The following is a 144179-nucleotide window of genomic DNA, read 5'->3' on the forward strand; positions in this document are numbered from 1 at the left end:
TGATTGAGTGCCAACACAAGTGCTTAAATGTGAATCTATACCCATGGATGGACAAAGTGCAAATCAAGAGTAAAGGTATGTTTCTAAGCCTTAGTACATTGTTTTGAGGACTAATGTATTGTGTCTAAGTGCTTGAAACAAGAGAAATCGAGTCAGAGAAAAGTTGGCTGTGTACAGCCAAAAGGCTGTTCGGTCTGGAGCACCGGACTGTCCGGTGGTGCACCGGACAGTGTCCGGTGCGCCAGGCTGACTCGGCGTGAAGTGGCCGCTCTCGGGAATTCGCCGACAGCGTACGGCTAAAATTCACCGGACTGTCCGGTGTGCACCGGACTGTCCGGTGAGCCAACGGTCGGCCGGGCCAACGGTCGGCCGCGCGATCTGCGCGGGACACGTGGCCGAGCCAACGGCTAGAAGGGGGCACCGGACTGTCCGGTATGTCCGGTGCACCAACGGCTCCAAGTCTGCCAACGGTCGGCTTCGCCAATTAAGGAAGGAAATCGGGCACCGGACACTGTCCGGTGTGCACCGGACTGTCCGGTGCGCCCGACGACAGAAGGCAAGGATGGCCTTCCAGATTTGTTCTCAACGGCTCCTAGCTGCCTTGGGGCTATAAAAGGGACCCTTAGGCGCATGGAGGAGAACAACAAGCAACCTTAGAGCATTCTTGATCATCCACACTCAGTCTTTGCGCATTCGTTTGTCATTCTCAGTGATTCGAGCTCCGTTCTAGTGAGAACTTTGAGATAGTCTTTTGAGCTCGATTCTTGGCCGTGTGTGTGCGCATTTTGCTGTGGATTTGTGTGTGTTGCTTCCCTCCCTTACTCCGTGCTTCTTTGTGAACTTCAAGTGTAAGGGTGAGAGACTCCAAGTTGTGGAGATTCCTCGCGAACGCGATAAGAAAAGAAAAGCATAACACTGTGGTATTCAAGTTGATCATTGGATCACTTGAGAGGAGTTGAGTGCAACTCTCGTCCGTTGGGACGCCACAACATGGAGTAGGCAAGTTTTGTACTTGGCCGAACCACGGGATAAATCACTGTGTCTTCTCTGTGTTGAATTCCTTGTGGTTATCGTATTGTGCAAGATCTTCTCTCTAGCCACGTGGCATTAACTGTGCTAACGCTTAATCAAAGTTTTGTGGCTTAAGTTTTTAAGTTTTACAGGATCACCTATTCACCCCCCCTCTAGGTGCTCTCAATTGGTATCGGAGCCGTTCTCTTCAAGAAAGGGACTAACCACCCGAAGAGATGGATCCTAAGGGCAAGGGGATGGTGATCAACGACAAGGAGAAGGAGACCTTCGTCAACGAGCCCAATGATGACAAGCCCACCGACTCAGGCTCGGGCCACAAAAGAAAAGACGGGAGGAAGAAGAAGACAAGGCGCATCAAGGAAATTGTCTACTATGACAGCGACGAATCTTCCTCCTCCCAAAAGGACGATGACGACCACGATAGACGAAAGACGGTTAACTCAAACTTTTCTTTCGATTATTCGCGCATCCCGCATAGTTTAAATGCTCAATTGCTCCCCATTCCACTTGGCAAGCCCCCTCACTTTGATGGAGAGGACTACGGATTTTGGAGCCACAAAATGCGTACTCACTTGTTTTCTCTCCATCCAAGCATTTGGGAGATTGTGGAAAGTGGAATGAAATTTGATAGCTCGGATAGCCCTGTGTTTATTAATGAACAGATTCATAAAAATGCACAAGCTACTACTGTGTTGCTAGCCTCTTTGTGCAGGGACGAGTATCACAAGGTGAGTGGCTTGGACAATGCCAAGCAGATCTGGGACACCCTCAAGATCTCTCATGAGGGAAACGACGTCACATTGCTCACCAAAATGGAGTTGGTGGAAGGCGAGCTTGGACGGTTCGCGATGATAAGGGGCGAGGAGCCGACACAAACATACAACCGGCTCAAGACCCTTATCAACAAAATAAGGAGCTACGGGAGCACGCGATGGACGGACCACGACGTCGTCCGCCTAATGCTAAGGTCATTTACCGTTCTTGATCCTCATTTAGTGAACAATATTCGTGAAAATCCCAGGTACACCAAGATGTCGCCCGAAGAAGTTCTTGGGAAATTCGTTAGCGGGCGAATGATGATCAAGGAGGCGAGATACGTGGACGACGCCTTGAATGGTCCGATCAACGAGCCGCAACCTCTTGCTCTCAAGGCAACACGAAGCAAGGAGGCGCTACCTAGCAAGGTGGCACAGATTGAGGCGGCCGGACTTAATGATGAAGAGATGGCTCTCATCATCAAAAGATTCAAGACGGTGCTTAAAGATCGCAAGGGACAACCAAGCAAGACCAAAGCCAAGGGGAAGCGCTCATGCTTCAAATGCGGTAAGCTTGGTCATTTTATTGCTAACTGTCCCGACAATGATAGTGATCAGGATCAAGGGAACAAGAGGGAGAAAAAGAAGAACTATAAGAAGGCAAAGGGCGAGGCTCATCTTGGCAAGGAGTGGGATTCGGACTGCTCCTCGTCCGACTCAGAAGGACTCGCCGCCACTGCCTTCAACAAGTTATCCCTCTTCCCCAACGAGCGTCACACTTGCCTCATGGCAAGGGAGAAGAAAGTAAGCACTCCTAATACTAGTACTTATGCTTCTTCAAGTGAGGATGAGTCTAGTGATGATGATGAGATAGATTACTCATGCTTATTCAAGGGATTAGATAGAACTAAGGTAGACAAAATTAATGAATTGATTGATGCCTTGAATGATAGGAATATACTGTTAGAAAAGCAAGAGGATTTGTTGTATGAAGAACATGATAAATTTGTAGAAGCTCAGAAATCTCTTGCTCTAGAAATTAAGAGGAATGAAATGCTCTCTAGTGAATTATCTTCTTGTCATGAAACTATTGCTAAGTTAAAAAGTTTTAATGATGATTTAAATGCTAAACTAAAAGTAGCTAGTAAATCTAATTCTTGTGTAGAAATTGTTGAAACTTGTAATAGGTGTAAAGATTTTGACATTGATGCTTGTAGTGATCATTTAGTTTCAATCTCTAAATTAAATGAGGAATTAGCTAGTCTTAATGCCCAACTTAAGACTAGCAAGAATGAATTTGACAAGCTAAAATTTGCAAGGGATGCCTACATGATTGGTAGACACCCCTCAATTAAGGATGGACTTGGCTACAAGAGGGAAGCCAAGAACTTGACAGGCCATAAGGCCCCCATCTCCGCCAAGGAGAAAGGAAAGGCCCCTATGGCTAGTAGTGTGCAAAAGAACCATGCTTCTATGTACCATGATAGGAGACAATCTAGAAATGCTTATAGGAGTTGTAATGCGTATAATGTCTTTGATTCTCATGCCATGTTTGCTTCTAGTTCTTCTTATGTGCATGATAGAAATGTTGGTAGGAGAAATGCTGTTCATAATTTGCCTAGGAGAAATGTTGTTAATGTTCCTAGGAAAGTAAATGAACCTTCTACAATATATCATGCTTTAAATGCTTCTTTTGCTATTTGTAGAAAGAATAGGAAGATAGTTGCTAGAAAATTAGGGGCAAGATGCAAGGGAGACAAAACTTGCATTTGGGTCCCTAAGGATATTTGTGCTAACCTTGCAGGACCCAACATGAGTTGGGTACCTAAGACCCAAGCCTAAATTTGCCTTGCAGGTTTATGCATCCGGGGGTTCAAGCTGGATTATCGACAGCGGATGCACAAACCATATGACGGGGGAGAAGAAGATGTTCACCTCCTACGTCAAAAACAAAGATTCCCAAGATTCAATAATATTCGGTGATGGGAATCAAGACAAGGTAAAAGGGTTAGGTAAAATTGCAATCTCAAATGAGCACTCTATCTCTAACGTGTTTTTAGTAGAGTCTCTTGGATATAATTTACTATCTGTTAGTCAATTATGCAATATGGGATATAACTGTTTGTTTACAAATGTAGATGTGTCTGTCTTTAGAAGATGTGATGGTTCACTAGCCTTTAAGGGTGTATTAGACGGCAAGCTTTACTTAGTTGATTTTGCAAAAGAAGAGGCCAGTCTAGATGCATGCTTAATTGCTAAGACTAGCATGGGCTGGTTGTGGCATCGCCGCTTAGCACATGTGGGGATGAAGAACCTTCACAAGCTTCTAAAGGGAGAACACGTGATAGGTTTGACTAACGTACAATTCGAAAAAGATAGACCTTGTGCAGCTTGTCAGGCAGGTAAACAGGTGGGAGGAGCGCATCACAGCAAGAATGTGATGACCACATCAAGACCACTCGAGCTGCTACATATGGACCTCTTCGGACCCGTCGCCTATCTAAGCATAGGAGGAAGTAAGTATAGTTTAGTTATTGTTGATGACTTTTTCCGCTTCACTTGGGTGTTCTTTTTGCAGGATAAGTCTGAAACCCAAGGGACCCTCAAGCGCTTCCTCAGGAGAGCTCAAATTGAGTTTGAGCTCAAGGTGAAGAAGATAAGGAGCGATAACGGGTCCGAGTTCAAGAACTTTCAAGTGGAAGAGTTCCTTGAGGAGGAAGGGATCAAGCATGAGTTCTCCGCTCCCTACACACCACAGCAAAATGGTGTGGTAGAGAGGAAGAATAGGACGCTAATCGACATGGCGAGGACGATGCTTGGAGAATTCAAGACCCCCGAGCGTTTTTGGTCGGAAGCCGTGAACACGGCTTGCCACGCCATCAACAGGGTCTACCTTCATCGCCTCCTCAAGAAGACTTCGTATGAGCTTCTAACCGGTAACAAACCCAATGTATCTTACTTTCGTGTATTTGGGAGCAAGTGCTACATTCTAGTGAAGAAGGGTAGAAATTCTAAATTTGCTCCCAAAGCTGTAGAAGGGTTTTTGTTAGGTTATGACTCAAATACAAAGGCGTATAGAGTCTTCAACAAATCATCGGGTTTGGTTGAAGTCTCTAGCGACGTTGTATTTGATGAGACTAATGGCTCTCCAAGAGAGCAAGTTGTTGATTGTGATGATGTAGATGAAGAAGATGTTCCGACAGCCGCTATACGAACCATGGCGATTGGAGAAGTGCGGCCACAGGAACAAGATGAACGAGATCAACCTTCTTCCTCAACTATGGTGCATCCCCCAACCAAAGATGACGAACAGGTACCTCAAGTGGAGGCGCTTGATCAAGGGGGAGCACAAGATGATCAAGTGATGGAGGAAGAAGCGCAACTGGCACCTCCGACCCAAGTTCGAGCGATGATTCAAAGGGATCATCCCGTCGACCAAATTCTGGGTGATATTAGCAAGGGAGTAACTACTCGATCTCGATTAGTTAATTTTTGTGAGCATTACTCCTTTGTCTCTTCTATTGAGCCTTTCAGGGTAGAAGAGGCCTTGCTAGATCCGGACTGGGTGTTGGCCATGCAGGAGGAACTCAACAACTTCAAGCGCAATGAAGTTTGGACACTGGTGCCTCGTCCTAAGCAAAATGTTGTGGGAACCAAGTGGGTGTTTCGCAACAAACAAGACGAGCACGGAGTGGTGACAAGGAACAAGGCTCGACTTGTGGCAAAAGGTTATGCCCAAGTCGCAGGTTTGGACTTTGAGGAGACTTTTGCTCCTGTGGCTAGGCTAGAGTCCATTCGTATCTTGCTAGCATATGCCGCTCACCATTCTTTCAGGTTGTACCAAATGGATGTGAAGAGCGCTTTCCTCAATGGGCCGATCAAGGAGGAGGTGTACGTGGAGCAACCCCCTGGCTTCGAGGATGAACGGTACCCCGACCACGTGTGTAAGCTCTCTAAGGCGCTCTATGGACTTAAGCAAGCCCCAAGAGCATGGTATGAATGCCTTAGAGACTTTTTAATTGCTAATGCTTTCAAGGTTGGGAAAGCCGATCCAACTCTTTTCACTAAGACTTGCGATGGTGATCTCTTTGTGTGCCAAATTTATGTCGATGACATAATATTTGGTTCTACTAACCAAAAGTCTTGTGAAGAGTTTAGCAGGGTGATGACGCAAAAATTCGAGATGTCGATGATGGGCGAGTTGAACTACTTCCTTGGGTTCCAAGTGAAGCAACTCAAGGACGGCACCTTCATCTCCCAAACGAAGTACACGCAAGACTTGCTGAAGCGGTTTGGGATGAAGGACGCCAAGCCCGCAAAGACTCCGATGGGGACCGACGGACACACCAACCTCAACAAAGGAGGTAAGTCTGTTGATCAAAAAGCATACCGGTCAATGATAGGGTCTTTACTTTATTTATGTGCTAGTAGACCGGATATTATGCTTAGCGAATGCATGTGTGCTAGATTTCAATCCGATCCTAAGGAGTGTCACTTAGTGGCGGTGAAGCGAATTCTTAGATATTTGGTTGCTACGCCTTGCTTCGGGCTCTGGTATCCAAAGGGGTCTACCTTTGACTTGGTTGGATACTCAGATTCCGACTATGGTGGATGTAAGGTCGATAGGAAGAGTATATCGGGGACGTGCCAATTCTTAGGAAGGTCCCTGGTGTCGTGGAACTCTAAGAAACAAACTTCTATTGCCCTATCCACCGCTGAGGCCGAGTATGTTGCCGCAGGACAGTGTTGCGCGCAACTACTTTGGATGAGGCAAACCCTTCGGGACTTTGGCTACAATCTGAGCAAAGTCCCACTCCTATGTGACAATGAGAGTGCTATCCGCATGGCGGAAAATCCTGTTGAACACAGCCGCACAAAGCACATTGACATCCGGCATCACTTTTTGAGAGACCACCAGCAAAAGGGAGATATCGAAGTGTTTCATGTTAGCACCGAGAACCAGCTAGCCGATATCTTTACCAAGCCTCTAGATGAGAAGACCTTTTGCAGGTTGCGTAGTGAGCTAAATGTCTTAGATCCGTGGAACTTGGATTGAATTGTAGCATACATGTGTTTATGCCTTTGATCATGTTCATTCTGCATTTTGTTGCTTATTGTGGTGCTCAAGTTGTACAAACATTCCCCGGACCTCACAAGTCCTTGTGTAAGTGATGCACATATTTAGGGGGAGTTCTGCTACAACTTGACCCTTTGAGACTAACCATATGCTTGAGTTTGGTTGTTTTAGCCTCAAAGGAGGATTGAAAGGAAAAGGTGGACTTGGACCATACAAGACTTCCACTGCACTTCGATGAAAAGAGTAACTATTCTAAGTTCATCTTTAAACTCTTATTGCCTATTTGCTCTTAATTGAAGAATTTGGTGAGGCAATGGGGTTAAAGGGCCAAGATTGATCCCGTTTTGGTGCTTGATGCCAAAGGGGGAGAAAATAAAGGCCAAAGCAATAGATGGATCAGCTACCACTTGAGAAACTTTGAAAATAGTAGAATAGAGCTTTTGGTTTGTCAAAACTCTTGCATTGTCTCTTTTGTCAAAAGTTGGCCTCTTGTGGGGAGAAGTGTTGATTATGGGAAATAGGGGGAGTTTTTGAAATCTTTGATCAATCTCTTTTGGAATGACTCTCTTTATGCTTCAACATGTGTGTTTGACTTAGAGATAGAGATTTGAGTTTGATTTGCAAAAACAAACCAAGTGGTGGCAAAGGATGATCCATATATGCCAAAATTAAATCAAAATAAATTTGAGTTTTATTTGAAGTGATATTGCACTTGTTCTAGTTGCTTTATGTTGTGTTGGCATAAATCACCAAAAAGGGGGAGATTGAAAGGGAAATGTGCCCTTGGGCCATTTCTAAGTATTTTGGTGATTGAGTGCCAACACAAGTGCTTAAATGTGAATCTATACCAATGGATGGACAAAGTGCAAATCAAGAGTAAAGGTATGTTTCTAAGCCTTAGTACATTGTTTTGAGGACTAATGTATTGTGTCTAAGTGCTTGAAACAAGAGAAATCGAGTCAGAGAAAAGTTGGCTGTGTACAGCCAAAAGGCTGTTCGGTCTGGAGCACCGGACTGTCCGGTGGTGCACCGGACAGTGTCCGGTGCGCCAGGCTGACTCGGCGTGAAGTGGCCGCTCTCGGGAATTCGCCGACAGCGTACGGCTAAAATTCACCGGACTGTCCGGTGTGCACCGGACTGTCCGGTGAGCCAACGGTCGGCCGGGCCAACGGTCGGCCGCGCGATCTGCGCGGGACACGTGGCCGAGCCAATGGCTAGAAGGGGGCACCGGACTGTCCGGTGTGCACCGGACATGTCCGGTGCGCCAACGGCTCCAAGTCTGCCAACGGTCGGCTTCGCCAATTAAGGAAGGAAATCGGGCACCGGACACTGTCCGGTGTGCACCGGACTGTCCGGTGCGCCCGACGACAGAAGGCAAGGATGGCCTTCCAGATTTGTTCTCAACGGCTCCTAGCTGCCTTGGGGCTATAAAAGGGACCCTTAGGCGCATGGAGGAGAACAACAAGCAACCTTAGAGCATTCTTGATCATCCACACTCAGTCTTTGCGCATTCGTTTGTCATTCTCAGTGATTCGAGCTCCGTTCTAGTGAGAACTTTGAGATAGTCTTTTGAGCTCGATTCTTGGCCGTGTGTGTGCGCATTTTGCTGTGGATTTGTGTGTGTTGCTTCCCTCCCTTACTCCGTGCTTCTTTGTGAACTTCAAGTGTAAGGGTGAGAGACTCCAAGTTGTGGAGATTCCTCGCGAACGCGATAAGAAAAGAAAAGCATAACACTGTGGTATTCAAGTTGATCATTGGATCACTTGAGAGGAGTTGAGTGCAACTCTCGTCCGTTGGGACGCCACAACGTGGAGTAGGCAAGTTTTGTACTTGGCCGAACCACGGGATAAATCACTGTGTCTTCTCTGTGTTGAATTCCTTGTGGTTATCGTATTGTGCAAGATCTTCTCTCTAGCCACGTGGCATTAACTGTGCTAACGCTTAATCAAAGTTTTGTGGCTTAAGTTTTTAAGTTTTACAGGATCACCTATTCACCCCCCCTCTAGGTGCTCTCAATATGCCCTTGTGTTTGAATCATATCCTAGTAAAAAGCCTTCTACAGTCTTAGGAGCAAATTTAGATTTTCTACCTCTTTTAACAAGAATAAAGCATTTGCTACCAAAGACTCTAAAATATGAAATATTGGGCTTTTTACCGGTTAGGAGTTCATAAGATGTCTTCTTGAGGATTCGGTGTAGATATAACCGGTTGATAGCGTAGCAAGCGGTGTTAACCGCCTCGGCCCAAAACCGATCCGGTGTCTTGTACTCATCAAGCATGGTCCTTACCATGTCCAATAGAGTTCGATTCTTCCTCTCCACTACACCATTTTGTTGTGGCGTGTAGGGAGAGGAGAACTCATGCTTGATGCCCTCCTCCTCAAGGAAGCCTTCGATTTGAGAGTTCTTGAACTCCGTCCCATTGTCGCTTCTAATTTTCTTGATCCTTAAGCCGAACTCATTTTGAGCCCGTCTCAAGAATCCCTTTAATGTTTCTTGGGTATGAGATTTTTCTCCCGGCGATGCTTATGTAAGTGATCGGGCCGAATAGATCCATGTGTAGGAGCTCCAGTGGCCTGTCGGTCGTCATGATGTTCTTGTGTGGATGATGGGTACCAACTTGCTTTCCTGCTTGGCATGCGCTACAAACCCTGTCTTTCTCAAAATGAACATTGGTTAATCCTAAAATGTGCTCTCCCTTTAGAAGCTTATGAAGATTCTTCATCCCAACATGTGCTAGTCGGCGGTGCCAGAGCCAGCCCATGTTAGTCTTAGCAATTAAGCAAGTGTCGAGTTCGGTTCTATCAAAATCTACCAAGTATAGCTGACCCTCTAACACTCCCTTAAATGCTACTGAATCATCACTTCTTCTAAAGACAGTGACACCTACATCAGTAAAAAGACAGTTGTAGCCCATTTGACATAATTGAGAAACAGAAAGCAAATTGTAATCTAAAGAATCAACAAGAAAAACATTGGAAATGGAATGGTCAGGAGATATAGCTATTTTACCAAGACCTTTGACCAAACCTTGATTTCCATCCCCGAATGTAATAGCTCGTTGGGGATCTTGGTTTTTCTCATAGGAGGAGAACATCTTCTTCTCCCCTGTCATGTGGTTTGTGCACCCGCTGTCGATAATCCAACTTGAGCCCCCGGATGCATAAACCTACAAAACAAGTTTAGTTCTTGACTTTAGGTACCCAAATGGTTTTGGGTCCTTTGGCATTAGACACAAGAACTTTGGGTACCCAAACACAAGTCTTTGACCCCTTGTGCTTGCCCCCAACATACTTGGCAACTACCTTGCCGGATTTGTTAGTTAAAACATAGGATGCATCAAAAGTTTTAAATGAAATGTTACGATCATTTGATGCACTAGGAATTTTCTTCTTAGGCAACTTAGCACTGGTTGGTTGCCTAGAACTAGATGCCTCACCCTTATACATAAACGCATGGTTAGGGCCAGAGTGAGACTTCCTAGAGTGAATTCTCCTAATTTTGCTCTCAGGATAACCGGTAGGGTACAAAATGTAACCCTCGTTATCTTAAGGCATGGGAGCCTTGCCCTTAACAAAATTAGACAATTTCTTAGGAGGGGCATTAAGTTTGACATTGTCCCCCTTTTGGAAGCCAATGCCATCCTTAATGCCAGGGCGTCTCCCACTATAAAGCATACTACGAGCAAATTTAAAATTTTCATTTTCAAGTTCATGCTCGACAATTTTAGCATCTAACTTTGCTATATGATCATTTTGTTGTTTAATTAAAGCCATGTGATCATGAATAGCATTAATATCAACATCTCTACATCTAGTACAAATAGAAGTATGCTCAACGGTAGATGTAGAGGGTTTGCAAGATTTCAATTCTACAACCTTAGCATGCAATATATCATTTTTAGTTCTAAGGTCGGAAATTGTAACATTGCAAACATCTAGTTCTTTAGCCTTAGCAAGCAACTTTTCATTTTCAATCCTAAGGCTAGCAAGAGACATATTCCATTCTTCAATCTTAGCAAGCAAATCATCATTATCATTTCTAAGATTGGGAATTGAAATATTACAAGCAATAGAATCAACCTTAGCTAACAAATTAGAATTCTCATTTCTAAGGTTGTCTATAGTCTCATGGCAAGTGCTTAGCTCACTAGATAATTTTTCACATTTTTCAACTTCTAGAGCATAAGCATTTTTAACTTTAACATGCTTTTTGTTTTCCTTGATTAGGAAGTCCTCTTGGGAGTCCAAGAGATCATCCTTTTCATGGATGGCACTAATTAATTCATTTAATTTCTCTTTTTGTTGCATGTTTAAGTTGGCAAAAAGAGTACGCAAATTATCTTCCTCATCACTAGCATTATCATCGCTAGAGGATTCATATCTAGTGGAGGATTTAGATTTAACCTTTTTCTTTTTGCCGTCCTTTGCCATGAGGCACTTGTGGCCGACGTTGGGGAAGAGAAGTCCCTTGGTGACGGCGATGTTGGCGGCGTCCTCGTCGTCGGAGGAGTCGCTAGAGCTTTCGTCGGAGTCCCACTCGCGACAAACATGGGCATCGCCGCCCTTCTTCTTGTAGTATCTCTTCTTCTCCTTTCTTCTTCCCTTCTTGTCGTCGCCCCTGTCACTGTCACTAGATATGTGACATTTTGCAATAAAATGACCGGGCTTACCACATTTGTAGCACACTTTCTTGGAGCGGGGTTTGTAGTCCTTCCCCCTCCTTTGTTTGAGGATTTGGCGGAAGCTCTTGATGATAAGCGTCATTTCCTCGTTGTCGAGCTTGGAGGCGTTGATGGGTGTTCTACTCGGTGTAGACTCCTCCTTCTTCTCCTCCGTCGCCTTGAATGCGACTGGTTGTGCTTCGGATGTGGAGGGACCGTCAAGCTCGTTGATCTTTCATGAGCCCTTGATCATAAATTCAAAGCTCACAAAATTCCCGATTACTTCCTCGGGAGTCATTAGTGTATATCTTGGATTGCCACGAATTAATTGTACTTGAGTAGGGTTAAGGAAAATAAGAGATCTTAGAATAACCTTAACCACCTCGTGGTCATCCCACTTTTTGCTCCTGAGGTTGCGCACTTGGTTCACCAAGGTTTTGAGCCGGTTGTACATGTCTTGTGGCTCCTCCCCTTGGCGTAGACGGAAGCGACCGAGCTCCCCTCGATCGTTTCCCGCTTGGTGATTTTGGTGAGTTCATCACCCTCGTGTGCGGTCTTGAGCACGTCCCAAACTTCCTTGGCGCTCTTCAATCCTTGCACCTTGTTGTACTCCTCCCTACTTAGAGAGGCGAGGAGTATTGTTGTGGCTTGGGAGTTGAAGTGCTCGATTTGGGCCACTTCATCCACATCATAGTCTTCATCCCCTATGGATGGTACCTGTACACCAAACTCAACAACATCCCATATACTTTTGTGGAGTGAGGTTAGATGAAATCGCATTAAATCACTCCACCTAGCATAATCTTCACCATCAAAAGTTGGTGGTTTGCCTAATGGGACGTAAAGTAAAGGTGTATGTTTAGGAATGCGAGGGTAGCGTAGGGGAATCTTACTAAACTTCTTGCGCTCATGGCGCTTAGAAGTTACGGAGGGCGCGTCGGAGCCGGAGGTGGAAGGTGATGAAGTGTCGGTTTCGTAGTAGACCACCTTCCTCATCTTCTTTATCTTGTCGCCACTCCGATGCGACTTGCGGGAAGAAGCTTTCTTCTCCTTCCCCTTTCCCTTTTTGCGGGACTCTTCCGATGAAGCCTTCCCATGGCTTGTAGTGGGCTTTTCGCCGGTCTCCATCTCCTTCTTGGCGTGTTCTCCCGACATCACTTCGAGCGGTTAGGCTCTAATGAAGCACCGGGCTCTGATACCAATTGAAAGTCGCCTAGAGGGGGGGTGAATAGGGCGAAACTGAAATTCTCAAAAATAATCACAACTACAAGTCGGGTTAGCGTTAGAAATATAATCGAGTCCGCGAGAGAGGGTGCAAAACAAATCGCAAGCGAGTAAGGAGTGTGACACACAGATTTGTTTTACCGAGGTTCAGTTCTTGCAAACCTACTCCCTGTTGAGGTGGTCACAAAGACCGGGTCTCTTTCAACCCTTTCCCTCTCTCAAACGGTCCCTCGGACCGAGTGAGCTTTCTCTTCTCAAATGCTTGGAACACAAAGTTCCCACAAGGACCACCACAAAGTTGGTGTCTCTTGCCTCAATTACAAATGAGTTTGATTGCAATGAAGAATCAAAGAAAGAAGAAAGCAATCCAAGCGCAAGAGCTCGAAAGAACACAAGCAAATCTCTCTCTCTAATCACTAGGGTGTTGTGTGGAGTTTGGAGAGGATTTGATCACTTGGGTGTGTCTAGAATTGAATGCTAGAGCTCTTGTAAGTAGTTGAAGTGGGAAAACTTGGATGCAATGAATGGTGGGTGGTTGGGGGTATTTATAGCCCCAACCACCAAACTAGCCGTTTGGTGGGGCTGACTGTCGAATGGTGCACCAGACAGTCCGGTGCGCCAGCCACGTCACCAAAGCCGTTGGGTTCTGACCGTTGGAGCTCTGTCTTCTGGGCCCTCCTGGATGTCCGGTGGCGCACCGGACATGTACTGTAGAGTGTCCGGTGCGCCAGTATGGGCGTGCCTGACTTCTGCGCGTGCTGGCACGCATTCAATGCGCTGCAGGTAGCCGTTGGCGCCAAAGTATCCGTTGCTTCGATGTCACACCGGACAGTCTGGTGTACACCGGACATGTCCGGTGAATTATAGCGGACTAGCCGTTGCGAATTCCCGAAGCTGGCGAGTTCCAGAGCCGCTCTTCCTTGGAGCACCGGACAGTCCGGTGAATTATAGCGGAGCACCTCTGGATTTTCCCTAAGGTGAGGAGTTCAGCGTGAAGTCCCCTGGCACACCGGACACTGTCCGGTGGCACACCGGACAGTCCGGTGCGCCAGACCAGGGCACACTTCGGTTATCCCTTTGCTCTTTTTGTTGAACCCAATACTTGGTCTTTTTTATTGGCTAAGTGTGAACCTTTGGCACCTGTATAACTTGTACACTAGAGCAAACTAGTTAGTCCAATTATTTGTGTTGGGCAATTCAACCACCAAAATCATTTAGGAACTAGGTGTAAGCCTAATTCCCTTTCAATCATCACAAACATTTAACTTCTCAACCTTAGCAATTAATTTAGCATTCTCATTTCTAAGGTTGAAAATAGTGTCATGGCAAATGCTAAGCTCACTAGTTAATTTTTCACATTTTTCTACTTCCTAAGTATAAGCATTTTTAACCTTAACATGCTTCTTGTTTTCCTTAATAAGGAAGTCCTCTTGGCTATCCAAGAGTTCATCCTTCTCATGAATAGCACTAATTAATTCATTCATTTTTTTCCTTTTGTTGCATGTTTAGGTTGGCAAAAAGAGTAAGCAAATCATCCTCATCATCACTAGAGCTAGCCTCATCACTAGATGTTGCATATTTAGTAGAAGCTCTAGATTTTACCTTCTTCTTTTTGCCGTCCTTTGCCATGAGGCACTTGTGGCCAATGTTGGGGAAGAGGAGACCTTTGTTGACGGCGATGTTGGCGGCGTCCTCGTCGGAGGAGGAGTCGGTGGAGCTCTCATTGGAGTCCCACTCCCGGCATACATGGGCATCGCCGCCTTTCTTCTTGTAGTATCTCTTATTTTCTCTCCTCTTTCCCTCCTTGTTGTCGCCCCTGTCACTATCACTAGATAATGGACATTTAGCAATAAAGTGATCGGACTTACCGCACTTGTAGCGAACCTTCTTGGAACGGAGTTTGTAGTCTCTCCCCTTCCTTTGCTTGAGGATTTGGTGAAAGCTCTTGATGATGAGCGACATCTCCTCGTTGTCGAGCTTGGAGGAGTCGATGGGGAGCCTACTTGACGTAGACTCTTCTTTCTTCTTCTCCGTCGCTTTGAAGGCGACGGGTTGCACCTCGGGTGTGGAGGTGGCGCCTCGCTCGATGATTTGTTTGGAGCCTTTGATCATCAATTCAAAGCTCACAAACTTTCCTATAACCTCCTCGGGAGACATTAGCTTGTATCTAAGATCACCACAAATTAATTGTACATGTGTAGGATTAAGAAAAACAAGTGATCTTAGAATAAACTTGGCCATTTCATGGTCATCCCATTTTGTGCTCCCGAGGTTGCGCACTTGGTTTACCAAGATCTTGAGCCGGTTGTACATAGCTTGTGGATCCTCTCCTTGGTTGAGCATGAACCAACCGAGCTCCCCCTCGATCGTTTCCCTCTTGGTGATCTTGGTCACCTCGTCTCCTTCGTGTGCGGTCTTTAGTACGTCCCAAATCTCTTTGGCACTCTTCAACCCTTGCACCTTATTATACTCCTCTCGACTTAGAGAGGTGAGGAGTATAGTAGTTGCTTGGGAATTGAAGTGCCGGATTTGGGCGACTTCGTTCGCATCATAATCTTCATCCCCTATGGATGGTACCTGTGCTCCAAATTCAACATTGTCCCATATGCTTGTGTGGAGTGAGGTTAGGTGATATCTCATCATATCACTCCACCTACTATAATCTTCACCATTAAAGACTGGTGGTTTGCCTAATGGGACGGAAAGTAAAAGAGTATGTTTAGAAATGTGAGGGTAGCGTAGGGGGATCTTACTAAACTTCTTGCGCTCATGGCGCTTAGAAGTGACAGACGGCGCGTCGGAGCCGGAGGTGGATGGCGACGAAGAGTCAGTCTCGTAGTAGACCACTTTCTTCATCTTCTTTTTCTTCTCGCCGCTCTGATGCGACTTGTTGTGTGAAGGGGATCCCTTCACCTTGTTACCGGACTCTCCCGATGGAGCTTTCCCGTGGCTTGTGGCGGGCTTCTCGCCGGTCACCATCTCCTTCTTAGTGTGATCTCCCGACATCACTTCGAGCGGTTAGGCTCTAATGAAATACCAGGCTTTGATACCAATTGAAAGTCACCTAGAGGGGGTGGTGAATAGGCAAATCTGAAATTTACAAACTTTAAGCACAACTACAAGTCGGGGTTAGCGTTAGAAATAAAGTCGAGTCCAAAAGAGAGGGCAAAAACAAATCACAAGCAAATGAAAGCGGATGACACGATGATTTGTTTTACCGAGGTTCGGTTCTTGCAAACCTACTCCCCGTTGAGGTGGTCACAAAGACCGGGTCTCTAGGGATGAAAATGGTCGGAAACGATCGGAAAACACTAAAACCATTACCATTTTCATATTTTTATCGGAAACGAAATTGGAAACGGTAATTCCGAAAACGGAAACGACATCGGTATTTCAAAATCATCGGAAACGGAAGTTCGGTACAAAAAAACATCGATATCAGTCGGAATCTAAAATACAATCGGTAACCATATCAATATGAAAATATCACAATACAACAAAGTTTACAAATATCACAAAAACACAAGTTCACAATTTTCAATATCACAAGTTCACAATATCACAAGTTCACAATAAAACAAGTTGATCACAAGTTCACAATATCACAAGTTCACAATATAACAAGTTGATCACAAGTTCACAATATAATAAGTGGATCACACAGATCACAAGTTCACAATATAACAAGTTCATCACACAGATCACAAAGTACACAAATCCACAAGCCCACAAGTCCCAAGTTCGCAAGATCACAAAACATTATGCAACAAGTACAATAAAAAACATTTGGAGCATTCATGTTGCATTATCATCATCTAGGTCTTCATCAACAAGCTTACAACGATGCCTCTGGTCCATCATCATGGTCACCATCTAGGTCTTCATCCTACATTTTGTTAAAGGAATATATAGTTAAATCATAGCTAATGTTTTATGCAAAATAGAATAGAACATGAAGGTAAATTAACCTCAAGTGAAAGATTTCTAGCAAGAGCCTCAAGTTCCTCCATTTCACAAACCATATTAGGAATAGCAACACTCTTAGCCTTGGAACCTAGAAATATAAAGATCAATTAGTGCATTAGTAAAAAGGTAATGACTAAATAAATTGTAAATAAATATAAGTTACTGTTATACAACCTTTTCTTGCTCCAGCTATCCAATCTTTGGTGCAGACAAGCGCTTCATAGGAAAGGTAGGCTTCAATGATTTAATGAATTCCACAAAGTATTCATGCTCAGCAATGTTAAATGGATACTCATGCATGATAATAGTTGTATAAAACTTTCTCAAACTGGTTTCTTCATCATATTTATATGGCTGAACAATGCATATACCTGTGCCATGATCCTTTTCTGCCTTGAGCTCCTGTTGCCCCTTCACAATCTTATGATAATTTTTCAAATGAGACCAAAATGCAGTTGTTCCTCTACTACTTTCAGCCCTAGCTTTGCTAGTCTTGTTTTTGCATCCCGGATACTTGCATTTGGCCCAAACTTGCTTCACAGATTTGCCATTCTCCTCTACGACAACCTCATACTTCTCAAAATACTGCCAAACATTTGAAGTGGACTTCTTTGCTTGCTTCAACTTTGAAGGATCATCCTCATCCAAATTAATTCCTTCTTCTGGATTTGCACCTTGTTCATGAGATGTTGCGGCAGGTGTTGACGATGATGCGGACACACCAAAAGGTTGACTCGTATTTGCATGAGGTGGCGATGTCAAGTTTTGACTTTGATGTTCACTAGCAACTCCAACAACATACACTTCCGTGGAGGTGAAGCTTCACCTTCACTAGCCATTAGAGCAGATCACAGTTTCTACATGCAAATAAAAATTACGACATTAGAGCAGATCATAGCTTCACCTTCACTAGGCAATAAAAAATTGATGTGCGTGGAAGCCGAGCTGTGGCTGTGGTCTGTGGAGGCCGTGCCTTGGGGAAGTCGAGCTGTGGAGGCCGAGCTATCAGCTGTGGCTGTGGTCTGTGGAGGCCGTGCCTTGGTGCGTGGAGTGGAGCCGTGGAGGCCGTGTGTTGATTCTGTTCAAGCAAAGCTAGGGCTAAGAAGTAAGAACTGTACCTACGGCTGTGAGTCTGCGTTGATTCCCGTGGAAGCCGTGCGGCTGTGCCCGTGCGTGGAGCCCGTGCAGACTGCAGAGGCGCCGCTGGATTTGGTTGGAGGCGCGGCGCTGTTCGGCTGACCGGCTGCGCGCGCGCGTTGTGCCGGTGCGGGTGGTGGCGGACGGCCGGACGAGCGCTGCGACGGGCGGCGGCTGACGGCCGGACGGGCGCTGCGACGGGCGACGACTGACCTAGGGGCTAGGGTTGAGCAGTGGCGGCAGATGGCTGCCCTAGGGTTGAGCAGTGGCGGCGCACCGGCGCTGTGGTGAGTGGTGGTGCTGTACCCTGGACTGCGAGCTGCGACGAGCGGACGACCTCCACAGCTCTGAGCAGTGGCGGGCTGGCGACGCTGGGCTGAGCGCTGAGCGGTGGCTCTGGCTGTCGCTGATGCCTGATGGGAAATTGGGAAGGACCGAAGGTCTGCCGTGGTGGGCTGCTAGTGCTGTCTGCTGGGCCAGCTGCCAGCCCATGAGCTGTAAATTTGAAACTTGGGCTGGGCTATTAACATTTTCGGTAAATTCCGAATTGTGAATTCGGTAAATTCTGACCCAAAACGGTAACCGAAGGAAACGATCGGTAAAGAGCTGTACCGATTCCGATTCCGATCTAAAATTCCGATGACCGATTCCGATTCCGAGAAATACCGAAACCGACGATTTCGATCGGAAAAATCCGGAAACAGTTTCCGGAATTCCGAAAAATTCCGAAACCGTTTTCACCCCTATGGGTCTCTTTCAACCCTTTCCCTCTCTGAAACGGTCACCTAGACCGAGTGAGCTTTTCTTCTTAATGAACGGGTCACTTAGACCCCTTACAAGACCACCACAACTTGGTGTCTCTTGCTTGTTTACAAGTTGCTTGAGAACAAGAATGGAGAAAAAAGAAAAGCGATCCAAGCGACAAGAACTCAAATGAACACGAATATCTCTCTCTCACTAGCCACTAAGTGTTTGGAGTGAATTTGGACTTGGAGATGATTCGATCTCTTGATTTGTGTCTTGGAGTGAAGTCTAGAGCTCTTGTATTGAATGCAATGGCTGAAAACTTGGATGCCTTAAAGTGTGGTGGTTGGGGGTATTTATAGCCCCACCCACTAAAATGCCCGTTGGGGAGGCTGTCTGTCGATGGGTGCACCGGACAGTCCGGTGCACCACCGGACACTGTTCGGTGCGCCAACCACGTCACCCAACCGTTAGGGTTCGACCGTTGGAGCTCTGACAGCTGGGACCACCGGACAGTCACTGTTCATTGTCTGGTGCGCCTTCTGGCGCCTGCTCTGACTCTGCGCACACTGTCCGCGCACTGTAGCGCTTTTCAGGTTTCCGTTGGAGTCGACCGTTGCGCTGTAACCATTGCTCCGCATGGCACACCGGACAGTCCGGTGCTACACCGGACAGTCCAGTGAATTATAGCGGAGTGACTTTTCCAGAAACCCGATGGTGGCAAGTTCGAGTTGATCCACCCTGGTGCACCGGACACAGTCCGGTGCGCCAGACCAGGGCAGCCTTCGGTTTCTTTTGCTCCTTTCTTTTTGAACCCTATCTTGGATCTTTTCTTGGTTTGTGTTGAACCTTTGGCGCCTGTAGAACTTATATTCTAGAGCAAACTATTTAGTCCAATTATTTGTGTTGGGCAATTCAACCACCAAAATCATTTAGGAAAAAGTTTGACCCTATTTCCCTTTCAGTTTATTCACCAAACTCGATCTCCGCTCTAGGTACCATCAAGTGTGCATTAGGGATGAGCCTCCAGCTCGAAAATTTGCAAGCGCCGTTAAATTTTGCCGTTCTCGGTGATGAGCGAGTTTTGAAAACCGATTTGGTTCTAAATTTAAAAATATATAAGTCAAACTTTGCTCAACAAAACGATTTTTTGAAATATAAAACGAAATTGTGATAACTGGTGCGCATGCACCCCTTACAACATCGAGAAGACGACCTTCATGACGCACCACGACCACTTGGAGTTCCTAGACATGTTGTTCGGTCTTATAAACGCACGAACAACCATTCAGAGCCTCATGGACGCCATGTTGCATTTGTTTCTCTATCAGTTCGTCCTCATGCTCTTTGATGATATTTTAATTTGTAGCTCCTCCTGGTCACTACAACCACAACACATTAAGGTAGTTTTGGACACCCTCCATAACAACTTCTTCTATGTCAGGCGCTCCAAATGTTTGTTTGGAGCCTCGTTGGCACCTACCATGTCCACATCGTCTCTGTTGAGGGGGTGACCATGGATCACGACAGGGTGGAGACAGTGACGGCTTGACCCACGCCCTGCTCGTGCGTGCGACAATTGGGGCTTCCTCGGCCTGGTGAGTTACTATTGCATGTTCACCAAGGACTTTGGGCTCATAGATACCCCCTGACGCGACTCCTACATAGGAGGGGTTCACATAGACACCGACCTGTACTTACTTGCCTCCGACATGCTCTTCATTGTCGAGTGAGACGCCTCAAGGCTAGGTTTGGCGTCGTGCTCCATTAGGGTGTTGGCCTCCTCGCCTTCTTCAACTGACTATTTGACGCTTGCCACGTAAAGACCATGGCATACAAGCGCGAGCTGACCAGCTTCGTGTTGACAGTCTACCACTAGCGACCATATCTTTAAGGTCGCCAATTTGTGATACGAACAAAGAACTACAACCTCAAGTTCTTGCTTGATCGGCAGTTGTTCACAATCCCCTAGCATCAATGGTTCAACAAACTATTTGGGTTCAACTTCACTGTTGAGTTTCGACTAGGGTGCCTCAACACAATGTCATACACCCTATCATGTCATGACACAGAGGAGTGCATAGTGCCAGCCACCTCCAAGCCCTCCTAGTTGCTCGACACCATACGCTGGGAGGTCAACATCGACCCGACATTCGTTAATGCCCACGACCAGATCACCATAGGAGACCTACCCCCTAACACCATGATGGCTCATCCTGCACAACACCAAGATCTTCCTGGTGGCATCCTCCACACGCTTCCTCAGATGCTCCAACTAGCTCACACCGCCAGCCACAAAGGGAAACAAAAGATGCTACACCGCCTTCGTGCCGACTTCCACATCAAACGTGAGCACACCCTGGTGCATGTATTCGTCCATGCATGCACTATGTGTCAACACAACAAACATAGACCATCCACTCATTCAGGCTGATCCAACCTTTGGATGTGTTGTCCTAGGTGTGGGTGGACATCCTCTCTTAATTTCACTTAGGGCCTTCTGCAGGTGCACGACAAATCAGTCATCTAACCGTCATAGATTGCTTCTATGAATACACCCATTTCATTCCCTTGGACCACCCCTATACGTTGTCCTCCGTTGCACATGCATTCTTGATCGATATTATATGTCTCCACGACTTCCCGATCTCCATCATCAACAACCACGACCCCATATTTACCAACAATGTGTGGTGTGACCTCTTTCGCCTTGCAGGCATCAAGCTACGCATGAGCACCACATGCCACCCCATATAGACGATCAGTTCGAGGTCATCAACAAGGTCATCGCCATGTAACTTCGCTACATCACCGACGATCGCCACGTGCATGGGTGGAGTAGCTACATTGGGGTGGAATACTGCTACAATACAACCTTCCACCCAGCCTTGCACACCACTCCCTTTAAGGTCGTCTATGGTCGCGACTCGCGACACATCGACGTTCATCTCTTATACTGCAGGCAACACATAGACGCTGACGCCGGAGGACATGCTCCGACAACGTGGCACATTTCTCACTGAGGTTCGGGACCAACTACTTCAAGCACAAGCCTACGCTAAACCGTGTCTACGACGACGACCACCACACCTTAGAGTTCTCTGTCGGTGACTGCAGACTGGTTTGGTTGCGTCTCCTACACCGGTAGGCGGTGTTGCTCATACCGCGCCAAAACATTAAGCTGGGGCCATGCTATGCCAACCCGTTCAAGGCGGTGGGGCCCATCGGGGAGGCCGCCTACTGTCTGTAGCTCCGGACCAACACACACATTCACAATGTCTTTCACATGGGTCTCGTCAAGCCATTCCATGGCACGCAACCAGATGAAATCTCCCCCATGGAGCAGGGTCGACTATTGCCAAACTCCTATAATGTCCTCAAGGCCTAGGTACGACGTGGCACATTTTGCATGTTTTGGTGCACTGGGCGGGGCTGAGCGAGTCCGACGCTACTTGGAAACTGGTCGACAGTTTTCGCCATTCTTACCCTAAAGTTTAGCTTGAGGACGAGCTGTTTTCAAAGAACGAGGCGGATGTTATGACCGACATCACCTACCAAAGGAGACGTCCTTAATAGAATTAAGTTTGCTAGAGAGTTTATTAGAGTTAGTTAGCAACATATTGTCCACAAATTGGTTTGTTAGCAGTTCGGTTGACATTTTTATCCAGATTAAAGGGTTGTTAGGATGGCTATAATAAGTAGACATGCTGAATAAAGAAAACAGGCAAGCAAATCGTCACTGGACTTCTGTCCACCATACAAGCTTTGGGAACAGCATCTCTACCAACCTCATCGTATTTTGTTGCCGGTATGTTTTTCCGATGTTGCTTTCGAAGACATTTTACTAAACTCTTTCCCTGAAGTCCTGTATCGGTATGATTTCGAGTGCTCCGTTGATCCATTCAATGTTTTAGCTGTTTCTGCATTTCCTAAATTCTTTTTATGAAAGAAGGCATTTGATTTCTCGCGCTGTGAGCCCACCTAGAGCCTAGAGGCAGGCATGAGCAGCCTGGTCCATATACCAAAAAAAAAAAATGTCTCTCGAGTGCTCACCTATGGATCGATGGCGCGCGACAGCACGAGTGCCCCATACTAGCAAAAAAGGCGGGAGGCGATGAGAGATGAGATGATGGCCGGCTCTCGCCCTCTTTTCTGTCAGGCTCCAGAAGATTATCATTGTTCATGGACAAGGCTAAGCACCCAATAAGCGACGAATGGAAAGCGTTCTCATTCTTCCTTCAAGCCGTCGTAAGCTTTCAGCAAAGGATTTGGATGATGTACTACTAGTAACCCAAGATGTAGTTGTGCTAGTAACCCAAGATTTGTCTGCGTACTGCAGGCACTAGCAGCGCGAAGAAAATACGGCGTACGGGTACGATGGCCGTGCATAATCCGTGAGTTGTGGATGGATTATGATGATCAGTCTGGCGCTAATCGCCGGATCGGTTGAGGCGTAACGTCGCCGCAGTTGGTTGGTGCTGGTGCGAGTGCGCACATCATCCGGCTGGCATGGCTACGCGGAGACAAGTGCAGCAGCGTTCGGACAGTCGGACGGATGCCTACCAGCCGCCGGAACTGAAATTGCCTCGTCTCCCTTGGTCGCCGTATCTGATGGGTACGAGATATCACCATGACGTGGCGTCATGCTCTCATTAGCACACTTCTCTTTCAGATTAATGTAATAAATGGTATACCAGTGCATAGTTCTTCAGATTTCTCAGATACATATTAGGTGTACATCAGTTGTGGCTGAAGTCCAGCTGCCGTAACAATACCACTCAGGCCTGGAAATGGAATGATGCTGCACTCGGAGTCTCGAACGAACCAGCAGCTGCAGGGGACAGGCAGGCCACCCGCATCACGGGTGGTGGAAATGATTTGGAATGGATTGCCATCTCCTCCCACGCCTTCTTTACCTTGCATGACAAGGGTATGGATGGATTATTGTTTGTTTCAAGCCATTCCAATCCAGAAGAGAAACTGGCAGCTCAGACTGTGGAGAAAAGGAAAAACAAACCGTTTAAAATACGTCCAAAATTTCCACGCGCCACCAGCTTTTGGCGCAGTTTCCTTCTGCCCAGCCAGCGGTGTCCACAGTCCACCGTTCCGGTCTCCCGGAGCCACAGTCCAGAATCCAGAGTCCAGTTCATACGGAAGGCTTGTACGCAAAGGCCTCTCGGGTGCAAAGGATACAAAACATCAGGGGGCTAACTGCACAAAATCCACCAAAAGCCCCAGCCCCCAACCACCCTGCATCTGGTGTTCGTCTCGCTGTGTGCGCTCTCTGTCACTCCCCCACGGCCCACCTCACCCCTCCCGCCCCCTCCCTCCTCAGATCCGGCCATCTCCTGCCCGCCTCGCCGCCGGTCCCGCGGCCCGGAACCCTAAAGCTCACCCCCGTGGCGGTGCCCCCGGTCGCGTGGGGAGAATGGAGGCGGCGCTGGAGGCGGCGCGCGCCAAGGACACCAAGGAGCGCCTGGCCGGGGTCGAGCGGCTGCACGAGGCGCTCGACGCCGCGGCGCGCCGCGGGCTGACCGCGGCCGAGGTCACCGCGCTCGTGGACACCTGCATGGATCTGACGCGGGACGCCAACTTCCGCATCGCCCAGGGCGGCCTCCAGGCGCTCTCCGCCGCCGCCGTCGTCGCCGGCGACCACTTCAAGATCCATCTCAACGCCCTCGTCCCGGCCGCCGTCGAACGCCTCGGCGACGGCAAGCAGCCCGTTCGCGACGCCGCGCGGCAGCTCCTCATTACTCTGATGGAGGTGAGCTTCCTTTCGTCGCCGTTCTGAGCGGCCTGTCGTCTCTCCCCCGGAAATGCATGTAGCTGGGGAGCTAGGTTAAGTTATGAATTTGTGCTAAGAGGTCGAGCTGGTACAGGTTGGAGATTTGGGGCTTGTTTTTTTTAGGTAGGTTGGGTGGGGTGGGGCACGGTAGATGTACAAGTTGCATGGTTGTGCTCAAGCGAGAAATCCAAAGGTCTATTCGGCTGACCATGATAGTTTGATAGGCATAACATTTAAATGGATCAACGGGCTATATGTTTGTAGGAATCGTGTGCTCTTGGGCTCGACTATTGTTCCTAAGGTGAACATCCAGTGGCATATCTTTTGTTCTCCTGTGATTTTGGTTATAGCAAACAAAGATAAAATTGGGATTCAAGTAAATTCTTAGCTGCTTCCCTGTATGCAATCTGATATTTGGGCATCTAAAGTTATTGCAGTATAAATTGTATACTATTTTTGTACTATTTTTACCTGTCAATGCTTTATTGCAGTATATTAACTAATATGATACTGTCGGAGAGAAAACTCCAGCCGGGTGGCTTAATGCACCCGCCTAATCCTGTGAACTAGGGGGAGCCTAGGGATTTGCCTGACCAGTTGGATGAACTTGAGAACACCAGGGTTAGAGTGGTTCGGACCGCCGGAGCGTAATACCCTACATCCACTGTGAGTTGTATTGCATGAGGAATGGGAGTCTGCGTGTGTCCAAGGGTCTCCGAGGGAGTCTGTCCTTGTAACGTTATGTGCCCTTCCTTTTATAGCCCAAGGGGGGCACATACAAGAAAGTTGAGCTCCGACAGGCGGGTCCAGGAATATAGTAATAAAAACATACTACATGGAACAATTGATGTCGTCGGCGGACAGAGATCTTCTCTTGGTCACCGTGCAGATTTCTTGACCAACCTTTCCTTCGCCCTGTCTTGTTAGCGTATGGGCGAAGGCTCTGGTATGGGTTGCAACGTAGATTGGCACGCTGACGTGCGTAGGAGTGTGCGTAGTTGCCTGTGATGTCACATCCGACCGGTCACTGTAACTGACAGTCTGACACAATACCCGATCGAACGACGCTTCATGATGGTGTCTCCCACGCGCGTAGCACATCGGCCTCGGTAACGCGCGGAGCTTTGAGCGGGCATTTAATGCGCGCGGCGTTGCCATGCTACAGTGCGCCTCGGTAATGCGCGGGGCGGTTACAGAGACCTGTCACAAGCCTGCCAATGCCCCGCGCTTGGTCAGAGCACGCCTTGGCCGCCTTGCATTTAATGCGGGTTGAGGCCTTGCTTCCATGCGCCCAACTAGGGCTGGAAAAAAGCTCGAGGCTCGCGAGCCGGCTCAAGCTCAAGGCGGCTCGGCTCGGAGCGACTCGCGAGCCTCGTGTTCGAGCTCGCTGGTCCACCGAGCCGAGCCAGCTCGTTTTGGCCCGCGAGCTGTGCCAAATTAATCAAACTATACAATAATGATGGATAATGAATAATTTTACTTATAATGTTGTATGATGATTATATTTTTCACATTTATATACTATTAAATCATTATATAATGTAATATTATTTATTAAGGTCCAGCTCGCGAGCCGAGCCAAGCCTCCTTTCAGCTCGTTGTGTGAACGAGCCGAGCTCGGTCTGTCAACGAGCCGCGCCGAGCCGAGTCGAGCTCGGCTTGGCTCGTTTCCAACCCTACACCCAGCGCCACGTGGTGTCATTGGGCCCTCTGCATGGGTTCGTAGTAGGGCCAGGGGCATGTTCTTCCCTGGGGCATGTTCGGGGTCCAGTTTGTATACGTGGAGGTCTTGGACCTTCTAGGGGGTCCGGATTGCGTACATGGGGGTCTGGGACCCACCCATATGGGGCTCCAGACTCGGTGAAGTCCTTGAGCATATCGCCTCCCTGGACACGTGGTGACACTGAACCTACTCATAAGGCGGGGACATGCGCCGTTCTGGAATCAGAGTGGTTGGCCGAGGCGAGTAGCTTTCGGAGCGTCGCCTAAGACGCCCTCGGGCGGATCGGAAATGCGCTTCTCGCCCAAGGTTGGAGTGGGCGAGTCGGGAGGCCAGCCTCGGGCGAGTCGCGACTGCGTCTCTCCTTCGGGGTTGGCCTCGGGCGAGTCGTGACTTGGGTCGAGCTACTGAGTTCCTTAGCTCACGATTAGAGATAACCGTGTGGGTACTGCATTTTGATACAATAGTAAGGGGTACCCCAGTTCTGTGGTACCGACAAATACTATTCTTAAACCATGTTACATATGTACTTTCGTCCTTTGATTATCAAAGCATTCAAGCCTAGATGTTTGCTTGTTTTAAAGTTATCGTCTTGAAATATTTTGTTTTTGTCCAACTCAGGTTTCTTCACCAACAATCATAGTTGAAAGAGCTGGTAGTTATGCATGGACTCATAAGAGTTGGAGGGTGCGGGAAGAGTTTGTACGTACGGTGGCAACTGCAATTGGGCTATTTGCTTCTACTGAGATTTCCTTGCAACGGGTTTTGCTTTCACCTGTAAGCCAACACTACACTTTCAGATGGTTGTCGTTTATTCTTTTGTTCTCCAAATTTATAAGCCCTAAGATTCTCCATCTCGTGTGCAGGTCCTGCAATTGATGAATGATTCGAACCAAAGTGTCCGAGATGCTGCTATCTATTGTATTGAGGTTGGTTGATTCCATGTTCCATACTGTATAGAACTGCTTCAGCTAACACTTTTCTTTTCTTTTTTCCACGCCCATGATTTTATGCTCTGTTCTTGACCGTATGATCTCTATTTCTGTTGATCTTGTTCAATTTCCCAATAGTCCATCTCACATTTGCAAGCTGGAGAGACTGAATCATTTTCACAGCAACATTCAATGTACCTCCAAGCCCCTTTGCTTCTAGCTGAATTGCTTTAATCCCTTGTACCCAGATTCATCTATTTTGCTTTCATCTAAACTGTTCACACTGATTGGCTGGGACACACACCTGTTATCTAGGCAGCCTAAAGTTTTTCTAGTAAGCTTTCATTTGTTTTTCACTACAGGAGATGTACAAACACATGGGATCACAATTTCATGAAGAGTTGCAGCGCCATAATCTGCCTTCATATATGGTACTTTTATTGCTAAAATTTCCTTTTAATAGCTGGGCTAGCAGTTTCATGCTTTAGATGATTATTATGTCTCTTGTTTTCAAGTCTGCCCATCAACAGGGATTACTTTAATCTGTATTTGGTGCCTGCAGCTAAAAGAAATAAATTCGAGATTGGATAAAATAGAACCAAAGGTTCGATCATCTGATACAGCAATGCAGTATAAGGCTGTAGAGTCTAGATCTGTTAGTGCCAATCCCAAAAGAGGCAGTCCAAGGACAAAAAGCACACCAAGGGAAAGTACACTATATGGAGGTAATGTCTACATTTCATGAATTTGGTATTTTGCACATTAGGGTATGAATTAGGTTTATGGCCCTGTTTGGGACTGCTCCAACTCCAGAAAATTTGGTGGAGCTATTGGAGTAGGTTATTAGGTGCTCCAGAAAATCGTGCGGGTAGAGTTATAAACCTTTAGAAGACATTTATGTAAGTCATTTCGTTCATTATTTAGATTAAAAATATTTTAAAAACTATTTAGATTTAGATTATAAACGAAATGCCAAAAGCCCCAATCCCCAACCTACTGGTGTGTATCACCTAGGAGTATGACAACTAAAAAACATTCCATTTCAGCATGAGCACGCCATCTTTTCATACTTTTTGAACTCATTCGAACTAAAATCCCAGAGATTCCGGTGATAATGAACATTCTAAGCACCACACCACCCTATACATCCCAGGCACTAACGTTTTTTTTTCACAGCTGTGGTAATTTGTTGATTTGTTCCAATAATTGTTCCAGCAAAATCTAGACTCTTAATTTGTAACATAGCATGAGTGTGTGTCAAGGGCGTCCAGTCCTAGGGTAGCTGGCTCCTGGCTACGGAGTTCGTAGCCACGGTCCGTCGTCACCGGCGAGGTTTTACCCCTCAGCTGTCGGCTTTGAGAGACAGACGAAGAGGGTAGGAAATAGGTTTATTGCTTGCCTTCCTCATGCGGCTGATTACATCATATATAAGGCCTCTGGCCCAACCGACTGGAGATAATCTCTCTTTAATTCTGGGGATAATAATCTTATCTTTCCTAACAGCCAACGAGCTAATCTCTCCTTAATTCTAGATAGTAATCCTATCTATCCTAACAGACCGCGCGCTCCTTTTCCCGGCGTACGTCGCAGACACGTCTATGCCTGGCGTAGGTGCGTTCGCACATGACATCTCTCCCCCCTCAAGGTCTAGCTCGTCCTCGAGCTGAAAGTCCGGAAACCGGGAGCGGAAGTCGTCGAGATCTTCACATGTAGCTGACGAGGCCTGCTCGCCGCGCCAGTGCACGAGCACTTGGTGATTTCCTCACGCCAGGCGAGCTCGCTCGACCCGGAGGGGTTCTGGAACCACCGCGCCATGATGGACTGTGGGCTCGCTCGACCCGTATTGTAGATGTACTCGGCCCACGACAGCCAGCGAAGCCACTGTCGGGGACGATCGCCTGTGAAGTAGCGTAGGTACATGACGATGACGTGGTTAGCAGCTTCCGTCTGGCCGTCCGACTGGGGGTGGAAGGCAGAGGACATGTGCAGCTTTGTGCCCATGAGGCGCATGAGCTCGCGCCAGAACGCCGACGTGAACACCGGGTCGCAAGCGGACACGATGGTTTGCAAAATGTCGTAGAGACGAACGATGTCAGTGAAGAAGGATTGCGCCACAGACTTGACTGTGTGTGGGTGTGCCAAGGGGATGAAGTGGCAGTACTTGCTGAAGCGGTCAACGACGGAGAGGATGACCGTCTTACTGTGCACCCGGGGCAACGCCTCCACGAAGTCCAAGCCGATGTGTGCCCAGACGATGGCAGGCACCGGCAACGGTTGCAGTAAGCCGACCGGATGCAGGTGTTCTGAATTGTACCTTTGACAAGTCACGCACGCCCACACGAAGTCATGCACTAGATGGCTAATGTTGGGAAAATGGAAGTCGTGGCGGAGGCGGTGCAGCGTGCGGTGGACGCCCTCGTGTCCGTTGTTGTGGAATGCGGCCAGGATCTCCTACAGGAGTGGTGATGCAGGCGGTATGTACATGCGCCCGTTGTAGGTGACCATGTCGTCTACCACTGCCCATGGCACCGTGCGTGTGCCGGTGTGGACCTTGTCATGGATGGCGACCAGGGCCGCATCAAAGGCCTGGGCAAGCCGTAGGCACGCGATGAAGTTGAAGCGGGGCACCGAGATTGCCAGCAACTCGCCATCGACGGTGTCACGGCTGGAGAGGACATCGACGACGGTGTTTGTTGCGCCCGACCTGTACTCAACCGAAAAATCGAACTCCAAGAGTTTGTCGGTCCAGTGGTGATGGGGTATCGTGGCCAAGCGCTAATCGAGGAGGTACTTGAGGTGGTAGTGGTCTGTCTTGACGACGAAGCGCCGCCCCCATAAATACGACCTCCAATGCCGAACCGTCTGGACGAGGCCGATGAGTTCCCGCTCGTAAGCAGCGAGGGAGCGGTGTCGGGGGGCGATGGGGCGGCTGAAGAAGGCGATCGAGTGGCCATCCTGGACGAGCATGGCGCCGAACCCGTGGGACGACGTGTCGCATTGGACGATGAAGAGCTTGGAAAAGTCCGACATGGCGAGGACGGGGGCCATGGTGACTGCGGTCGTGAGCGCTATGAACGCAGCGACCGCTATGTCGTCCCAGGTGAAGCCGTCCTTCTTGAGGAGGGCGGTCAGCGGCGCGACTACCGTGCCGTAGCTGTGGACGAACTTGCTGTAGTAGCCTGCTTAGCCGAGGAATCCTCGGACTACTCGGGCCGAATGGGGTGCTGACCAGTCATGACGTGGCCGAAGTATGCGACGGAGGGGGCGTCGAAGGCGCACTTGGCGCGCTTGACAAAGAGCTGTTGTCGTCGAAGCTCGGTTTGGACATCTCAGAGATGTCGAAGGTGATCCGTCCAAGTCTTGCTATATATTAAAATGTCGTCAAAAAATACGAGGACGAAACGACGAAGGAAGGGCCGAAGTACGTCATTCATGAGGGCCTGAAATGTTGCTGGAGCGTTGCAGAGCCCGAACGCCATCACCAGGAACTCATATAGGCCGTCGTGGGTGCGGAACACGGTCTTGTGTACATCTTCCAGCTGCATCCGCACATGATGGTACCCGAATCGCAGGTCCAGCTTGGAGAAGAATCGCGCACCGTGGAGTTCGTCGAGAAGCTCGTCGACCACTGGGATGGGGAACATGTCCTTGAAAGTGAGCGCGTTTAGGGCGCGGTAGTCGACGCAGAAGCGCCACGACCCGTCGGGTTTCTTGACGAGGAGGACCGACGACGAAACCGGAGAGTCGCTGCGATGGATAATGCCCTGCTCGATAATGGCGGCGCACTGCCGCTCGAGTTCATCCTTGTGGGCCTTCGGGTATCGGTACGGGCGAACGGCCACCGGCTGCGCACCTGTCTTGAGGGTGTTGCGGTTGCGGTGGTCGTGCACACGCTAGGGGGCATCTCGGAGGGTGCGGCGAAGATGTCCCCAAAGGAGTCCAGGAGCTCGTCTAGGAAAGGCTCTCCCGCCATCGTGGTGCCTAGGGCCGGCGCGTTGGCGGACGCTACACCCGACCAGCAGATGGTGCGCCCCTGGTGCTGGAACGTCATCCGGCGCCGAGCGAGGTCCCAAGCAATGGGCCCAAGGTGTCGAGCCACAGGGTGTCGAGGACCACATCATATCCCACCAACGGCATGCCGAAGAGGTCGGCGGGGAAGGCGGCGCCGTCGATGGTCAGTGGCGCGCTGTCGATGGTCATTGACACGCTCGCCGTTGGCGACCATCGCCGTGATGCGTGGACGCTGCTGGAGAGGAAGGCCTGAGCGCCAGGCAGCCGCTCCTCTTGCTCTGCCTGGGTGAGGCACTTAATCTGGCGGCCCTCGACGGAGATCGTCGCAGGTGAGGTCGCTCTGGGACCCGACGCCGCCGGGAGAGGCCGCTTTAGGACCCGACGACGCCGGGAGAGGCCGTGGCGGGGCTCGTGGCGCTGGGGCGGAGTACTGCTCGCACAGCTCAAACTATCGGGCCAGACTCATGGCGGTGACTAGAGACTGCGGGTTTTGGATGCGGCCGTCGATGCTGAGCGGTGGCTGGAGACCACCGATGAAGAGTTGGACCCGCTGCGACTCCTCGAGCGGACCGTCACGAGGAAGGAGCGCCTGGAACCGATCTTGATATTTGGCTACCATGCTTATACGCTGGCACACAGCCAGTTTGGCCAGCGAAGCAGAGCGCATCAGTGGTCCATAGCGCAGGTTCAACAGCTCCTTGAATCGACGCCATGACGGGGTGCCTTTGTCCGTCTGTATCTGGACGTACCACATCCGCGCGCCGTCCTCCAAGTTGTAGGAGGCCATCCAGATCTTCTCCTCCTCCATGATTCGCTGCTGAGGGAAGTACGATTCGCATCGATTGATGAAGATCAACGGATCGATTTTTCCGTCGTACCTGGGAAAATCCATCTTCTGGAACCGTGGGGGTCAACCATGGTGGTGCTGCTCGTAGTGGTCCCCGACGGGAGGTCGCTCATGGTGGCCCGGCCCGTAGTGGTCCCCGGGGGCGCCCGAGGAGGAGGACTTGTCCTTCTGGAGTTGTACCATGGTCGCCTGGAGGGACGTCACAGTTGTAGTCAAGTTCTCGATCATCTTGGCAAGATCGGCGGTGGTCAGGTCAGCTATGGCTGAAGTGACCAACACAGCGGCCGACGGTGGCGTCTTTGGAGGGCTGGGTGGTGGCGTGGAAATAGCTGGCTGGTGCGACGCGGCAGAGGATGACGAGGAACGCCTGGAGGCTGATACCAGGTTGTCAAGGTCGTCCGGTCTTAGGGTAGATGGCCCCTGGCTACGGAGTTCGTAGCCACGGTTCGTCGTTGCCGGCGAGGTTTTACCCCTCAGCCGTTGGCTTTGAGAGACAAAGGAAGAGGGTAGGAAATAGGTTTATTGCTTGCCTTCCTCATGCGGCTGATTACAGCATATATAAGGTCTCTGGCCTAACCGACTGGAGATAATCTTTCCTTAATTCCAGGGATATTAATCCTATCTTTCCTAACAGCCAACGAGCTAATCTCTCCTTAATTCTAGATAGTAATCCTATGTATTCTAACAGCCCGCACGCCTAACAGCCAGCGCTCGTCCCACGCTCCTCTGCCCGGCGTATGTCGCGGCCGCGTCTGCGCCTGGCGTAGGTGCGTCCGCACATGACAGTGTGACTCCTTTAGTTGGGTTGTTTTACCTGAAACTTTTTGGGGGCATGCGTCCTGTCAGGCTGTCACAAGATGTTTGGTATCTTCTGAGAAATTAGTTTATCTATTGATACTAGATATGTTACCATCTGCATCTCAAGTTATGGTTGGTCATTTGTATTCTGGTAGTTAACCTTAACCCCCTACTACACATACAAGTATACACCGTTTCTGATGTGCAATTTATTGTGTCATTTGCAGGTGACACCGATGTTACAGAAAACCCTGTGGAACCAGTAAAAGTTCATTCTGAGAAAGAATTACTTCGGGAATTTGAGAAGATCGCAGCTACCCTTTCTCCAGAAAAGGATTGGTCTTTACGTATTGCTGCCTTGCAAAGGATTGAAGCCCTGGTTTATGGAGGTTGATTTTCTGCCGCCATATTGTTATTCCTAATAATGACTAGGCCATAAGTAGCTACAGAGAATTATTATGGTATGTCTTGGCTGCAAAAGTCTAGAAAACATCAGTGTTCTTAGGGCGCCGCCTAGGCGCCCGGGCAAAACTGGTCGCCTTGCTCGCCATACCCGCCTAGGCGGTTGTCTGGTCCACTTGCTCGCCTAGGCGCCTTAAGAACACTGGAAAACATTTATATGGCCAGAAAAATAAGCCTTGTTGCTAGGTAGGCTAGAGCAAAAAAATGCAGAGTTGTTTTCCTTAATATCTTTTCAACTGCATGCGTTCCTTGATTTATTTAAGCTTCTGGAATGAGCACCAAGGGATAAACAAATAGGAATTCCATATTAAGAACCATGTGATAGCCTTAATGCACTAAATATCCATATTTTGTAGTAAAAATTGCTGAATAAAAGATCTGTTCATACTTCAGAGCGGAACTTGCAGTTTTGAGGATTTAACGTTCACTTTAAAGGGGATGTAATCAGAGTCGAAGCTTAGGGGGTGTTTGGCAGAGCTCCCACAGCTCTGCTCTCAACTGAATCACTTCTAGAAAGCCAAACGGCTAGAAACCGAGTTGCTCCATGGTGAGAGTGAAGTGAATCTAGTCTTCATTTTGTACTAGAGAGTGGGAGCCAAAAAACCTTGCTTCCCGCTGCTCCCAACCTGCTCCCCACATTCCAACCCCTCAGGAATCACTTCACGCACAATTTGCCAAACGGTTTTCGTCAAATAGATTCACTTCTACTTGAGAATCATTTGGAATCACTCTATTAGAGAATTAGCTTTCGGAGCTAGAGAATCATGGAGCGGAGCTCTGCCAAACGAGGCCTTAATATTCTGTTTGATTCAAAATCAGGAAAAGCATTTTTCATACAATTACGATATGTGAATTTCTCACTCTGATTCTCTGAATCTGTATCATTGGGAGCTATGCTCTATCAACTGTCAGTGCTAGTATGGCATTGCATGCCTCAAAAAAGTAAGTTTTACTATGTTCGGACTTTTGTCAGGTGCCATTGATTATCCATCATTTCTTATGCTCTTGAAGCAACTGGTTCCTCCATTGTCTAATCAGCTGTGTGATCGACGTTCTAGTATTGTCAAACAGGTATTATCAGTTACCATTTATCCATCTTTCTTTTTGTGAAGATTATTTTTACTGAAAAACCTGTTACTTCGCCTTTTTTTATTCCCCAAGATGAATTGCATACCTGGCATGCTGGATTTTTTTCAAGATGAAAAATTTCTCTTATGTTTTATACCCAGGCATGCCACCTACTTAATATACTATCCAAAGAACTGCTCGGTGATTTTGAGCCATGTGCTGAACTATTCATCCCGGTAATTTAATGAGCAATTTTCTATCTTCCTATACACATTTTGAAACAAACCTAAGATGTGTGGATTTTCAGATGCTTTTTAAGCTTGTTGTCATAACCGTGCTTGTGATCGCTGAATCTGCAGATACATGCATAAAAACTGTAAGTCATTTACTCATTTATATTTTTGTACTTGATGATGCCATTTATTTCACCTCTTTGCTAACTTGGAATATTTTGCAGATTCTGCGGAATTGCAAGGTTGCTAGGATTCTTCCTCGCATAGTTGACACAGCAAAGAATGACCGGAGTGCAATCCTCCGTGCAAGGTAAATGTGTTTGACTGTTTTCACATTGTCCATTGGTTTCTTGCCAGTTTTTAAGTTTACTTGTACTATTCCAGGTGCTGTGAGTATGCACTTCTGATACTGGAGTATTGGGCTGATGCCTCAGAAATACAACGTTCAGCTGATTTATATGAGGATATGATAAAATGCTGTGTCGCAGATGCGATGAGCGAGGTATGATCAATTTTCTATACTTTGTCGCATATCATGGCATGTTCATTTTTGCACTGAAATGGAGCCATTTGTCCAAAATTGAATTACTCTTTACTCCCATACCTCTGTATTTTCTTTTTCTATTGTGTCATGATTTGCACTCGTTCTTACAAATACACAACAACAACAACAACAACAATAAAGCCTTTTGGTCCGACACAAGTTGGGGTAGCCTATACCCTGGAGTTAAACATCCAACAGAACCCACAAGCCAAGGTTCAAGCATATGGATAGTTGTTTTCCATGCACTCTGATTCAAGGCTGAATCTTTGGGTATATTCCATCCTTTCAAGTCGTCTTTTACTGCCTCTTCCCATGTCAATTTTGGTTTTCCTCTTCCTCTCTTCCCATTGCTATAGTGTCTTAGGATCCCACTACTTACTGGTGCCTCTAGAGGTTTTCGTTCAACATGTCCAAACCATCTTAACCGATATTGGATAAGCTTTTCTTCCATTGGTGCTATTTGTAGCCTATCACATATATCATTATTCCGAACTCAATCCCTTCTTGTACGTCCACAAATCCAACACGACATACACATTTGCGCAACATTTATCTGCTAAACATGTCATCTTTTTGTAGGCCAACATTCTGCACCATACAACATAGCAAGTCTAACCGCCGTCTTATAAAACTTGCCTTTTAGCTTCTGAGGTACCCTCTTGTCATATATAATGCCAGATGTTTGACGCCATTTCATCCACCCTGCTTTGATTCTATCGCTAACGTCTTCATCAATATCCCCATCTCTGTAGCATTGATCCTAAATACCTAAAGATGTCTTTTCTGGGCACTACTTGACCTTCCAAACTAACATCTTCCTCATGTGTAGTAGTGCCGAAATCACATCTCGTATAGTTCTATTGAGTCTAAAACCTTTAGATTCTAGAGTCTCCCGCCACAATTCTAATTTCCTACTTACTCCTGCTGCCCGACATTCATCAACTAGCACTACATCATTCACAAAAAACATACACCAAGGGATATTCTTTTGTATGTCCCTTGTGACCTTTGTATGTCCCTTGTGACCTTATCCATCACCAAGGAAAAAGGTAAGGGTTCAAAGCTGATCTTTGATATAGTCATATTCTAATCGGGAAGTCATCGGTGATTGATACCATGTAGGAGAATAGAATTTGTGGATGATGTATTGCATTGAGCTTCATGTACTGATTATATAGGGTACATAGGACTAACCCCCACATGGGTAGACAATGTGGTACTATTTATATTTAACAGTTTATGGTTAATAAATGTGGTTATACTCTTTGATAGTTTGATTAATGAAGATCTAATTTGCTCAACACAAAAAATATGATGTTCTTTTTTCTACTGGTACTGTGAGAAAGTTCACATTTATTGTGATCATTGATTTAGTTCATACATTTTAAGATTATTTTGTGTTTCATTGTATTTCCTCAACTCTAGGTTAGGGCAACTGCAAGAACTTGCTATAGAATGTTTGCAAAGACATGGCCTGAGCGTTCACGCCGTCTTTTTATGTTATTTGATCCTGCGATACAGAGGGTATGCCACTCTATGCTCTTCCCTCTCTTAAGTTCCTATTTCCAGATAGACAAACACTTGCATTCTTTAATTGGAGAAAAAAATGCAGATAATAAACGATGAAGATGGTGGTGTGCATAAAAGATATGCTTCTCCCTCATTGCGTGATAGGGTTGTGCAACCTTCACGTGCTTCCTCTCATTCAAGTGGTACATATGTACCTGGATATGGCACTTCAGCTATTGTTGCAATGGACAAGAGTGCAGCTATTTCTTCAGATTCATCTTTTCCATCAACCAATCTTCGGTTATCACAGTCAAAGACGATTGGCAGAAGTTCTGAGAGAAGCCTGGAGAGCGTGCTTAGCTCCAGTAAAGAAAAAGTTTCTGCCATTGAAAGTTTGCTGAAAGGTGTCAGCATGTCAGGGCAAAATTTCTCTGCTGCACGCTCAACAAGTTTGGATCTTGGTATTCTTTAAACTACTTAGTTGTAATTTTTGCTTAAGAAATTCAGTTACTCTTTCTTGCTGTAACCCCCTCCTGTATTTTCAGTTTGTACATGGGTTATCTAAAGGGTTTTACGAAACCAAGACAGTGAAGACATAAAATGATTACACTACTCTGTTTTAATGTTTGAGTTAGTAAAAAATGATTAATGAGAACATTATTACTTGTAAATGTGTAGGGAGAAGACGTGATGAATAAGTGCAAATAGGAAAAGAATAAATTCATTCACTCTGACACTTTATATTATATGCAACAAAATGAGAATTACATGCATTTTAAAAAATGAAGAGAAAACGGGGGCATTATTAATTTATTATGCATCAGGGAACACATTCTATTTTTTTCACTGATACTATAAAAGTTTTAATTTCTTATTTGCTTTTAATCCTAGTGCAGGAGTTGATCCTCCATCATCTCGTGATCCTCCTGTGCTGCTTGCAGCACCAGCATCAAATGTTCTATCATTGCAGAACTCAGCACTGTTGGACTCATCCCTTCCTACCATCCCACCTAGTTCGCGAAATGGAGGTTCCCGCTTATTGGAAACGATGACAACACACTTGCCCACCAAAGAAAGATCAAGGTCACCATACTTGAGTAATATGTCATCTGAGTCCATGTCTGGCTTATCACTGCCTTACTCAAGAAGATCTTCGGAGAGGCTTCAAGAAGGAGGCCGCATGGATGAGAGCTATGATATCCGTTCAACTAGGCGAATGCCTCAAATGCACTTCGACAGAAACTATGTTGATATGCCTTACAGGGATGCCAGCCACAGAGATTCACATAACAACAATGTCCCAAATTTTCAGAGACCTCTTCTAAGGAAACAAGTAATGTCAAGGGCTTCTGCAAGTGGCAGACACAGCTTTGATGATAGTCATGTACCATCAGGTGACGTGCCTAGCTATACAGATTCTCTGGCTTCTCTAAATGATGCACTTTCTGAGGGTCTCAGCCCTAGTTCTGACTGGGTAGCAAGAGTTTCAGCTTTCGAGTTTATTAGAAATTTATTGAAACAAGGCCAGAAAGGCATTCAAGAAATTACTCAGAATTTTGAGAAGGTTATGAAGCTGTTTTTCCGTCATTTGGATGATCCTCACCATAAGGTTGCACAGGCAGCTTTCTCTACACTTGCAGAGATTATCCCAGCTTCCAAGAAGCCATTTGAAAGTTATGTAGAGCGAATTCTACCTTATGTATTTTCACGGCTTATTGATCCAAAAGAGTTGGTGAAAAAACCATGCTCCATAACATTGGAGGTTGTTGGTCGAACATATGCTATTGATATGTTACTACCTGCACTAGTACGCTCATTAGATGAACAGAGATCTCCAAAGGCAAAATTGGCCGTTCTTGAGTTTGCAAATAAATCATTCAGCAAGTACACTGTGGACTCTGATGGTTATAGTAACAGTGGCTTCCTTAAACTATGGCTTTCAAAATTGGCACCTTTGGTAAATGAAAAGAATGCAAAATTAAAGGAGGCATCTATTTCTGGTATCATATCCGTTTATTCTCATTTTGATTCAACAGCAGTGCTAAATTTTATTCTCAGTTTGTCAGTTGAAGATCAAAACCTCTTGAGGAGAGCTCTGAAGATCAAAACCCCTCGTATCGAGGTTGATCTGGTGAACTACTTGCAGAGCAAGAAAGAACGTCCACGCCCCAAATCTTATGACCAGGTGGATTTTGGAACTTCGGAGGATGGCTATGCACTGACATCCAAGAAGAGCTATCCATTTGGACGGTTTTCTTCTAGTTCCCTTGATGCTGAAGGGGGAAAGATGATCAGTTCGATGCACGAACCAGTGCTGCATAATGTTTCTATAGGTCGAACAACTTCTGATATGAGCATGGATCATGCTATTCAAAGTTTGGAGTCATCTACAGGAGCTGAAGTTCATTTAACTAGGAGTAGGGAACCAAAGAATAACATTAACTCAGTTGTGGAAGCTGCTCGCTCTTGGACAAACTACACTGAAAAAACTGATGCCTCTTTAGATGGTGAAACTGCTACCAGTACTCCTCGGTTAGATGTCAGCCGGTTTGTAACTTCTGATGGGCATAATACTGTTGGCTCAACCACTGAAGAAAGTGTTCAAGAGGGTGATATGATTGTGAATCTTAGTTCTATAAAGACCAGCCTTCAAATGGACAACGGTCTGAGCGTACCACAACTTCTCTATCAGGTATCAATTGAAAATTTTCACTGACAGTTCACCCTGACCTGTGACTGTTTCCCTTCTGGCCTAGAATTCATGTTTATTATTATAACTTATGGGTCTCAACTTTATAGATAAGCAATGACACTGAAGTTTCAAGCTCAGAAAAGCGGGAAGCACTACAACAATTGGTCGATGCTTCCCTCGATAACAACAGCTCCATTTGGGCAAAGGTTTGCTACCTGATGATTATTTTACTAAATGGTTCTTATGTTAACCACACTTATTTTTCCTTCTCGGTTTTTGAGTTTGTTCTCCTGGACCATCTTCTGTTTTAATTCCATGATGGAACATTTTAATCTTCTTTATGAGAACAGTAGGGGAGATCCTTCTAAATATGATTTGATCTATAAATCTTCTCTACAGTTTGCATGTGGCTTATATATCTAAAAACTATGTTGTAAACTTAATTTTCCTTCTGGGGAAAATGTTGTGACGTAAAAGTTGTTTGGGTTAGGTGAACATATTCCATTGACATTCATACTAACCTTGGATATATGTTCACGCCCACACACAACTTATTAGTAGTTTAATACTCCAGTCGCTTGTTTGTTACTCCATCCATTCTAAATTATAAGACATTTTGGCTTTTCTAGGTATATATCTTTAACTATGTACTTGAATATACACTATATCTGGTCTGGGTTAGATATTCAGGTGCATCCAAATGCTGCTGCTATGTTTACAATCTCGTTGGTGACTTCGGTTGGGAATGGGGAAAGTACTCATTTCTGGACGGACAAATGTCTGCACGGGGCTCCGTGGACCAATTGGCTCCAGATCTCTCCCTGCTCATCCCAAAGAGGGTTTTCAAAGAAAGGACAGTCAAGGATGCCTTGCTAAATAGGCAGTGGATCAAGGATATTAGGGGTGGTCTACATGTGCAAGCCTTGATTGAGTTTCTCTGGCTCTGGGATGTTTTGCTTGGCATTCAACTCATGCCCGGGGTGCCAGACCACCATCTCTAGACACCAGCACCCTCAGGAATTTACTCCTCCAAATCAGCATACAAAAGGTTTTTTGAAGGTTCTGTTGGATTTGAACCTTGCCAAAGAATATGGAAATGTTGGGCACCACCAAGGTGTAAATTCTTTATCTGGCTTGCTACTCATAATAGGTGCTGGACGGCTGATCGTCTGGCACGACGAGGGCTTGACCATCCTGAGAGTTGTCCTCTTTGTGACCAGGAGGAGGAGATGATGCAACACCGCTTTTAGTGTCTTGTGTATTTACTAGACAAATCTGGTGGCATGTCTTTTCCCCAATGGGCTGGCAAGTCTTGACTCCTCAACCTCATGATCATGTTTTCCAGGACTGGTGGAGGAATGCAGAGCAGCAGGTGGACAAAAGTCAGCGCAAAGGCTTCAATTCAGCTGTCATCTTAGTCGCTTGGTGGCTGTGGAAACATCGGAACGTTTGTGTCTTCGAGGGGCAGTCTTCGTGTGCCCAAGCCCAACAGCTATTTCGGACCTCTCTTCTTCTTAATATAATGATGCGCAGCTCTCCTGCGCATTCTAGAAAAAAAATCTGTGCATGTAGAAAAGTTAAAACGTCTTATAATTTGGAATGGAGGGAGCAATAGAGTTTGTTCTGTTGTCGGAGACCAATATCTATTTTCCTCAAACAGAAACAAAGAAACCACCATATAGCTTGAGGCATGTCCTGGTTCTTTTGTACTCCCTCCGTCCCAAAATATTAGTCCTTTGAGCTTTTTATTTTTATGTCTATGTTCAAATGGATGTTAATGAATCTAGATACATATGTAAAACAAATACATTAATGTATGAATCAACAAAAAAGGTAAAACGAATTTTATTTTGGGACGGAGGGAGTATCTAGCAACAAGTTCAACACTGCCTAAGGCCCTAAGATATGGCATGCAGTTTAATTAGTTTGCATTGCTGAGTGTTAACTGGAATGCCTTGTTTAGGGAGGTTGGGAGAAAAGGAAGAAAAAGTCATATGGATACAAAGGAACTGTTTTGTTGCCCATCTGGAAAGTCATTCCTACTTGAATTGGTGTGGGATGGGGCTCCCAGTTCTTTGGATATTACTTTCATTAAACCTTAAACGTGAAAAGGGATTTATGTGGACTTCACTTACATGCTAGTATTCCAGAAGGCCCCATTATTTGCACTCCTATCTTTCTGTTATAGGCTTATAGCATCTGATGGTTGAAAGTTGAAACTCCACTCAGTGGTTCATGAGGTTCTTGTTGCTGCAGTCTCCATCTCAGCAGCTTGTCCCATTGCTGTGGAACTAGAACTTCACTGAACCTTGCTCACTTTTGGACCTCGTTGGAGGTTGGCAGTCCCCTGCTAGTTTTTTTTTTCTTGAAAAGCACAGGAGAACTGCGCCCCATTATATTAAGCAGAGAGAGGATAGCAAGGGTCTAGAGAAGACCCCGGGTACAAGGCACTCCTTACGGAGACCAGAAACAGGCATACACAAAAATGTCCATAAAAGACATCAAAAAATAAAAAACCCCAACCACTGTCCCTAAACATTACCACTAGGAGCAGCCAAAAAGAATAAACCGTTGGCTCTTGCAACTTGCCATTTCTCCCTTTCCTCATTAGCAGACTCCAGGAGAAGAGTGAGATTAGGAGAAACTCCTTTGAACATCACTTCGTTCCTATGCTTCCAGATCATCCATGCTCCCAGGATAATGAGAGAGTCCAATCCTTTCCTCACTACAATAGCTGAAACTCTTTCCCACCATTGCAGAAAATTAGTGTCACCATGCTGAGGCGCTAAGCTGTGAAGGCCAAACTTTCTTAAAATGGTGTGCCGGAAGACTCTAGAGAAAACACAGGAGACCAGCAGATGATTGATGGTCTCAGGTTCTTGGTCACAAAGAGGGCATCTAGCTGGATGACTCATGCCTCTATTTGCAAGTCTGTCAGCAGTCCAACACCTGTCCACCAGCCACAAAAAGAACCTACATTTAGGAGGGGCCCAGGATTGTCCAGACCTTTTTATAGTGTTCAAAGGAGCATGATCCAACATAGAAGCCATAATAAGCAGCACTTGCAGAGTAATGGCCATCAGGAGCAGTAGAAAAGATGTGCTTGTCCTCAATGTTAGGCTGCAGCACCATACCAGCAAGATAATTGCACAGGAATAAATAATCTATCAGAGCTCCCAAGGTCAAAGCGCCCCTAATATCCGCAATCCATCTTCTGTTCATCAAGGCTTCCTGCACAGAGTGGTGTTTGACGCCCCCCCCACAAATATCACTACAATCTTAGAGACCACTGCTGAGGAAAGGGAGAAATGGATGGTTGCAGGAGCTAAGGGTCTTTCCTTTTTAGCTGCTCCCAATACCAATGTCTAAGATAAGTTGTATCTTTTAACTGTGTATGGATATGGACTGTTTCATTTATGCTTGTTTCTGGCCTCCATAAGGAGGTCATGTATTCGGGTCCTTTCTGACCCTTTTTTCTTCCTACCTGATAAAATGAGGCGCAGTTCTCCTGCGTTTTTCGAGAAAAAAAGGCTTCCTGCACAGTTCTTTTGGCAGCTATTCTTTTTGGAATTGTACTTAATAGTCTTGGAGCTATATCAGCAATCCTCCTTCCATTAATCCATTTATCAGTCCAGAATAAAGTATTGGCACCATTGCCAATCTCTGATAAGATCATAAGAACAGCAGAAAAGAAGGATCTGACTTTACTTGGGACCCGCATAGGGAGATCTGTTCAAGGCTGAGTGGGGTCTGTTGTACCCTTGCAGTCCCCTGCTAGTTCCCATTGGACCTTACCATATGTGGCATGGCCTAGTCCGGCGATGTCGTAGCTACGACACCAAGGTCCCAAGGGTACAAGAGAGAATTGCTAGGGGACTAGGAAGCGAGTCATGACACCGTAGAGTAGATTGTTGTATGTAGATGATAGAAATGTCGTAGCTAAGATATCGGTGTACCAAGAGTACTAGAGAAAGAATTGCTAGGGGAGCAGAGAGCGAGTCCTGGCATCGTAGAGTATGTCTGGTCATGATATCAAGATCCTAATACACATGTATTTTTATAGAGGTTCGGGCCACAATGTGCGTAATATCCTATGCTCTCTTGTTGATCATATATTGTTATATGTAGATGATGCACAAGGTTAAACGTTCCAACCCAATGAGCAACAACACCTCCTAGTTCATGAGTGTGGTGAGACAAGCTAGATGAACTCTAACCGTTGCTGCCTTGACCGTGTTGAATTGAACTTTCTTGGCTTAGGGTTTGGTGGAGCTTGAAGTGATTTCTCTTGGTGTGTTCGTTGTCCCCTGAATGTTGCTCTACCACTCCCTTTATAGTTCAAAGGAGTGGTAGTATTACATGTATGTATATGCTATTTGTGGATCCTATTTGTCATTGGGCCAACTGTCTTCATCCTTTCTTGGTCTTGTTATCATGTGGCATGTGCCTGACATAGGCCGGAGTAATCACAGATGTGAAGGTCCCAGTCTACCTAGATTGTGGATGGCGAATTAATGGTACCCAGTACGATTTCTCATATCCTTTATTACAAGATAGAACCACTGCGCTGCCTAATTACAACTATAAGGATTTCCCATCTGTTGCAGGCAGCATTGGGCATCGCCTGACCAGATATGGTCATAAATGCAAGGATAAGCTTGCACAACGACATTAGGTACACCTACCCCTGCATGCGTGTCAAGGTGGAGGCGTGCCCATAATGTCGTATATCACATTTAATATGGTATGTGTCCCGTTGTAGTTATCCCTTTTCAAGGTGACTACCATACTAGCTATAAGGGTAGGCATGATGTCGGGTACCGTAATTAGGGGTACCCCCAACACTCCTAAACACGGCTGGTAAGCACCATCAGCACAAACTGCAGAGACTGATGGGCACGGTTCAGGTCAAGACCTCGCCTACCAAGAGACGCAATCTCGTCTCGTCTCGCCCGACCCCGGCCTCTGGCGAGAACAGTAGTCCCGAGCGAATTCACGCCTCGCCCGAGGGTCTCCTCAGGCAGTGAGCGCACCCTCGGCTCGCCCGAGGCCCAGCTCGGGCAGGCTTCGTCGAGAAGCAACCTTGGCCAAACCGCCTCACCAACCGACCGTATCGCAGGCGCATTCAATGCGAGGATCGCCTGGCACCTTATCCTGACACGCGCGCCTCAGTCGGCCAGGTCGAAGTGACCGCAGTCACTTCGCCCTTTCACTGACCGATCTGACAGGAAAACAGCGCCGCTCAACCCGCTCCGACTGCTGTGCCAGCCACCCGGGCAAGGCTGACAACAGCAAGTTCAGCCTCGGGCGCAACAGGAAGCTCCGCCTCGCCCGACCTTAGGCCTCGGCCTCGGGAGGTCTCCGCCTCGCCCGACCCCAAGACTCAGCCTCGGCCTCAGGAGGAATCGCGTCCTCGCCCGACCCCGACCTCGGCCTCAGGAGAAGTCTCCGCCTAGCCCGACCTTGGGCTCGGACCGACCGCGCCACAGGGGATACATCATTACCCTACCCCTAGCTAACTCAGGCTACGAGGGAACAAGACCGACGTCCCATCTGGCTCGTCCCGGTAACAGGTAATGATGGCTCCCCGCGTGCGTCCGTGACGACGGTGGTTCTCAGCCCCCTACGAAAGCAAGGAGACGTCAGCAGGATCCCAGCAGCACCGCCGCGTTTTCCCCTTGTGTTCCATCTCGTGCCAACCCATCTGGGCAGGGGCACGCAGCGACAAATTTACTGGTTGGCTCACGGACCCCCCGAGTCCAAAACACCGACACATGATAACCAACATCTACAGATACTGGGACCTAGGCCAACTGGCCTAAGGCTTTGGTTGCTAATATAGTCCTTTGTACTTTATTACATTTTCTGGAACACCATGCATGCGCTCGTGTGACTACATGGCTTGTACTCGCGCTGTGTAGCGGTCTCAAGTGCTATGTCGCCTAAGTTGTGTATCAGTATGCTAAGTTAGGACTATATTGTCGCCCATGGCACATTTAATGTGTTGTACCTGAGACTTATCTGTTAAGCTATAGCTAATGGATAGTCTTTAGGGCCTTAGATGCGGGGTTCATGTCCTGGGGTTGTACCGCCCCTGGTGGGTCCACCACATCACTCTGCCTCGAGACAAGATCAGTCTTAGCTATTCTGAGTCCTTGACTCCTTCGAGTGATCTTCAAGCCTCGATGGGCATAGGATCGAGAACTTTATGGCCTCAAGCAGCCACCCATAGCATGTGTTTTTTGGGAGGTATTGCACCGAGCACCTTTCGTACTACTAGCTGCGAGGGGCCTAGGGGTTTATATCGTCATGTGCCTTGGGGCGCAAGGGGCCCAGCGGTTTATATCGTCAAGTGCCCCAGGGGCAAGGGGCCCTGGGGGTTACACCGTTAAGTGCATCAGAGCACGAGAGGCTCGAGAGGCTTAAACCGCCAGGTGCCCTAGAACATGAGGGGCCTCAGGGGCTTATACCGTCAAGTGGCCTAAGAGGCCCTAGGAGCTTACACCGTCAGGTGCTTCGGGGCGCGAGTGGTCACGAGACACGAGGGGCCTTAGGAACTTATGTTTGCGTGTCGCGGGATGTGGTCATGAAGACCTAGTTTAGAGGATACTCCCGTATAAACCAACCCAGAGTCAGCCCTCCCTGGCCCGGGCCAAAGGAGGTCCCTAGGCCATGAGACCCATGAGTAGTAACCCCTTTATGGTGGGTCTTGAAGTCAGCCTCCTGCTTTGGGATCTTTGAGTGCATCTTGATAGCAACAGGTAGTATAGCCTTCCCCGAGCGCTGACTGACGACTACTGATAGTTTGGACCTATAGAAACTAAAGTGCCTCATCTTGAAAGAATTTTGCTCCCTCCCTCTCATATTATGTTTTTTCCTTTTTCTTTTGGTCTAGTGAGCTTTCTGTTTTATGATGACTACTGGAGGTGCAAATCATGTAGATTAATTACAAAGTAATCTAGATGTGGATTTCAATCATTATTTGCTTTCTGATGCTGGCCTTTCAATCTTGCAACAGTACTTCAATCAAATCTTAAAGGTTGTGCTTGAAGTATTAGATGACTCTGATTCATCCATGAGGGAGCTTGCTTTATCTTTGATTACTGAGATGCTCAACTACCAGGTCTGAGTTTTCCCCTTTTTTGAACATCAACATTGATCTACTCCCTTTTTACATTAGAAATACATTTCCCCCAGAAAGATGCAATTGAAGACTCTATGGAGATTGTTTTTGAAAAACTCCTGCATGTGACCAAAGATGCTGTGGCCAAGGTTACCTTCCTTATTTTACCCATTCTAATTCGCAGACTTGATTGTTTGTGTTAAAATTCTTTGTTTCTGTGCAGATTTCAAATGAGGCAAACCAATGCTTAAATGTTCTATTGGCAAAATACAACCCTTTCACATGTCTTGCTGTATGTAGAAAGTTTTGTTCTTATGTATTATTGATGCTTCGCTTTCTACTTATTACAGTTTACTATACTTCGATTTTAAGGTCTTTTTTTTTGTAATGCAGATTACTGTACCTTTATTGGTCAGTGATGATGAGAAGATGCTTGTTGTGTGTATCAACTGCTTGACAAAGGTATCTCATATTTGCAGTTGGTATTGCTGTCTGATCATTTCCCACTAATTTGAATGGCATAACATAGACTTTATAGTGATTTAACAAAGTGCCGATGTCTGTTACAGCTTTGATTTAGTGCAGAGAGCATCATGTGATTGTGTATCAGTCTTGATTCTAAATTTGAGGTCGTAATATTGCTTCCTTTTAAATGGATTTGACAGTCCTACTGGATGTTGTTGCTTCGCCAAAAACCATTATTGCACTTATTTCATTTTAGATACCCTAGTTGCTTATGCACAACCACTATTGATGCTAATCAATCTGAACTTTTGTGATATTTAACTCTTCTTTTGTAATTTCTGAGTGCGGCATTCAAGAGTGTCATGTGTACTCGCTGGAGGAAAATGAACTAATAGTATGAGAAAATCATGTTAGTTTAAATGGATTTTGTCCTTACGATTGTGGCGTGTCTGTAGTCAAGGATGTTTGGGAGTAGGCCAGTCAGCCTCTCGTAACGAAATGAAATGACATGCAGCCCTCCACTGTTTGAGAGAGAGAAAAGGAAATACCTAGGAGTATGAAAAAAATAGTTTTTTTTCAAAATTTGCTTAAAATTCCATTAGTGTTTCGGATTGCTTTGGCTTGTACAAACATTGCTGACTGTTGTTTTCTCGTGACAATTGTGCAGCTTGTTGGACGCCTTTCTCAAGAGGAATTGATTGTTCAATTGCCTACATTTCTGCCAGCATTATTTGATGCTTTTAACAACCAAAGTCCAGATGTCCGAAAGGTCAGTACCATCATATTTTCCTTGCTTTGCATTATTCTGTAGGTACCGACCTTTTCTTATATCTTGAAATTTCATAATACATTGCTCTAATGACTTATCCTTGTCAAATTTTTTTTACTCTAGACTGTTGTGTTCTGTCTGGTGGATATCTACATCATGCTTGGGAAAGCATTTGCTCCATACTTGGAAGGGCTTAGCAGCACGCAGCTCCGCCTAGTAACCATCTACGCTAACCGGATTTCACAGGCGAGGTCCGGCAAGCCAATCGATTCTAACCAATGAGGTTGTAACATTGTTATTATTTGTGGTCTATATGAGCATTTCTCCGGTAGGGTGGTTTTCTTGTCATTTGTTTGTGTATGTGTATAGTATAAACAAGCGCCTCCCATCTGTTAAGAGCTCCTGGTTTTTGCCCTGTGTGATTATGCATTCCCTCTTTACGCCTTTTCCTCTCTTTTCCCCCTTTGGTAGCTTGTGGAGAGTGCTAATGAGTGTGGCTTCATTTGTACTACTTGGTACATACTCTGTACAAAGAAAGGAAAGTGTAGTTTCGTGGAGAACAGTTATGCAAGTGATTTTTTTGACGCCATTTTCCTTGGCGGGATGACAGTTTGCCGGCCTGTTTGTGGTGAAATATGGCAAAACTGTTATGTATTCTCTTCTTCAGCTCGATCACTTCTCTTCGTATTACGTCTGTTAGAAGAGTGAAAGTAGACGAAAGAGTGAATTGCTCTGTGGGTCCTTCAATTTTTTTCTACTAGTCACCTAGATTTAGGAATCCTTTCTTTTCTCTGGAACCATGAACTTTGTCTACGTCCTAGCCATCGTCCAAAGCAAGACATGTACTCGGAGTTTCTGCTGCCTTCGTGGCATCTGACGTGGGAGGACATGGCATCAATGTGGCGTGCAATGACGTAATGGCTCGAGCAGAGCACGGCGAATAGCCCAGGCCAGGCGATCGACATGTTGCACAGCTTCGCGGCCTCTGCTCCCTGACCGACGCCTGCTCGTAGGAGCTCCGCACGGACCTCGTTTGCTATGTTAGGTCATCTCCAGGCCGTCTAAAGTACTGTTTTATACGGTAGGTTACACTGTTTATATAGTAAAGTTTAAAATAAGGAGCGAAATAAGGAGTCTATTGGGGATACATTGATGCATTGACAATAATTTTTGGTAACTTATATCATTAGCAATAGTAAATTCATCTTCTTTCGCTAAGGTGTTTTGCCCTGTTTGTTTGTGCTTCTAGACAACTTAACTTGAAAAGTGAGAAGCTCAAACAAACATCTAGTTTTTTTAGCTTTCGGAAAGCCAGAAGCTTAGAAAAATTTGAATTTATATGTGCAGCTGAAAAGACTGGTTTTATGAACTTTTTGTAGCTTTAAAGTTTAGGAAGCTAATAACATTATTGAAAAGTTGTTATTGGCTTCTCAGAATCAAAAGCCCAACAACTTAAAAACAAGCTCCAAAAGTTGTAGCTCAAACAAACATTAGTATCCTTATTCTCATTTGTTTGCAACAAAATACTTCAAATTGTTGTTTTATTTTAAGCTGTTTGTTGTGAATTAGAATGTGTGTGTGTATATATATATATATATATATATATATATATATATATATATATATATATATATATATATATATATATATATATATATATATATAAGCATGTAGTTACATATAAAATGTGTTGTCCCAAAAATTTTATGTGTCATCTATAGACTGTAGGGGTGGTAATGGTGGTAATAGGCTCTAAATTTTACAAAAAAAATTAAAAACCGAATCAGATTAGGATCAAACTCTATTGCTATTTATTTTAGAACTAAAACTAATTAAGAGCCTTAACTTATTGTGAAAAAATATTTAAATCATAATTCATTACCAATCATTTGTCGTTGTCATAGCATGGTGCAAAACTGCAAATCCAAACATCTTTCAGCGAACCATGCCCTCCATGAAAAACGAATATAACCGAGGTTTACGGGCTGTAGTGTGCACATCGATTCGTGGATCCTGCATGTTAATGTTACTCTATTTTAGTTTCTAAATTGTCAAATACGAAAAATAAAATTTTATTTTAGTTTTCGTATTTATCGATTTAGGGACAACTAAAATAAAATGAAAGGACTAAAAATTACTCCCTATGTTCCAATTTAAAATTTGTTTTAGCATTTTATTAGACTCATACAATAATTAATGCATGTATTTTTGTATATGTGTCTAGGTTCATCATCATCTATATGAATATAGACAAAAAATTTAAGTGCTAAAACGAATTCTATTATGGGACAGAGAGGTAGTTCACAAAAAACAAACACCCACTTAGTTATAGTTCGATTCGAATGTTTGAGTCCGATTTTGGCTCTGATAGGCATGGCTCGATTTTGGAGTACATTTGGAGTTGTTGTTGCTCGAGTCAGTGGCAAACCTATAAGATATGCCAGGTGAGCCATGACATATCCTACAGAACCTAGCCCATGTATACATATAGGCCTATTTATAGCCTAATCAACCAGTAGAATACTAAATTATACATGGGTTAGAATGAATAGTATAAAAATTATTATGGCATACCTTTGACCAAATTTCCAGGTCCGCTACCGGCTCGAATAGCACAATGTTTGGATATTGGGCTGAAAGGTTGATCGCAATTCAAAAACAACAAGCACACAGACAAGTGCCGAAGTGCGAGTGGTGTCAATGGGGAATTTTCCATCGGGTTTGGAGACCTCATACCCATCCCCATAAATCTATACTTATCCCCATATCCATATCCGTACCCATTATGGGTATAAGATTCATTCCATATCCATCTCTATTTGGGTACCGGGTCCCCAGTGGGTCTCCATCCCTACAAGAAAAGCATTATCACATTGTATTTTATACAACATTAATAGCCACACAACACCAACAACAATATATCTGACATGTAACAAGAAAAACTATGTGTAACCATACAAAACAGCAAAACAAAGTGACATATGGACTGGTGGGCGGGGACGACTGGTGGCTGGACGTTTAGGTTGGGTGGATGGGTACAAAGGGATGGGAATAGAGATGTTAATGGGGACTTGATACCCGCTAACCCGTTGGAAATTCCCCTATTAGGGTTAGGGTATGAGACAAAAATTGTCCCCATGGGTATAAATATGGGACAGAATCCTCACCCATTATGTAAGCGGGCATGGGTTTGAGAAACAATCATCCGAACTTGATTACCCATTGGTAATATTTATCCAAGAAAAATAAGTGTGCAACCTAATAGGCAATAATCGCAACAACTAGCATTACCTCTCCCAACCCTTTTAAGTACCCATCCACCCAACCTAAGCGGCCATCCACCAGCCACCCCCGCCCACCGGTCCATATGTCACTTTGTTTTGTTGTTTTGTGTGGTTAAACATTGTTTTTTTGTTACATGTCAGATTTATTGATGATATATTGTTGTTGGGTGTTATGTGGCTATTAATGTCGTATAAAATACAATGTGATAATGCTTTTTTGTATGGGGTTGAGATCCATTAGGGACCCGATACCTGAATGGGGATGAATATGTGATGAATCTTATACCCATAATGGATATGGGTATGGATATAGAGATTAATATATATTCATGGGGATGAGTATGAGGTCTCCAAACCTGTTGGAAAATTCTCCATTGACACCTAGTTGAGAGAGGTAGTGCTAGTTGTTGCGATTATTGCTTATTAGGCTGCATACCTATTTTATTGGGTAAATATTATCCATAAGTAATCAGTTACCGATGATTCCTTACCAAACTCATACTCTCTTACCTAGTGGGTGGAGATTTTGTTCCATATTTATACATATGGATATTTTTTGTTCTATACTTTAACCCTAAGGGCTAGTTTGGCAGCGAAGAGAAAAAATTCCCTTGGAAACCAACCTAGGAGGGGATTTTAGATGCCACTTTATTTCCTGGAGAGAATTTCCCCTCCTGGGTGTATTTTCCTGGCATTGTTTGGGAAGTAAGGGGCTAAATACCCCTCTTGAGCAAAAAATACATCAAAAATTTAGAAAAAAATCAAACAAAAATAAGGAATATTTAGAAAACTCATAAACAATAAAACATCACTAAAAATCCAGAAATATGAAGCATGTATCAATACCACAATGCTCGCTTAATATCATCATCACATAATATCATCTAATATTCAATGAAGCTAATCCATCCATCATCACATCACATAATATCATCATCTCCATCCACGCGTATAGATAGACAATATAATATAAAAATGGAGTATTAGGAAGTTTGGCAGTAGAATAAGACATCTAAAACATGAACGTCACATGTCAACTTAATGTGTTTTAGTTTCATGCCAGCTTCCTTCTCCATGTCCGCTTCATGTGTTGCTTCCACTTAACACACTGCAACTAACACCAATTGACACACATTTTAGTTTATATGGTTACACAATTATATAGTTCAATGCTAGTAGCATAGCATAGTAGTGTGGTTAAACAATATATAACAGTAGGAGTTAGTAGCTGAAATGAATCAATTTAGTATATACATAATGAACATTATCTTAGAAAGACTAGATGTGAAGTAAATGTGAAATACAAAAGCATATTATATATATATACACGATTGCAAATTCTTGTAATACAGTGAATACCTATAAGCCCATCTCTTCATTGCCACATTCATCTCACATCACATGATAGTAGTGAGCGCTCTACAAGAACTGTGGAGAAAAATAATCAGCAATAATCATATAAACAAACTTCAATTGCATAGAAACTAAGAATTAGACCTTACCTAATTTTCCTCTTCAACCAAAGTAATCTAGCATTGTGGTTTTTTGACTTCATAAACACCTCTCTATTTATCGCAAATTCAAAGACCTCTATTGCATATGATCTATCCTCATCAGTGAACCCATCAATTTATATCCAACTTGTCTAGACACTTTTCCATAAACACTTCTTCAATACCTTCGAGCGTTTTGGATGTGGCACTCCTCTTAAAATCCACAAAACTTTCAATGGCTGCTCCAATTTAGCTTTGCTTGCGCTTTCTCCCATTTCCACCTACATGTCTTGATTGAGCTTCATTTGATATTTCTTGCCATTCCATGGAGAATGGGTTTGTGTGGGGGTGCAAGGGAGAGTGGCTTTGTTCAGAGGTACTCCTATTCGAATGAGCAGTAGCAGAAGCGAAAGCTATAGCAAGAGGGCCACTAGGAGGGGCAGTAAGAGGACGAACAGGAATGAAAGAAGGTGGTGGCATTTGCTGAGTGGATGTGAAATTCAAATCTCCTATAGCCACACTACCTAAAAAGAGAGAAGATGACTAAAAATACCTTCTGATAAGTAGTAAAAAGATAGAAGTTATGAGTAAAAATACCTTCGTGTAGGGCTTCCAAAGAGTAGTACAATGGAAATGGCTTCTTTTGGTACTTTGCTACCTTTGGGTGAGCCTATATGTGCAAGATGATTATGCTCGCTTCATTTGGGAATTCTTTTTGCAGGAAAAATCTCAAACCCAAGAGACCTTAAAGGGATTCTTGAGACGAGCTCAAAATGAGTTCGGCTTAAGGATCAAAAAGATAAGAAGCGATAATGGGACGGAGTTCAAGAACTCTCAAATTGAAGGCTTCCTTGAGGAGGAGGGCATCAAGCATGAGTTCTCTTCTCCCTACACACCTCAGCAAAATGGTGTAGTGGAGAGGAAGAATAGAACTCTATTGGACATGGTAAGGACCATGCTTGATGAGTATAAGACTTCGGACCGGTTTTGGGCTAAGGCGATTAACACCGCCTGCTACTCCATCAACCGGCTCTACCTTTACCGAATCCTCAAGAAGACATCATATGAACTCCTCACCGGTAAAAAGCCCAATGTCTCATATTTTAGAGTCTTTGGTAGCAAATGTTTTATTCTTGTTAAAAGAGGTAGAAAATCCAAATTTGCTCCTAAGGCTGTAGTAGGTTTTTTACTAGGATATGATTCAAACACAAGGGCATATAGAGTCTTTAACAAGTCCACTGGACTAGTTAAAGTTTCCTGTGACATTGTGTTTGATGAGACTAACGGCTCCCAAGTGGAGCAAGTTGATCTTGATGAATTAGATGATGAAGAGGCTCCATGCGTCGCACTAAGGAACATGTCTATTGGGGATGTGTGTCCTAAAGAATCCGAAGAGCCTCCATAAGCACAAGATCAACCTTCATCTTCCATACAAGCATCTCCACCAACCCAAGATGAGGAACAGGCTCAAGGTGATGAAGAAGAAGATCAAGAAGATGAGCCACCTCAAGAAGAGGGCAATGATCAAGGAGGAGATGATGAAGACAATGACAAGGAAGGTGAGCAAGAAATTCAGGATCAAAGACTGCCACACCCAAGAGTCCACCAGTCAATTCAAAGAGATCACCCCGTGAACTCTATTCTTGGTGATATCTATAAGGGGTAACTACTCGATCTTGAGTCGCACATTTCTGTGAGCATTACTCTTTTATGTCCTCTATTGAGCCATACAGGGTGGAGGATGCATTAAGAGACTCGGATTAGGTGTTGGCAATGCAAGAGGAGCTCAACAACTTCACGAGGAATGAGGTATGGCATTTGGTTCCACGTCCTAATCAAAATGTTGTAGGAACCAAGTGGGTATTCCGCAACAAGCAAGATGAGCATGGTGTGGTGACAAGGAACAAAGCCCGACTTGTGGCTAAGGGATATTCACAAGTCGAAGGTTTGGATTTCGGTGAAACCTATGCACCCGTAGCTAGGCTTGAGTCAATTCGTATATTACTTGCATATGCTACTTACCATGGCTTTAAGCTTTATCAAATGGACGTGAAAAGTGCCTTCCTCAATGGACCAATCAAGGAAGAGGTCTATGTTGAGCAACCTCCCAGCTTTGAGGATAGTGAGTATTCTAACCATGTGTATAAACTCTCAAAGGCGCTTTATGGGCTCAAGCAAGCCCCAAGAGCATGGTATGAATGCCTGCAAGATTTTCTTATCAATAATGGCTTCAAAGTCAGAAAAGCTGATCCTACACTCTTTACTAAAACTATTACAAATGATTTGTTTGTAAGACAAATTTATGTTGATGATATTATATTTGAGTCTACTAACAAATCTACTTGTGAAGAGTTTAGTAAGATCATGGTTCAAAAATTCGAGATGTCTATGATGGGGGAGTTGAGATATTTCTTAGGATTCCAAATCAAGCAACTCCAAGAGGGCACCTTCATCAGCCAAACGAAGTATATTCAAGACATTCTTAACAAGTTCGGAATGAAGTATGCCAAGCCCATCAAGATACCCATGGGAACTAATGGGCATCTCGACCTCGACACGGGAGGTAAATTCGTAGATCAAAAGGTATATCGGTCGATGATAGGATCTTTACTCTATTTATGTGCATCTCGACCGGATATTATGCTTTCTGTATGCATGTGTGCAAGGTTCCAAGCTGATCCTAAGGAAGTTCACCTTAGGGCCATGAAAAGAATTATGAGATATTTAGTTTACACTCCTAAGTTTGGGCTTTGGTACCCCAGAGGATCAACCTTTGATTTGATAGGATATTCCGATGCTGATTGGGCAGGGTGTAAAATTGATAGGAAGAGTACATCAGGGACTTGTCAGTTTCTGGGGAGATCCCTGGTGTCTTGGGCTTCCAAGAAACAAAATTCAGTAGCCCTATCAACCGCCGAAGCCGAGTATATTGCCGCAGGCCATTGTTGTGCGCAATTACTTTGGATGAGGCAAACCCTCAGGGACTATGGCTACAAATTGAGCAAAGTCTCTCTCCTATGTGACAATGAGAGTGCTATCTGCATTGCGGAGAATCCCGTTGAACACAGCCGCACTAAGCACTGAGCACATAGACATTCGGCATCACTTTTTGAGGGATCACCAACAAAAGGGGGGATATCGAGATAGCCTATATCAACACCAAAGATCAATTAGCCGATATCTTCACCAAGCCACTAGATGAGAAAACCTTTACCAAACTTAGGAATGAGCTAAATATTCTTGATTCTCGGAATTTTGATCGAAACATTGCACACATTGCTCATTTATATACCTTTGATCATATCTCTTTCATTTGCTACAACTAATGTGATTTCAAGTGTATATTTATGCTAAGTCGTAGATTGAAAGGGAAATGGAGTACTCGACGAGGACAAGGCTTCCACTCCACTCTACCGGTATCACTCACCCTTCGTCGTTAATTCACCACACTTCACATTGGCATAATCTTTTCACTCGTATTTACTTGTACCAATGGAGGAGAAAGTTAAAAAGGGCTCCCACAGGACTCCGTTTTTGGCGATTAATACCAAGGGGGGGGGGGGAATATTAAGCCCAAAGCAAAAGGACCGCACCACCACCAATTTCAATTTTTTTGAAATAAAGTTTTCAATCGCTATCTACATTTCAAATTGATATATGGTTTCAAAGATTTTTCAATTGGTATCTAAATCTTTTTCATATGGGTAAAACCCTCTTGAACACTAAGAGGAGAAGTTGATTAAGGGGGAGTTTTGTTTAAGTCAAAGGAAAAGCATTTGAAACAGGGGGAGAAAATTTCAAATCTTGAAAATGCTTCTCGAAATTTTATTCATGTACCTTTGACTATTTGCAAAAAGACTTTAAAAAGAATTTGCAAAAACAAAACAAGTGGTGCAAATGAGTTCCAAAATGTTAAAGGAAAGAAAGCAATCCACGCATATCTAGTGAAAGTATAAATTGGTTTAATTCCAAGCAACCTTTGCACTTGCCTTATGCAAACTAGTTCAATTCTGCACTTATATGTTTGCTTTGGTTTGTGTTGGCATCAATCACCAAAAAGGGGGAGATTGAAAGGGAAATAGGGTTTAACCTTTTCCTGAATTTAATTTTGGTGGTTGAATGCCCAACACAAATAATTGGACTAACTAGTTTGCTCTAGATTATATGTTCTACGGGTGCCAAAGGTTCAACACAAACCAATAAAAAGAACAAGTTAGGGTTCAAAAGAAAGGAGCAAAAGAAACCGAAGGCTGCCCTGGTCTGGCGCACCTGACTGTCCGGTGTGCCACCGGACAGTGTCCGGTGCACCAGGGACCGTACAGTCTAAACTCCTTAGCTTCGGGTTTCTCCAGGCGCTCTCCGCTATAATTCACCGGACTGTCCGGTGCACCAAGCGGAGCAATGGCTAACAGCGCAACGGTCGTCTGCAAAAGCATGAACAGTGCGCACAGAAGTCAGAGCAGGCGTCAGAGGCGCACCGAACACTGAACAGTAGCTGTCCGGTGCGGCACCAGACTGTTCGGTGCCCCAAGATGTTAGAGCTCCAACGGTCGAAACCGTCAGAACCCTAACGGTTGGGTGACGTGGCTGACGCACCAGACAGTGTCCGGTGGCACACTGAAAGGGAAATAGGGTCAAACCTTTACTTATTTAATTTTGGTGGTTAAATTGCCCAACACAAATAATTGGACTAACTAGTTTGTTCAAGATTATATATTCTACAGGTGCCAAAGGTTCAACGCAAACCAATCAAAAGATCAAGTTAGGTCTCAAAAGAAAGGAGCAAAAAGGAAACCGAAGGCTGCCCTGGTCTGGCGTACCAGACTGTCCGGTCTGGCGTACCAGGGTGCTTCAGCTCGAACTCTTCACCTTCGGGTTTCCCAGGCGCAGCTCCGCTATAATTCACCGGACAGTGTCCGGTGCACACCGGACTGTCCGGTGCACCAGCGGAGCAACGACTATCTGCGCGCAACGGTCGACTCTGCAAAGTGAACAGTGGAATTCAGATGTCAGAGCAGACGGTCAGAGGGGCACCAGACTATCCGGTGTCGCACCGGACTGTCCGGTGCCGCATGAGGACAAAGCCTCCAACGGTCGACCGGCTCCGAGCCCTAACGGGAAGATGACGTGGCGGCGCACCGGACTGTCCGGTGCGCCCTTCGCCAACAGACTTTATCAACGGCTAGTTTTTGGATGGTGGCTATAAATACCACCCCAACCGGCCACTTCAATAAGAGGGAGCCCAAGCAACATTCCAATTCATCTAGTTGACATACTCAAGCCCTCCCAATCACATACATTCATTGATACATCCTACACAAGATTTAGGCCACTACAACCAACACAAGTGTCACAAAAGAGAGAGCAAGCAAGAGAGAGCTTCTCATTTGAGTTTAGCCCTAGTGCCTTATGAGATTCATTAAAAGAAAGTGTGCGCTACATCTTTGTGTTCATTTGTGTGTGGAGTTTTGACTCCCATCGAACTTCCTCCAAAGTTTTGGAGGCTTGTAAAAGCTAGCAAGAGACACCAAAGAGTGTGGTGGTCCTTGCGGGGTCGAGAGTGATCCTTGAGAAGAAGAAGGGCTCGTCGATCCTTGTGTGATCGGTGGAGAGAGGGAAAGGGTTGAAAAAGACCCGTCCTTAGTGGACTCCTCAACGGGGACTAGGCCTTCGAGGGCCGAACCTCGGTAAAACAAATCACCCATGTCATTTGTGTTTTATTGCTTGTGATTTGTTTTGCTTTCCCTTACTCTAAGTTTTCTTGTGCTATTATTTGCTAATATCATTTGGTGTTGTTTCAAGTTAAATTCTCATTTAGTGAAGCAATACTTCGCAAGAAACAACCTGACTTATTGCTCTTCTCATCTAAGCCCTCTTGCTTTATTCTCATAGACTTGTTAGTAGTATTGATTTATCACTTCCGTATTATTTAAAAGCAATACTCTCTACAAGCAAGAACTTAGTTTTTATACTCCGATATTTGTATATCTTGTTCTAACCACTAATCGAGGGATCTAGTTGGGGGATAAAGTTTTAATTTTCAGGTTCCGCCTATTTACCCCCCTTTAGACGACTTTCAATTGGTATCAGAGCTAGGCACTTCATCTTGAGTCTAACAACTCGAAGTGATGGCTCGTAGAAGATCCCAAAAGAACAAGAAGACCCAGGAGAACAAGGAGGTAACTCTTGAGATACTACTTTCCGATTGTTCTAATTATGATTCATGGTCTACTAGAGTGATAAATGCTTTTAGAGCGGTAGATCCACAATTAGAACAAATTTTAGACAAGAGTATTATTCCTCCTAGTTATGATAGGAAAAATGCTTCCGAGGAAGATCAAAGATGTATACGCTTAAACTACCTAGCTTATGACATCTTAAGTAATTCTCTTAGCAAAGAAGATTATCATGCCTTCATAATGAATTATGATGAATCTATTCGTGATACGCATGATATTTGGACTAGAATTAAAAGCAAATTTGATAAGTCCAAACATGTTAGTTCATTTTGTGCTTCTATTTCCTTTGGTCTTTGTGATACTAACCCTTGCAAGGAAGAAGAAGAAAATGAACGATGGAGACCAAACGATGAATCCACCTCTCCAAAAGGTTTGTCTTCCCATTTAGATTCCCACATATGTTGTGTGGCTAATGAAAATGATAGCGGAAGGACAAATGAGGATGAGGAGGAAGAAAGAAGCTTCTTGCATCTCTACGCTCGCCTAAGCGAAGAAGATAAGGCGGTTATGCTCAAACTTCTAGAAAGAGCGAGAGAGCAAAGCGAAGCTCGTCAAAGGCTAGAAGATGTTCTCTCCATAAAAATGCTACACTTTGACGAGTTGACTAAAGAACATGAGGAGCTAAAGTGCTCTCATGTTGATTTGGTCCAAAGGTATGAAACTATTTCAATTGAGCAAGATAACGCTTTACATTGTATCGCTCAATTAGTAAATAGGAATACCTTGCTTAAGGACCAAGTAGAAAAGCTAAAAGTTGAAAATCTAGCTTTTCAAGAAAAATATGATATGCTTCTATGTTCTTATGAAAATCTTATGGATGATCATATCATATTAAATATTGCTCATGAGGTTGTGATAGAAAACTTAAAATTCCAACAACCTCACTCATGCACATGTATTCAAATTGAAACTACATTATCATGTGCTAATGCTTGTTGTCCGTCGACAAGCAAATCTCCCTTTGAGCTAAAATTTGCAGGAACAAATGATGATACATATCAAAAGCTCAAAGAAGAAAATGAGAGGCTAAAAATAAGCTTGACACAACAAAAAGGGAAGTGCATTGCTCAACCTTCTCAAGATAACCGTAATCACATGGTGAAGAAGCTTGAGACAGGAACAACTGTGGCATGCATTACATCTCTTGAAGAAAATGTCAAGGACTTGAGGATTGCCAAGAGGAAGAAACGAAAAATGAAATTCAATACCTCCTCCAAAAGCCTTAACCACGCCTCCACAAAAGGTAACATCCAAGGTAATGATCAAGCCACACTTCACATTAAGAGGTGTAGTGAATGCTTTGAAAAGGGGCACTTGATTAGGTCATGCCCCTACATTAAAAAAGGCTTGATTATTAATAAGGATGATAGACTTTGTTTTAAATGCTCCAAGAAGGGACACTTACTTAGATCTTGTCCCCATTTAAAACAAAAGAGCATAGGGTTAGAAAGGAAAGTTTTTACTAACCATGTAGCAAGCAACAAACAAGGAAAGAAGAAAGCTTCAAAACTTGAAAAACACCTATGCTACACATGCCGAAAGAAGGGACATCAATGCAAGGATTGTCCCATTGGTAACAATCCCACTCCTAGCTTGTCAATTAATTCTCATGACACTAGGCAACCCAAAATTACAACTTGTGCTAGAAAGGTAATAAGTTTACCTAATGTTAACACAAAGGACGTTTGGGTTCTTAGATCTTTGTTGACTAACCTTGATGGACCCATCAAGCGATGGGTACCAAAACATGCTTGACAACCTTGCAGGAGAAGGAGATGATATGAAGCTTTGGGGTGCTTGAGAGAGTTAATTCAATTCTTATTAACTCAAGCTATCAATCTTCAATGATCTACATATTCAATATTGACCCAAGGTTATTTCAAATTATTATATCTACAATTCATATCATCTCGGGGAAGATATTGATGTTGTAGGAAATCAAGAATTACTCTGTGCGGAAAAATCAAGATCTACAACATGGAGGAAAGCCAAAGGATGGTAACACTTATGTTTTAAGTGCACATATGTTTAAAATTATGATTTCTCAAGTGTCTTGTGTAGTCACATAGAAAAATGAAGCACTTCAAATATCTTTGAATAATGTCATCATTCTTTGAAGAATTTCCTCTCATATGGTAGATTGCATATTCATCATTTCTATTCTATGGCAATCTACATGCTTTAATTTGTTGCAAGTATCTCATGGCATGTTTTTACACTTATTATCTTGTTATTGCCATGATTCTAGATGTAGAGAGATATTCCAAGTTCCTAAAAGAATAGGGTGTCATGTAAGGAATCCAAATCCCTACGACACCTACAAAAGGAAGATTCTCTCTATAACTAGAATAGTGAGATTAATGCTTTTATCTAAATAACCCATGCAGTCTCACTAGTAGAGAATATGTTTCTCTTTGGAGATGCGTAATTTAACATAAAAAGAAAAGTCAATCTAATGATTTATGTTGTTTTGCTTCTTGCTTATATTGGATATGATTCTTCTTCATTCATCGCTCTCCATGTTGTGAATTAGATTTATTTCCATAATCCTAAAGAACTTACTATGCTTGTTTCATAAGTTAAAACTAAGCATACTTCAAGAAATGATCTAGTTCATATTATAAAGTTTCCATGCTTTAGTAATCCACTTTTCATTCCTTATCAAAAATGATTACAAAGAGGGAAACTAGTGCTTGTGTTGCTACTAACATTTCTCTTGAGTTCAATTATGAAAATCTACAAGAGAGAAAGTGCACAAGCCTCATGGGTTGATCTTCACCCAAAGCAAGAAAGGTAAAAGCAAAGGTATGGGAACTCATCTTCTTAATTAAGTTTAGTTCCCATCTCAATGGGTATTTAATCTAAATTATCATATTCTACCCTTGTGAGGAATAGATTCTTTATTGGACCTAAATTAACTAAGTGTGCATTCAATATCAATTTCATAAATGTGTTTGTCCATTAGAATCTAATTCCATTCTCATATTGATACGCTCCTAAGTCATGATAATAAATTCAATATGAAGAAGTAAAATTCCTATGATTGATCAACAATTGTCTAAAAGGTGCATATCCCACGTTTCTAATAATGTGCACTAATATTAAGGATTTTACTTCATGTCTATGTAACTAGTGGATGATGAATTGTTTATATTTCTTATCTAAAAGAAATCATCATCTATCATATACTCCCTTGTGCTACTAACATCTCTCTTGAGTAATTTCAATAAGTTTGAAAAGAAAAAGAGACAACTACCAAGGAAGGACACTCAAGTGAAAAAGGAAGACATCAAGAGCAACAACACCTACTCGGATCAATGGTGTGGTTGTAAGTATTCTAAATCCTTCTTCATTATGAGAAATGCAAGGCGTAAGTTGTTTATTGCAAATTTTATGAGCCTTGATCAAGATGTTTATTGCTTCTCCCTATTTGTCTTTAAAGTTAATGCATCCATTCAACTCATTCAAATACTTGATGCATGTCTTTAGGGGGAGCCTCTGTCTATATCTTGATTACGATGAGACTATCACTTTATCTTAGTTATTTCATATAGTCTCTTGCATAAGAATAAGTTTCTCATGATGTATGCTACTATTCTTCAAGTCTTTTTTTTTCACTCTAAAGTAGCATATTTGCTGGATTCTCCTACTCTAAGCTTGATTGATAATCTGATGCGTATGTTGTTCTTTTGATCACATCTGTTATTTGTTTGATCATTGAATGACTTCAATTAAAAATCATGTTTCTTAGTGCCGTATATACTCTCAATCAATATATCTCTTGATATGCACTAAGTTAAGAGGAGAATTCATGATATACAATTTGTGATCCGTTTGATATATGCTGACAATGACTTAGAAAAGGATCACTAGTTGTAAAACTCTCTCTTGTGCAAAATATTTCCATATATTGTCATTGAGTATAGGTCTTAAGCATCTAAGACTAAGGACAAAGCACAATGAAGAGAGCGTCCCTATGTGAAGGTACAAAACGGTAAAACTACTTCCCTTTATTTACACATGTACCTAAATCTTCCTTTTCTATACATTCTTTGTATGTCTTGTATAAAAGAAAGAGAAAGCATGTCCATGCATTATCCCTGCTTCATACCTAGTTTAACCTCTTAAAATTTCACTCCTGCATGAATGCATCTTTGCTTAAACTAGATGAAGTAATTTTATTGTCAAAGAGCTTAAAGCTTAACCTTGTAACGAGGATAAGCTGCCTTTGTCCCAAAGGTGGATGGTCCTTAAGCCTCTTTGAAATCCTTAAGGGAAAATGCTTAAGACATTTATAACATGCTTTCATAAGTGCATAAACTGTCATGAGCATCACCCTTATACTATGACACAAATGCACTTCACATTCTCTATGATATAGAATTGTTCTCAGTAACCTAAATTATGTGCAACTGGCATTTAAGGCCAAAATATGTTTTCATCTCAATGCATGTATTTAGGGGGAGCAATCTATGTTATATAGAACTATGATCATGCTTTATTTGATATATCCTTTGATCATATCTCTTTTATGTCTATGACTAATGTGTTGTCAAGTGTATTCTCATGCTTAGTCATAGAATTGAAAGGGAAATGGAATATTCGGCAAAGACGACGCTTCCACTCAACTCTTTCGGTATTATCCACTCTTTGCCGGTATTCTACATAGTTCTCCACTTTGGTATAATCTTCACTCATATCTCTATTTCAATTGTTTTCCAAAGAGGGAGAGAAAGAAAAGGGCTTATATTTCACTCAAGTATCCGTTTTTGGCGATTCATGCCAAAGGGGGAGAAAGTATTAGCCCAAAGCAAAAGGACCGCACCACCACCCAAATTTTAAAAACTAATGATTTTCAATTGGTAAATTTCAATTTGGTATCTTATTGTGTTTAAAAGGGGGAGCAAGTAGTATTTTCAAAATTGATATCTTAAAACCCTCTTGAACACTAAGAGGAGAATTTATTTGAGGGGGAGTTTTGTTTGGTCAAAGGAAAAGCATTTGAAACAAGAGTACAAAATTTCAAATCTTGAAAATGCTTCGCAAAATCTTATTCATTTATCTTTGACTATTTGCAAAAGGACTTTGAAAAGGATTTACAAAAAGAATTTGCAAAAACAAAACATGTGGTGCAAGCGTGGTCCAAAAATTTTAAAAATAAAGAATCAGTCCATGCATATCTTATGAAATATAGATTGGTTTAATTCCAAGCAACCTTTGCACATATATTATGCAAACTAGTTCAATTATGCACTGATATATTTGCTTTGGTTTGTGTTGACATCAATCACCAAAAAGGGGGAGATTGAAAGGGAAATATGGTCAAACCTTTTCCTATTTAATTTTGGTGGTTAAATTGCCCAACACAAATAATTGGACTAACTAGTTTGTTCAAGATTATATATTCTACAGGTGCCAAAGGTTCAACGCAAACCAATCAAAAGATCAAGTTAGGTCTCAAAAGAAAGGAGCAAAAAGGAAACCGAAAGCTGCCCTGGTCTGGCGCACCGGACTGTCTGGTGTGCCACCGGACAGTGTCCGGTGCACTAGGGTGCTTCAGCTCGAACTCTTCACCTTCGGGTTTCCCAGGCGCAGCTCCGCTATAATTCACCGGATAGTGTCCGGTGCACACCGGACTGTCCGATGCACCAGCGGAGCAACGACTATCTGCGCGCAATGGTCGACTCTGCAAAGTGAACAGTGGAATTCAGATGTCAGAGCAGACGGTCAGAGGGGCACCGGACTGTCCGGTGTCGCACCAGACTGTCCGGTGCCGCACGAGGACAAAGCCTCCAACGGTCGACCAGCTCCGAGCCCTAACAGGAAGATGACGTGGCGGCGCACCGGACACTGTCCGGTGCGCCCTTCGCCAGCAGACTTTATCAACGACTAGTTTTTGGATGGTGGCTATAAATACCACCCCAACCGGCCACTTCAATAAGGGGGAGCCCAAGCAACATTCCAAGTCATCTAGTTGACATACTCAAGCCCTCCCAACCACATACATTCATTGATACATCCTATACACAAGATTTAGGCCACTACAACCAACACAAGTGCCACAAAAGAGAGAGCAAGCAAGAGAGAGCTTCTCATTTGAGTTTAGCCCTAGTCCCTTATGAGATTCATTAAGAGAAAGTGTGCGCTACATCTTTGTGTTCATTTGTGCGTGGAGTTTTGACTCCCATCGAACTTCCTCCAAAGTTTTGGAGGCTTGTAAAAGCTAGCAAGAGACACCAAAGAGTGTGGTGGTCCTTGCGGGATCGAGAGTGATCCTTGAGAAGAAGAAGAGCTCGCCGATCCTTGTGTGATCGGTGGAGAGAGGGAAAGGGTTGAAAAAGACCCGTCCTTAGTGGACTCCTCAACGGGGACTAGGTCTTCGAGGGCCGAACCTCGGTAAAACAAATCACCCGTGTCATTTGTGTTTTATTGCTTGTGATTTGTTTTGCTTTCCCTTACTCTAAGTTTTCTTGTGCTATTATTTGCTAATATCATTTGGTGTTGTTTCAAGTTAAATTCTCATTTAGTGAAGCAATACTTCGCAAGAAACAACCTGACTTATTGCTCTTCTCATCTAAGCCCTCTTGCTTTATTCTCATAGACTTGTTAGTAGTATTGATTTATCAATTCCGTATTATTTAAAAGCAATACTCTCTACAAGCAAGAACTTAGTTTTTATACTCTGATATTTGTATATCTTGTTCTAACTACTAATCGAGGGATCTAGTTGGGGGATAAAGTTTTAATTTTCAGGTTCCGCCTATTCACCCCCCCTCTAGGAGACTTTCACGCACCGGACTATCCGGTGCGCCCATCGACAGACAGTCTCCCCAACGGTTGAATTGGTGGTTGGGGCTATAAATACCCCCAACCACCACCACTCCAAGCATCCAAGTTTTTCAGACATCTCATTCAATACAAGAGCTAGTGCAATCAATACAAGACACAATTCAATAGAATCAAAGCCTCTCCAAGTCCCAAATCCACTCCAAACAAATAGTGACTAGAGAGAGTGTTTTGCTCGTGTTCTTTGAGCTCTTGTTCTTGGATCGCTTTCTTCTTCCTCATTCTTGTTCTCAAGACACTTGTAATCAAAGCAAGAGACACCAAGTTGTGGTGGTCCTTGTAGGGGTCTAAGTAACCCGTTTGATTAAGGAGAAAGCTCACTCGGTCTAGGTGACCGTTTGAAAGAGACCTGGTCTTTGTGACCACCTCAACGGGGAGTAGGTTTGCAAGAACCGAACCTGGGTAAAACAAATCACCGTGTCATCCGCTTCATTTGCCTTTGATTTGTTTTTCACCCTCTCTCTCGGACTCGGATTTTATTCTAATGCTAACCCCGGCTTGTAGTTGTGCTTAAAGTTTGTAAATTTCAGATTCCGCCTATTCACCACCCTCTAGGCGACTTTCACTTTTGAAGCATTTGGTTACTGGAATTGTGGGAGATCATATACATGAACATCCCAAGCTGCTCTTCGACTTTAACTCCTCGTGTGTCACGTAACAAACCCTCTCTTCTAAGGAAATCTAATGTGGCTCTAAATATTTCTGGCTCCATTCGAAACTCGGACTTGCACCAACTCTCATGCCCTTCAAGAATCTCCTTAACCTTCTGGGCACCAGAGAGAGAGGAGGTATGGATAGACCTTTTCTCTTCAGAGAGGAATGGAAGTATAGCAGGGAGAAGAATAAAGAAAAACTCCTCATCGTCTTCTTCTTCCTCCAACAAAAACTGTCTAGCTAGCTCTTCCCAAGAACCCATATCTGAAGATTATTTGAACATGAGTCACATGACACTATGCAAGTTTCAGTACACCAATGACAACACATAAGCAGCACATAAGAATCTTTTAATAACCACAACAAAAAATAAGAAGACACTTATTTGCGACGAAAAACAAAAAGATCTTCGAACGAAGAACCACACAAACATTGTTTTTTCTTAGATTTATAGTTTTAGTTAATGCCTCTTTGTTATTAAAATCAAAATTACAGATTATATTTATATAATTTAGAACGAACCAAAGCTACAATTATCACTTGAAAATATAGAATTATCAAAATCAAAAGTATTAGCATCAGCACAAAACAAACAAATCAAATGAAGCTATTCCACAGTTCTATATGCTCAGTGACAGCAACAACAACAAAGATAGCCTAGGACACTTTCCCACTGGTTTGCAATCAAAGAACATGAGAAATAATCAATTAATTCCAAGAGTGAAGGAACAATTGGTTACCTTAGGTAGCTTATCTATTCAAGGATGATAATTCAGTTATACTGGACCAACAACCTGTCACATAACATTGAAGGATTACTGGTGGTTCTATTAGCCACTACAAACTTAATTTACCACGCTATTCCAATGAAGACCAGAAACACATATATACATATACGGCCGGAAGGTACATGAAGACCATTCAAATCTAGGATCATTCGATCACACAATGGGTACAAATGAAAGGATTACACAGTCGTCTCCTAGGAAAAAATACAAGGGAGAAAAATAAAGCTGGCCAGATTATAATCCATATAGAACATGTGGAAAATGTATATCCTATCTATCCTATGTCCCAGCTCACACAATCAAATTCAGAGTATCAAACCATAGAATTATCCGCGCCCATTTCAGCTTTCACAGCGAAGCATAAAGAATCAACAAAATAAATTCAGATTGTATACGTACAAGAATAAAGCATAGTTAAGGAGGAAAACAAGAAATAACCAATCTAACTTATCTGTGCCGCCTCACTGCTAGTACTAAACCCATTGATCTTGGCATGTGACTTTTTATTACAAAATATCTCTAGATTAATTTTACTGTGGATTGTACGTATTAACTCGGCCACAACACTGCTATTAAAAATTCCTGGATTGTAGCAGGAATTTATAATAATCTTGGCATGTGACGCTAGTAGAGAGAAGCATACTTAATATCCTTGGATTGGAGGCAGATCTTGGAGGAGGCTGATTATAATACCTCACTGCTAGTACCGAGCGGAACTTGGAAGAGAGCAGAGGAGATGACAGAGCATGTGTGAGTAGAGGAAGAACGCAGGGAGAACGTAGATGAGAGCACAAACCCTAGACCACGTCGTCGGTGGAGGAGGGAGCAGTCGTGACCGCGTCGAGGACTAGGGACGACTACAGCGGCGTTGTGGACAGCAACGGAGTGGACGGAGGCAGCAGAGGAAGTCCGCCTCGCGTCACCGCGCTGGCGACGCTCACGCCGCCTCCCCCTCGTATGCGGGGAAAGTTGTCTGGCCTCGCTGCTGGTGGAAAGCCGTCCCAGGTATTTTGGTCGGGTCGAGGGAGAACTGGCCCGACAGATTGGCTTCCAAATAGACCGGAAAATTTTCCTGGGCACTATTTCCACACGGGCTTCGCTCCTCCGGAAAAGGCCGAGTTCCCCTCTAGAAATCCAACTGCCAAACTAGTCCTAATAGGAGAATTCCCTACAGGTTAGGCCGGGATATCAGGTTTCCATTGACATGTCTATGTACACTTGGTGGATCGTAAGGTCAAGACTCGTCCTCGCTGTTTCCATTGCCGCCACAAACCAAGGAGCGGTTAGAAGACGTTCAGGCATGTTTGGTTCGTTACCTCAATTGCCACACTTTGCCTAACTTTTGTGCTTAAGGTTAGTTCTACAATTTAGACGACTAACCTTAGGCAAAGTGTGGCACAGTTAGCCACGAACCAAACATGCCTGAAATCCTCCCAAGCCCCACCATCCTTTTGGGAGACACGGACCAGAGCTCTAGTCTGCACTCCGCAGGCAGGCAAGCACGCAAAGCTGCCGGCGTCCTGAGATGGCGGCGACCCTTCCCGTTCCCTACGCCCTACGGCTACGCGCCCCTCTTCCCATGTCGCGGCGAATTCCCCGTAAGCCATCATTCTCCTGTAACAGGGCATGCCGCGCCGGCGTCCGCTGCTCCGCCGCAAACAAGCCCTCCCCTCCTCCCCCGACCACTCCGGATAGCAGCGAGGTAAGGTAGCCACCGCCACCAGCTTGTTTCTGCTCATCAGCGCGTAGCAAACCATGGCTAGCTCTTGAGTCCTTATCATCCGGGTGAACCGGCACCGGCCTGCTCATGCGTGCATGTCGTCGCCGCAGCTCCATTGCGAAGATACGGAGTGAGGTCCTCTCCCCGTTCCGGTCGGTGCGGATGTTCTTCTACCTCGCGTTCATGGCCAGCGGCACGCTGGGGGGCCTCATCGCGCTCACGCGGCTCCTCCCGGCGCTGTCCGGGTCCGACCCCGCGAGCGCGGCCAGCACGCTCAAGGGCCTGGGCATCGACGTCGCGGCCGTCTCGCTCTTCGCCTTCCTCTACTCGCGCGAGAGCAAGGCCAAGGACGCCCAGGTGGCCAGGCTCGCGCGGGAGGAGCGCCTGTCCAGGCTCAGGCTCCGGCTCCGCGCCGGCGCCGCCGAGGGCGCGGGTAGCAGCAGGCCGTTCACGCTCGGCGAGCTGCGGGGCACTACGCGGCTCGTCATCGTGGCGGGGCCCGCCGAGTTCGTCGCCGAGTCGTTCCGCAGGAGCCAGCCGTTCCTGCGGGAGCTCGCGGAGAGGGCCGTGCTGGCGGTGCCCTTCGCCACGGACGGCAGCACGCCCGAGCTGCGGCTGGACGATGGGGGCGACGACGAGGACGGCGTCGACGACGACGTTGCCAGGAGGAGCAAGAGGCTGTGGCAGCTCACTCCGGTGTTCACGACCGAATGGGCGCAGTACGAAACTAACAAGCACAACCTTGTGACGCCTTTGTCAATCCATAACTTAATTTGATTACTCTCCAGTTGATCGCCACTTTCGTGCATCTGATGCAGATGGTTAGACGACCAGAAGAAGCTGGCCGGCGTGCCATCTGATTCCCCCGTGTAAGCACCTCGAAACTTGCCTGGTTTCCCAACGTCGTTGTTCTCAAGATTTCTTATGATCTTTACCATCCGATGTCGTCGACGCTGCGTTGCAGGTACCTCTCCCTCCGAATGGACGGGCGCGTCCGCGGCAGCGGCGTGGGGTACCCGCCGTGGCAAGCGTTCGTGGCGCAGCTACCGCCGGTGAAAGGGATGTGGTCGGGTCTTCTTGACGGGATGGACGGCAGGGTGCTCTAGGCCAACAACGTGATAATTGATAAGGACCCCCATTTTTGCCGTGCCTAGTTTAGCTAGATGTAACCGGTGCTTATAAGGATGTTTTACTTGCTTGTCCATAAGCAGAGTTGAAATTGAGAAATTAAGCACTACTTGTATAGTAATTACAGTACCACAATAGCACGTGGACGTAAAACCAAAGACATCATGTGTATTGGCAATCTTCCTGTATGCTACACGCCTATACCCGCTGTAAATTCGCTACCCACCTAAGAGCTTGTTTGGTTTGTAGTCCACGGTGTCTACACACTAAACATGACCAGAGATCGGACCAGGATCAGTGGCACTTGTGTTTCGTCGACCGAACTTTTTGTATTTTAACTCTTCTTTTGAAAAATATTCAAGTTTAGATCCTTAAATAACTTAATCTCATTCTCGGCGCCACACTGCCTCTCTCGCCAGCGGAGTACGCACTTCGGCGTCAAGATTTGTGGCGTCGAGCCGTGTTACTTCGGCGACACAGTCTGTGGCACCGAGCAAAGGGTCCAAAAATATGATTAAGTCATTCAAGAGTCTAAATGTGAATATTTTTCAAACGAAGAGCTAAAGTACAAAAAAAAATTCGGTTTCGTCGAAGTCAGTTCAGCGTATCAACTTTGACTAACTGTAATAGATACAGAGAGCATATCCTAGCAAATAAACACACAAAAAAAGACCATCAAAGGTCCCAAAAATATTTTCACAAAATATTTTTTAGCTGAAGCTTTTTATATAGACTTTCTAACATTAAGAGCTCGCTTAGGGTTTAGGGTAAGCTCGTTAATTTGTAAGGGCTTCGGCTCTTGCTTTTCTATGAAAAAAGCTAGAATTTTGCCAAACATTTTTTTAAACAAAATGACAGTTTACCGTGAAAAGCACAAAAAAAAACCATCCGAGTCATTTTTTACTACAGCGAAGAAGTCGAGAACTAGTTCAGTGGATCTGCATTGCTGTAGGTGCTAGAGAGCAACCAACACCTTCCACTCTTGGCAGGTCTAGCATCTCAGAAGCGACAACAAGCTTATATAGGGCCTGTTTGGTTCAGCTTTTTTCTGACCAGCTTTTCTGAAAATCTGGCTGTGGGGAGAATCTGGCTGTGTGGAGAATCTGAGTATCATTACGATTACGTGTGGAGGAAGATAAAGTTGTTCATAGGGCTTAGGATCTAAAAAATGACGGATTTCTACTATTACAATGACTCAACCGATTATGTGTTTATATTGATTTTGGATGATTTTTGCCCCAACTAATTTTATAGAAGCTTGCTGAAAAGCTGAGCGTTTGGCAGTCCGCAGCAGCTTTTGGTGGCCAGAAACTGCCAGAAGCCGAAACAAACAGGCCCTATGTAGGACAGGTAAAATCTCGGTCATATTTTTCTGCGATCCAGTATATCAGGTGCCACTATGTGGCGCCCATAAAATGTTAGCATTTACTAATTTGGGAACCCAATTTTTCTAAGGAATTTTTATTTTCATAATAAGAGCTAGTTTGGGAACTCTATTTTTTCCAATAGATTCTTATTTTTTTCAAGGGAAAATGAACTAATTGTTTTTGAAAAAAATAAAAATCAAATGAAAAAAATAAGATTCACAAACTAGCCTTAAAAAACAGTTCATTTTTTGCTTGAAAAAATAGAAATTCCTTAATAAAATAGAGTTCCTAAACTAGCTTTCACAGAGATCCTTTTCTGCCCGCAGACGGATGATCTTTTGGGCGCCTTCATGCCCACAGATCCAAGGAAGGTATGCAGGATGCTACGGTATTATACATCTTGGTTCCTGGCAAGAGCATTGCCTGCCAGCTGGAAACCCTTCTCATAAATCAGCTTTCTTCGAAGGGCTTCAAGCTCATCAAGGCAGACGGGAAGCACAGGAACTTCGATATATCTCAAATCTTTAGGGAGAGGCAATCGCTACCCAGGACTTGTTTGGTTTCGATATATCTCAAAGCTCTGGGAGCGGGAATCGCTACCCAGCTAAAAGCTTGTTTGGTTTGGAAGGGTTTGAAAAGGATTAGAGTAGATTAAATTTCTAGTTAAAATTGAATAGGAGAGGATTTAATCCTCTCAATCCCTGTGTAACCGAACAAGGTCAAACTAATCAGCTGAAGATCTAATTTAGTTAGTCTTGACGCTAGTGAGTCTCATTTTTGCATCCTTCACCTCTTTTACGTTTGGCTACTAAACAAGAGGCAGGAGCTAACCGACAGCATTTTTGTGAGATGAATTGATAGTGGTGCTAGCCTTGTGCATAGCAGGGGGCATCATTCCCATGCAAATGATTAGTGATGCAATGACATTTGCTGTGCAACGGACCCAGTTGTTCCGTTTGTTCAATCAATGGTTTCGCGTCCCCAGTGACGTGATAGCCTCCTGATCACTTCACGTACGTACTAGCAGATGGGCGCTCCTTTCTAGGTCAAATCAAAACACTGGCGTGGATTAGATTCCAGGGCATGCATGCTTTGGGAGCTCTTCGAAAACGAGGACGGGTGCTCCCTACATGTTTTCAGAGCCACTAGGAATATTTTATGAGAAAAGCTGCATCTTTTTAGCTTAAATATAATGTCCTGTGCTCATGATTCTCAATTCGCATCATTAGATTCCATGGAGCGAGACAGAACTATCATAAATCCCTGTGGCATGAACGAGATATATATCCCTGTGACATGGGCCGGAGCCGTACGCACTAATAATCTTTGTATGGAACCGTGTGTGCCGGGCATCGTTGCCCCAGTCACCCCTGTTACATGATGGGCTCGTCGTCCATGCCTCGGCTGGGTCACGGCGACCGTAACGCTTCAACTAACTCTCGCAGCCTCCGGGAGGCACGGCCGGAGCGCTACTCGTCACCGCTCAATTAGGGCTGGTTCGTTTTACAGTTAATCTATATGAATTATATGATATTGAATTGGTTTAAATCTACAACAAGTTAAAATTCATCCTAATATATGATAATATATTTCAATCAACGTGAAATTGGGATAACCCAATAAGGTCTTAAGAATGGTTTCAGTGGATCAATGTGGATCAATGTAAAATGGAAGACACGGTACTATAAATAATAGTGTTTGACACAGTTTGTAGAATATAGTTTAAATAGTGGATAAGATAGGGGATAGCCGAGCAAGTTCGGCGTCCTGGGGAAGGGGTTTCCCAATTTTCTATATTTTCATATTTAGAATTTTGGAGGAACTAATCCATATTTGAGTCTGGAGGTCAGCGTCATGGTCGATAGGTTATAAGACTGTCTCCAGCAACGTCCTCTAAATTTCATTCTCTAAAGGAATATTCTCTGTCATTTACAGCACACTCTAAAAGATTGCGTCCTCTATATTTTCAATGTCTCCAGCAATGTCCTCTAAATTTCGTCCTCTATATATATTTCTTTTCCCAACCAGAAAAACAAAATAAAATCCAACATATTTTTTCCTTCATTAATTGTGTCGTGATTGGTTGGGAAGTCGCGCTGTACATTGACGGGACGCAGCACATACGAAAACTTTATCCTATAGTATGGCAGGAAGCAACCAGCGAGCCAATCAACGATCAAGCGTGGGCACAGGAGAGGATAGAGAAAGCGCCACATTTGGCGGATGAACGATAGACTCTATATTTTACAGGAGGTTGTAGGGACGTTGCTGGGGAGAAAAAAGTAAAGCAAGGTCCGCTAAATTAAAGGTACCGGACGGTTTACCGTCCCTTGCTGGAGGTAGTCTATCCAACAACGTCCTCTATATCTCTTATTTACAGTCTCCTCTAAAAGACTTTATTCTCTATATATCATCTCTCCAACAACATCCTCTAAATCACGTCCTCTATACGCAAATACATATATTAGAGACATTTTTTATTTTTTATTTTTTGTACATACGTATTTGTCATACTCTTAAATGTATTGTACATATTTTAGTTTTGCTAAACCGGTTATTTAAAGTATTCAAATGGATAGAGGACCGTTTAGAGAAACTCTATATATTGAGAATCCAGCAGTGTCCTCTAAATTTAGAGGACCGTTTAGAGGACGTTGCTGGAGAGCGTAGATGGCCGTTTGGTCCTCTATATTTAGAGTAGGAAGCTTTAGGGGCTCTTGTTGGAGCCCGCCCAAGCCTTGGTGTTAAGGTTGATGAAGACATATCTAGTGCACATAAAAGCATGGTGTACATATTAACTTATCATGATCCATCTTGGACGTACCAGGCCACGCCGTCAGGCGCTATACCTCAGCTAGCTGTTCAGAAGTACGTACTCGGAAGATGTCTAATCTGTAAAGAAGGTAAAAAGAAGAAGAAAAAAAAAAGAAATGAGAAGTCAGAACGACGACACAGTAGCAACTCCCTCCCAATCGTCTGTGTCCGTGTGACGGTATGTACAGGTCGCCAATAGATACCCGTACGTGCTATAGTGTTTTTTACGAACACGGTCTCTCGGGCAGTGGGGCACGCACGTCACATGCATGCGATTTGGCCGGATGCTAGCTATCGTCAACGTTTGTTCTCAGAGTTCACACCGGTAGACCTGTTGTACGTAATTATTATTATTTTCAGTACGTGTGCTGGACAAGATAACGAGGAAACGTCTACTCGGTTTGGCACGTTTTGCCTCGGAAGCTGGGCACGTACTGACAGACCGTAGGCTAGCAGATCACTTCTAGCTACTAGCTAGGCAGGAATATAATATCGGTCTCCCCGTACCGTAGATTGAAAGAGGATCACACAGGTCCACGACGGCGGATCGGAGGAGGCTGAATAACTGCTCGCTGGCACACTGTAGCCGTTAGCCGCCGCCATCCTGCCCCGCCCGGTTCAACTGTTCAAGCTGAACTAGCTGGAGAGGGCATGTGAGCGGTGCAGCGAGCGCGTCCTCTCGCCAGCTCACAACCACAACCGAGCAGGAAGGAGAGGGAGCGGATCCTCCAGCACCGCGCTGTTCCATCGTCCACGTACCGCAAGCTCCGGGCCACAGGCAGGTCCCTCCAGTAGTCCAGTCCAGCGTCGTCTCGTTCTCGTCGATCAGCCGGCCGCTGCGTACCGGTTACTCCACCCACCGTGTCTCGGTCTCGGTTCCCTACTGTCCGCTGACCTGATCAGTCAGTGCATGTCGGCCGTACGTAGCCCACGAAGCCGAGCGCGTACTACGAAGTCTACTGAATCATTTCTACCAATGCAAGACCAAGAATGAGGTACGAAGTCATTCAGTTCCTTTTCGTCAAAAGGCAAACGTAGACTCAAGACTTATTATCAAGCCTCCTTTGACGAAGACTCTTTGGCATGCATAAGTCAAAGCGAAGAGCCCACCAGATGAAGAAACAAAGAGAAGCCGATTCATTCACAATGCAAGGTACCAACCGCCTTCGTCCATGAAGACTGACCATCCACAAGAACTACAGTATATCGCAAGGTAGGAAACAAATGACTGATGAACCGCACCTGCATGCATAGCTGAACGGTTGTAGTCTAACAAACCATGAGTATTCTAGACTTCGTATAGGCAATTACCAAGGCAAAGACCTTTATAAATACCGTCTTACATGTGCAATTAACAGCCATGGGATCTATGTCCAATTAATTCACCAGACCGTACACACACAGAGGATGTATTTTGGACATCGGGCGGACAGGGGCACCAGACTAGGTCCGGTGTGCTGTCCGGTAAACCCAATGGTCGGATTAGAAGGACCTAGTGCCGAATGACGTGACAGTGCAATAGTGGAAGGTCCGGTGCATCGGACCAGGTCTGGCGCCAATAGTTACTGACGGAAAGTGCTATAATCAGAGGTCCGGTGCACCACCAGACCGGACTTGTCTAGTGTGAACAGAATATACAGAATTTTATCAACTACTAATTTTATTTTTTGGGGCTATATATACACTTGTTTGACATAAAACTCATTTCTAGAAAGTTGCAAAACTGCCTCTAACCTCTCTCTTGGTGAGAGTGCTTAGTGCGAGATTATGTGTCAGAGAGCAAATAGAGGCTAGATAAGTGAACAAATAGCCAATGTGATGTGTGTAGAAGCTAGAGAGAGAGCTTAACAAGAGTAAATCAACCTTGAGCAAGTTTGGCGCGATTCAGCCATTCGCTTTGCGCATTCGCTGGAGAGCTTTTAAGGCGTGGAAAATGTTGGGATTTTTGTAAAGCAACATAGAGGCAGTGGAAATCTCGGCTTATCATGGTGGTGAGATACAAAGAGCGTGTCGAAAATGACTCAAAGACGTTGGGCTATCTCAACAACATGGAGTAAGCAAGTATTTGAGGCTTTAGCAAACTACGCGATGAATCACGTGTCACAATATTAATCCGCTGCACTGATTTGTTCCAAGCAAGTAAGTTAATACTTTATATAATCGCTTATTCACCCTCTGATCCTTTCCATACTTTCAGGAGTACATTGCGCGAAGTCATTGAATAAACAAACGGGTAGTCGTAGTCTCACACCATACGATTAGCAGTCTGCCAAGCCTGATCGTGCAGTGCCCCGTAATTCACGCCCCCTTCTGTTTAGCGTTTTTTCTTCCTTGCATTGCAGTTCAGTTCAGTCGGTCGTGCACTCTTCATCCATCCATCCAGCCAGCCAGCCAATCGAACCGCAACGTCATCCGCTGCCCACCGGCCACCGCCATCATCACCACTTTCGGGTTTGGTATTTCCCGCACGCACGCAACGCACGTACGCGGGCCACGAGTGGGAGTGGTGGTGGTGGAGGTGGAGGTGGACACCCGAAGCCAAGCAAAGCAAGCGGGGAAGAAACAACAAGGGACACTTCACAAAAGCTGGGCTGAGATCGATCCATCGATCGATCCCCTTCCACACCAGCCTCCTACCGCGTCGCTTAGTGCTCACTACTGCTCACCACTACTCCGTCCCGCGTCGCGCCCCGCGCCCCGCGCCGGCGAATGCTCCGGCTCTCCTCGCCGCAGGTGAACTCCTCCGAATTGCGCCTGCTATTCCTTCGCTCACTCTCCTCTCTCGCTCTCGCTCTCTCTATCCCGGGAATACGGAAGACGCTGGTGGGTGGAAACCCTCCTCATTCTTTTTTTTTTTGCCATCTTCCTTAGATATTTTCTTCCGTTTCTTGGTAAATCTTTCGCCGCCAAATTTGAGCTTCCGATTGTTGGATTCGCCACCTTGTCGCGTGCCGCATTGCTTGTGCGGACTCTCGCTTGTGGGGGACAATCCTGTTTTGGTGATGCGCCCAGCTGAGATTTAAGGCTGCATTTGGTGCTTGTGGGTTCAGTCTGCGAATTTTGGGGGGGGGGGGGGGGGGGGGGGGGAATCTCTGCGCAAAGGGAGGATATTGAGATCTGAGCGGAGTTTTATGGTTCGCCAGGTCCGAATTCCCATCGGTGCCGGCGTAAAAAGCCGCCTTCGCCGCCGCCTCCCGTCCCTTTCCGCTCCCGCGCCCGAGAATTTATTGCTCGAACGCGCGCCCCGTCCCGTCAGCCCCTGCACAGACCGCGACGCCCCCATCCTGTGACGAGCAGCCCAGCAAAGTCGCAGGCTTTGCAGTTTAGGGGGTGTTTGGGAACAAAGTTTTTCTGCAGTTTTGGAAGAATACTGCAGTATTCTCAAATACTGCAGTATTATATACATAATGGTGTTTGGCAAGCTGGGTAAAATCTCTGTTTTCAAAACTGAAGTATTGCAAATACTATAATTGTTTTAAGGCATTCTAAACTTAGCTCTGGACCTCAGTTTTCAAAACTGCGGTATTATAAACTACGTTATTGTCATAACTAAAGTATAGTATAGTATTTCAAAAACTGTAGTTTTCAAAAACTTTGTTCCCAAACAGGGCCTTAAATGCTCGAGCTAGTATTTACCTGCAAGATTCCTCTCCCCCTCTGCCGTTTCTCTGCATCGCGCGGCTGGTCCCTGGCCGGGCCTCGTAGCCGTACCTCTCGATCGCTGCATTTAGTTGGTCTGTTTTGTCTGCGTTTCTGCTTGGAAAGCTTCGAGTTCGTGGTGTTTCTTCTCAGGCTCCGGTAGGCGGTTTCCTTTTCCTTTTTGCTTTTGGAGAGGAGCGTCTCGTTGGTTTCCATTCTTCCTAGTTTTGTACTACGTACCATGTTATTGTACGTCTTCTCGTCTTTTTATCATCGTCTCTGTCTTTCCACCGATTAAAATTTTGCTGCGAAGAAAATTGGGTCTTAAAAAAATGTGCCGCTAGTACTAGTATCTCGTTGCTCTCGCTGTCGCAACTGCATCGTTCTGCTGTCGTTGTTGGCTGCATCGTTCTGCAATTTGTCTCACCTACCTCTGAGCGCTGATTAAGTTAATATAGCTCGAGCTTTGGCATCCACATTCCATACGTAGAGGATAGAGCACAAAGCTATGCGCCTTTTATACCTTCTCTCACCTCTGAGCTCTGAGGTTTAGTTTGCCACTGTATGTGACCCCAAAAGTGCAGCCTTTTCAAGGCTTTTGTGCTGAAAGATTCCTTTTGATCATAATCATAGATTTGTACTAATTAGTTCAGCTCGGTGCATTTACTTTTATGTTACCTTCTGATCTTTGCTACATTCCACTTTTCCATCTTGCCTGTTGCTCCGTCACCATCGTTTCATATCGTTGGGCGTGCCGGCTAACTTTCCTTTGGTTTCTATAAACAACAGCAGGGCCATGAGCCCATGAACTGTGCTCCCCTCCCCCTGTGGCCTGGCCTATGCCTGCAAAAACTCAGCTTTAGGCATGTGTGTTTTCTCTGAAAGGACCCATCTTGCTACAGAGATATGCTCTGAGTCTGACCTCGTGCCCGAGTTCAAAATTAGGGCCTGAAACCTTTCAAAAACTGACGCTGATCCTGAGACCTAGGAGCACCACAAAGCTATTCAAACTCTTGTTACCTATATATCCACCCGCCACTCCCCTAGTGGATGGTAGTAGTAGTACTAGCTAACTGTCATGCTCCTGTCTCTCAGTTAGATTTCTTTAGGCTTTATGGATCTCAGGTACAAGCCTAGTTGGTAAAGTTTCATTTTCTTCATGTCCTTGCACTTATATCCTTTTCTGCTATATTGCCATGCTCAGAGGTCGCGTTTATGATCAGAAGAAGGCAATGATCAACTTATTTGACCTCAGCGCAGGGATGTCTAGCACAAACATGCTCACAGATCGAGCTCGTATAGATGGTACATAAATCTCTTCCACTTTGTATTTTTGTTGCAATGCTGATGAGATGCAATCTTTTGCAATTGGCCTGGGACAAATATTTCCGATGTCCTCTTTTGTGTGGGGCTAGTTGACATTGGTGTCATGTGAACAATGTGATTCCTTTGCACCATTTTGCCATTTTCAGACGATGACATGCTTGACTTGTCATTTTCTTCCTTGTTTTTTGCCTTTCTTAGATTAAAAGTATTCAGAGGTTCTCTTGCTCCTTTCAACCTTGCAAGGACTGGTTCTCAAAACTCAAAACTGAAACTGCCGTGTACGTTCTGCTTGGATATTTCAGGTTCTCCAGCGTGTAGAAGCAGGCAAGATGCCAAGAGAACAGTTGATCCTGCTAAAGTTTATACCAACGATAAAGTAGTAAGTAACATGTCATATCCCTCCTGGTTTTACCTATCATTTTCGTTAGGTGATTTTTTCTGTTAAATATAATACAGTAGGCGAGAGCCACTAAATTTCATTGAAGTGATACATTTTTTGTGCTGTAATAATAAGAATATTCCTGCAGGGAGCTAGTAACTGGAGCTCATCCAGAAATAAATCAAATGTGTCTCCATTGAATGTGGCGTTAGAAAAGGAGATGTCCAAGGAATTGGAATCAAAGAAGAAGTCACCAAGTGTGGTTGCCAGATTGATGGGACTTGAAGAAGATCTACCTGGTCAAGAGCCAGCATTACCTTCCACTAAAAGAAATTTGAAGAAAAGACACCTAAATGGCAACTTGGTCAAAACAAACAATCTCCATCGACATCAAGAGCAGTACCATTCCAGTATGACAACATGCGACAAACACATAGGACCCAAAGAAACAGTTGAATTTAAGGATGTTTATGAAGTCAGTGAAGAACCATTGAGAACATACCATTTTCAGGACCAAACTTTTCCTAGGGAAATGTCTTCCAGGAGCAAGAGAGACATAAGGATGGAAATTGTTCGTCAGAAGTTCATGGAAGCAAAGCGTCTTGCTACAGATGAGAAACTCCTGCATTCAAAGGAGTTTCAAGAAGCTCTTGAGGTTCTAAGTTCTAACAGAGATTTGTTCCTTAAGTTTCTTGAGGAACCAAACTCTACTTTCTCAAAGCAGCTAGCTGGACTTCACAGAAGCCCATCACCACCTCAGACAAAGCGTATTACTGTGTTGAAACCAACTAAATTTGTTGAGAGCGATTGCAGAAGGGAAATCAGAACACACAGAATAAATGAAGGAAATGAACACGTGATGCGGAGGACACACTGGAGATCTCATTCAGCAGAAGATACCTTATCCCAGCCAACTAGGATAGTGGTCCTGAAGCCTAGTCCTGGCAAGCCTAGCAGAACAATGGCTAGGCTAACAACCGAAGCAGCCCCAGCTCAGTTCGCTGAGCAGATAGGTTTTTATGGAGGTTTAGAAGGTCACAATTACCCATCAGATGCTCTACATCGGCGGGATGAGTCTTTATTATCTTCTGTATACTCAAATGGCTATGGTGGAGATGAAAGTTCTTTCGGCAGATCAGAAGTTGACTACATTGATGAAGAAGATAGTAACCTAAGTGACTCGGAGATCGTTAGCCCAGTACCGCCGCTGCATTCATGGGATCACTTCAAAAGATACAGCAGTCCTCACTCAGGTTCAACTTTTAGCAGAACATCTCGGTCGCCCGAGTCATCTGTGATCAGGGAAGCTAAAAAACGGCTTTCAGAAAGATGGGCGTCAGTAGCATATAATGAGATCAACCAAGAAAAGCTGCAACTACCAAGAAGTTCAAGCACTTTGGGAGAAATGCTTTCCCTTCGGGGAGTCAAGAAAGAAGCTGGTGGTATGGGTTCTGTTTCAAGTAGTAGGCCATGTGATGCCGAGAAAGAGATGACCCTGCGAGCTACGTGTATAACTGTTCTTAGAGAGAACGAAGGAGATGGGCAGAGCTCTCCAACGACTTTAGCAAGATCAAAATCTGTCCCAGTGTCATCGTCCATGTTTGATGACATAGCACCAAATGCCCCGTCATCCAATTGTGAAGGCTGTAAAACACCAAACTCGGCCACAAGATCTGATAAAGCAAAGTCATCATTCAAAGGGAGAGTTTCGAGTTTTTTCTTCCCTAAAAATAAAAGGCAGTCAAAAGAGAAAATCATCCCATCTGCTAGCTTTGATGGGAAAGTCGAAGTCACTTGTTTTGGCAGCATGAAACCACAGGGTGGTCATAATATTGGTTCTATGCCATTTTGTGAGGACACAGATGATAGTTCTGCTACTCAAACAATATGTTCTTCAAAAGTAGGCACTTAACTCAAATTATTTTCATATGCCCTTGTTGTTCTTTTTTTTTCTTGTTGTTGCTTTGATCATTTCTGCTATAATTTTCTGTGACAACCAGTTTAGGGCCTCTTAACTATATTTTCCTCGATACGTTTCGTTTTTGTTCTCTGCTTTTGTTATCCTTATTCCTCAGTAAACTAACGATGAGACATGCTGCAGGATGTTGTTTCTATTGAAGTACCTATTTCTTCTGCCTGTCCAAGTGAACATATTGATGGATCGAGATCAGGTGGTCTGAATTGTAGCTGTGATAAGCCTAGCCCTACTTCAATTCTTGATGTATCATTTGAAGATAGCAACCTTAATGGATCTGAATCGTCAAGAAGCATTCCTTGTAGCAACGAGAGTAAGTCTGGCTCCATCATTTGACTCGCGCGCTTCCTTGTTGTTATACTAACTACCTCCTTTATCATATCGTAGGAATTGCCTTACGATCCGATGCAATTGAATCTGTCACGCGCTCATTATCATGGGAGGAGGATATGAGCTCACCTTCGCCTTTACTTGATTCGACAAACTTAACCCCAATCTCAAGCGTGGACGACGATGAACTTGAATGTGTTGCCTTTGTACAAAAGATTGTATCATCTGCTGGGCTAGGCGACCTGCGGTTGGATATGGTCTTCACAGGCTGGTACTTGCCTGACTGCCCTGTAGACCCTGCATTGTGCGACAAGCTATTGGACCGGAAGGAGGAGGCTGCTAAGTCGAGGGAGCGGAGGTCGAACCAAAAGCTTCTTTTCGATTACGTGAACATGGCAGTGGTCGAGATTGGCCATGACACCTTACTATGCGCCTACCCCTGGAGGCAGGCGTGCTCCATGGCCTGGGAGGAGACCCTCTCTCAAGCTTTGGCGGAGGAAGTGCCACACCATATGAGGGATTGGCTCCATGGATCAGGAAAGTTTGCAGGAAACGAGAACGACAACGCCGGAACGTTGTTGGAGAGAGTCATGCGGCAGGAGGTGGAAGGGAGAGGCTGGGTGAAATCCATGAGATGGGAGTTGGATGAGATCACAGAGCAGATTGCAGGAAATGTGCTGGATGAAATAGTGGTAGAAGCATTGGATGGTCTCGGGATTTGTTCTCCGTGGCCAGAAATGGCCATGGCAATACCGAATCTGTAGTAGTAGCGATTGCTCTGTGTATGAGAAATGAGAACTGCTCTTAAAATTATTTTGTGCTGGAAAAAAAAACTCTCGAGCATCTGCATCTCTTGTATTTAGCACTTCTGAATATGCGCTAGCTCACTAGAGTGGAGACTGTAGAATTTGCTGTTATATAGAGAACAGCCAAAAGTAAAATAGAAAACCGTACAGCCAATACTGGTGCATGTCAAACATTTTTTTTGCAGCATAGATGCTTGGATGGTGGTGTCAGTAATTTCCTATTCCTAGGCTCATCACCACGTGGTACGTACTGCTACTGGAGAACACTGTTGACTGTTCGAATCCTTTCTCTTTTGTGTGTGGTTTTGTTTTTTTAGAAGGCACTGCTCCATGAGTCAGCAAGGATATAGTGTATGCTGCTGTCATTTAGCATGACCACCTTGTCCTGAACTGTCAGTCAATCAGAACGTAATGAATAAAATTATTTCTCATCCAACAAATCTGGTACGGCTTTACCTCGTAAACTGACATGAGCTGGTGTGTGTGTGTGTGGGTGGGGGGGTGGGGGGGGGGGGGATGCTGTCATATTCATCTGGTCCAAGAATTCTTCTATTACATCAAAGTGTAGCTGTATTATTTCATTAAAGCTTAAAACCTAAACCTGGGAATTCTACGGAGAGAGACCTAGAGGCCCTTGCTGGCACAATAAATCCCAAAATCCATGCTGCAGCATTAGCGCTAGCGCGTTTCACATTCTGAATTTGAAACCGGCTGGCATGTTGTTTGGGTCCCCATGCCCGCGAATTTGGCGAGAATCCATAAAGGCGGATGCTGCCAAAGGAGAAAGGCCTGTTGCCGGAGCCGATTACCTGGCAAGAAAGGCTCTCCACGGTTCATGGCTCCATGCATCTGATATGTGTATCATGCTGAAATGATAAGCTGGCAACTTGTTCTCTTCTCATTGTTGTTTTCTGCCGGGTGTATCGTCACATCCGGATGTTGTTGGAAGGGTAGACTAGCGCTAGCCTCTCGCCTCTCCGGATTCAGATCTCACTGCCAGTTACACGTGTTGCAACTTCCGTTCTTGAACGTCTACGTCCAAATGGGATGCAAGAACCTCGTATGCTGCAGTGCCCTGTACGTTTGCACAATCTCTATCTCTCGGTCTGCATGCGCATGGTTGCTTTTCAGAGATTTGTAGCTGTACTGTTGAGCATTTCAATGAGTGTCTTTGACTTAACATGTTGTCTTTTTTTCAAATAAAAATTTGAAATTTAGCAGTTGAAACCTTTAACAGCCATTCCTTGATTTGAATTGAAGTGTCATGCGGGCGAAAGATACAAAGGTAACGATGTTGGGTCACTCGGACCCATCCCGTAGCCTGAGGAGCTTGGACCCTCTTTTTTACATTAAATAGAACAAAGTTAACAAATTTTATAACAGCTCAAAAATAGATAATTAGTCCACCATAAAAAAATTATCACAATTGAATCATAGAAATTACAACTATGAATATTTACTTATAGGAAAGCAAAGATCTAGAGATATAGAAAAAAAAACTCTTTACTAAAACAATAAGCTAGCTGTGGGCTGCCAGGTTTTGGCCCACACTTGAATGTTTTCTGTAGTCTCGGATGGATTGTTTTCTAGAGTGGGTATTGTTGGGCCAAGTTTTATTTTGGTTCATGCATTCAATTTATCTCATTTATCAATCTTCTCTACTATATAAAGCATCGGTTTCCACGGTTCCATGGTTGTATACAAAAATAAGATAAACTTATACACAAATGTGTTTTATTGAGGCAAAGGGGGTGTTTGGGATGGCTACAGCTGTAGTTTATAATATCAATTTAAATAGTTTTAAAATATTTTAGTCTAAATAATAAACGAAATGACTTATCTAAATGTTTTATAAAGGCTTATAGCTCTATGATTTTCTGAAGAACTTAATGACCTACACCAAATTTTCTGGAGCTGAAGCTATCCCAAACAGGGCCAAAGTCTACCCATATGAATGTGACATACAGAAATCGTACCAATGCATGGACATTTATCATTTATGTTTGTGCCCATGTTTCTCTTTCTCTTTTATTTTTACTCTATCACATGGATTTTCCATTCCCTTTTTATTTTTTATTTTTTCAGTTTTACTTACTTTATTGTAATTATTATTGTAGTGATATATTTTTATTTTCTATTGCATGTGATGTTCCATGATACTCTCTTAGTTCTGAAGTATAGCGTATTATGACTTTAAAATTTGTACTAAATTACAACACAATCTAGAGGTATCCATGCTCATATTTAGTGAAGTTAAAATAATGGAAACCATAATCTGAACATTAACTTCTTAATTGGGTCTAATCTATAAATATATGTGTCATTTAAGCATTGCCTTAAGTTGTCTTAAAAAATTTAGAATATATTGTATTATAGCATAGAGGGAGTATACTCTAAGTTGTCCTTATAGTGCTTTTGAGATGTTCCATCATGTATTCTACATTGTTTTTTATAGTATGCATGTGCATACATAGTGTATTTTATAATGTTTCTATAGTATTCTTTAGATGTTCAACCACCTATTTTGGGTTATCAAAATAAATTCATTGGATAGTATCCATGCATGTTACTTTTTTACTCGATCACTTTTTTTTTCTATTTTCCTTTATATTTGTTTTATTTTTATTAGGTTTGATTTGTATTTTTCATTTCGATGAATTTTTTATCCAATAAATTATAGGATATTCACTTAAACCATTTCTAATATAATATAATAATACCAATCTTGTAGTATTTACGAGATGTATTCATGAGATGTTTTGTGCCATATCATTGATTGTTACCATAATATATTTTTGTGCTGTTCAACACACCTTTCTAATAATGAAGATAGAACATGGGATAAACTGAACATCGTAAAAATAGAACAAAAGGCGTTGTATATAATTTGTGAGTAACAACACTAAAATGAGGAGTACAAAATTTCATGTACATATTTACGTGAAATAATAACGGTAGGCAAAAGTAGTTCCATTTAATAAGAAATCATGTCCCAGCTTTGAGAGAAAAATACTCCACACACACACACACACACACACACACACACACACACACACATATATATATATATATATATATATATATATATATATATATATATATATATATATATATATATAGGGACGAGGTAATGGAAGCCCTGGGCTTCCATTAGTACCAGGAAGCCTCAGCCAGGTATTGCCACGTCCCGTACCAGCATGCGTCCCATCGGGCACGGGTTCTTACTCGAACAGATTTTAGCGTAAAACGTAAACCAAAACAGCGTAAATGATTACGAATTTTAGCGTAAATCGTAGATTTGTTTCGAAACGGTGAATGCATCCCGAAAATTACGGCGTAAAAATCTCGCGCGTCCCATCGTGAGCGGGTTCTGACTTGGACAGATTTTAGCGTAAAACATGAACCAAAACAGCGTAAATGATTACGGATTTTAGCGTAAATCGTAGATCTGTTTCGAAACGGCGAATGCGGTCCGAAAATTACGACGTAAAAATCTCGCGCGTCCCATCATGATCGGGTTCTGACTCAGACAGATTTTAGCGTAAAACATGAACAAAAACAGCATAAATGAGTACAGAATTTATCGTAAATCCTATATTTGTATTGTAACAGCAAACGGGGCCCAAAATTACGGCGTGAAAATCGCTTGCAGCCGATCGTGCGCGAGTTCTGACTCGAATGATTTCAGCGTAAAACGTGAGCTAAAACAGCGTAAATGAGTACGAAATTTAGTGTAAAACACGCGCACAATCTCATTTCGCAAGAGATTGCTGTAAAACACATCAAAAAGTGTCATAAATTTGGCGTAAAACACAGTAAGACTGTTTTTAATGGAAGCATAAAACACAACAAGAAGTGTCGTAAAATTTAGTTTGAAAATGCATAAATCACGATGGTCTCATAGGGCACTTGTTTTGTTCACAGTATATCAAAATATAAAGTACAACGATATTTTGCCAATATTGTTGCAATCATACACAATTTATTTGACATGACAAAAAACGAGGAGCTAGCCCTGTCTTCGGTACTTCAGACATTTCGAACCATTAGCCTTTAGCTAAGGTCGTGGTCCGAAATGGAAGCATTGCTGCTCAGCTCTTATCAAAACAGGTCTGTGTAAGCCTGTATAAAGCATAAAGACACATCAGAACAAGTATAAGTACTGGGGGTGCATTGTTTTGAAAAGGACCAATTCAAATCATCGTAAAAGCATAATAGGAAGAACAAAAACAATGTAGGATTGGTGGTCTACATGTTTACAAAGCAGAGCATACGCGCGATCTAGTAATTGGGCGTAATAGCGTATTCAACCACGGGTTTTATGTTGTCATCAGTCGTCACAGTGCACCAGTTGTAAAATATTTAGATCCATGCCACTACTGCTAATAAATGCATATGACAATTTAGAGCCGGTATTTTATACCTCAATTATTTGCTCTACACTTGTACAACAAGCTTATCCATCTAAATGCTAGAGTCTATGACCACTTATTACTGCAAACTTACGAGAATGGCCACTAGGAAAGCTCTTGCGCCCATCTTGTAAGAAGTTTTCTCACCATGGCAAATCACATCACTAGTCACTTGATCGTATAACTGCACCCAATATATCATAGAGGCACTGTGTTAATTTCAGGATGAAAATCATCTCTAGGAGTATGCAGTAATTAATAGTGACCAATAGCATTTACACTTTACAATTTCCAAAAAAGGGTCAATCACCTCACACTGAAGAACAAGAATGTATGATCAGCTAGAGTCCCACCAACAGACTTCAGAGCAGCAATAATCCCTGCAAGAACTACAGCAGCCGTGCCCGGTAAATATCAGGGCTAAAGAGTTAGTACTGTTTGTGGAATAAAATTCATTGGCTTTTAAGAAAAGCAAGATAAATTAACTAGCATCTGATTTGATTACGTGGATATCATCATTAAATACAAGATGGTTTGTCATGTACTTCTCGAGAAGTGTAAAAGCATTGTGGTTTGCAAAGTCCTCAAACTGTGATGCCAAACAAATTTTAGAAAGTGGTCTGCTACAGTTCGTTAGGAAACAAATAATATATTTTCAATTATTTTCCATACCTGGACAAGGACCTTTTGTCCATAGTTCTGCCTAACTGCGGCCATAAACTCATCCAGAAATTCAGAGTATTCCTGATTCAGAAAATGATTATCCAAATTGCTGAAGTACAAAGAATAAAATAGGAATTTCTCATTTAAACAACCTAAAATCAATCACCATAATCCATTAAGCCAAACACTCTGATTATTACAGTTCATAATCCCAATTATAATAATCGAACCATGATTCAAATAGGTGCTTAACTACCTTGCTGAAGTACCGCTGATGTAGACACTCCTTCGCCAGCCCACACATGCCATAGTAAGACATCAGATTGGATGTTACTTGAGAATATCGCTGTGTTAATAGAGTCATATATTCATGTGCTTTTGATAAATATGTAAATTAGAGTCATTTGCAGCAAAGCTACCTTACTGTCCACCTCAATTCATGCGGTCACTGAACATGGCATGCCTACAAATTATAACATGAAGTAAAAAGGCATGTGTTCTTAAATGTTCTCTCCCCTCTGCCGAAACCAACTAATTAAACTTGGGTGAGAAAATCAGTAATTTAGAAAGAAATACTATGTTAATAAAAGGCATGTGTTTATCAGCTAAGAACAATATTATCCGCACATTAGAGATCCAGTAGGGCCTGACAGAGGTAAATTAGAACCTTGCAGTCATCAAAGCAGCAGACTAAGAACAGTTAAACACATGGTCGTCACACAGGCATCAACGAACGTAGAGCGTCTTGATCCTCCAAGTTTCAGATTTGCTACTGCCCTTGAAGTCCGATGTAGGGGCCACTTTAACATCCGAATGAACCTGGCACTTGCAAGCTGATGTACAATTCGTGCTTAATAACCAGATCTTACTCGCAGGGTTGCAAATCGAAACGGATCTGGGCACCGCCTGGCCGCAGACGGGGTGCGGTCACGTGCTCGCCAGATCCAGCTACCGTTGACCTTCTCCTTGCCTTCCACTGCAGGCGCCGGAGCAGGGGGTAGTACTCCTACCGGCGGGGGCCTGAAGAATACGGCAGCCGCCTCCGCCTCCACGCGACAAGCGACGGCGGAGGCGTGCAGTAGCCACGTCCACCACGCGCACCTCGCGGCTCTCCTCAACGCTTCCACGCGCTTGCCTCCGCTCCCTCTCAGCCGCCTCCACCTCCCGCTCTCGCTCCCCACGGCCTCCCGCCTCGTCGCGTCCTTCCCTCCACTCCCGCTCCTCGTCTGCTTCCTCCGCGCGCTCCACCTCCTCCCCTCCTCGCCGTCGCGCCCCTTTGACTCGCTCATCAAGTCATATGCGGAGGCTGTGAGATCCGGTAGGCGTATGAGCTTCTCGAGGAATTCTCGAGGAAGGGGGTGAAGACCTCGACGAGGCGCTGGTCGGACTTCAGTGGGGATGGCGGCTCGCAGCATCCGCGGAGGCTGTGAGATCCGGTAGCCACGGTCTTGATGCACTAGGTGGATCCGGATCTGGGCGGGGTGGTTGTCTGGATCGGGGAGTGGGGTTCGGAGGCGATGGCGGCGTGAGTGGAGGTACAACTGCCGCCATTGAAACCCTATTTTTCTTGCACACAGCCGCTGTCGGAAAGGTTGGATAGAGTGATCCATTTTATACGATGGTGTTATAGCAAAATAAACGTAAACTTATGTACAACAAAGCGTAAAGATGAAGTTATATTGGATGGACTAGGTGGTGTGCTTGAAGCACCTGATCGATCGATTGAGTGGGGTCAGGGCTTTCTCTAATTAGAGAGAGCCCAGGGCTCCTAATACTATAACTATATATATATATATATATATATATATATATATAGTCTTTCATTTATATAAAATGTTTGTTGGGGATATATATAGACCTTAGAGCATTTCTAAGAGTTATGTAAATTGCTAAAACATTTAAGGAGTAAAAAGATGTTTGTGCTCCAACAATTATCTATTTATTGGTTGCCAATTTTTAAAGTTGTCCACGTAAACAAAAATAAATAAATAGGCTTGTTTTCTATTTTTAATTGAGCTATCGACAGAATTAGTATCAACGATCTTACCTGACATCTTCAAAAGTCATAGCTATCAATGTTAGACCAAACTGTCGCGACGAAGGTGTGAACGATGCCTCAGCATAAGAGGTTGTGTGCGATGGCGGCATCAAGGTGTCTCGACGCTGGAGATAGATTTGTGATCAACGGGGTGGTGGACAGCACGAAATAGTGGTTGTAGTATGCTTTTCGCGATTTATCACTAACTTTAATTTAGAGGGTTCCAACGATGTTGATAAATGTATGAATAATATTGGATTTTGTAGAGAGTTTATAACTTTATGAACCTCCTTTACAGGCCCTATACAAAACTATCGAATAGAGGCCTTTTTTACAAAATCACTAAAAACTAACAGTATAATAATATAAATATTATAATGCAACACAGAAACGGAATTTATGAAAAGGATATCTATTAAACTCTTGTTTACATAAATTTTACTTGAACAACTTCATTCTCCTTGTGTTCCTTGAAATAAATTCTTCAACGATATGATCATATTCAATCTTATCCAACAATCCACTCTCAAGTGCTATTGTGGCTAAATCAATAAGTCTTTGTTGTGTCATTGTAGAACGTAAGTAGGACTCCAATAGTTTTACTTTAGAAAAACTCCATTCTGCTGAAGCAACAATCACATGAATGGTCAATATAACTCTGTAAGCAATACTTGCATTAGGAAAAGAATCATGTCGCTTTAAAAAATTTATAATTTCCATAGGCCCCATCTTGTCTTTTGGAATTCCCATTGCTATCATCATACAACTTACCGTTAGAACCACGAAAGGCTAGATTATGCTTGACAAGAAACTTTACAATAGTATCATTAATAACATCATTATTAGGTGTAGCCTCAATATCAATCTCTGTTTGCATCGGATCACCTGTAGGATTATTACCAACATTATTATTACCAATTGCAGGGTCATGATCAAGTGAATGATTATTAGAGGATACTTGCGATTCTTTTATAATAAATCTATACATAGCTTCCTTGAGTTAAATCCTCTATTCTTGAGAGAAATAAATCTATCTGTGGCTCCCTTCTGAGACTGGCATAGTTATCTAACATGTCAATGCTAGGATGGAGAAAAAAATGGTCCAAAACAACTTGAGAGAAAAACAAATCCTAATTTACGTGTCTAAAAGGGTTCTATGTTTGGTTTTATAAATTGGTTGGGGTGGGGTGGGGTGGTTTCTTTTTGGGAGCAGGGGAGGTTAACAACGACCTAGTTTTTTAAGAACAATGGCCAAATTGTATGTAAACATTTTCTCCAAACGGTGCCATGGCCCAAAATGCTACTCCCTCCGTCCACTTGATTTTGATGTTCTAGTATTTTAGGATAGATTATGGGATAAGTAATGTTGGGTACTTAGGAACATGGTACCCTAAATAAAGCATGTGAATCTTTTTGCCGACCAAAGTCTTCCTGCCAATCAAGTCAGCAAGACGGAATGAACAACTAGGTTCGTGACACCCTAGGCTATGGCTAGTCACCCGAACGACAGGCCGATGGCACGTCGAGTGGCCGGTATCGACATGACCGTACCTCAAAAGTACGGTCCCAGACGCGCTCACATAGTCTCGAAAGGCCGAACGACCCTATTTATAAAGTACCTCAGCATCGGAGCTTCTATAGTGACCTAAATACCGAATAGTGTACAACAGATACACCATATTGAGTGTACGTCTATGCACGCTCGTGTCGACAAGCAAGACCGCACGACGCATGGCTACTCCATACGACTGGTCTGCGAGACCCTCGCGCACTACCACGAGGATGTTAGCAGTCCCGTACGACGAGCGGACGGGACAATACACCATGATGGGAGTACGACTACGCACAACCCTACAGACAGCATCAGAGGAACCACGCTACCCAAGGGCCACCGGCCGAACTCCGTCCAGCAGAATACAAGTCCAATTGTAATGTACAACCCTTAAACTATAAAAGGGAAGGACCCCTCTTTTCTAAACACATGAGCACACCAGTTGTAACACGCCACAGAGCAATACTACGATCAGCATTACATTAGACTATGGCACAAGCCTGAATCAGTATAAACCCACTGTCTCAAATCCATCGCTCGAGACCACAACGACTCACCATTCGGAGTGGGTCCACGCTAATTTCCCCTCCGAACACAAATCTTACTACCCTGGTTTTCGAAACCACGACAAGTAAAATGACAAATGTAACACATGTTTCTCTTAATTAAACGTTAATTACGAGACAACCAAAAGTTATTAAAAGCTAGCCGGTGCCTTAACCCAAGCATCACCGAAGTCAACCCGCTTGCTGCTCCAACCAAATGACGCCAAATCAATTACAAGTTACTGTTACAAAAGTTTCACATGTGATCAATCCCAACCGGTGTGACAGTTATTGCCTATGGGTCGCACCCTTTGGGGACCCTGTGTACTATACTATATATATAACTATCTCTGCAATAAAGAAACGGTCCCAGTCATTTGTCTCTCTTTGTTGCTTTCTCCATTTGCCACTGAGCACTGCAATAGATCACAACACGTAATCAGCACTGTCTCAAGGGAGAAATCAGAGAAGGGGAAGAGGAAGAACACGCTGTTCTTGACAAGAACAGCAAGATCGATCTACACATCAACAGCAAGGTATGGAACATACTGTTTCCATGCGCATACGCCGTATGCGCGAAGTTCTTCATATTGTTGATGATGCAATGTTGGAAGCGTTCACCGTTGGGCAAGCCGCAGCGCTTCCACCGGTGCACGCGATCCCTGAACGTCGTGTGCAAGTGCAAAATGTGCACTTCTGCGTTCTCCATGGATGGACAGCGGTGGTTCCGCTGCCGGTGGTGGAGTGTGGACTCCCCACTGCATCCCCATCGCCACCGGCGCCGATGGTTGACGCGGGATCGTCCGCATCGGCCCCCATGGATGTCGATTTGGCGGCACCACCACCGCATCCGCCCACTGCAGCGGCAGTTGCTCGTCGTTCGCCATCTCCACCAGTGCCTGCGGTCGTCGGGACCATTGCTGCCCGTCGTGGACAGCCCCCGCGTGCCGTCGATGCTCCACGTGGACGCATCATCTTCACTGGCCATCGCCCAAATGGGATGGCCTCATCTTCCCCCTCCAACGGGAGGGCCTAATGGCCCTCGATCCGGCCGCCGCGTCGGCCGTTTGGGGGGAGGGGGTGGGGAGCAGCGCGGCAAGCCTCGGCGAGGGCGCTGCACTGCGCAGAGGCGCGGCAAGCCCCGGCACGGGCACGCTCTGCGGAGCAGGCCGGCGCTCGGTGCGGCCCCCAAAGGCACCGGCGCGGCGGCCATGGCTGCCAGGCGGGCCCCCAGCCAAGGGCGCTCGGCCGCAGCCACCCTGGCGGCGCTCGGCGTGGCGCCCGAGGCGCTCGACCGGCGGCCCCCATTCAGGGCGGGCGGCTCGGCGCGACCCACAGCCAGGGCGCGCGGCCACCGGCGCGGCACCATAGCCTGGGCGCGCGGCCACCGGCGAGCCTCCTCCAGGCGGCCACCAGCCGCTCGGCGCAGCCTCCAGGCGCCCGCTCGGCGCGGCTCCCCATGGCACACGGCGGCCCCAACGGCGCGGCACCAGGAGCGCGCGCGGCGGCCCCACCGACGCGGCACCAGGAGCGCGCGCGACGGCCCACAGCGCGGGCGCTTGACGCTCGGCGCAGGCTCGCCACGAGCCAAGGCTCGCGCGGCCCCGTGGCTGCTGCTGGCGGCTGCTGCTGGGCACTCCCCTGGGCGTCGGCGGGATGACCACTGGCGGCGGCTGGGAAACAGGGGGCGGCTACAGGGGGCGGTTAGGGTTGGAAACCCTAGCCGCCCCAATATAATATAGGCTTTTGGGCCTCTGTTGGGCCGCCTGGGCAGGCCAGCTAGGCTGGGCCGGCGTGCAGGCCTTTCTGGCCGCTGCCTGGCTCGCCTGGCAGGCCGTCTGGGCTACTTTCAGAGGCCTAATATTGCCTGTTTTACCATTTTAAATTCTGAATTTCTGTATAAGACTCTGTTTTATATGCATTTTCAGTTCAAAGTTATCTTAGGCGTCTAAATTCGTAATTTAGACCGCATATATTGTAAAGACATATCTGTTTTATTGTACATATAGCAGATTTTAGTTCGAGAATTATTGTTTTGTTTTACATTAATAATTCTCATATCTCTACTTGCTATTATTTACGCATTCATTTATGTTTGCATATAAATATAGCATTTATTAAGTTCAGACTTAATAAAACTCATGCAAAATGAAATTACATTATTTTGGATCAAGAGCATAAGGAGATAGAGTCCTAAGCATAGGTTGCACTAAATTCTTTTATAGAATTTAGTAGCCCAGAGACCGTGCTTGTGGCAGCATTTGGAATGCCTATCTCTATGAGGTCTACATCTTTCGGGATGACTACCTATACGTGCTATCCAAAATGACAAGATATGGAGTTATTGAATTTTACTTTGATAATTAGTAGAGCATGGGTAGTGGAGACCTAAGCATTGGCTGCGATTTGTTCATTTATGAACTTATCTGCCTAGAGACCGTGCTTTTAGGCAGCAAGTTTCTTGCCCACTACTAGATCTACCTCATTAATTTGAGGATTATCTATACTATGCTTACTAAAATTCAAAGTATTTATTCAATTGGAAGGTTTGGAACCTTCAGGCAACTCATATCACATGTAAGAGTTAGTGAATTTTACTTTGATAATTAGTAGAGCATGGGTAGTGGAGACCTAAGCATTGGCTGCGGTTTGTTCATCCGTGAACTTATCAGCCCAGAGACCGTGCTTTTAGGCAGCAAGTTTCTTGCCCACTACTAGATCTACCTCATTAATTTGAGGATTATCTATACTATGCTTACTAAAATTCAAAGTATTTATTCCATGGGAAGGTTTGGAACCTTCAAGAAGCTCGTTACATATGTAATTTTTAAGAATTTTTGCATAGTGAGGTTACAACATCACCATTGTGACTATTAATTTATGCGTAAATTAATGGATGTCCATGGTAATGACTGTAGGAACATGTCAACCAAAGAGTCCGAGGAACTCGCCCTTGATGGGCATAACTACCCAACTTGGGCTTCAGATATTGAAATAACTTTTGCTTCTCGTGGGATCATTGATGCAATTGCAGCACCCATCACTGGTACTGATCCAGTGAATGAGGTTAAAAAGAACACAACACTTTTCCTTTTGAGGCTTTACATCCATAAGGACCTTAAGCAAGAGTACCTTATGGAGAGATGCCCTCATAACTTGTGGAAATCTCTCAAAGAGCGCTATGAACAGCAAAAGGAGCTCATATGGCCGTCAGCCAACCATGAGTGGAACCACCTTCGTCTGCAAGATTTTAAATCTGTTGCAGAATATAACCATGCTCTTCATAGCATTTGTTCTAAATTGAAATTTTGTGAGAAAGAGCCCTCTGAAGCAGACAAAATAGAGAAGACTCTATCTACCATGCTTCCAGAGGACAGGATATTGCATCAGCAGTATTGCTCTAGTAATTTCCAGAGATATTCTCAACTCATGCACACATTGACCCAAGCAGAAAAGCATCATGAGCTTCTTCTAAAGAATGCTCAGCAGTGCCCTCCTGGGTCTGCCCCTCTGCCTGAGGTACATTTCAATGTGCATAAGACTGAGAATAAGAAAGGATTCAAGAAAAACTTCAAGAATCCTCCTGGACCTTGCAAATTCAATAAGAACAAATTCCACAAGAAAGGTAATGGAAAAGGAAAAGGAAATGGCAAGCCTCTACCATCTAAGGGCAATAGAGCTTGCCTTAAATGTGGTACTGAGGGCCATTTTGCTAGGGACTGCACTTGCCCTAAGCACCTTGTTCTTTTGTATCAACAATCCCTAAAGAAGCCAAAGTCTGATAAGCCTGGTTTTGAGGCTCATTTCAATTCTACTGAAGCACCAATTGAGGTTGGAAGTTCTTCACTGGCTTCTGGTGATCTGAAGAACACTCTTGCTAAAGAGCACCTCAGTGTGGTTGACAACAAGCCTCCACTTCTGCAAGAAGATGAATCTGATGATATGATCATTGAGTATATGTCAAAGGATCCATTTGGAGATTTGGCATAAATCTCTCATACTTGGAGATTTGATCATGATCACTGTGGCTTGTGTGGATGTTCTATACTGTCTTTATAATGTTGTTGTAATAAGTAGAGGTATACAATCTCATGTTTTGAGATGTAACATACTCTACAGACCAGTGTTGGGTCCTGTGAGTAGTGCGAACTCATTGGATGAGTCGCCATAGCATTATTGTAATATTGTTTCGACATTGTGATATTTAATATCATGTTATGTATAGTACTAAGTTGCATCATAAAATTCTTATTCAAAATTTTTATTTATGTATAGATGCATAATGATGACAACTCGACGGAAGAGGAATTATGCCTTGTGGACAGTTGTACCACAAACTCTATACTTAGGGAGATCAAATACTTTCAGACTCTTAAGAAAAGAGATGGGAAAGTTTTGACCATCGCCGGACGCGATGCTGTGATAGTTGGCTCTGGTCGAGCAACTATTACCCTCCCCATGGGTACTGAAATTGTGATCGAGGATACATTATTGTATCCTGATTCTACACGTACCCTCCTAAGTTTTAGAGATATCCGGCAAAATGGATTTCATATTGAAACCCATGATGAAAATCAAGAAGAGTTTCTCTTCTTGACCAAGCTGAATAAATATGGCAAGCGCATATGCGAGAAAATTCCATCACTCACGTCAGGGTTGTACTATACATATATTAAGAGCAATGCACATGTTGCATACAAGGTAATTTTCCAAGATGTTGATGCATTCCAGATTTGGCATGATCGACTTGGTCATCCTGGCGTAGGGATGATGAGGAAAATTACAGGCAATTCAATTGGTCATAATTTGCCTACAACAAGTTTCCCCAAATCTAAGGATTTTGTTTGCACCGCATGTGCAACTGAGAAACTTATTTTGAGACCATCATATCTCAAAATTAAAGCTGAACCGCTTAAATTCCTTGAAAGGATTCAAGGAGATATTTGTGGGCCAATTATACCAACTTCTGGGCCATTCAGATATTTCATGGTACTAATTGACGCATCTACTAGATGGTCACATGTGTGTTTACTATCAACACGCAACCATGCATTTGCCAAGATAATGTCACAAATTATCAAGTTAAAGGCAAATTTTCCTGAACATCGGATTAGTTCAATCCGAATGGACAATGCTGCTGAATTCAAATCTCAGGCATTCAATGATTATTGTATGGCGTTGGGAATTCAAGTACAGCACTCGGTACCGTATGTCCACACCCAGAATGGTTTGGCTGAGTCACTAATCAAGAGGATTAAACTCATAGCAAGGCCATTATTGATGAATTGCAAATTGCCTTCGTCGTGTTGGGGTCATGCAGTTCTACACGCTGCTGACCTTATACAATTACGACCAACTGCATACCATTCAACATCCCCAATACAAATGGTACGTGGAAATCCTCCAAGTATTTCCCATTTGCGTAAATTTGGATGTTGTGTATACATTCCAATCTCACCACCTCAGAGAACAGCTATGGGCCCACACAGGAAAGTGGGGATCTATGTGGGATTTCTATCTCCGTCGATCATTAAGTATTTAGAACCCTTAACAGGGGATCTATTTACAGCCCGTTTTGCTGACTCTATTTTTGATGAGGAACATTTCCCGGCATTAGGGGGAGAATTTAAGTACCAAAAAGAATGCCAGGAAATAAATTGGAATACTCAATGTGTTCCAGGTTCTGATCCACGTACTTCAGAAACTGAACTACAAGTTCAGAAAATTATACATTTGCAAAGACTTGCAAATGAACTGCCAGATGCATTCACTAATTACAAAGGTGTCACAAAATCATTCATTCCTGCTAGGAATGCACCAGAAAGAGTGGAAGTACCGAATAAGGCCACTCAACTCCTAGAGAGGAGAAGTATGGTGAATAAGCGCTGTTCTGTTGCTAAGAAGCAAAGAACATTAGTGAATGCAAAAGGACACCAATATGATACAATGTATCATGTGGATTGTGATGATCCACAACCCAGCTCGGATGTGCGCATAACCGAGGCTGGGACATCGGAAAATCCTAGACACATCAATTTGGGAAATCCTGATGAGTCTCTAAGGAATGATGAAATTGCCATCAACTATGTTGAGACTGGTGAAACATATGATAGAAAAGCTACCAATGTTGACATATATTTCTCCGAGCAGATTGCTGAGGACCTTCAAAATGATCTAGATCCTAAGACCATGGCAGAGTGGAGTAAGCGCTCGGATTGGATCAAATGGAAGGCAGCAATCGAAGCGAAGTTAGCCTCGCTTTACAAAAGAGAAGTTTTCTCTGCTGTAATACCTACACCACGTGATATATTCCCTGTGGGATATAAGTGGGTTTTCATTCGGAAACGAAATGAAAATGGTGAGGTAGTGAGATACAAAGCAAGGCTAGTAGCACAAGGGTTTACGCAAAGACCCGGCGTTGATTTCAACGAAACGTATTCACCAGTCATGAGTGCAATAACATTCCGATATTTAATATCTTTAGCAGTGCAAAATCGTCTATCTTTGCAGTTGATGGACGTAGTGACCGCATATCTCTATGGGTCACTGGATTCTGATATATACATGAAAGTTCCTGATGGAATAGATGTACCGAATCCAAAGGCAAAACGCAACATGTATTGCGTAAAGTTGCAGAAGTCATTATATGGCTTAAAACAATCGGGCAGAATGTGGTACAACCGATTGAGTGAATTCCTTTTGAGTAAGGGATACACGAAAAATGATGATTGCCCGTGCGTCTTCATCAAAAGATCCAAAGTGGGATTTTGTATCATATCAGTTTATGTTGATGACCTTAACATCATAGGAAATAAACTTAATATTGATGAAGCACGTCATCATTTAACGACGGAATTTGAGATGAAGGATTTGGGTAAAACCAAATTTTGCTTAGGTCTACAACTTGAGCATTTACCTTCTGGAATCCTTGTACATCAAAGTACATATACCCAAAAGGTATTGGAAAAATTCAATATGCATATGTCTTATCCTTCAAAGACTCCTATGGTGGTCAGATCTTTGGATTTAAAGAAAGATCCATTCAGGCCACGGGATGATGAAGAACAGACATTGGGACCGGAGTTCCCATATCTCAGTGCTATTGGTGCATTGATGTATCTTGCTAACAATACCCGACCGGATATTGCTTTTGTAGTAAATTTGTTAGCAAGGCACAGTTCTGCCCCAACGAAAAGACACTGGGTTGGCATTAAGAATATTTTCCGATACCTAAATGGCACGAAGGATCTAGGACTCTTTTACAAGAGAAGTAATGATCCTAGTTTAATTGGGTATACAGATGCTGGCTACTTATCTGATCCCCACAATGGCCGATCGCAAACAGGATTCGTATTCTTACAAGGTGGAACTGCCATCTCGTGGAAATCGTCTAAGCAGACTTTGGTAACCACGTCCACCAACCATTCTGAAATAATTGCATTATTTGAAGCATCACGTGAATGTGTATGGCTTCGTAGAATGGTGAATCATATACTCACAACTTGTGGTATTGGTTCTCTTGACTCACCAACAATTATCTATGAAGATAATTCAGCTTGCGTTGTTCAGATGGATACAGGTTATATCAAGAGTAATATCAATAAGCATATTTCTCCTAAACTGTTTTATCCCCATGAACTTCAGGAAAAAGGGGATATAAACATCTTGCAAACAAAGTCTTGTGATAATCTTGCAGATCTATTCACAAAGTCTCTACCATACTCTACATTTCAGAAATGTGTTGAGGGGATTGGTATGAGAAGACTTAAGTGCTTGCAAGGTTCAGGGGGAGTAATTCCCCATGATATATAACCTGTATTGAACCATCATATTACACTCTTTTCTTTGTATGAGTTTTGCCTTGCTAAGGTTTTCTCATCCAAAGTTTTTAACGAGGTAATATCAACAAAGTTATATGCTTCATCATTGATTTTCCCCACAGGGGTTTTTATACATGATGATTACAAGCATATTTTCTTTTGGAAACTAAATGAGATTATTCTCATTATCCAAAAGATATTGTGTACTCCTTATTTTTTTCCCACAGGGTTTTTAAGGAGATAAGACAAATTGCAGATGATCAAAAGGTTTTGGGTTGATAAAGGGGGAGTGTTACAAAAGTTTCACATGTGATCAATCCCAACCGGTGTGACAGTTATTGCCTATGGGTCGCACCCTTTGGGGACCCTGTGTACTGTACTATATATATATATAACTATCTCTGCAATAAAGAAACGGTCCCAGTCATTTGTCTCTCTCTGTTGCTTTCTCCATTTGTCACTGAGCACTGCAATAGATCACAACAGTTACAACCGCAAAATGCTAGGTTGGCTGATGGGCTAGTAGAGAGCGGACAGCTATGAGGACGACAAAATTCGTGGACAAGATAAATGGGCTAGAACGTCCAATTCAAACGGATAGACCGATAGAGAGAAAATAAGTCGGTAAGAACTGACAACACTTTGGCCCAATACCAAGAAAGAATACCCATGTTCTTTTAACCTTGTGAAAGAAAATATAAGGTCATGTTTGGAATTTGGATGCAAAAACCATTTGAGTATTGAATAAATGTTTTTTTTGAAAATTTTGGTTTAATGTTGTTGCTTGTTTGGATATTACAAACCTTGTAGTTTGTATTGTTGCTTTGGGTTCCATGTTAGCTTTTGTACAACGTGTTTTGATTGATTGAGTAGCAAAATTTGTCAAAAACCAATGGCGTATGTGTATGTACGTCGGCACTGACTGACACGGCCGTTGATTAATTTGAATGAATAGTCACCGGTAGACCACGACCGGCGGCAGCCTGAAGCCGGAGTCCCGCAGGAACGGTATCGCCTCCGGCCGCGCCTCGAGGTCCCGGTAGAACTCGTACTCGGCCTCGTAGTCGTGCAGGTCCAGCTCGCCCCGCTGCAGCGTGTGGTAGTGGTGGCGCGCGCCGGGGTCCTTGCCGAAGCCGAAGACGGACACCCGGCCGCACACGCCCGCCGCAGCCACCACGGCCTGCATCCCCGACGAGTAGTGGAACATGCCCTCCTCGTGCCGCGTGCCCCACTCCTCCGCCGGCCGGCCCGTCTCGCGCACGAACCGGCGCAGCGAGTAGTACTTGGCGAGCCGCGCGCACAGCGAGTCCAGCCGCGGGTCCGTCACGATCACCGGCGCCGACGCGCCTGCGCTGCACACCGCGTGCTCCACGAAGTGCGCGGCGTTGCACATGTAGGTGAGGATGGGCACGCGGTCGCCGTAGGCGCGGCAGTGCCGGCAGCCGGCGGTCGTGCAGCGGCTCAGCACGTTGCTGTTGAGGAAGGCGAGGCCGGTCCTGGCGCCGACTTGGCGCGCGTACCTGCCCGCGCCCGCGGGCGCGTTGTTGAGGCGGATCACCAGGTCGTGGCCGTCGATGAGCGCGCCGTGCTCCCGCGCCAGCAGGATGCCGCTGTTGCCGACCACGGCGCACGACGCGTACGGCCGCCGCCCGTCGTCGCTGTCCGTCGCCCCGGCGCCGACGCCGTAGTGCCACCGGTCGAGGGGGCGCTTGATGAGGTCCACGAGCTCGGCCATCACCTGGGGCTCGAACCGCTGCCTGCCGAGCCACTCGCGGAGGCCGCGCACCGCGGCGTCCCGGCGCTCCGGGGGAGCCCTCGTCAGGTTCCCCTCCAGCAACCTCTCGGCGGCCCGCAGCACTGCCGACGCGGCCGGGTCCGCGGCCGCGAGCTCCGCGAGCGTGGCGTCCACGGCGTAGCTTCCCGCGTCGTCGTCAGCGCAGGCCTGCTGCGCGTGGCGCAGGGGACATCGCAGCAACGTGAGGAGTAGGAAGACGGCGACCAGCAGCAGCAGGAGCAAGACCGACGACGGGTGGCTCCACCGCCTCTTCATATTGGAAGCACACGTACGTACTCGTGCCCGGCTACCAAGCTAATTAAGCTTCCTCGTGTTCGTGGCGTGGGCGCTTTTTATTTACTGATATATATAAACCATGAATCTAACGCTGCACACGTCCGCTCTCGCAGGCTGTAATTAGACCTTAGTCGTCGTGGACTCGTGGTGATGGTGGTGGTGGATCGATGCGTAAACTAATCGTCTTTCTGCTTGCAAGTTGCGCCAGGTTCATGTGGGGGAAAGCTACGCGGTGATAGGATTAGCGAAGGTTCCAAACGACGCCTAGCTCCCCCGGGCTCGCGTGTTTTCTTGGCCAGGGGGGATCGGCACGGTGGAAGGATGACGTGGCAACTTCGTCGTTGCCGGCACGTCGGATGGAAAGATTGAGACATTCCCTTGCTTCAGTCCAGTAGCGATCCATCTTACACAACACACGCCCTTTTTAAAAAGGGTTTTTACACTCCCATGTTGGAGCTCTAGAATCTTTGGATCCGCAGAACTTTATTATTGCCATTTCTTTTTTCCCCAGAATTATCTCCAACCCAAGATACCCTCCAATAAGCACTATAATAAGAGATACACCACTAATAATTAATTATAGCACCGGTTCTGAGTTTTCTATGACCTAGCGCGAGACTTAAAACCAAAGCCCCTGATACAAATATCCTCCTCCATCATATTTAATAAATATAATGAAAGGCTAGATTAGAATAAACTTAAGATTTTACTGTAGCTTACCCATGTGATCTATGGACGAAGCCGAATGGCGGGGTGTGACTGTAGTGTGGATGACATGTTGACCTAAAGGAGATCAGCGCTCATGTTAGTCTTGTCACCATAACGTAGATGGCGTGCTGATTGCTGACCCAAAAGGGTCAATTCTCATGTTAGCCTTGCCATGTAGATAGCAAGGTGCTGACATAGTGACACATGGATAATATGGACATGTAGTTACCACTTGGTAAGTTCAATGAGCTACAGAAACAGTACGTTTTAAGGTTCGGTGCCTATATACAAAAAAAAAGTTTACGTATATATATCGAACCCTAACTATTAAGCGGACGACTACTGACAGATTTTGATGTTGCAAAGCACCTTTTGACTATGGATTGGATGGTGGTGAAGTGTATGTAAATGCGCCAAACTTGTGGTGCCGTTCTGCCAATCGCGACTGACGACTCACTGTTGCTCCAGCGGTTGTGCATGGACCGGGCAAAATTTCCCGTGTTGTAGCCTGCCGATCGAGGAAGACGTGGGGAGCGAGCAAGTAGTAATTCCACGCGGAAGGCCAGGCCAGCCCAGCCGCCGGCGCCGCGTCATGGCTGACCCACCGCGTTGCCCTCTCCGTCCCCGTCCCCGTCAGCCGCCTTCTAGTGATTTACCAGTTCACAAGAAAGAATCCGCGATAGCACCAAGTAGAGATGTCCAAACGGGCCGCCCGGCCCGGTCCGACCCGGGTCCGGTGAAGCCCGGCCCGTTTTAGGCCCGGCCCGCCAGGCACGATTAAAAAACCGGGCCGGGCCGGCTAAGCACGCGGGCTCAATTTCTTGTCCGAGCCCGGCCCGCAATGGGCCTAAACGGGCCGGGCCGGCCCGTTTAGCACGAAAAAAGCGGGCCGAAAAGCGGGCTAGGCGGGCCGAAAAGCACGTTTTAGTGTAAAAAAACGGGCTTAACGGGCTTAGAGCTAAACGGGCCGTGCCGGGCTAGTCCACCGTGCCTAATTTCCTGTCCGAGCCCGGCCCACTTATTCGTGACGGGCCGGCCCGGGCCCGTATATAACCGGGCCGTGCCGGGCTCGGACCGGGCCCAAAAAGCGGGCTTCGTGCCGGGCTCGCGGGCCTCGTGCTTATTAGACATCTATAGCACCAAGGCAGGCAGCCAGTGCGAAAGAGTTGTTCTTTTTTGCTTTACGGATGTACTAGCACCTAGACCCACCTCCTCAAACCGAGCTGGCGTGTATGTATAAATCGAAAACCACGACAAACCAGCTTCGATGAAAGCGCATGATTTTTTCTCAGATGGCTGGCCAGCTGGGGGGTGAGAGCAACCGAGTAGCAGGAGAAGAGAACTCCTAGCAGAACTGAACGCATTGTTGGAGAAGTCTGTGTCTCGCATAGTCGTTGCCCTCCTCCATAACCGATGAAAGCACATGTGCAATTGCGTCAGACTAGAAAAAGGAGGCGCGGCGCCCTACCTCCATTAGTCGAATACATTAACAAAATTTATTTAGTACGATTGAAATGATAATTTATAGTGAGAAAGTAAACGACGACATATTTATGATCCTACAGAACTGAATCCCTAACATCTATTAATTAATTCACATGTCAATATCGATTATTAGGCTCAAACTAACTCTTCTATCTCTTTTTTTATAACATTACACCTCTCGATGTCAAGATCCACATGTCAATATCGATTATTATAGATAAGTACAATTAGTAGAGTATAGTTAAATAACAAATTCAAAGACACAGTACAATGCATATAGTAAGAAAAATGGCATGTTGATCAGAAAATATACTACGCTATATTAGGCATATATGCACAAGTAGATCAGAAAATATAATGCATATAGTAAGAAAAAGAAACGACAAAATTCAGACGTACAAATCTATCAATGGCAAATCTATCAGTGGCATGTTGATTGCACGACGACGAGGATCTAGACAATACGAAATTTCTTACATGTTACGGTGATCAAAGACACAGTATGTATACAGGGCTGATGCGCACCATATACATTATATATAAACACAGTGTTGGAACACAAACACGTTGTAGGAACACAAACATATTGTAGAATACAATACGACAATATAATACATATGGCGCGGACGTAGGTTCGACAACTGTCTCTAAAAGACAGCGTACATGCAGTTGCGAAACAGTGTTCAGTACAACAATACATAACTCTAACAGTTTGCAGCTCCATAGACTATACATGTACGGTGCAACAAGCAGATGATCATTGTACACAAAAGCGCACTGTAAGCGTTGGTTTGTTGGGTAGTTCTTAAAAAGTCTTCGGCACAAACACATCAAGCTGCTTAGGCTTAAACATGAAGGGAGCAAAGCACATTCACGTCAACAAGCATAGAAATCCAGCGTGGCCTGTGCATAGCATCGATGACGAACCACGATCTAGTAGTAACCTGAAACACAGTTGTGAGAAGCATTCAGAACACTTAATTTTTTTGGAGTAAGCCATTAATACAAACAAATCGTAGCAATAGAACGCCGACAAGACAAGATGAATTGAGAATAGAAGTGTAAGACAGTGTCAATAGAAATGTCTAACACTTATTACATGTAACAAAATGTGCAGACACAGTTGATTCATCATATAAAGTCTAAGGCGTGGAACTGCGATTGCGTGGCGCATAAAATGTGCAGATCTAGACGAAGAATGTAGCATAAGATCAAACCAGCATACCTTGTTAAGTCTGCTTTGGGCCAATCTGTATCGAGCGTGTGGACAGGAACATGTATCATATATCCTTCCGAAAGCAGCTGTACATAACAGCTTGGATACAAAAGCAGTAGACAACGATCATCCAGAAGAGCGAATAGCTGCAACTGTGAGCCCAAAAGACATGTGCCCCTCTGTGACTAAGCATCTTTGGTAGGGCTGAAAAGGGGACGGAGTTACAATTAGACAGTCTAGGACATATCAGTCTAGGACAGGAATCTAAACAAAAATATTTTCTTGCCTAGGCGTTCATGGACAACCTAGAGGTACGACGGAAAAGGTACCTAAGGGCAGCAGCGTTATCTGCGGCATCCTTGGAGCCAGTGGTTCCTCTATCTACGTCGGTGAACAACCTCTTTGTAACTGTCTTTGCAGGCGAAGACCTTGTCCTAGAACGAAAAGCTCGGTTAGCAACAATTTCAAAAGCTAATGATCAATTTTTGCCTCTATCCAAAGTACCAATCTAAAAGATGAGGCTTTGTTTTAGAAACAGCAACAACAAAATTGACGGCGACATTGATACACACCTTGCATATGCACGAAGTACAAACAAGCATTAAAGGTGCAGAAAACAAATTATGGACAAAAAACAAACCTAACTAAGCAAACAAATGAGTATATGCATTGATAATGCAGCGACCGCTGCTCAGTAGCGACCAATGATAGAACACAGAAAACTAAATTTAGTTGACAATGAAACTAGCTATTAAACTCAGTTGGCATCTAAACTTTGCGGCTTGCATAATCAGAGGCTGTCATCTTCCCTACTATAAGATTCTTTATAAATTAGTTTCATAAGTTACTATCTTTGTTTAGTACTCCCTCCATTCTAAATTATAAGATGTTTTAACTTTTCTAGATGCATACCTATTGTTATGCACCTAGATCCCAAACAACAGTATCATCACATGAATATTATACAAAGATTAGTCGCTATAATTATGAAATGGTGCATAATCTTTTTTTTGTTTCTGAATTTTGTGATGTGTGGCATTGTGACATGTTAGCTCTTCGATTAGCTTTCTATGCTACAACTCTTGCGCTTATTTCCCCTCTCTTTTTTTGTTCTCTGGGAACACACTTCAAGCAGGTTTTAAGTGGATATAAGTCTTCGAAAATGGGATTTGAGGGACTCATAAATGACTCTATGCCACCCAAGGATCCTGAAGAGGGAGGTTTGTTACTTCTTGAATCATCATACACTGTAGTAATTTCAGTTTTCTTCTTTTGAATCCTTGTTTGAAAGCTGAATGCTATCTTACATCCTTAGGTGAAAATTGTGAAGGCAATGCAGATCCAGAAAGCCTTTCTGACATTGACGATGCAGAGGTGCTTTCTCAATGAGTCCTTTTGTCACATTTTTCAGGATTATCCCATTGCACAAGTAGTTATATCCTTAGAGGTGTAGTGATAACCAAACAAGTCTTTGCAATTAGTTGTGATGCTATCTATCAATTTTATAGGCTGATGGGTACCTTCACAATGAGGAAGAAACACAATATAAAAAGATTATCTGGGAGGAAATGAACAAAGAGTACCTTGAGGTAGGTAACTCTGTCTATGGTCGCATTTTTTCCATGTTGATCAGAGAATGGTACTACCTTCTTTTTTATTTTACAGGAACAAGCAGCCAAGGAAGCTTTGGCAGCTGAATTGGCAGCTACAGGGATTGATCCAGAAGCGGGAAAGAAAGTAAGGAACAATTTTGGGCAACAAAACTTCCTGTTTAACTTTGGCAACTGAATTGGCAGCTAGAGTCTGAATGGTTTATACTGAGAGCACCTAGAGGGGAGGGGGTGAATAGGTGATCCTGTAAAACTTGAAACTTAATGCCACAAAGCTTGGTTAGGAGTTAGCGCAATAAAGCCAAGTGGCTAGAGAGGAGTCTCAACAAAACACAATAACCACAAAGATATCAACACAGAGATGGCATAGTGGTTTATCCCGTGGTTCAGCCAAGACCAACGCTTGCCTACTCCACGTTGTGGCGTCCCAACGGACGAGGGTTGCAATCAACCCCTCTCAAGCGGTCCAAAGACCCACTTGAATACCACGGTGTTTTGCTTTGCTTTGCTTTTCTTTATCCCGTTCGTGAGGAATCTCCACAACTTGGAGTCTCTCGCCCTTACACTTGAAGTTCACAAAGAAGCACGGAGTAAGGGAGGGATGAGCAACGCACACAAGACACAAAATCGGAATGTCAACACGCACACAAGTCGCAACAAGAGCTCGCAACACAACCCGACGAGTTCACAACTCAACTAGAGCTCTAGATGCTATCACGAAGAACCAAATGCGTGGAATCGAAGTCTTGGTGCTTAGCAATGCTTTGAGTATGCTTGGTGTGCTCCTCCATGCGCCTAGGGGTCCCTTTTATAGCCCCAAGGCAGCTAGGAGCCGTTGAGAGCATTCCAGGAAGGCAGATCTTGCCTTCTGTCGCCTGGCGCACCGGACAGTCCGGTGCACCACCGGACATTGTCCGGTGCAGATTTCTTTCCTTCTATGGCGCAGTCGACCGTTGAAGATCCAGAGCCGTTGGCGCACCGGACACTGTCCGGTGCACACCGGACAGTCCGGTGCCCCAAAGTGACCGTTGGCTCGGCCATGCGTCACGCGCGGAATCCTCGGCCGACCGTTGCCCCGGCTGACCGTTGGCTCACCGGACAGTCCGGTGCACACCGGACAGTCCGGTGAATTATAGCCGTACGCCGTTGATGGCTTCCCGAGAGCGACGAATTCGCCTGTGAATAGCTCACCGGACAGTTCGGTGATTTATAGTTGTACACCGCCGTCGAACTCCCGAGAGCAGCAAGTTCGCCAGAGCCAGTCTGGCACACCGGACACTGTCCGGTGCACCACCGGACAATCCGGTGCACCCAGATTGAGCAGACTTTGGCTGAACAAAGCCATCTCATTACCAACTCGATTTTTCCTGTTTCCAGCACTCAGACACAATACATTAGTCCATAAAACAATGTACTAAGTCTAGAAACATACCTTTTGACATGTTGGCACTCAATCATCAAAATACTTAGAAATGGCCCAAGGGCACATTTCCCTTTCAATCTCCCCCTTTTTGGTGATTTATGCCAACACAACATAAAGCAACTAGAACAAGTGCAATATCAATGCAAATGAAAACTCGATATAGTTTTGATTCATATTTGGCATATATGGATCACTCTTTGCCACCACTTGGTTTGTTTTTGCAAGTCAAACTCAATTTCCTATCTCTAAGTCAAATTCACTTGTAGAGACATAAAGAGAGGTATTCCAAAAGAAATTGATCAAGGATTTCAAAAACTCCCCCTTTTTCCCATAATCAACACTTCTCCCCACAAGAGGCCAACTTTTGACAAAAGAGACAATAAAAGAGTTTTGACAAACCCAACTTTTGACAAAAGAGACAATAAAAGAGTTTTGACAAACCAAAAGCTCTATTCTACTATTTTCAAAATTTCTCAAGTGGTAGCTGATCCATTTATTGCTTTGGCCTTATTTTCTCCCCCTTTGGCATCAAGCACCAAAACGGGATCAATCTTGGCCCTTTAACCCCATTGCCTCACCAAAATCTTCAAATAAGAATACAAAGGCAATAGGAGTACATGAGATGAACTTGGAATAAGTTACCCTCTCATCGGAGTGCAGTGGAAGTCTTTCATGGTCCAAGTTCACCTTTTCCCTTTCAAACCTCTTTTGAGACTAAATCAAGCAAACTCAAGCACACGGTTAGTCTCAAAGGGTCAAGTTGTAACACAACTCCCCCTAAATATGTGCATCACTTGCAAAAGGACTTGTGAGGTCCGAGGAGTGATTTTACAACTTGAGCACCACAAGTAAGCAACAAAATGCATAAGGAACATGATCAAGGCATAAACACATGTATGCTATAAATCAATCCAAGTTCCGTGAATCTAAGACATTTAGCTCACTACGCAGCCTGCAAAAGGTCTTCTCATCTAAAGGCTTGGTAAAGATATCGGCTAGCTGGTTCTCGGTGCTAACATAAAACACTTCGATATCTCCCTTTTGCTGGTGGTCTCTCAAAAAGTGATGCCGGATGTCTATGTGCTTTGTGCGGCTGTGCTCAACAGGATTTTCCGCTATGCGGATAGCACTCTCATTATCACATAGGAGTGGGACTTTGCTCAGATTGTAGCCAAAGTCCCGGAGGGTTTGCCTCATCCAAAGTAGTTGCGCGCAACACTGTCCTGCGGCAACATACTCGGCCTCAGCGGTGGATAGGACAACGAAAGTTTGTTTCTTAGAGTTCCACGGCACCAGGGACCTTCCTAAGAATTGGCACGTCCCCGATGTACTCTTCCTATCGACCTTACATCCAGCATAGTCGGAATCTGAGTATCCAATCAAGTCAAAGTTAGATCCCTTTGGATACCAGATCCCGAAGCAAGGCGTAGCGACTAAATATCTAAGAATTCGCTTCACGGCCACTAAGTGACATTCCCTTGGATCGGATTGAAATCTAGCACACATGCATACGCTAAGCATAATATCCGGTCTACTAGCACATAAATAAAGTAAAGACCCTATCATGGACCGGTATGCTTTTTGATCAACGGACTAACCTCCTTTGTTGAGGTCTGTGTGTCCGTCAGTTCCCATCGGCGTCTTTGCGGGCTTGGCGTCCTTCATCCCAAACCGCTTTAGCAAGTCTTGCGTGTACTTCGTTTGGGAGATGAAGGTGCCATCCTTGAGTTGCTTCACTTGGAACCCAAGGAAGTAGTTCAACTTGCCCATCATTGACATTTCGAATTTCTGCGTCATCACCTTGCTAAACTCATCACAAGACTTTTGGTTAGTAGAACCAAATATTATGTCATCGACATAAATTTGGCACACAAAAAGATCACCATCGCAAGTCTTAGTAAAAAGAGTTGGATCAGCTTTCCCAACCTTGAAAGCATTAGCAATTAAAAAGTCTCTAAGGCATTCATACCATGCTCTTGGGGCTTGCTTAAGTCCATAGAGCGCCTTAGAGAGCTTACACACGTGGTCGGGGTACCATTCATCCTCGAAGCCAGGGGGTTGCTCCACGTACACCTCCTCCTTGATCGGCCTGTTGAGGAAAGCGCTCTTCACATCCATTTGGAACAACCTGAAAGAATGGTGAGCGGCATATGCTAGCAAAATACGAATTGATTCTAGCCTAGCCACAGGAGCGAAAGTCTCCTCAAAGTCCAAACCTGCGACTTGGGCATAACCTTTTGCCACAAGTCGAGCCTTGTTCCTCGTCACCACCCCGTGCTCATCCTTTTTGTTGCGAAACACCCACTTGGTTCCCACAACGTTTTGCTTGGGACGAGGCACCAGTGTCCAAACTTCATTACACTTGAAGTTGTTGAGCTCTTCCTGCATGGCCAACACCCAGTCCGGATCTAGCAAGGCCTCTTCTACCCTAAAAGGCTCAATAGAAGAGACAAAAGAGTAATGCTCACAAAAATTCACCAATCTAGAGCGAGTAGTTACTCCCTTGCTAATATCACCCAAAATTTGGTCGACGGGATGATTCCTTTGAATCGTCGCTCGAACTTGGGTTGGAGGTGCCTAAGGTGCTTCTTCCTCTTCAACTTGAACATCCTGTGCTCCCCCTTGATCATGTGCCTCCACTTGAGGTACCTGTTCGTCATCTTGGGTTGGGGGATGCACCATTGTTGAGGAAGAAGGTTGATCTTGTTCCAATTGTTCCTGTGGTCGCACATCGCCAATCGCCATGGTGCGCATTGCGGCCGTTGGAACGTCTTCTTCATCTACATCATCAAGATCAACAACTTGCTCTCTTGGAGAGCCATTAGTCTCATCAAATACAGCGTCGCTAGAGACTTCAACCAAACCCGATGATTTGTTGAAGACCCTATACGCCTTTGTATTTGAATCATAACCTAATAAAAACCCTTCTACAGCTTTGGGAGCAAATTTAGAAGTTCTACCTTTCTTCACAAGAATATAACACTTGCTCCCAAATACACGAAAGTAAGACACATTGGGTTTGTTACTGGTTAGAAGCTCATACGAAGTCTTCTTGAGGAGGCGGTGAAGGTAGACCCGGTTGATGGCATGGCAAGCCGTGTTCACGGCTTCCGACCAAAAGCGCTCGGGGGTCTTGAACTCTCCAAGCATAGTCCTCGCCATATCGATGAGCGTCCTGTTCTTCCTCTCTACCACACCATTTTGTTGTGGTGTGTAGGGAGCGGAGAACTCGTGCTTGATTCCTTCCTCCTCAAGGAACTCCTCCACTTGAAGGTTCTTGAACTCGGACCCGTTGTCGCTCCTTATCTTCTTCACCTTGAGCTCAAACTCATTTTGAGCTCTCCTTAGGAAGCGCTTGAGGGTCCCTTGGGTTTCGGATTTATCCTGCAAAAAGAATACCCAAGTGAAGCGGGAAAAATCATCAACTATAACAAGACCATACTTACTTCCTCCTATGATTAGATAGGCGACGGGTCCGAAGAGGTCCATATGAAGCATCTCCAAGGGTCTTGATGTGGTCATCACATTTTTGGTGTGATGAGAGCTTCCCACCTGTTTGCCTGCTTGACAAGCTGCACAAGGTCTATCTTTTTCGAAATGCACATTAGTTAGACCTATCACGTGTTCTCCCTTTAGAAGCTTGTGAAGGTTCTTCATCCCCACATGTGCTAAACGGTGATGCCACAGCCAGCCCATGCAAGTCTTAGCAATTAAGCATGCATCTAGACCGGCCTCCTCTTTTGCAAAATCAACTAAATAAAGTTTGCCGTCTAGTACACCCTTAAAAGCTAGTGAACCATCACATCTTCTAAAGACAGACACATCTACATTTGTGAATATACAATTATATCCCATATTGCATAATTGACTAACAGATAACAAATTATATCCAAGAGACTCAACTAAAAACACATTAGATATAGAGTGCTCAGATGAAATAGCAATTTTACCTAACCCTTTTACCTTGCCTTGGTTCCCATCACCGAATATTATTGAATCTTGGGAATCCTTGTTTTTGACGTAGGAGGTGAACATCTTCTTCTCCCCCGTCATATGGTTTGTGCATCCGCTGTCGATAATCCAGCTTGAACCTCCGGATGCATAAACTTGCAAGGCAAATTTAGGCTTGGGTCTTAGGTACCCAACTCTTGTTGGGTCCTACAAGGTTAGTCACAATTGTCTTAGGGACCCAAATGCAAGTTTTATCTCCCTTGCATCTTGCCCCTAACTTCCTAGCAATCACCTTCTTATTCTTTCTACAAATGGCAAATGAAGCATTGCAAGCATGATATATTGTAGAAGGTTCATTAACTTTTCTAGGAACATTAACAACATTTCTCCTAGGCATATGATGAACAACATTTCTCCTAGACATATCTCTACCATGCATATAGGAAGAACTAGAAGTAAACATGGCATGAGAATCAAAAGCATCATAAACATTACAACTCCTATAAGCATTTCTAGTCTGTCTCCTATCATGGTACATAAAAGCATGGTTCCTTTTAGCACTACTAGCCATAGGGGCCTTCCCTTTCTCCTTGGCGGAGATGGGAGCCTTATGGCTTGTCAAGTTCTTGGCTTCCCTCTTGAAGCCAAGTCCATCCTTAATTGAGGGGTGTCTACCAATCGTGTAGGCATCCCTTGCAAATTTTAGCTTATCGAATTCACTTTTGCTAGTCTTAAGTTGGGCATTAAGACTAGCCAATTCATCATTTAATTTGGAAATTGAAACTAGGTGTTCACTACAAGCATCAATGTCAAAATCTTTACAGCTATTGCAAATCATAACATGTTCTACATAAGAGTTAGATTTACTTGCTACTTCTAGTTTAGCATTTAAATTATCATTAACACCTTTTAAAGTAGAAATGGTTTCATGACAAGTAGATAGTTCACAAGAAAGCATTTCATTCCTTTTAACTTCTAAAGCAAGTGAATTTTGTGCACTAACAAATTTATCATGCTCTTCATATAAAAATTCCTCTTGTTTCTCTAAAAGTCTATCCTTTTCATTTAAGGCATCAATCAATTCATTAATCTTATCTATTTTAGTTCTATCCAATCCCTTGAACAAACTAGAGTAATCTATTTCTTCATCACTAGACTCATCATCACTAGAAGAATCATAAGTGGCATTGTTTCGAGTACATACCTTCTTCTCCTTCGCCATGAGGCATGTGTGACGCTCGTTGGGGAAGAGGGATGACTTGTTGAAGGCGGTGGCGGCGAGTCCTTCATTGTCGGAGTCGGATGACGAACAATCCGAGTCCCACTCCTTGCCAAGGTGTGCCTCGCCCTTAGCCTTCTTGTATGCCTTCTTCTTCTCCCTCTTGTTCCCTTGTTCCTGGTCACTATCATTATCGAGAAAGTTAGCGATAAAATGACCAATCTTACCACATTTGAAGCATGATCGCTTCCCCTTTGTCTTGGTCTTGCTTGGCTGCCCCTTGCGACCCTTTAGCGCCGTCTTGAAGCGCTTGATGATGAGGGCCATCTCTTCATCATTGAGCCCTGCCGCCTCAACTTGCGCCACCTTGCTAGGTAGGGCCTCCTTGCTCCTCATTGCCTTGAGAGCAACGGGTTGAGGCTCATTGATTGGACCATTTAACGCGTCGTCCACGTATCTCGCCTCCTTGATCATCATTCGCCCGCTTACGAACTTCCCAAGAACTTCTTCGGGCGACATTTTGGTGTACCTAGGATTTTCACGAATATTGTTCACCAGATGTGGATCAAGTACAGTAAAGGACCTTAGCATTAGGCGAACGACGTCGTGGTCCGTCCAACGCGTGCTTTCGTAGCTCCTTATTTTATTGATGAGGGTCTTGAGCCGGTTGTACATTTGGGTTGGCTCCTCGCCCCTTATCATCGCGAATCTCCCAAGCTCGCCCTCCACCAACTCCATCTTGGTGAGCAAGGTGACGTCGTTCCCCTCATGAGAGATCTTGAGGGTGTCCCAGATCTGCTTGGCATTGTCCAAGCCGCTCACCTTATGGTACTCGTCCCTGCACAAAGAGGCTAACAACACAGTAGTAGCTTGTGCATTTTTATGAATCTGTTCATTAATAAATATAGGACTATCCGAGCTATCAAACTTCATTCCATTCTCAACAATCTCCCATATGCTTGGATGGAGAGAGAACAAGTGACTACGCATTTTGTGACTCCAAAATCCGTAGTCCTCCCCATTAAAGTGTGGAGGTTTGCCAAGAGGGATGGAAAGCAAATGGGCATTTGAACTCTGAGGAATACGAGAGTAATCGAAAGAAAAATTCGAATTAACCTTCTTTCTTTTCTCGTAGTCGTTGTCGTCGTCCTTGTGGGAAGAAGTGGACTCGTCGCTGTCGTCGTAGTAAACGATCTCCTTGATGCGTCTAGTCTTCTTCTTCTTCCCATCTTTGCGTTTGTAGCCCGAGCCCGAGTCGGTAGGCTTGTCATCCTTTGGCTCGTTGGCGAAGGACTCCTTCTCCTTATCGTTGATCACAATTCCCTTCCCCTTAGGATCCATCTCCTCGGGCGATTAGTCCCTTCGTGAAGAGAACGGCTCTGATACCAATTGAGAGCACCTAGAGGGGGGTGAATAGGTGATCCTGTAAAACTTGAAACTTAATGCCACAAAGCTTGGTTAGGAGTTAGCGCAATAAAGCCAAGTGGCTAGAGAGGAGTCTCAACAAAACACAATAACCACAAAGATATCAACACAGAGATGGCACAGTGGTTTATCCCGTGGTTCGGCCAAGACCAACGCTTGCCTACTCCACGTTGTGGCATCCCAACGGACGAGGGTTGCAATCAACCCCTCTCAAGCTGTCCAAAGACCCACTTGAATACCACGGTGTTTTGCTTTGCTTTTCTTTATCCCGTTCGCGAGGAATCTCCACAACTTGGAGTCTCTCGCCCTTACACTTGAAGTTCACAAAGAAGCACGAAGTAAGGGAGGGATGAGCAATGCACACAAGACACAAAATCGGAATGTCAACATGCACACAAGTCGCAACAAGAGCTCGCAACACAACCCGACGAGTTCACAACTCAACTAGAGCTCTAGATGCTATCACGAAGAACCAAATGCGTGGAATCGAAGTCTTGGTGCTTAGGAATGCTTTGAGTATGCTTGGTGTGCTCCTCCATGCGCCTAGGGGTCCCTTTTATAGCCCCAAGGTAGCTAGGAGCCGTTGAGAGCATTCCAGGAAGGCAGATCTTGCCTTCTGTCGCCTGGCGCACCGGACAGTTCGGTGCACCACCGGACACTGTCCGGTGCACCACCGGACACTGTCCGGTGCGGATTTCTTTCCTTCTATGGCGCAGTCGACCGTTGAAGATCCAAAGCCGTTGGCGCACCGGACACTGTCCTGTGCACACCGGACAGTCCGGTGCCCCAAAGTGACCGTTGGCTCGGCCACGCGTCACGCGCGGAATCCTCGGCCGACCGTTGCCCTGGCTGACCGTTGGCTCACCGGACAGTCCGGTGCACACCGGACAGTCCAGTGAATTATAGCCGTACGCCGTTGATGGCTTCCCGAGAGCGACGAATTCGCCTGTGAACAGCTCACCGGACAGTCCGGTGCACCACCAGACAGTCCAGTGATTTATAGCCATACACCGCCGTCGAACTCCCGAGAGCAGCAAGTTCGCCAGAGCCAGTCTGGCACATCGAACACTGTTCGGTGCACCACCGGACACTGTCCAGTGCACCCAGACTGAGCAGACTTTGGCTGAACAAAGCCATCTCATTTCCAACTCGATTTTTCCTGTTTCCAGCACTCAGACACAATACATTAGTCCATAAAACATTGTACTAAGTCTAGAAACATACCTTTTGACATGATTTGCACTTTGTCCACCACTTTGCATAGATTAACACAAAAGCACTTGTGTTGGCACTCAATCACCAAAATACTTAGAAATGGCCCAAGGGCACATTTCCCTTTCATATACTCCCCTCCATTCCAAATTGTAAAGCATTTTTCTAGATGCATAGTTTTTGTTTTGAATCTAATATATGATTTGGACAGTAATCTTTGTTACAATAGTGTAACACCAGTCATGTGTTTCTACGTTTTTAGTAAGAAATTCTGTTTTTTTGCATGTGATGCTTCTTTTTTTCCATGTTTGACCACATTTTCGTAGAATATTCATGCCAGCCCAAGTTATTGGATGAGAAGCAGACCACTATCTACAAAAGGGCTGTAGACAAGAATTATAACTTGAAGATGAAAGCATCAAGGTTTATTTTCAGGGAAATCAGCCAGAAGTTCCCAATCATGCCCTTCACTGCTAGGTCTGTGATTGTGTCACACCCGGTTTTGAAGGTAAACCGAATGCGAACCATGTACGTGCCAGGATCAGTAATTCACGTACACAGCGATTACATAAATGACTCATCATAGCACAATGCTTCGAATTACAATAAACAGTAAGTAATAATATTACAGACTAGAGCCATTTACATAATATAAATCAAAGTACACAGAATCGAAACGTAGCCAATGTAAACAACCCACCACAGGCAGCTGACTGGGGGAGGTCGCTAGCCTAATCCTCGAACTCATCAAAGTCCTAGAACTCCTGGAGATCCGCCTCGACGCCTTCTTCTTTACCTGAGCATAGATTACACCAAAGGCAACCTGGTGTTTTGTGAAAGCAAGGGTGAGTACACATCAACGTACTCAGCAAATGTCCCGTTTGGCTGTAGTGGACTAGCTTTATGTGGAGTTAAGCTCAAGCAGTTGCTTTTAGTTGGTCAGGTATTTATTATTAGTGGAAGCCAAGTTTTAGTAATAGCCAACCCGTGAACAGCTTCCTCCTCGAGGAACATCATGATCATCATCGAACCAAAAAAACATTAATAGAACCATTGAGTCTCGAACCAGTTGTATCTCTAATCAAAGAGGATCCCAAGGCTGCTCTTAACCGTGAGCACGGCTGATATATCAGTTTCATTACCCTCTGCAGAGGTCGCACACTTTACCCATGAGCCGTGATTCCCGTTTTGCCTGGGGATCATGACTCCCCATTGATCACTTCCTAGGTGGTCCGGCAGGGTATCACTACGTAGCTTTTACAAAGATTCCCTAGAGGTCATAGTCGCCCGTTAGGTTTCTCCAGTTTGATAAACACAGTACTCCTCCCCGCAGGAGGGTGACTAACAAAAGCAAAATGAAAGGACCTCGGCACCCAGCCTCGGCAGAGCAAGCACTGTGCCTGGACCCCATTGACGGCACGACGGCGAAGCAACTACACCTCTAGTTCCTCTAATTAATTAGCTAAGGGCATCCCATTTCACCCTCATGGTTGCACTGTTATCCCGGGTGGTCTCTCAACGAACAGGTCCTTACGGAGAGGTACTCGGGAAACAACCCGAGTCCCCTAGAGTATCACGAGATCATCAATATCATCAGGATAACAGTATCGTATCATAAATTGTCACATCATGTTCATTGATTAAGTTAAGGCAATAGCAAAATGCTAACCATAATAACCCAAAAAGGTCATCAAGGATAAGGTAAATATAAAGCTAGTCAATCCTTAGGTTTCAATTAAGTAATGCGGGATAGTGAATTATAAGTGAATAGGACATAATGGGTCAGAGGACACTTGCCTTCACCAAACAGATGCTCAGAGTCTTCAACTTCGTGGAACCCAAAGAGCTAGATCACTTGGTCGCCGAAGCTTGACCGTCGATTCCTCGAAGTTCGGAAACGAAACGTGATCCAATCGCAACGCGAAGCGAAGACAAACAGACACAAGCAAATAAACATATATATGCATAAGAACATTACACCATACAAGATAAAATGTTATAAAAGCGAGCAATATAAAATAGAGAGCGCTTCTACGGTTACGCGAGGAAAAGAACCACGATAGACGAAGCTATGGTCGAGGGGTTAGTACGTTTACGTTAAACAAGTACTAATTAGAACATCTAATTCAACATAATTATATTAATTGATATTAATCAAATGTAAATTAATACTACTACTTAGTTTCGACTAACTTACTATTTTAATAGTTGACAGTTACGCAAGTAACTTAATGAATATGAGCGATTCTAAGCGAGACGAATTAACGACGCACGACGTGCAAACACGATGTGCGCAACGCGCGGACACAAACGACTTAGCACGTGGACAACGCGCGATACGCGTGAACGGCACGCGGCAAGGCGCGCGACACACGCGAACGGCACACGACAACGCGTGCGAACAACATGTGCGACACTCGCGAACGACACGCGACGACGTGCGCGAAACAGCACCGCGGCACGCGTGGACCGACATGCGAAACTTAATAAATAAACAATGTGATTAACCTAAATAATTATTAATAAATAACATTTCAGTTAAGGTTAATCATATTGGTGACTAATTATAAATGCACAAATCAAATTCCTAAATTAGATTTTTAAATTAAAATGTCGTTCTAGTAGCCACTGATTAAACAAATGTCTAACTAAATTAAATAAAATGTGCAAAAATTAGGATAAATATTTCTAAATTAAGATTATTTTAATACGAATCTAACGCAACTTGAATGGATCGAATCGGATTTAAAACGCAAAAGTTATGAATGTTTTAAACCATACTGTAATTCGCGCGTCCTAATTTACAGAACTGTCATCTTCTTCTTCCTCTCCTCATCTTCTTCCTCCCATCCATGGAAGAGAGAGGAGGGGAAGGGGGCTGCGCAGGGGAGGACGAGACCGGGCCGGCCGGGGCGGGCGCGGCCGCACTGGGCGCGCGGGGCGCGGCCACAGCCGCCGGGGAGGGGTGCGCGCGGGCGCACGGGACGCGGGCGCCACCGCCGGCCACCGCCGCCGCCGCCGGGGAGGGAGAAAGGGGCGCCGTCGAGGAGGGGAAACGGAGGGGGGGAGGGGCGCCGCCACCGGGGAAGGTGAGGGGAGAGTGGGAGAGGCTCTGCACGGACGGGAAAACGAAGAAACGAAGAAACCCTAGGTGCAACAATGGAGGTTTCTCACCGGGGAAGAAGACCCTCGCCGGAGCCGAGGAGAAATCCGTCGATTGCCGGAGATTTGGGGATCCAATCAATGAACCGAACGCGCTGCGACGAAGCCTTCGACGAGACGAACGCAGCGGTACCCTCGGATTCCGCAGACGATGCACGGATTGGGAGTAATTGCTCGCCGGAGTTGTCGCCGGAGTTGGAACCGCCCCGAACTTCGGCGAGCAATACCGGGAGCTAGGGATTGGATTTGGGGGAAACGTTTGGTGTTCTGTAACGGGCTCGACGAGATGAAGCCGGACATATATATATACCTAGGGTTTGGACGAGATAAAAATTCAGTTAAAATTCGGATTTTACTATTTTTAAAATTCGAAAAAGCCTAGAAATCCATATTTTGTGCTCAAAATATTATAGATACTTTCAAAAATTCCAGAAAAATTCCTATAAATGTTTTGACACCTAATGAACTCAAAAAACATAATTAGAATTTCTAAAAATATTTTTAAGTTCTACAAATAAATAGTTTTTGGTTTCCGGAAAATAGAAAAATATTCCGAAAAATATGAAAATTTACCGAGTGCTTCTATAAGATATGTTAACATGTTTCAAACACATTTTGCACTTAGAAACACCATGCAACGGCATGAATGCAACAACCAAAGTGCCTCTAGGGCTCATTCCACTAGGTTTACGCTAATATAAAACAAAATAATTCTCCATTTTTAGGGAAAAGAGAAAGGAAAGCGAAGAACTGAGAGAGTAACACCTGAATTTGGTGGATATTAGAAAAGAAATTTTATACCCTCAAATTCAGGGTGTTACAAATCTAACCCCCTTAACAGAATCTCGTCCTCGAGATTCAAGAAGAGGCTAGCAGGAAAATGAGATTGGTTCATTAGTCTTTCATAGCTTTTTCTAACTCAACTTTGACTCCACCGGTTTGACTTGTGGATTGGTTGCTTTGACCATCAGATGCTTGAGACCGATTGATGCAATTCTTGAGGATCTCTTAGACCTGTGGGTTAGGACCCACACACGCTTTCGCTGGGCCACTCTGATCTTGTTGGTTGATGTTGATTGCATTGTCTTCATTGGGGTTAGCGGCTAACCCCCTTAACAAGAGCATTGATACACACTTGATGAAGATGTTGTCGACCCTGGTCTTGACTGATTTGGAGGAGTTGGAGGTTGCCAAAAGGACAGGTGCAAGAGGAAAGAATAACGAGAAAAGGTAAGTATAGACAGATTAGAGAGAGCAGGGGGAGAACCCAACTACTTAACTCTATGGCACTCACCTAGTAAACAGATTCCATTACGGTCCAAGGGCCACAACACATCAACACTCATTCCAAAGAAGCAAATCAGTCATAGCAGAAGGACAAACATCATGAGCACACATCAACAAACATCTCATTGCTATACGTTCCTTTTAATTAAATGGTGGTCTTTCCTTGAAAAGGGAAACTACTCTAAGGCCAACAAAAGGCAAGGGGAATAATAAGACATGGAGGGTAGGGGCATGAGCATAATAAAGGATGGAGCTAAAGCAATGATTGTAACTGACAAGGGAGAGAATGCAACCAAGGTCAGGATAGGTAAAACACCATTCTCAAATCGAGATGGAAAAGATGATATTTCAAAAGGTAGGCATAAGATAACATCATGGAAAGATCTAGAGATTACAAAGGTAAGGGAGGTGAAAGGCAAAAACACACCAAAAGATAGAGTTAGGACAAGACTTGCAACGCGACAGAGGAAAAAGGGAATGAACAAGAGCGGGATAGGCAAGACGTCACTCTTGAAATGAAATGGGAGAGGAGGCTTTAAAATGCAGGTGCAAGATAAGCATCAAGGTAAAAATCGAGGGATGACAAGTGTTAAGGTGATAATGGACAAACACACAATAAAGGATGTATTTTAGACAAGACTTGCAAGGCGTCAAAGAAGGGGGAGCAGTCAATGGCGAAATAGGTAAGACATTATCCTCGAACAAGGATGGAAAAGAGAAGGCTTTTAAAGGGAGGTTCAAAGTAAGCATGAAGGTAAGGGTATGAATATTACAAGGGCTAAAGGTGATACCGAACAAGAATGTAAGAGAGGAAGTAAATGTGCATAAGAACCAAGGATATAAATACCACAAAGGATGAAGTTCAGACAAGATCTGCAAGTGGAAAAGAAGAGGATACGTCCAAGGGCCCGATAGGTAAACTATCACTCTGAAATTGAGGTGGAAGAGAGGGGGTTTTTAAGAAGTAGGAATAAAGATGAGTATCCAGGCAAGATCGATGGACAACAAGGTGAGGGTGATAGCAAATAAAAACATAGCAAGAGATGGAATTAGCACAAAACTTGTAAGGCGACAAGAAGTGAAAAGAAATCAAGGGAGAGATAGGTAACTCACAGCTCCCAAACTGGGATAGGAGATTGAAGATCTTAGAGAACGGACATAGTTTGATCTCCAAGGTAAGATTAAAAGATGAGAAAGGTAAAGGTAATACTCAACTGGAGCACGACCAAGGATGGAGTTAAAACTTGCAAGCGACAAGGAATAGCATACGACCAAGGGAAAATAGGTAAAATACAACTATAAAATTGAGATGGAAGAGAGAAGGTTTTAAAGGCCGGGTATAATATAAACATCAAGGTAAGATGTAGAGGCGATAAGGGTAAATGTGATAATGATGAAAAGCATAATCCATGGACAGAGTCAAGGCAAGACTCACCAAATGGCAAGGTGGAGAAAACAATCAAGGATAAGGTAAGTGAGGTTCCGACAGAAGAGTTGAAGTAAAAATTCATTACTGAAGGAAGTTACAAGGAAACAACGAGATTACCACAGGTGCGCAAAATAAAATGATCACTCATGGATCATTAGGAAACAAGGGTGGTCAAGGGCATGTTAACCGAAATATTTCAAACAGATATTGGGATATAAAGGTAAGCATATATAAAAATAGGAGTATGCAAGATTCCAATGGTACGAGCATACCAAGACCAAGAAAGTACAATTTGCCAAAAAGATAGAGACTTAACAAGAGAATAGGAAAGGGTCTCAAAAGACAGTAAGATCACGGACATATAACTGAAATGTTTAAATAGGCAGTAGAGGTACAAGGGTAAGTGCTTTAGATTAAGGGATAAGGGTATTAAAAATGCAAGGATACGAGCATGTCAATAACAAAATGGAATAGAGATGGTCAAATTGTAGCAATTTAATAATGGATGAGGAAAGAGTCCCAAAAGACTAAAGGCTATGGTCAGGGGGCATCTACAAAGATGTCGCAAGCACAAGATGAGATCAGATCTAATAGATTGAGAGAAGTAGAGACCATACTAGAATAAAATACTTTTGGCAAGGGGCATATAGGAGCACAACATAGAATTAGTCGAGGTGACTAATATTTTGAAGCAGAATCAAGGATGAGGTGAAGTAATTAATCAATAAGTCCTTAAAACGGCCAATGCTACTCTAGGTCAGCGGTCCTACAGTCAGCACGGCTTTGATACCACTTATGTCACACCCGGTTTTGAAGGTAAACCGAATGCGAACCATGTACGTGCCAGGATCAGTAATTCACGTACACAGCGATTACATAAATGACTCATCATAGCACAATGCTTCGAATTACAATAAAGAGTAAGTAATAATATTACAGACTAGAGCCATTTACATAATATAAATCAAAGTACACAGAATCGAAACGTAGCCAACGTAAACAACCCACCACAGGCAGCTGACTGGGGGAGGTCGCTAGCCTAATCCTCGAACTCATCGAAGTCCTAGAACTCCTGGAGATCCGCCTCGACGCCTTCTTCTTTACCTGAGCATAGATTACACCAAAGGCAACCTGGTGTTTTGTGAAAGCAAGGGTGAGTACACATCAACGTACTCAGCAAATGTCCCGTTTGGCTGTAGTGGACTAGCTTTATGTGGAGTTAAGCTCAAGCAGTTGCTTTTAGTTGGTCAGGTATTTATTATTAGTGGAAGCCAAGTTTTAGTAATAGCCAACCCGTGAACAGCTTCCTCCTCGAGGAACATCATGATCATCATCGAACCAAAAAAACATTAATAGAACCATTGAGTCTCGAACCAGTTGTATCTCTAATCAAAGAGGATCCCAAGGCTGCTCTTAACCGTGAGCACGGCTGATATATCAGTTTCATTACCCTCTGCAGAGGTCGCACACTTTACCCATGAGCCGTGATTCCCGTTTTGCCTGGGGATCATGACTTCCCATTGATCACTTCCTAGGTGGTCCGGCAGGGTATCACTACGTAGCTTTTACAAAGATTCCCTAGAGGTCATAGTCGCCCGTTAGGTTTCTCCAGTTTGATAAACACAGTACTCCTCCCCGCAGGAGGGTGACTAACAAAAGCAAAACGAAAGGACCTCGGCACCCAGCCTCGGCAGAGCAAGCACTGTGCTTGGACCCCATTGACGGCACGACGGCGAAGCAACTACACCTCTAGTTCCTCTAATTAATTAGCTAAGGGCATCCCATTTCACCCTCATGGTTGCACTGTTATCCCGGGTGGTCTCTCAACGAACAGGTCCTTACGGAGAGGTACTCGGGAAACAGCCCGAGTCCCCTAGAGTATCACGAGATCATCAATATCATCAGGATAACAGTATCGTATCATAAATTGTCACATCATGTTCATTGATTAAGTTAAGGCAATAGCAAAATGCTAACCATAATAACCCAAAAAGGTCATCAAGGATAAGGTAAATATAAAGCTAGTCAATCCTTAGGTTTCAATTAAGTAATGCGGGATAGTGAATTATAAGTGAATAGGACATAATGGGTCAGAGGACACTTGCCTTCACCAAATAGATGCTCAGAGTCTTCAACTTCGTGGAACCCAAAGAGCTAGATCACTTGGTCGCCGAAGCTTGACCGTCGATTCCTCGAAGTTCGGAAACGAAACGCGATCCAATCGCAACGCGAAGCGAAGACAAACAGACACAAGCAAATAAACATATATATGCATAAGAACATTACACCATACAAGATAAAATGTTATAAAAGCGAGCAATATAAAATAGAGAGCGCTTCTACGGTTACGCGAGGAAAAGAACCACGATAGACGAAGCTATGGTCGAGGGGTTAGTACGTTTACGTTAAACAAGTACTAATTAGAACATCTAATTCAACATAATTATATTAATTGATATTAATCAAATGTAAATTAATACTACTACTTAGTTTTGACTAACTTACTATTTTAATAGTTGACAGTTAAGCAAGTAACTTAATGAATATGAGCGATTCTAAGCGAGACGAATTAACGACGCACGACGTGCAAACACGATGTGCGCAACGCGCGGACACAAACGACTTAGCGCGTGGACAACGCGCGATACGCGTGAACGGCACGTGGCAAGGCGCGCGACACACGCGAACGGCACACGACAACGCGTGCGAACAACATGTGCGACACTCGCGAACGACACGCGACGACGTGCGCGAAACAGCACCGCGGCACGCGCGGACCGACATGCGAAACTTAATAAATAAACAATGTGATTAACCTAAATAATTATTAATAAATAACATTTCAGTTAAGGTTAATCATATTGGTGACTAATTATAAATGCACAAATCAAATTCCTAAATTAGATTTTTAAATTAAAATGTCGTTCTAGTAGCCACTGATTAAACAAATGTCTAACTAAATTAAATAAAATGTGCAAAAATTAGGATAAATATTTCTAAATTAAGATTATTTTAATACTAATCTAACGCAACTTGAATGGATCGAATAGGATTTAAAACGCAAAAGTTATGAATGTTTTAAACCATACTGTAATTCGCGCGTCCTAATTTACAGAACTGCCATCTTCTTCTTCCTCTCCTCATCTTCTTCCTCCCATCCATGGAAGAGAGAGGAGGGGAAGGGGGCTGCGCAAGGGAGGACGAGACCGGGCCGGCCGGGGGCGGGCGCGGCCGCACCGGGCGCGCGGGGCGCGGCCACAGCCGCCGGGGAGGGGTGCGCGCGGGCGCGGGAGCACGGGACGCGGGCGCCACCGCCGCCGCCGCCGGGGAGGGAGAAAGGGGCGCCGTCGAGGAGGGGAAACAGAGGGGGGGAGGGGCGCCGCCACCGGGGAAGGTGAGGGGAGAGTGGGAGAGGCTCTGCACGGACGGGAAAACGAAGAAACGAAGAAACCCTAGGTGCAACAATGGAGGTTTCTCACCGGGGAAGAAGACCCTCGCCGGAGCCGAGGAGAAATCCGTCGATTGCCGGAGATTTGGGGATCCAATCGATGAACCGAACGCGCTACGACGAAGCCTTCGACGAGACGAACGCAGCGGTACCCTCGGATTCCGCAGACGATGCACGGATTGGGAGTAATTGCTCGCCGGAGTTGTCGCCGGAGTTGGAACCGCCCCGAACTTCGGCGAGCAATACCGGGAGCTAGGGATTGGATTTGGGGGAAACGTTTGGTGTTCTGTAACGGGCTCGACGAGATGAAGCCGGACATATATATATACCTAGGGTTTGGACGAGATAAAAATCCAGTTAAAATTCGGATTTTACTATTTTTAAAATTCGAAAAAGCTTAGAAATCCATATTTTGTGCTCAAAATATTATAGATACTTTCAAAAATTCCAGAAAAATTCCTATAAATGTTTTGACACCTAATGAACTCAAAAAACATAATTAGAATTTCTAAAAATATTTTTAAGTTCCACAAATAAATAGTTTTTGGTTTCCGGAAAATAGAAAAATATTCCGAAAAATATGAAAATTTACCGAGTGCTTCTATAAGATATGTTAACATGTTTCAAACACATTTTGCACTTAGAAACACCATGCAACGGCATGAATGCAACAACCAAAGTGCCTCTAGGGCTCATTCCACTAGGTTTACGCTAATATAAAACAAAATAATTCTCCATTTTTAGGGAAAAGAGAAAAGAAAGCGAAGAACTGAGAGAGTAACACCTGAATTTGGTGGATATTAGAAAAGAAATTTTATACCCTCAAATTCAGGGTGTTACAGATTGCACAACGAATTTGAGTTTTGAAGTGTTCTACTTTTGTTGTCTATTGTAACATGAGCTTATGGATTGCAATAGGGCATTAGAAGAGAAGCGTGCACGCTTAGGCTTGGTGGAATGCATGAACCATGAGCTATTGCAGCTTGTTGGGGCGAAGGCGAAGACGCTACCCTCCGCTGCGGCCTTCGTCTACCCCGCTGCGCAGACAGGAAGCTGAAAGACCGGCGAGGTCCACCCTTCGCCTATCCCACTGCACCGACATGGAGCAGGAAGACCGGCGAGGTCCACCCTTCGTTTTCTATGATACGGGACGAAGGCCTACGGCGATGTCGCCCCGTCCCACGTCCTCACTCCGCCTAGAGGCCCATGTGGGGTTCGGCCCATTATAACGGGCCCCGCTCGGATAAATGTGTTACGAGCCCGATTTGTAACAGCTTTTCTGTAATGACAGACTATAACCCTCCTTTGTAGGAATATTCCAGGGATAGACCGGGTGCCTGAGGGTACATGCGTCCTTACATCGAGATGTTGGGCACTCAGGCACCTATAAATACCCCCGTATAGTGCCCTTGAGAGGCTGGATTAACAGAGCAATTGCTGCCTCCAGTTAAACCGTGTTCACATCTCGCTCACTCCCTCGTTGGAATCAACTTGCCCGGGAACGCAAGTTCCAACATTGGCGCCCACCGTTCGTGCTACGAGAAAACCTCCCGCGATGGCACCCAAAAGAGCTAATTCGAAGGCAGCCCCATCCATCGACGAAGCAGCGAAGGCAGCCCTCCTAGCTGAGAAAAAGGGCAAGGCCCTCACCGACAACACCCACCAAGGAGCTGGTGAAGACGAAGCACACAGTAAGAGACAGTGCAACGATCAACACACCCCGGAAGGCACCCTTCGCACCTGCAGCTCAGAAGGGCAGCCACAAGTGCCACCCCCAGGCTTCGCACCACCGAAGGGCGAGGACGTAGCAGAGGACGACGAGGTCCTCGACGTCTCTGCAGAAGAACAGCTACAGCTATGGGCCCTGTGCCTCAGAAACCGCAACCTTCAAAAGCAGAAGGAAATCCTCGAGGCCAAGCGCCAACGCGTCTCTGTGCAGGCCAAGCTGCGCCAAATGATACGAGATGAAGAGCAGAGGGCTCAGGAGCTTGAGCAAGAGATTGCGCTCTTGCAGCGCGAAGGCCAACATGATCTGCAGCATGGCCCGCCCCTCCAACAGCGTGCGCCGGTCGAAGACCTATTCGTCCCTCACCGTGGGCCCTTCATCCCGCACGTTGCAGCTTTCTGAGGCATCAATTACCTTGACGAGCGAAGCCCCCTGGCGCCGCAACTGCAAGTGTCACCATGGCCTGCCAATTTCAGGGCAGGGACTTACCCCAAGTACAACGGCAGCACTGACCCAGCACAGTATATCATGAGCTATCAAGTCGTCGTTGCATCAGCCGGAGGGGACGACGCCACGATGGCCAAGTCATTCATCATCACCCTCGAAGGCCCCACTCTCACCTGGTACACCAGGTTGCCCCCGATGTCCATCGACTCCTGGAAAAGTCTCCGGGACAAATTTCTGCTTAACTTCCAAGGGTACCATCCAGACACCGATGCCTTGGCTGAATTGTCACTCTGTAAGCAGCTGGAGAGAGAAACTCTGCGGGAGTACTACCACAAGTTTCTGACCCTCAAGTCACAACTGCCTTCGGTCGATGACCAAATCGCCATTCACTACGCCATCAGCGACCTTCGGGCTGGCGTCCTTTACAGCCACTGCATCAGGGATCCACCCAAGAACCTCCAGGAGCTGTATCAGCTCTTCGAAAAATATGCCAGATCCAAAGAGCTCCACCAGCGCAAGGTCGAGTCCCAGAGAAAACCCAAGGACCCTCCGCAGTCCAGCCGGACGTGGACAAGGCCTTCGCAGTCAGACTCCAGTCGGGACAGCCGCAGTCAACAGCAGGTACACAACATTGCCAACCAGCACCCCGCTGGCGAGGCCCCTCGCCGCCAAGATTATCCCCCCAGGGCCGTGGCAACGGAACTCATGGTCGGGGCCGGGGACGAGCGCAACAGCCGCGCCGTTTCTACTGTTTGTTTCACGGTGAAGACTGTGCGCACCCAACAAGGGATTGCCTAGAAACGAAGGCTACCAGGGACAGAATGTCTCGGGCGCAACCAGCTGACAACCCAAGAGTTGCCGCACACACATATCAGCAACTCCCACAACCATACAACCACGGCCCCATGCCACATCCACCTAACCACGCTTACCAACACCACCAAGAGGTACAAATCGTACCTCCCCCACTCCCACCTCCACCCCCGCAGCAGCCAAACATCCACCACCCAAACCACCCCAAGCACCCAAACAAGAAGACCTCACTGATCAGCCGTAACACAGAGTCATTCACATGATCACCGGGGGGTCCAGCATCGACTTCGATACGAAGTGACAGAAAAGGGACCATTACTGCAGCATCAACCACGTCGCCGTCACAGGTCCAGTCGTGCAGACAAAGTGGTCTCACGTGCCATTGACTTTCGACGCCAGAGATGTCGACCTGCGCAGCGCACCCCACATCGATGCCATGGTCATCAACTGCAGCGTGGCAGGCTGGGACCTACACAAGGTCTTAGTCGACAACGGCAGCCAGGCGGACATCATTTTCCTCCACGCCTTCGACTGCATGGGCATCAGCCACAGCTTGCTGAAGCCTTCGGACAACCCTTTGTATGGCTTCAGCGGCAAGGGCACCTTCCCAGTGGGCAAAATAGAGCTACCCCTGTCCTTCGGTGTAGCACCCAATGCACGAAGTGAACAGGTCACTTTCGACATCGTTGACATGGTGTACCCCTACAACGCCATAATGGGTCGGGGCTCCATCAACAAATTTGAAGCAACCATCCACGGACTTTACCTGTGCATGAAGATCCCAGGCCCGCTAGGCGTGATCACAGTCCATGGCAACCAGCAGGCCGCGCACAACATAGAAAGAGACTTCGTCCCAGGGCAAAGGAACGTACACTGCCTCATGGCGCAGTGTGAGGTCCCTGAAGCTACCCGCCCAACCGACATCGGGAATGAAAAGGCACAGCTGCAGAGCAATGATGGGACAAAGACAGTCCCCCTCGACCAGGCAACACCTAAGCAAACGGTCATCATAAGCGAGGACCTCACTTCGCATGACGAGGCGAGACTCATCTCCTGTCTCTCCAAAAATAAGGACGTCTTCGCCTGGTCCGCCCTCGACCTGGTCGGAGTCAGTCACTCCATTATTCAGCACAGCTTGGGCATCGACCCTTCGGTGAGGCCAAAGAAGCAGAGGCTGCGCAAAATGTCAGTTGAGAAGACAGAAGCCGCCAAGGCCGAGGTACACCGCTTGCTTGAGGCCAAATTCATCTAACCAGTCGCCTACCCTACGTGGCTCTCCAACGTAGTCATGGTGCAAAAGAAGAGTGGCAAGTGGCGAATGTGCATTGACTTCACCAGCCTCAACAAGGCCTGCCCCAAGGACAACTTCCCTCTGCCTTGGATCGACAAGATAGTCGATAGCGCGGCTGGGTGCGAAGTCATGTCACTCCTTGACTGCTTCTCCGGCTATCACCAGATATACATGAAGGAGGAAGACAAGGCTAGCACCAGCTTCATAACACCCTTCGGCACATACTGCTTCATTAGAATGCCGGAGGGTCTAAAGAATGCTGGGTCCACGTTCTCTCGCCTCACCAAGATGGTGCTCGAGAGCCAAGTTGACAGAAACATATTTACGTATGTAGACGACATCGTCGTCGCCAGCAAAAGCAAAGAGGACCACCTGGCTGACCTCGCAGAAACATTCGCGAACATGCGAGATGCACGACTTTGCCTAAACCCCAAAAAGTGTGTCTTCGGCGTTCGCCAGGGGAAAATACTGGGCTATCTGGTGTCGCATCGCGGAATCGAAGCCAACCCAAGCAAGATTCAGGCCATCATCAACATGACACCCCCGCAATCAGCCAGAGACATCCAACGACTGACAGACAAACTGGCCGCCCTCAACAGATTCATTTCCAAGTCCGCCGAGCGAAGTCTACCTTTCCTCAAAACGCTACGTGGCGCAAAGGACTTTGCATGGGGACCAGAGCAAGTGGCGGCCTTCGCGTCACTAAAGCAGCACCTGTCAGAGCTGGCAATTCTTACAAGCCCTAACCCCTCGCTACCCCTGTTGCTCTACGTCGCAGCCTCGCCGCATGCAGTCAGCGCAGCGCTGGTTCAAGAGCAGGAAAGAGAGGGCACGACCAGGCAGTGTCCAGTTTATTACGTCTCTGAAGTCCTCACGACATCAAAATGCAACATGACGGAGCTGGAAAAAATCGCCTATGCAGTCGTTATGGCTTCGCGCAAGCTGCGCCACTATTTTGAAGCATTCAAGGTGCGGGTCACATTGGACAGGGGACTTGGCGAATTATTCCGAAATCCGGAGGCATCCACCCGGATCGCTAAGTGGGCGGTCGAGCTGTCTGGCTACCATATCACCTTTGAGCCCAGAACAGCCATCAAGTCACAAGTCCTGGCAGACTTCATCGTCGACTGGACCGGGTGAAAGTCGCCTAGAGGGGGGTGAATAGGGCGAAACTGAAATTTACAAAGTTAATCACAACTACAAGCTGGGTTAGCGTTAGAAATAATAATGAGTCCGAGAGAGAGGGCGCAAAACAAATCGCGGGCAAATAAAGTGTGAGACACGTGAATTTGTTTTACAGAGGTTCGGTTCTTGCAAACCTACTCCCCGTTGAGGTGGTCACAAAGACCGGGTCTCTTTCAACCCTTTCCCTCTCTCAAACGGTCCCTCGGACCGAGTGAGCTTCTCTTCTCAAATCAACCGGGAACAAAACTTCCCCGCAAGGACCACCACACAATTGGTGTCTCTTGCCTCGGTTACAATTGAGTTTTGATCACAAGAACAAATGAGAAAGAAAAGAAGCAATCCAAGCGCAAGAGCTCAAATGAACACAACAAATCTCTCTCACTAATCACTAAAGCCTTGTGTGGAGTTAGGAGAGGATTTGATCACTTTGGTGTGTCTTGTATTGAATGCCTAGCTCTTGTAAGTAGTTGGAAGGTGGAAAACTTGGATGACTTGAATGTGGGGTGGTTGGGGGTATTTATAGCCCCAACCACCAAACTAGCCGTTTGGTGAAGGCTGCCGTCGACGGGCGCACCGGACAGTCCGGTGCGCCACCGGACAGTGTCCGGTGCGCCAGCCACGTCACCCGGTCGTTAGGGTTCGACCGTTGGAGCTCTGACGAGTGGGCCCGCCTGGCTGTCCGGTGGTGCACCGGACATGCCCTGTAGGCTGTCCGGTGTGCCACCCACGCGTGCTCTGCTCCTCTGCGTGCGCTGGCGCGCATTTAATGCTGTAGCAGGTGACCGTTGCGCTGAAGTAGCCGTTACTCCACCGTTACACCGGACAGTCCGGTGTGCACCGGACATGTCCGGTGAATTATAGCGGAGTGGATTCCCGAAGCTGGCGAGTTCAGAGTAGCTCTCCTCTGGAGCACCGGACACTGTCCGGTGGTGCACCGGACAGTCCGGTGAATTATAGCGAAGCGCCTCTGAAAATTCCTGAAGGTGAAGAGTTCAGCTTGAAGTCCCCTGGTGCACCGGACACTGTCCGGTGGCACACCGGACAATCCGGTGCGCCAGACCAGGGTGCCTTCGGTTGTCCCTTTGCTCTTTAGTTTGAACCCTTTTTCTTGGTCTTTTTTTGGCTTATTGTGAACCTTTGGCACCTGTATAACTTATAGACTAGAGCAAACTAGTTAGTCCAATTATTTGTGTTGGGCAATTCAACCACCAAAATCAATTAGGAAATAGGTGTAAGCCTAATTCCCTTTCAATCTCCCCCTTTTTGGTGATTGATGCCAACACAAACCAAAGCAAATATAGAAGTGTATAGTTGAACTAGTTTGCAAAATGTAAGTGCAAAGGTTACATAGAATTGAGCAAATAAATATTACTTACTAGATATGCATGGATTGTTTCTTTATTTTTAACATTTTGGACCACGCTTGCACCACATGTTTTGTTTTTGAAAATTCTTTTTGTAGACCCTTTTCAAAGTCCTTTTGCAAATAGTCAAAGGTAAATGAATAAGATTTTTGCGAAGCATTTTCAAGATTTGAAATTTTGTCCCCCTGTTTCAAAATGCTTTTCCTTTGACTAAAACAAAACTCCCCCTCAATAAATTCTCCTCTTAGTGTTCAAGAGGGTTTTAAGATATCAATTTTGAAAATACTACTTTCTCCCCCTTTTGAACACTAAAAGATACCAATTTGAAATTTACCAATTGAAAATCATTAGTTTTAAAATTAGGGTGGTGGTGCGGTCCTTTTGCTTTGGGCTCATACTTCTCCCCCTTTGGCATGAATCGCCAAAAACGGATACTTTGAGTGATATATAAGCCCTTATGAACTACTTTCTCCCCTTTGGCAAATAAAACATATGAGTGAAGATTATACCAAAGTTGGAGAGTTGCTCAGAGCGACGGCGAAGGATGAGTTAGAGGAGTGGAGTGGAAGCCTTTATTTTCGCCGAAAACTCCAATTTCCTTTCAATATACCTATGACTTGGTTTGAAATATACTTGAAAACACATTAGTCATAGCATATATAAAAGAGACATGATCAAAGGTATATTTATGAGCTATGTGTACAAGACATCAAAAGAAATTTCTAGAATCAAGAATATTTAGCTCATGCCTAAGTTTGGTAAAAGTTTGTTCATCTAGTGGCTTGGTAAAGATATCGGCTAATTGATCTTTAGTGTTAATATATGCAATCTCGATATCCCCCTTTTGTTGGTGATCCCTTAGAAAATGATACCGAATGGCTATATGTTTAGTGCGGCTATGCTCAACGGGATTATCCGCCATGCGGATTGCACTCTCATTATCACATAGAAGAGGAACTTTGGTTAATTTGTAACCGTAGTCCCGCAGGGTTTGCCTCATCCAAAGTAATTGCGCGCAACAATGGCCTGCGACAATGTACTCGGCTTCGGCGGTTGAAAGAGCTACCGAATTTTGCTTCTTTGAAGCCCAAGACACCAAGGATCTTCCCAAGAACTGGCAAGTCCCCGATGTGCTCTTTCTATTGATTTTGCACCCTGCCCAATCGGCATCAGAATAACCAATTAAATCAAATGTGGACCCCCGAGGGTACCAAAGCCCAAACTTAGGAGTATAAGCCAAATATCTCAAGATTCGTTTTACGGCCGTAAGGTGAGATTCCTTAGGGTCGGCTTGGAATCTTGCACACATGCATACGAAGAGCATAATGTCCGGTCGAGATGCACATAAATAGAGTAATGAACCTATCATCGACCGGTATTACCTTTTGATCGACGGATTTACCTTTCGTGTCGAGGTCGAGATGCCCATTGGTTCCCATGGGAGTCTTGATGGGCTTGGCATCCTTCATCCCAAACTTGTTTAGAATGTCTTGAGTATACTTCGTTTGGCAAATGAAGGTGCCCTCTTGGAGTTGTTTTACTTGAAATCCCAAGAAATACTTTAACTCCCCCATAATCGACATCTTGAATTTTTGTGTCATGATCCTACTAAATTCTTCACATGTAGATTCGTTAGTAGACCCAAATATAATATCATCAACATAAATTTGGCATACAAACAAATCATTGTCAAGAGTTTTAGTGAATAAAGTAGGATCGGCCTTGCCGACTTTGAAGCCATTAGCAATAAGGAAATCTCTTAGGCATTCATACCATGCTCTTGGGGCTTGCTTGAGCCCATAAAGCGCCTTAGAGAGCCTATAGACATGGTTAGGATACTCACTGTCTTCAAAGCTGGGAGGTTGCTCAACATAGACCTCTTCCTTGATTGGTCCATTGAGGAAGGCACTCTTCACGTCCATTTGATAAAGCTTGAAGTCATGGTAAGTAGCATAGGCTAATAATGTACGAATGGACTCAAGCCTAGCTACGGGTGCATAGGTTTCACCGAAATCCAAACCTTTGACTTGGGAGTATCCCTTGGCCACAAGTCGAGCTTTGTTCCTTGTCACCACACCATGCTTGTCTTGCTTGTTGCAGAAGACCCATTTGGTTCCTACAAAATTTTGGTTAGGACGTGGAACTAAATGCCATACCTCATTCCTAGTGAAGTTGTTGAGCTCCTCTTGCATCGCCATCACCCAATCCGAATCTTGGAGTGCTTCCACTACCCTGTGTGGCTCAATAGAGGAAACAAAAGAGTAATGCTCACAAAAATGTGCAACACGAGATCTAGTGGTTACCCCCTTATGAATGTCGCCGAGGATGGTTTGACGGGGTGATCTCGTTGGATTGCTTGGTGGACTCTTGGGTGTGGCGGCCTTGGTTCTTCATCCTCCTTGTCTTGATCATTTGCATCTCCCCCTTGATCATTGCCGTCATCTTGAGGTGGCTCATCATTTTGATTATCTCCTTCATCAACTTGAGTCTCGTCCTCATTTTGAGTTGGTGGAGATGCTTGCGTGGAGGAGGATGGTTGATCTCGTGCATGTGGTGGCTCTTCGGATTCCTTAGGACACACATCCCCAATGGACATGTTCCTTAGCGCGATGCACGGAGCCTCTTCATTACCTATCTCATCAAGATCAACTTGCTCTACTTGAGAGCCATTAGTTTCATCAAACACAACGTCACAAGAAACTTCAACTAGTCCTAAGGACTTGTTAAAGACTCTATATGCCCTTGTGTTTGAATCATATCCTAGTAAAAAGCCTTCTACAGTCTTAGGAGCAAATTTAGATTTTCTACCTCTTTTAACAAGAATAAAGCATTTGCTACCGAAGACTCTAAAATATGAAATGTTGGGCTTTTTACCGGTTAGGAGTTCGTATGATGTCTTCTGAGGATTCGGTGTAGATATAACCAGTTGATGGAGTAGCAGGCGGTGTTGACCGCCTCGGCCCAAAACCGATCCGGCGTCTTGTACTCATCAAGCATGGTTCTTGCCATGTCCAATAGAGTTCGATTCTTTCTCTCCACTACACCATTTTGTTGTGGCGTGTAGGGAGAAGAGAACTCATGCTTGATGCCCTCCTCCTCAAGGAAGCCTTCAATTTGAGAATTCTTGAACTCCATCCCGTTGTCGCTTCTTATTTTCTTGATCCTTAAGCCGAACTCATTTTGAGCCCGTCTCAAGAATCCCTTTAAGATCTTTTGGGTTTGTGATTTTTCCTGCAAAAAGAACACCCAAGTGAAGCGAGAATAATCATCCACAATGACTAGACAGTACTTACTCCCGCCGATGCTTATGTAAGCGATCGGGCCGAATAAATCCATGTGTAGGAGCTCCAGTGGCCTGTCAGTCGTCATGATGTTCTTGTGTGGATGATGAACACCAACTTGCTTCCCAGCTTGGCATGCGCTACAAATCCTGTCTTTCTCAAAATGAACATTTGTTAATCCTAAAATGTGCTCTCCCTTTAGAAGGTTATGAAGATTCTTCATTCCAACATGGGCTAGTCGGCGGTGCCAGAGCCAACCCATGTTAGTCTTAGCAATTAAGCAAGTGTCGAGTTCAACTCTATCAAAATCTACCAAGTATAGCTGACCCTCTAACACTCCCTTAAATGCTATTGAATCATCACTTCTTCTAAAGACAGTGACACCTACATCAGTAAATAGACAGTTGTAGCCCATTTGACATAATTGAGAAACGGAAAGCAAGTTATAATCTAATGAATCAACAAGAAAAACATTGGAAATGGAATGGTCAGGAGATATAGCTATTTTACCCAAACCTTTGACCAAACCTTGGTTTCCATCCCCGAATGTGATAGCTCGTTGGGGATCTTGGTTTTTCTCGTAGGAGGAGAACATTTTCTTCTCCCCTGTCATGTGGTTTGTGCACCCGCTATCGATGATCCAACTTGAGCCCCCGGATGCATAAACCTACAAAACAATTTTAGTTCTTGACTTTAGGTACCCAAACGGTTTTGGGTCCTTTGGCATTAGACACAAGAACTTTGGGTACCCAAACACAAGTCTTGGAGCCCTTGTGTTTGCCCCCAACAAACTTGGCAACTACCTTGCCGGATTTGTTAGTTAAAACATATGATGCATCAAAAGTTTTGAATGAAATGCTATGGTCATTTGATGCACTAGGAGTTTTCTTCTTAGGCAACTTAGCATGTGTTGGTTGCCTAGAGCTAGATGTCTCACCCTTATACATGAAAGCATGATTAGGGCCAGAGTGAGACTTCCTAGAATGAATTCTCCTAATCTTGCTCTCGGGATAACCGACTGGGTACAAAATGCAACCCTCGTTATCCTGAGGCATGGGAGCCTTGCCCTTAACAAAATTATACAATCTTTTGGGAGGGGCATTAAGTTTGACATTGTCTCCCTTTTGGAAGCCAATGCCATCCTTGATGCCAGGGCGTCTCCCACTATAGAGCATACTTCTAGCAAATTTAAAATTTTCATTCTCTAAGTCATGCTCGGCAATTTTAGCATCTAGTTTAGCTATATGATCATTTTGTTGTTTAATTAAAGCCATATGATCATGAATAGCATCAATATCAATATCTCTACATCTAGTGCAAATAGAAACATGCTCAACGATGGATGTAGAGGGTTTGCAAGATTTTAATTCTACAACCTTAGCATGTAATATATCATTTTCACTTCTAAGGTTGGAAATAGTAACATTGCAAACATCAAAATCTTTAGCCTTAGCAATCAATTTTTCATTTTCACATCTAAGGCTATCAAGAGAAATATTCAATTCATCAATCTTAGCAAGCAAATCAACATTATCATCTCTAAGATTGGGAATTGAAACATTACAAACATGAGAATCAACCTTAGCATTTAATTTTGCATTTTCATTTCTAAGGTTGGCAATAGTATCATGGCATGTGCTTAGCTCACTAGATAGTTTTTCACATTTTTCTACTTCTAGAGCATAAGCATTTTTAACCTTAACATGCTTTTTATTTTCCTTGATTAGGAAGTCCTCTTGGGAGTCCAAGAGATCATCCTTTTCATGGATGGCACTAATCAATTCATTTAATTTTTCCTTTTGTTGCATGTTTAGGTTGGCAAAAAGAGTACACAAATTATCCTCCTCATCACTAGCATTGTCATCACTAGAGGACTCATATTTAGTGGAGGATTTGGATTTAACCTTCTTCCTTTTGCCGTCTTTGGCCATGAGGCACTTGTGGCCGACGTTGGGGAAGAGAAGACCCTTGGTGACGGCGATGTTTGCGGCGTCCTCGTCAGAGGAGGAGTCGGTGGAGCTCTCGTCGGAGTCCCACTCCCGGCAAACATGGGCATCGCCGCCCTTCTTCTTGTGATATCTTTTCTTCTCCTTTCTTCTCCCCTTCTTGTCGTTGTCCCTGTCACTATCACTTGATAATGGACATTTAGCAATAAAGTGACCGGGCTTACCACACTTGTAGCAAACTTTCTTGGAACGGGATTTGTAATCCTTCCCCCTCCTTTGCTTGAGGATTTGACGGAAGCTCTTGATGATGAGCTCCATCTCCTCGTTGTCGAGCTTGGAGGCGTCGATGGGTGTTCGACTTGGAGTAGATTCCTCCTTCTTTTCTTCCGTCGCCTTGAATGCGACCGGTTGTGCTTCGGACGTGGAGGGGCCATCAAGCTCGTTGATCTTCTTTGAGCCTTTGATCATCAATTCAAAGCTCACAAAATTCTTGATTACTTCCTCGGGAGTCATTAGTGTATATCTAGGATTGCCACGAATTAATTGAACTTGAGTAGGGTTAAGGAAAACAAGTGATCTAAGAATAACCTTAACCACTTCGTGGTCATCCCATTTTTTGCTCCCGAGGTTGCACACTTGATTCACCAAGGTTTTGAGCCGGTTGTACATGTCTTGTGGCTCCTCCCTTGGCGAAGATAGAAGCGACCAAGCTCCCCCTCGATCGTTTCCCGCTTGGTGATCTTGGTCACCTCATCTCCTTCGTGCGTGGTCTTTAGCACGTCCCAAATTTCCTTAGCACTCTTCAACCCTTGCACCTTATTATACTCCTCTCGACTTAGAGAGGCGAGGAGTATAGTTGTGGCTTGGGAGTTGAAGTGTTGGATTTGGGCCACTTCATCCTCATCATAATCTTCATCCCCTACGGATGGTACCTGTACACCAAACTCAACAATATCCCATATACTTTTGTGGAGTGAGGTTAGGTGATATCGCATCATATCACTCCACCTAGCATAATCTTCACCATCAAATGTTGGTGGTTTGCCTAATGGGACGGAAAGTAAAGGTGTATGTTTAGGAATGCGAGGATAGCGTAGGGGGATCTTACTAAACTTCTTGCGCTCATGGCGCTTAGAAGTTACGGACGGCGCGTCGGAGCCGGAGGTGGAAGGTGATGAAGTATCAGTCTCGTAGTAGACCACCTTCCTCATCTTCTTGTGCTTGCCGCTACTCCGATGCGACTTGTGGGAAGAAGATTTCTTCTCCTTCCCTTTCCCCTTGTTGCGGGACTCTTCCGATGAAGTCGTCCCGTGGCTTGTAGTGGGCTTGTCGCCGGTCTCCATCTCCCTCTTGGTGTGATCTCCCGACATCACTTCGAGCGGTTTGGCTCTAATGAAGCACCGGGCTTTGATACCAATTGAAAGTCACCTAGAGGGGGGTGAATAGGGCGAAACTGAAATTTACAAAGTTAATCACAACTACAAGCCGGGTTAGCGTTAGAAATAATAATGAGTCCGAGAGAGAGGGCGCAAAACAAATCGCGGGCAAATAAAGTGTGAGACACGTGGATTTGTTTTACAGAGGTTCGGTTCTTGCAAACCTACTCCCCATTGAGGTGGTCACAAAGACCGGGTCTCTTTCAACCCTTTCCCTCTCTCAAACGGTCCCTCGGACCGAGTGAGCTTCTCTTCTCAAATCAACCGGGAACAAAACTTCCCCGCAAGGACCACCACACAATTGGTGTCTCTTGCCTCAGTTACAATTGAGTTTTGATCACAAGAACAAATGAGAAAGAAAAGAAGCAATCCAAGCGCAAGAGCTCAAATGAACACAACAAATCTCTCTCACTAATCACTAAAGCCTTGTGTGGAGTTGGGAGAGGATTTGATCACTTTGGTGTGTCTTGTATTGAATGCCTAGCTCTTGTAAGTAGTTGGAAGGTGAAAAACTTGGATGACTTGAATGTGGGGTGGTTGGGGGTATTTATAGCCCAACCACCAAACTAGCTGTTTGGTGAAGGTTGCTGTCGACGGGCGCACCGGACAGTGTCCGGTGCGCCAGCCACGTCACCCGGCCATTAGGGTTCGACCGTTGGAGCTCTGACGAGTGGGCCCACCTGGCTGTCCGGTGGTGCACCGGACATGCCCTGTAGGCTGTCCGGTGTGCCACCCGCGCGTGCTCTGCTCCTCTGCGCGCGCTGGCGCACATTTAATGATGTAGCAGGTGACCGTTGCGCTAAAGTAGTCGTTACTCTGCCGTTACACTGGACAGTCCGGTGTGCACCGGACATGTCCGGTGAATTATAGCGGAGTGGATTCCCGAAGCTGGCGAGTCCAGAGTAGCTCTCCTCTGGAGCACCGGACACTGTCCGGTGGTGCACCGGACAGTCCGGTGAATTATAGCGGAGTGCCTCTGAAAATTCCCGAAGGTGAAGAGTTCAGCTTGAAGTCCCCTGGTGCACCGGACACTGTCCGGTGGTGCACCGGACACTGTCCGGTGGCACACCGGACAGTCCGGTGCGCCAGACCAGGGTGCCTTCGGTTGTCCCTTTGCTCTTTAGTTTGAACCCTTTTTCTTGGTCTTTTTTTGGCTTATTGTGAACCTTTGGCACCTGTATAACTTATAGACTAGAGCAAACTAGTTAGTCCAATTATTTGTGTTGGGCAATTCAACCACCAAAATCAATTAGGAAATAGGTGTAAGCCTAATTCCCTTTCACCAGGCCAGTAACGTAGCCGGACATGTCCGCAGTGAAGGTGTGGACCATCCACTGTGACGGCGCATGGTGCCATGCGGGGGCAGGAGCAGCGGCAGTCATCACCTCACCCACAGGGGTCAAGCATAGATATGCAACACGTCTCAGCTTTGCTTTGGAGTCCGACAGATGCACCAAGAACGTAGCAGAGTACGAAGCAGTCATTCTCGGCCTTTGCAAGCTACGGGCACTTGGTGTCACCACCTGCATAATCAGAACAGACTCCAAAGTAGTTGCCGGCCAAGTCGAGAAGGATTACGCAGTGAAGGACCCCGCACTTGCACAGTACCTCGCGGCTGTCCACAGTCTCGAGAGACAGTTCAAAGGATTTACCTTGCAGCACATGGACCGAGCCAAGAACGAGGAGGCCGACGCATTGGCCAAGGCAGCAGCCAGAGGCGAAGCCATGCCCTCTGATGTATTCTACCATGTCATCGGCACGCCAGCCGTTCGCAGCCTAGAGGGCCTCCAAATAACCAACGACACCGAGGGCCACCGCACAGTCAACCTCATCATGACCGAAGACTGGCGGGCACCGATAACTATGTTCCTGTAGAGATATTACCACCCAAGCGATATCAGCGAGGCCAAGCGCCTCAAACACCGGAGCCGGGACTTCGCTCTCATCGAGGGGCAGCTTTACAAGAAGGGGGTCAGTCAACCCATGCTTAAATGCATCACCGAGACCGAAGGCGTTCAGATCCTGCGCGAAGTCCACAGCAAGACTTGTGGCTCTCACGCAGGGCCTAGGGCCCTAGCTGCCAAGGTGATCCGGCAAGGTTTCTACTGGCCTGCTATGATCTGCACCGCGAATCGGGTCACAAGGTCGTGCAAAGCCTGCCAAAAGTTTTCTCCACACTCGGGAAGCCCTTCGCAGTTCACAAAACTAATCGCCCACACGTGGCCCCTTCAGCGCTGGGGCCTGGATATTGTCGGGCCACTACCCACGGCCCAGGGGAACCTCAAGTTCACCTTCGTCGCCGTCGAGTATTTCACCAATTGGATCGAGGCAAGAGCAGTATCAACGATAACATAGAAGACTGTCCAGAAATTCTTCTGGCAAAACATCGTTTGCCGATTCGGAGTCCCGTCCGAGCTAACAGTTGACAATGGCAAGCAATTTGACAGCCAAGACTTTAGGGATTTCTGCTTCTCCATTGGCACCAAACTTGCCTTCGCCTCAGTATATCATCCACAATCCAACGGCGTCGTCGAGCGCGCCAACGGCAAGATTTTCACGGCGATCAAGAAAATGCTCCTCGACGACAAGAAGGGTAAATGGGCCGACCTGCTACCTGAAGCAGTCTGGGCGCTGAACACGACCGAATGTCGGGCGACCGGGTTTACTCCCTTTCGCCTGCTATACGGTTCGGAGGCCATGACCCCGTAGGAAATCAAGCATGGGTCCCCAAGAACAAGCGCCTCGGCCTCACCCGACATAGACGAGCTAACCTCCAAAGATCTCATCGATGCAGACCACGTCTTCGCCCTGCAGGCCCTCAATAAATATCAAGCCCAAACGAAGACCTGGCTTGACCACGCAGTCTTCCCGAGGGAATTCTACGAAGGAGACCTCATACTCGTCCGAACGACCCGGACCGAGTCACGAGGTAAGCTGGAGCCGAAGTGGGAAGGGCCATTCATCGTCAAGACGAAGTCGTCCCCCAGCACATACAAGCTAACAACACAATCTGGCGAAGACCTGGAGCATTTCTGGAACATTGATAATCTCCGCAAATTTTTTGTCTGATTCCTCAGGGCCATCACGCCCTTGCAATTAACCAAACATTATCGTTCTGGCCCGTACTCTTTTCCTCCTGGGGGGTGAGGTTTTTAATGAGGCGGAGCCATGCAATATACCCACAAAAATCCCCTGCAAAAATTAAGACACGTCGAAAAAGACCGCATCGACGGTCTTCAGCATTCGACCACATCAAAGTCACCGCGAGGGGCAGCCCTTACTACCCTCACGTGCGACACTCTGGCAAAAGTCGCCTACGGGTGCAGCCGGAATAGCACAATAAGTGCGAAAAATCGAAGTCTTTCCCAGAAGAATCCACGCAAAAGTCGCCTACGGGTGCAGCCGGAATAGCACAACAAGCGCGAAAAATCAAAGTCTTTCCCAGAAGACTCCACGCAAAAGTCGCCTATGGGTGCAGCCGGAATAGCACAATAAGTGTGCGCAAAATACACCTACGGGCGCGGCCGGATCAACGAAGGCACGCTGTCTCATCATACAAATCATAGTTACACACTCAACGAGCACATCACACATTACAACGGCTCAACCTTCAGGATGATACCCATCTCCCTATAGTTGAACAACATTATCTTCAACTCCTCACCCTCAAAAAGCCTTCGCAGCTCCCCCTCACCTAAACTCGCCCCAGCCGGCGAAGACAACAATTCCCGTTTGGCAGTCCCGTCCACTCGAAGACAACCACCCTCCACCTCACCACGAACCCTATCACCTTGTGACAACCCGCCCACCCTTCGCTTCGCCACCGCCCTTCGACACCTACGTCCAGCATCCACACAAGGAATATTCTCACCCGTCACACGCAGCAAAGTCTCCGCTGCAGCCACATCCAATGCTGCAAAATAATCCAAGTCCTCATCCGAAGACCCCTCTGTCCACACAATCAAACTCCCAGAATCATCAGATCCAAAAAACTTTGACATAGAATCATCAGAATTGTCTCCAGCAACCCCGGTCGAAGCCACAAAATTAGTATTGTCAGTAGCGGTTGCGTGCGCAGGCCCAAAACCCTGAACCTGCGTAGCAACCGAAGTTCAGTAACGCTAAGACAACATTTACAAACTCCCCCCCGTATTTAGCCACCTGCGAAGACGCGGCCGCGGCCGTGGGGTCTTCGACTGCCAGCTCAGCCACCATCTCCAAGGCACCTCCAACCGACGGCGCAGGGACCGACGCAGGGCCTTCCTCAAACATGGCAGGCTCGGGCACCGCCGAGGGGCCTTCACCTGCATCCGAGGGCAGCACCGGTTTGACCTCCGCAACCTCGAGCGGCACGCCGGCTAGAGCTCCGAAGTCCTCGACGTCCTCAGCACGCTCCATCTACAGCAACACCAGTCACTCAGCAGAAATCAAGCATACCCACACACACTACCATACAGAAAATGACCCTCACCTGCTCCCTCGCTCGGTCGGATCGCTCCCTGACCGCCTCCCGACCATGCGGGCCCCACATCCTATCAAAAAGTGCCCCCCTGACTGCTTCACCATAGGGTCATCGACCTTGAAAATCTCTCGTTCAAAGTTCTCGTCTGATTGGTCGAAGACCTCGTAGTGCCTGCAGCCCTCGCGGGACAACGCATTCATGGCCCCCTCGCAGGTGACGAGGGAGGCGAAGGACATGAAATCCTCCACAATGGTCGGGAGCACCAGCAGCTCCTCCTGCATCCATTTGAGGAAGCGAAGGCCAGCTTCCCGGTCGGGCACTTCGAAGTCAGCGGTCCGCGCACCCAGCTCGCGGTACGCTCCCACGAACTGTGCGTGCGTCCGCTCAACTTCTGAGCGGGTAGAGGCCTCGGCCTTGTCCACGCGGCCGCGCAAGGCGTTGAACCTCGCCTCCAGCTCTTCGGCGTGCTGACCGACGAGACTGCTCTCCGCCTGCGCCACCTTGGCCTCCGCTTGCGCTGCCTGCGCCTCGGCGATGGCCTGGTTCGCCTCCCTCCTCTCCTCCGCCAGCTAGCGCCGGAGGTCCGTCTTCTCGGCCTCCAAGGCGGCCACTTTCTCCGCGAGCCTACGGTTCTTGCTCTCCGCTGCCGACTTCTCCCGAACGGCATCCGCGTGCTGCGCCCGAAGTCTCTCATCTTCGGTAGCCACGTCCACAGTCAGGACACTCGACGCCACACGGTCGGCGAAGTCGGTCGCCTAACAAAAGCACATGAGCACCGAAACCTCATGCAAACAACAAACTTCGAAGTCCAACACAACTTACCTGCTTCAACTCCTGCGACGCCTCCCTCAGCCGCCGGGACATGGAACCCGCCACGTCCTTGGTGGCAGCGGCTGATGGGATCTTGCCGCTCGCGCAAAAAGCGGCCCACGGGTCTTGCGCGGCACCCTTCCCCCCAGCTGCCAACGCTGGAAGTGCCGTTGCCGCCGAAGGCGGGACAACAACCAACTGCTCCTCACCCTACCCTGCAACAATTCACTGGTCAAAAAAAACTTACCAACAAAATAATCCTCGACACTGATGTCCGAGCCGAAGTCACTAACACGCCTCCCCGGCGAAGGCAGCTCCCGTCCCTTTGCGGATCCGCCCGGGGGAGGCTTGGTTCCGCTAGAAGCGGCGGTCTTCACACTCGCCGACACCTTGCTGGAT

The 144179-nt window shown here is 45.3% G+C and overlaps 5 protein-coding genes and 1 pseudogene across 12 annotated transcripts; 4 read left to right on the forward strand and 2 right to left on the reverse strand.

The window, feature by feature from the left end:
* Nucleotides 1-23757: 23757 nt before the first annotated feature.
* LOC103646242 (CLIP-associated protein) lies at nucleotides 23758-48164 on the forward strand. 4 transcript variants are annotated; one of them, XM_035965231.1, is made up of 22 exons: nucleotides 23898-24361; nucleotides 26724-26879; nucleotides 26969-27031; nucleotides 27173-27228; nucleotides 27397-27465; nucleotides 27597-27759; nucleotides 32918-33079; nucleotides 34126-34223; nucleotides 34382-34456; nucleotides 34528-34596; nucleotides 34678-34763; nucleotides 34838-34955; nucleotides 36423-36521; nucleotides 36610-36967; nucleotides 37403-39198; nucleotides 39306-39404; nucleotides 46217-46321; nucleotides 46396-46470; nucleotides 46545-46613; nucleotides 46715-46783; nucleotides 47454-47555; nucleotides 47679-48164. In XM_035965231.1, exons 5-22 carry the CDS (start codon nucleotides 27400-27402, stop codon nucleotides 47835-47837), a joined length of 3768 nt encoding a protein of 1255 aa, XP_035821124.1. In that variant the 5' UTR covers nucleotides 23898-24361; nucleotides 26724-26879; nucleotides 26969-27031; nucleotides 27173-27228; nucleotides 27397-27399; the 3' UTR covers nucleotides 47838-48164. The 4 variants fall into 4 exon arrangements, 2 of the variants coding, with proteins under 2 accessions (XP_008669191.1, XP_035821124.1); XM_008670969.3 differs by lacking the exon at nucleotides 27173-27228 and having other exon boundaries at nucleotides 23758-24361; XR_002749936.2 differs by lacking the exon at nucleotides 27173-27228 and having other exon boundaries at nucleotides 23818-24361; nucleotides 37398-39198.
* A 3722-nt stretch (nucleotides 48165-51886) lies between these two features.
* On the reverse strand, nucleotides 51887-67199 carry LOC109944144 (uncharacterized; annotated as a pseudogene).
* A 1096-nt stretch (nucleotides 67200-68295) lies between these two features.
* LOC100272297 (uncharacterized) lies at nucleotides 68296-70023 on the forward strand. 2 transcript variants are annotated; one of them, XM_023301457.1, is made up of 4 exons: nucleotides 68296-68566; nucleotides 68690-69298; nucleotides 69398-69448; nucleotides 69544-70023. In XM_023301457.1, exons 1-4 carry the CDS (start codon nucleotides 68385-68387, stop codon nucleotides 69683-69685), a joined length of 984 nt encoding a protein of 327 aa, XP_023157225.1. In that variant the 5' UTR covers nucleotides 68296-68384; the 3' UTR covers nucleotides 69686-70023. The 2 variants fall into 2 exon arrangements, with proteins under 2 accessions (XP_023157225.1, NP_001337662.1); NM_001350733.1 differs by having other exon boundaries at nucleotides 68354-68561; nucleotides 69544-69953.
* Nucleotides 70024-76437: 6414 nt separating this feature from the next.
* Nucleotides 76438-82511, forward strand: LOC103646241 (uncharacterized). Of its 4 annotated transcripts, none has more exons than NM_001350734.1 (6): nucleotides 76438-76621; nucleotides 78732-78832; nucleotides 79156-79232; nucleotides 79381-81132; nucleotides 81334-81520; nucleotides 81595-82511. In NM_001350734.1, the coding sequence occupies exons 2-6, from the start codon at nucleotides 78760-78762 to the stop codon at nucleotides 82299-82301; spliced, it is 2796 nt and encodes a 931-aa protein (NP_001337663.1). In that variant the 5' UTR covers nucleotides 76438-76621; nucleotides 78732-78759; the 3' UTR covers nucleotides 82302-82511. The 4 variants fall into 4 exon arrangements, with proteins under 4 accessions (NP_001337663.1, XP_008669189.2, XP_008669190.2 ...); XM_008670967.4 differs by lacking the exon at nucleotides 76438-76621 and adding an exon at nucleotides 77431-77686 and having other exon boundaries at nucleotides 81595-82386; XM_008670968.4 differs by lacking the exon at nucleotides 76438-76621 and adding an exon at nucleotides 77573-78652 and having other exon boundaries at nucleotides 81595-82386.
* A 17289-nt stretch (nucleotides 82512-99800) lies between these two features.
* LOC103646246 (sialyltransferase-like protein 3) lies at nucleotides 99801-101548 on the reverse strand. The gene has a single exon (XM_008670973.3). The coding sequence runs from the start codon at nucleotides 101421-101423 to the stop codon at nucleotides 100329-100331; it is 1095 nt and encodes a 364-aa protein (XP_008669195.1). The 5' UTR covers nucleotides 101424-101548; the 3' UTR covers nucleotides 99801-100328.
* A 4460-nt stretch (nucleotides 101549-106008) lies between these two features.
* On the forward strand, nucleotides 106009-106641 carry LOC103646245 (transcription factor IIIB 70 kDa subunit). The gene is made up of 4 exons (XM_008670972.1): nucleotides 106009-106073; nucleotides 106169-106227; nucleotides 106362-106442; nucleotides 106519-106641. Exons 1-4 carry the CDS (start codon nucleotides 106016-106018, stop codon nucleotides 106639-106641), a joined length of 321 nt encoding a protein of 106 aa, XP_008669194.1. The 5' UTR covers nucleotides 106009-106015.
* The last annotated feature ends 37538 nt before the right edge of the window (nucleotides 106642-144179 follow it).

The sequence above is a fragment of the Zea mays genome, chromosome 2 (assembly GCF_902167145.1).
Source record: "Zea mays cultivar B73 chromosome 2, Zm-B73-REFERENCE-NAM-5.0, whole genome shotgun sequence".
Lineage (NCBI taxonomy): Eukaryota > Viridiplantae > Streptophyta > Magnoliopsida > Poales > Poaceae > Zea > Zea mays.

Coding starts and splice junctions, on each gene's coding strand:
- LOC103646242 (XM_008670969.3), top strand. CDS start 24,026: ATGGAGGCGGCGCTGGAGGCGGCGCGCGCCAAGGACACCAAGGAGCGC. Junction 27,760..32,917: donor GGAAAGTACACTATATGGAG/GTAATGTCTACA, acceptor TGTCATTTGCAG/GTGACACCGATGTTACAGAA. Junction 36,522..36,609: donor TTGATCCTGCGATACAGAGG/GTATGCCACTCT, acceptor AAAAAAATGCAG/ATAATAAACGATGAAGATGG.
- LOC100272297 (XM_023301457.1), top strand. CDS start 68,385: ATGGCGGCGACCCTTCCCGTTCCCTACGCCCTACGGCTACGCGCCCCT. Junction 68,567..68,689: donor CCGGATAGCAGCGAGGTAAG/GTAGCCACCGCC, acceptor TCGTCGCCGCAG/CTCCATTGCGAAGATACGGA. Junction 69,449..69,543: donor GTGCCATCTGATTCCCCCGT/GTAAGCACCTCG, acceptor GCTGCGTTGCAG/GTACCTCTCCCTCCGAATGG.
- LOC103646241 (XM_008670967.4), top strand. CDS start 77,505: ATGCTCGAGCTAGTATTTACCTGCAAGATTCCTCTCCCCCTCTGCCGT. Junction 77,687..78,731: donor GTGTTTCTTCTCAGGCTCCG/GTAGGCGGTTTC, acceptor TGCCATGCTCAG/AGGTCGCGTTTATGATCAGA. Junction 79,233..79,380: donor TTTATACCAACGATAAAGTA/GTAAGTAACATG, acceptor ATATTCCTGCAG/GGAGCTAGTAACTGGAGCTC.
- LOC103646246 (XM_008670973.3), bottom strand. CDS start 101,423: ATGAAGAGGCGGTGGAGCCACCCGTCGTCGGTCTTGCTCCTGCTGCTG.
- LOC103646245 (XM_008670972.1), top strand. CDS start 106,016: ATGGGATTTGAGGGACTCATAAATGACTCTATGCCACCCAAGGATCCT. Junction 106,074..106,168: donor CAAGGATCCTGAAGAGGGAG/GTTTGTTACTTC, acceptor TTACATCCTTAG/GTGAAAATTGTGAAGGCAAT. Junction 106,228..106,361: donor CTGACATTGACGATGCAGAG/GTGCTTTCTCAA, acceptor TCAATTTTATAG/GCTGATGGGTACCTTCACAA.